The following is a 144179-nucleotide window of genomic DNA, read 5'->3' as shown; positions in this document are numbered from 1 at the left end:
TTTTGACAATCAGCCAGTTCTTAGACCATCACAAGTGTTACAATTAGATGGCTGGGGTATGTGATTAACCTCATAACCTTCACCAACCTCTCATAACTCTGTAACTCCTTGTATTGCAAATACAGTAGGGGACCAAGACAGATTTGTCACTCCTCTTTAGGTACTGATGCTGGATATCCCGGGGTACATGACAGGGATTGGTGTAAGGATTTAGAGGAGAATTTATCTTACTCCTGGACCCATTACTATTTCTACCATGTGCTGGTCCCAGTACGTGGAGATGGACTGGCATAAGATATATGTGTGCCCAGCTTCCAGGTCAATTCAGTCAGAACCCATGGTTGGGCGCTGGTATTTTTTAAGTTTCCCAGGTGATTTGAGGAATCCGGTCTGAGAATCACTGATGTAGAAAGCTATTTTTATTACAGATTTGAAGTGTGCCTGGTGATGTATTTTGTGATTTAGGCCTTCCTTAATCTTTGCAGTCATATTCTCATCTTCAGATTTCAGCCATTTCTGGTCTAGTTGATCTTGTATAGTTTGTGGAACAAGGAGCAATGCATGCTGGACCCCATTTGAATATAAAATCTAATCAGTGGCTAAAATTTTATCTAAGGAAATAGAAACCTTCTTACAAGAATGATCTGTTTGATACTACCAAAGATCTACAGGAAATTTCTTGAGTATTTAGAGAAAGAAAACTTTAAGCAAAAAGCAAAATGCAATGTAATAACAGAAATTCAGGGAAAGAGATCATTCTTGCAATTTTAGGAAATAATTTTCTCTTTTTCTAAATTACAAGTAATCCCTAAATAGAAATAATAACCCAGTAGAAGTAATATAGAACATACAAATTTCCTTCCATTAGCAAGCCTCTAACTGAAATTCAGAGATTGTTAGGTTTTACTGAACAGAAAAGAGTTTGGAGTTACTAAAAAAATGCAATGAATACAAAGTAAACAATATTACCCTTTCTTCCTCTCAGATGTTGGACCACATCACCTACTCAAACAAAGCCTTGTTTCTACTTTCTGATCCACAAGACAAATGCCTTCTTGTTTTCATGATCAAAGATATAAAAGGGTTTCCAGACACTCCATTCCCACAGAGGATGGGCTCACAAACTTCCTTCCCGACTTAAGGATCTATCTACTCAAGTCACCAACATCTATAGTTGAAGAGCACTGGAGATTTTTTTGTCTAAGATCCAGGATGGTCTTAGGCAAGTTTTTTTACATCAGTCTGAGCTTAAGTTTCCTCATCTATGAAATGAGGATGTAGTCTAACCCCATGGGAAACCTGGCAGCTCATGCCCCCATTTTGGCCTGAAGATATGTTTCATTCAACAGGCATTACCTTTTTGTGTGTGTGTGTGTGTGCATCAGCTGCCAACATTTAAAAATTGGGATGATTACCTACAAATCCATTTTTAATTTTTTTAAAAAAATTTGATAGAGTTGGCCTATATTCTCACTTAGCAGTGATCAGCTGGAGCTGTGTCTTCCCTCCCTCCTTTAGATATGGCTTTTTCTCTGAGACATCACAGTTCCAAGCAGACCTACTTCACACACTGTAGTACGGCCTGGCTCCAGGAGCATTAGAGATTGCAATCTGTGACCTAAGAATCTCTTAGGTCCCTTCCAGGGCTGAAATCCTGTGATTCTCTTTTTCATTGAACACAAACACATGGAGCAGGACAGGATGATAGGTGGATGGAAAGGGTTAGAATAGGGTGGGGAGAGAGGGGAACTCTCAGCTTCCTTTGAGTGTGGATGTATAATTTCTCTTAGATAGACCTATTCCCTGCAAAAATTTAATCTACAACCTCAGAAGGGGTAAAGGGTGAGAGATACATACAAACACCGCAGTCATATTTACCAAGTGATATGGAACTGAGAGAACATCAAGAGAGAAAGGTAGCTACTGAATTTCCTTTCTGTTATTTTAAAACTTAGATTGGTTTTTTGTTTGTTTATTTGTTTGTTTAGAGGGGGCAGGAGCAGAGGGAGAGGGAGAGGGAGAATCCCAAGCAGGCTCCATGCTCAGCACGGAGCCCAACACAGGGATCCATCTCACAACCTTGAGATCACGACCCTGGCCTAATAAAGAGCTAGATGCCCAACTGACTGAGCCACCCAGGTGCCCTGAAACTTAGATCAGTTTTTTTTTCATATTATAAAATCATTTACGTTCATCTCAGAACATTTGGAAAATAAAAAAATGTATAAAGCAGTTGCAAATTAACATCCATTGAAGTCAAATTTACAGAGGGATAAAAGATTTTATATCAACTGATTATAACAAGGATCTATTGAGCATCTATATGTGTGTCAGGTACTACAAGGGATGCAAAACAAAGACAAACCAAAGAAATAATATTGAACTTCAGGAAGCACATAATCTATGAGGAGGAAATAATACAAGTTACATACCCCTGATATAAGGAAAAAAGACCAAAAATACAATTCTTTCAAGGTCTGTAATTCAAAGAAACTTGCCAAGAAAAGAATATAAAGAATTTTATATCATCCAAGACAAAGAATACATCTTCAAATTTCCATTTACATAAAATAATGCAATTCAAAAAATAAGGAATTGACTAAAACAAAACAATTGCCTATCAGTGTGATGCATATACATGACTATACTTAATCAAAATTATTCCAAGACAAAAAATATTAAACTATTGCAAAAAAAAAAATCAAAGTAGACTATAAAGCCTATCCCCAGTCATTGTGGTAGTACAAGAAATAGAGTTCAATTTCACAGTTACTGGATGAACATTACACTTTGACCCAGACTTCATGGGACCTAGCACTGAAAGTAATTACCATAACTTAAAATACCTCTGTTTGAAAGATTTTCATTCTCATATAGGTCATAAACCAAGCAGAACATGATTTCAGTATGTTATGAATAATACTTGAGAGAAAAATTACCATGTCCAGACATACTGGTAGAGAAAAAAAAAAACAAACTTTCTTTTGATTTAATTTGAAAATGATAATTGGTTCATTTTTCAAAGGGCCTTAATTTTGAAAATGTTTTGCCATAGCCTTTTTGTGTATGTAAAACCTAATGATACCCTAGATAACAAGCTCCCAGATGAAATTACAAACAATTAGATGTTACGTATACAAGTCTACAATGTTATTAAATTATCATTGTTTTGCAAATTAATAGTTGCTTTCATTTGTATAGTAAGTGACCAAGGGCAAAATAGGCTCAAAATGAATGTAAAACAGAAAATATGAATAAAATCTGTGGCTATTTCTCCTTACAATCATTTCCTCCTACGTGTAAAATATGGTTTATAATAATAACAAAACATTTTCCCCAGCTTTTCACAGCCTCAGAAACTGGTATGCTTACCACAGGATCTTTATTTGTCTAGAAAATTTAGTGGAAACAGCATACTGTCCACTGGATAAACCATGTACAATAAATGTGATCCTTCAAATTTACTGATTTATCAAATGTACAGTTGTCAACTAATCAATTTCTTTGATGGATCAACATTTCCATTACTACGAGAAAACGTACACCTCTGAGCTGTATACTATTCTCTGCAGACCAAAAAATGTGGTTGTCATGGCAACTGCAAACCGGGGAAATCTGTCATGACCCAGTAGCTATATAACGGAAAACATCTGCTGGGAAATCACGGCCTGGCACAAGGTCTTCCGGAGGAAGTATTTGTGAGAATTTAACCTTAAAAGATTTCCTCAACCCTGATCTCAGACTCCCCCAATGCAAATATATAAAATGGTGCTATTCTTGCCAACATCTGCAGCACACAACATAAAGAGAAATACAGAGAGAAACCATGATGCTTCATTCATTGCCAGTAATACAACTTTTAAGGAATTAAGTTATTTCTTCAATATCAAATTGTTTCTTATAAAGTTCCCCGCCCTCCAAACACACACAAAAAAGAAAAGGACAAGTAATTTTCATTACTTGACCTCAACCAGTGATCTCAAACTTAAATGTGTGCTGGAATTGCATGCAGGGCTTGCTAAAACTTAGAGCGCTGGGCCCCACGCCATAAGTTTCTGATTCAGTAAGATGGGGTGGGGTCTGAGAATTTGTATTTCTAAAGTTCCCAGGGGATGCTGTTGCTTCTGACCCTGGATCTGCATTTTGAGAACCACAGAACCTCAGAGAACTCTAAAAGTTTGCTAGCAAGAGAATTTTGAGAGGAATAAGAAAAATGTCAATTCTTATTACAAAGCTCACTTCAACAATATAAACTGCAGTGGTTTCTATACCTGGTCCTGCATGAGAAATCACTTAAAACATATAAAATTCCAGGTCTCACCCCTCGAGATTTGGTTTTAGTTTGTCTTGGATAGAAGCCAGCGTCTAGATATTTTTAACAAGCCTCCCAAGATGATTCTGATGTAAGCTTGTTTCTCTACTTTGCTTGATTTACTAATTGGAGGCAAGTTGTCACTTTGTGGTACATCACAATCACCTGTAAAGCTTGTTTTAAAACTTTAATCATTGCCCCATCTCCTCAGGTTCAGTAGCTCTGGATGGAACCCAGGAATTGAAATTCTGTCAACCACCACTAGGACTTGGTGAAGTGACCACAAATACCAGTCTTCAAAATGGCTTATTCAAGACATCTATTGAAGATGGGGGAAAAATACTAGAACTCTTTTTTTTTTTAAAGATATTTTTATCTGGGGGCGCCTGGGTGGCTCAGACAGTTAAGCAACTGCCTTCAGCTTAGGTCATGATCTCAGAGTTCTGGGATAGAGCCCCGCGTCGGCCTCCCTGCTTAGCCAGGAGTCTGCTTCTCTCTCCCCATTCTTTCTCTCTCTCTTTCTCTCTCACTCTGTCTCTCTCTCAAATAAATAAAAATAAAATCTTTTTTTAAAAAAATATATTTTTATCTGAAAACTAAGAACGACATTAAGCTTTACTCAGAACTCTGGCTCTCAAAGTGAGTCCTGAAGAGTCATGAATCACCTACTGCAGGAGGGAAGAGGGACCTTTATCATGGAGGTGGGGGTTGGGGAGCATGGGGCATTGACAGCAATACTCTGTCTGGTTCATGTATTATTACAACACAGAGCAGTTCATTGGGACTTATTAAGGTAGATTTATGGATTTATTTTCCCTAGTTTTCACTGACCTAAGCCTTCGGAAAATGGGTTAGTGGTTTAAAAAGAATTGCAATTGATTGAAGACCTTACAACTAATGTAACCACAAGTAAGCCACCTGAAATGGCACAAATCACACCATTTCCTGCTCTTAGTGCAAGCTGTTTCCCAACCTAATTAAGAAGAATAATAATCTAAGATCCAAGAAGTTGATCAATGAAAAGAAAGTAACTCTTTTCTGCAAGAAATGCAGGCTGTGGACAGAGCATATTTAAAATAAATGTTCCCATCATTATATAAGCTTGTTGTTAAAAATTTGCATACATAAAAACATGGAATCCAAATGTTCTACTTCGATTAAAAATCTTTTTTTTTTTAAAGATTTTATTTATTTGAGAGAGAGAGAGAGAGAAACAGCATGAGAGGGGAGAGGGTCAGAGGGAGAAGCAGACTCCCTGCTGAGCTGGGAGCCCGATGCGGGACTCCAGCCCAGGATTCTGGGATCATGACTTGAGCTAAAGGCAGTCGCTTAACCAACTGAGCCACCTAGGCGCCCTGATTAAAAATCTTCAAAAAGGAGGAGCTCCTGGCTGGCTCAGTCAGTAGAACATGCAACTCTTGACCTTGGGGTTGTAAGTTCAAGCTCCACATTATGTGTAGAGATTACTTAAAAAAAAAAAACAAAAACAAAAAACCAAAAAAAAGAGCTTACTTAAAAAAAAATCTTCAAAAGGATTTCAGTAAGTTTTGAACCACTGTTTAAAGATATAACAAAACAAAATTAAGATGTAATTAACACTTGATTAGTTTACAAAAAAAACCTGATAGAATTTGGGGAAGATTAAAATTTGCTTGAATTTCAATAAAAATCTTTAGTGGACAACATGGAGAAATGAGTAGAATGATTTGGTAAGCAAAAATTGAAAAACAGACATGATTTTTCCATTTGGATCTGCATATTTTCTTTGTCAGCTTAGATGGACTTCTAAACCCAAATATCTAACTAAGTAAGCTGAAGTTAAACCCAGACCTACAAATTTCTATATTATGAAGTGTGAGGCCAGAATGTTTTTGTAAATAGAGCCATGTTAAATATTAATTTTATCCCCTGTAACATAATGTATATTTATTTTTAAAGAAAAAATGTTTTGTTCCTTTTTAAATTAAAATAGTTGTTAAAATAATGGATTAGAGAAAATAGTTTTCCTTAGAGATCTAGTCAATAAGTTAGAAATTCTTTTCTCATTTATGAATTACCAATTGAGGATAATGATGTGGATATTAATTATGTGTGTATTATAAGCATGTGTTAATGCTACCTGCTATAGATGTTAAAAATTTGTGTAACTACTAAATAATCATTGAGCTAAAGGTAACTGACACTTACTCCTTTTGTGAGTAAATAGTGTCTCGTGTCAGAAAAGTTTACGGCATTATAGTTGAGTGCATGTTAACCAGCATCTTGAAATTGAAAGTCACGGAAATAAATATTTTAGCTAAATTATATTAACCATCTTTGAGGAATCAGTGAAAGATTCACCCATTTAAAAAAATATAATTTGCTTTTCTATCATACACTGTATAGACTTTGAGCAACATACAGTGTAAGTACATTTTTTTAAAAGATTTTATTTATTTATTTGAGAGAGAGTGTGAGAGAGAGAGTGAGAGAGCAGGAGCAGGGGGGAGGTGTAGAGGGAGAGGGAGAAACAGGCTCCCCACTGAATAGGGAGCCCGATGCAGGGCTTGATCCCAAGACCTCAACCGACTGAGCCACCCAGGTGCCCCAGTACTTTTTAAATGGTCACAAAAAATATAAAGCATATGATCCCCTCGCATGGAATGAACAATCTAGTTGGAGAGGTAAGACATAAAATTTTACCTATACATCTTTTTACGTGATGGGAAAGAATGTCACACAACTCAGTCTTTGACCGTTTCCTCTCCAGTTTCCTCTTACTGTATGTAGTGAGGGAATTTCTCACCACTACAAACATACAACTAGCACTGGTGGTAAAGAAATGCTTTTTTGAGAGTTAATGTCATAATTAGCAGAATGGGACTTCAGCACCTCCTTTGTATGGGCTTATTAGTTTTTCATTGCTATGTAACAAATTACCACAGATTTAGCAGCTTAAGACAATATCCGTTTATTATCTCAGTTTTTGTAGGTCCCAAGCTCATTACTGTATTCTCTGTTCGGGGCCTGCAAAGCTGCATTCAAGGTGTCAGCCAGGGCTGGAGTCTTATCTGAGCCTCACGAATCGAATCTCCTCTTCCAAGCTTTATGTCGTTTTTGGTAGAATGCATTTCCTTGAACTTGTAGAACTCAGTGTGGCTCATTCTTTACGGTCAGCAGGAAAACGGCTTTCTTAGACTCCACCTCCCTTTTTTTTTCTTTTAAAGATTTATTTATTTGAGAGAGAGAGAAAGAGCATGAACAGGTAGAGCAGAGGGAGAGAGAGAATCTCAAGCAGACTCCACACTGAGCAAAGAGCCTGACGTGGGGCTCCATCTCAGAACACTGAGATCATGACCTGAGCCAAAACCAAGAGTTGGTTGCTCAACCGACTGTGCCACCCAGGTGCCCCAGACTTCACCTCATTTTAAAGGCCTCCCCTTGATTATATCAGATCCAGACACGATCATCTTTATTTTTACTAACTCAGTGTCAGCTGATGAGTGCCCTAATGACTGGAGTGCTATCGCATCAGATTCATTGGTCCTGTGCTTAAATCCTCCAGTGTATTATTACTTTTGCATTAAACAGTTAAGTATCTTTTAAAGAACTTAAAAATGAGAAAATGCATTTTTATATTTGCCCAGATATTTACCATTTCTGGTACTTTTCATTTTTTTGTGAGGATTTATATTTCTCTCTGATATAATTTTCCTCCTACTTAACAAACTTTCCTCAACATTCCTTCTAGTGAAAGTTTACTGGGGATGAATTCTCTACGCATCTGTGTATCTAAGAAAGTTTTTATTTCACTTTTATTTTTTGGAAAACTGTTTTGCTGGATAAGCAGTCTAGAATAAAATGTTTTTCTCTTTCTTTTTTAAAGTACTTGAAAATACTGCTCTATTGTGCTTCTTACCAGTCTGCCATTATTTTTTTTCTTTTCTTTCCTTTTCATTTTTTTCTTTTCTTTCTTTTTTTTCCCCTTGTACTCAGTCTGCCTTTTTTCTCTGGCTCTTTTCAAGATTGTCTTTTTATGACTTGATTTTCAACAATTTGCTTGTGATATGTCTTGATACTGTTTTCTTTTAGTCTGCTTGGGGTGATTAAGCTTCTTTGAGCTATTAATTTATACATTTTATTTAACTTGGAAATTTCCAGCCATTATCTCCTTAAATACTTTTTCTGTTCCTCCCACCTTCCTTTTGGGACACCAGTTAACATAAATGTGGCCAGTTGATGCTGTCCTACAGGTCACTGATTCTCTGCTTATCTTTTTTTTTTTTTTCACTCTCTATATTCTCTTTACCTGTGATCACAGCTCCAGTCAGCCAGTCCTTGGCACCATGTAAACATTGTAGCATTGACTGGGCTGCTTCTGCCAACCATGTTGACAGAGCAGCAGATAAAATTTCTCTGCAGAAAAAATAATAATAAAATCTGTCCACAGAGAGAAATAGGACCGAGAGACAGAGAAAGCATGCTCTCTGAACTCGGTTTTTTTTTTTTTTTTCATGTCCTGGATTCAGTTCCGTCTGAGGCTTTAAAAATTCTTGTCTTTTGAGTAAGAGGCTCAATTCTTGCCCACATTTTTGTTCTTGGTTTCTGAGAAATGCCCAGTTTCTTTATAGTCATCTTTATTTTGCTTAAGCTAGCTAAAGTTGGTTTTCAACAGCAATTCAACAGCAATTTTCCTCCATTTGTTTCAGTGTGGAAAACTTTGTTCAAAATGAATATAAATGGAACCCCAACATGTAAAGAAACAAACATGGAAATGCTCCAGGTTTGTAGGTGTTGAAGGGCTCTGTGGAGATCCGAATACTTGCATCCCTTCCCCTCTGCCATGGCACCTAATTCACTCCGCACAAATCTCAGGCTTCCCGGAACACAGTTTGACAACCACTGTCCTGCAGGATTCATCTTGCTACTCACATTTTCTGTACATAATTTTTGTCTTCTCATATCTGTGTTTTAGCCCATGCTGTTCCTTGGTTCTGGAATGCTCTTTTCCTTAACTTTTTCTTCATCTATGCTTTGGCTATTCCTCAGGGTCTATATCAGTTAAATGACCAATCATTCTGAAAGCTTTCCTTAATTATTCTTAAAAGGAGAAAAGTGAGGACCAGCCAAGATTTGGTGCTGCTTAAATATATTGTCCCTTCTTTAATTTCTTTAAAAGAACTCTGAAAAACACTTATTGAGTTCCTCAGATAGAAATGAACCAAAATCAGCCAAGATAGATGAGGCTTAATCTTTCTCATACTTTCTGGACAAAAGGAAATAATCACATGTTTATATAAGTGTTTGGAAGGAAAACTTAACAGAGAACAATGTTAATTTTGTATATTTACAAAGACCATACAGCTATTGTTCTAAGATACTGCCTGACTTTAATGCTCTGAAAATTTTGCCTGAAGTCCTTATGCCCTCACATTGATAAGGGAAGAAGGAGGGAACCAATATCAAGTAAACACTGCATACCAGCCAATTCATTAGATTTAATTTTTGAAACTCTTTATGATGGTCAGCTTTTCAAATTTTTTCCGTTGTTACATTGTGAAGTCAGGATTCAATTGATAGTACTTATTAAATGAGACAAATGATGAGTTGAATAATCCAGCATATTAGAATGTTTAGTTAATTTTTTCTTGGAATTCAAAGATTTTTTTTTATATTTACTAAATCTGTTATTTTTTAAGAACAAAGGTGCTCATGCTAGTGTTTATAGTAAGAAGGAATGAAACAAAGTCTTGATTTATAGTAAGAACTGCTTCTTCCTAAAGGATATTTAATAAATCACACACATCTAGTATAAATCATTTTAAATCAACACAGCTCTTCAAGCAAGAGTATCTCGTATGTGAGGGCAACTTTGTGGCTTTTAGGTCACATGCACCTAAGTTTCTATTGCAGCCACTTCCTTACTTTTGCCAATCAGCTCTCAGAAATACTAACGTGGATGGCCCAGTATCCTGCACGACAGTGGTTAGAGAGGTGGTCTCTGCAGTCATGAACGAATGTACATGATAAGATAGAATAAAATATCTGCAGACTTAGCATAGTATAGCATAGATGTCAAATGGTAAGCTATGTATTCAAATAGTAATAATAAATTAATATAAATGTCCTATCTTTTATAAAAAATATATTTAATAATAACCTTCATATTGTGCCACCACCAACAGCAAACACTAAAGCATTCCAAACGCCTTGACACATCAACTTTCCAACCTAGATGCAACTTTCAGATACACTTGTCAAATATTAAAGACTAGAAATACAGTAGTAGTAGTATTACCAGGTATGGAATTACGCTTTGCATTGGGAGAGAAAGACAACAAATACAGTCCTTTCTCCAAGAATTTGTAACATAAAGCCTTCAATGTGAGGAGACAAAAATATGAGAAAAGTGCTGAGATCCAAGATCATTTCACCATTACACTAACACAAACTTAAGGTAGTTTATTCAAAAGCTCAGTTTTTAAATATGCTCTTTCGTTTTTACCATATTAAGTACTTAGGAAAAATAAATCTAAATACGGGCTTTAGGAAGCCTATAAATAACCTGAGATTCCTTGCAAAACATTTTGGGGGAGAGGGGAAGTGTGTACATTTTGCTGGAGAGAAGGTATGTGGCTTTCGTCAGATTCTCCACTAATCTATAATCCCCCAAAGTTCTAGAGCTATTACTATAAAAGTCCAGTTGGATTATTATTTTGTTGTTAATGGGAATTACTGCTGTCTTTATATAATGTTGACATAACAAGGGTCTGCTGAAATTAAATTTCATGATATGTATTTAGATGTAGCTCTATGTTTAGGATAATATAATTCAGAATTTAGCAGATATCTCACAGTTATCTTTACCAATCTGATTAAAATCAGGAGACATTTGCCCAACTGTCTTCAGGGGCCAGGGAGGTATTAAAAATATGTAAAATGGGGCGCCTGGGTGGCTCAGTCGTTAAGCATCTGCCTTCGGCTCAGGTCATGATCCCAGGGTCCTGGGATCGAGCCCCGCATCGGGCTCCCTGCTCCGCGGGAGGCCTGCTTCTCCCTCTCCCACTCCCCCTGCTTGTGTTCCCGCTCTCGCTGTGTCTCTGTCAAATAAATAAATAAAGTCTTAAAAAAAATATGTAAAATGAATGACATAAACATGTAGGACACTACAGAGTAGTCGGAATGATGTAAAACCAGAGTATTAGCCTCTCCTAAAGGTATTCAAATTCAGTGTGTTTCTTTTAATACCATGGGGCTGAAGAAAACACCAGTTTGTGACTCCTGAATAGTTGAAGAATTACTACTGATGATAAATGTAAATGCACCGTTGATGTCCATGACACCACTACCTGCTTTATATGGATTTACTGATTATACAGAGTGAATTCATCTCACATTTGCCAAACTTTTATTGGATAAATAAGTATATAATGATTAAAACATTCTAATTCTGGTCTGGGTATATCCACCATTTTAATACTAATTTAGATTGCTTTAAATTTGATAAAAGTAAATTGTCAGCAAGCCAAAAAATTTCACTCTGTTATGTTTAGTGTTTGAAGGCCTCTCATTAAGCTGACAAATGACAGATTAGCAAGAAAAAAAAAACAGATTTAATTATATATGTACTTGGGAGTTCACAAAGAAAGGTTAAGTCAGGGAGGTGGTTGAATCTGGGGCTTATATCCCATCTTCACTGGGGATGGGGAAGGGCAAAGTGACACTTTTGGAGGAAGAAATTACTTGTTAGAGGAGGATGAAGGGGCACTTATGGGAAAAAAATGACTTTTGGAATGGGTCTTTAGGAAAATAGATGAAAAATATGATAGCTTTGTGGCAATGTCTGCTTGGGTTTGTAGACTTCTGGTCTCCAAGAAGAGTTGATTAGAGTTGCCCCTGGGTGGGGGTGGAGAGGGGATTTATGACAGTTGGGTTCTCTTGGGAGGCTTTGCTTTTAGGCAGATAAGGGATTTCAGGAATTCAAATGTCTTTGGCTCAAAATAATTTTTATGCCTACTGGCTTATTCTGGACCCCTTCAATATGAAGCAACATGCTATGAATATATGAAAAAAAAAAAGACGGCTTCCATTGTGAAAAGTCAGCATCTGAGGCTTCCTAGATCATTTGTAGTAGATTCATGTTGAAGTTCATATTTTTTGCTATGTGTAGTGAGTTAAAACCACAAAGTCACCAGTTTAAGAAGCTTTGGGAAAAAAAACCACTTCTGAATTGTTAAATCACAGACCACAAAAAAGTGAGCTGAAATAGAACAATTTTGGTAAATCGATGGTTTATCCTTTTACTCTTTAAAGATCAGAGACTTTAAAATGTTTTTCAAAACTCACATGACTTTATCACCACCAGCAGTTTAGTAGTTTCATTTTAATTAATACTATTGCTAAAAAGCTAAATCTGAGCAAAGTAATCTGGATTCTAATAGGTTAGGCAATTTTCTTCAAGAGCATACACTTAAAAAATAAAATTTGTTCTACTCGTCACTGACAATACAACAAACTTCCAGATGTTCTAGAGCCTTCTAGAAGGCTCTCACACCTTCTATAGCATCTTCCCACTGGGATGACTATTCTTCCACATCCTTCCCAGGACCCCTATCCTCCTAACTGCCCTTCCTTTGTTTTCTTTTCCAGGGATTGTTTTCCTTTTCAGGAATATCTCTGTTACCCAGTGGCAGACATTTAGAGTTATAAATCAGTTACAAATCACAGATCAGAGATATGGGAGCAGCTGCTCTGAAGACCCCCAAAATGAAAGAATGGATGCATGTGATTTTTAAGAGGTGAGACCGCTGCTTTTCAATCTTAATGAATGAGTTTACAAATTTCCTGAAGACTTTGTAAAAATGTCTATTTTGGGGGCGAGACCTGAGATTTTTGCACTTCTGACAAGCTCTCAGTGATGCTAATGTTGCTGAACCATGGACCACTCTTGGCTTGGTGGCAAGCAGTCAGACTGCTCTCTTATATGAAAGCACTCCTGGGACACCTGGGCAGCTCAGTCGTTAAGCGTTTGTCTTCGGCTCAGGTCATGCTCCCAGGGTCCTGGGATCAAGCCCCGCATCGGACTCCCTGCTCAGTGGGGAGCCTGCTTCTCCCTCTGCCTGCTGCTTCCCCTGCTTGTGCTCTGTCTCTCTCTGACAAATAAATAAATAAAATCTTTAAAAAAAAGATAAAAAAGAAATCACTCCTTCCTCGAAGGTTCTGAAAAACACTCAAGAAACTGTTTTCCATTATTTTTTCTTGCTACTTTATGATTCTTGGCATTTACTCAAGGTTGCCAGCATTGATTGATTGATTGACTGATTGACTGATTGATTTTTAAGCAGGCTTCTTGCCCAGAGTGGAGCCCAGTCTTGAACTCACGACCCTGAGATCAAGACCTGAGCTGAGATCAAGAGTCATAAGCTTAACTGCCTAAACCACCTAGGCGCCCCAAGGTTGCCAGGATTTACACAGCATTTGTGAAATCTACAGCTTTTCTTAGGTGGTAATGTTGTACTAGGGCATGCCTCATGATGTGACTGTATGATAATCAGAAGATAAAACAGCTTTGCTTGAAACAGTGTAACAATGTTGTATTTTTTTTAAACAACAACAACAATCCCAAAGACCATTTGTTAAATAGATACTGTGTTCCAGGCACTCTACCAGGTCCTGGGGATTCAAAGTTGAAAATTACACCATCCCTACTGGTAAAGACCTAAAATTCATCGTGTTAAGTGCTATAGTCGGGTATGCATAAATGACAGGAGAAACAGATGGAAAAATAACTTGCATATGGGGAAGAGTGAAAGGCGGTTGGGAAGAGGTAAAACTTGAGTTAAGGCTTGAGTGATAGGTAAGGCTTACCTGTCAGGAAAGGGGGGAGAGAACATTCTCTGCAGAGAAAATGGCAGGCACAAAGGTATAGAGGCACTTGTCTTTGCAGCCAACTTCTGATGGTGAGTGTTATGCTCTTTATCTGACAAGTTCACTACCCAACAAATAAAATTAGCATTGCAGTGAGAAATAGTATTATGTTATTCACAGTGACAAATAATTGAAATAAGAAGCAGATATTTGTTTTTAAAAAAGTACTTGAAAAAGCAAGTGGATATTAAATTTTCTATAATTACTCTCTGCACTGCCTTTTAAATGAAGCTTTGTAAAAGAAAAGAATGTGTTTTGCATCTGTGCACAGCTCACTGATGAGGAAGCTACAAGAGCATGGGTCACAAGCAGCTTCTATTGCTTTTAGACACAAGACTAGTTTCCCTATGGAATTAGAGACAATCATTTTGACTATGATTTAAGATATCTCCACATGCAGGGTAAGCCTTTTAAGAAACCAGTTTTATATAGTCTGTCTTTTTGTTTTGTTTTGTTTTTTCTATCAGCCAAAGTAACTGATAGACATTTATAAGGGGAACACTGTAAGCAAACAGTGCAGTGCAAGCTTCAAATATAGCTAACATTAAATTCATTTGTTTTGTATGCACATATTTATTTTGCAGTATTTTATGCTGAGCACTTCTCTAGGCTTTGAAAGTAAAATGACAAAGCAGATAGGGGGTATCCTTAATCCCAAGAAGCCTACATTCTACTGGAAGCACCACCAAGCAATAGGGAACTCTATTTAAGACAGACAGTTCTCAAAGTGTGGTCCATGGAACTTTGGGGTTCCCCAAGACCCTTGCAGCAAGCCCATGGGGTCAAAAAACTTTTCATAATAACACTAAGACATTTGCAACCCCCCCCCACTTTGTTGACATTTGCATAGATGGTACAGAAGCAATGAAGGGTCAAACCGTGGGTGCCTTAACACAAATATCGACAGTGGTACCAACTGTTCTGCATTTCTAGTCATTGTATTCTTAGGGCCACACATGTGCAGGAGAAAAACGGGAAAAGCCAGTTGTACTTAAGGATGTACTTAATGAAGCAGTAAAAATTAATTTTATTAAATTTTGACCCTAGAGTAAACGTCTTTTGACTATTGGATGTAGGACTTCAGCAAGATGGCAGAGCTTTCTTTTACCATCCCATTAAAAGAAAGAAAGAAAGAAAGAAAGAAAGAAAGAAAGAAAGAAAGAAAGAAAGAAAGAAAGAAAGAAAGAAAGAAAGAAAGAAAGAAAGAAAGAAAGAAAGAAAGAAAGAAAAAGAAAGAAAAGGAAAGCAAAAGAAAAAGAAAATACAGTTAACTATCCATGAATGAAAATAGTCCTAGGAGGGCTCAAAATTTAAATTCACCTTACAGAAACACAGTGGAGCCAAAAAAAAAAAAAAAAAGAAAGAAAGAAAGAAAGAAAGAAAGAAAGAATGGAGAGTAACCACACAGAAAGGATTGCTGGGTAATGGCAGAGCCCGACTTCCCAAGAAGGCTAGAAAGAAGAGCAAGGGCTCTCAGTACCAGTACTGATATCAGTATGTGTCAGTATCAGTGTCAGTGTCAGTGTCAGTATCGGCCACGTGACTGGTACCGTCCAGGTCCCCAGGGGCATCATCACTGCTGTGGACCCCTGCCCGGGGAGGGAGCTACCACTGTGTGGCCCTGGGACCAGGGCTACCAGATCCCCTACCCCCAAACCCGAGTAGGCCTTGGACCCCAGAGCTCCAGCCACGGAGCACATACCTGCCCTCCAGACCTTGGCTCCTAGGATGTTCCATACACACCCACAAGCCAGATCTAACCCTCCAGCTGCTCCGTGTGCACACGCAAGCATCCCAAGTAGCTGAGCCACCACCGGGGAGGGCTAGCCAGAGCCTGACAGCCAGAGCTGTGCTTCCCTAAGCACCAGCGTTCTGGGGCCGGCTCTCTGGCTGCTCCGTGGTTACCAGCACATTAGACACCAGCACTACTGTGACTTCAGGGCGCCTGCCAACCACACCTGGTGCTAAGGAGGGATCCTGTCAGCCACTGTGTCCTCCATGGGAGAAAGGAGGTCGGGAGGTCTCTAGCAGCCTTTGCCACCAGAGAATCTAACAGTTCTCACCACTACTTCAGACACAGACATCCTGAGCCCTTGAGAACCGCTGAAATCTTCCCCAACACTGGCCTCAGCTGGGGAAGCCCCAGGGAAACCGCACTGCTGAGCCTTTCCTGCAGCGGGAACAGCCAGACTCCATACAGAAGGTACTCTCTACTCACCCGAGAGTAAGTTAAGTCTCTTTCCCAAACAAAACCAGCTGGTAAAGTCTGGAACAGGTGAGTGCTGCATCAAATGTGCAGATATCAATGGCAGATTACAAGAAACACGACAGGAAACAAACCAATAATGAGTAGAATTGTTAGACATTGTATCAGTAATCAAAAATTTCCAGGACCAGGGGAAAAGGCCCAGGGTTTGAAACATGGCGGACGACGTGGACCAGCAACAAACTACCAACACTGTAGAAGAGCCCCTGGATCTCATCAGGCTCAGCCTGGATGAGCGAATTTATGTGAAAATGAGAAATGACAGAGAGCTTCGAGGCAGATTACATTCAACAAAACGGAATATTCCAATGCTTTTTGTCCGGGGAGATGGTGTTGTACTAGTTGCCCCTCCTTTAAGAGTTGGCTGAAACAAAGAATTTATCATGTATGGAATATAGGAGCTTTTGTATGATTGCCTCTTTAAATGTAGAAGACATTCAAAAGAGAAACCTGCGTAAATTTTGATATTAAGAAATGACCAAGGATTCTTCCACTCCTGAAACGAGTTGATTTGCGGATAACTAAAAACTTCTTAAGCTAAAGGGCATTTTAATTTTTTTCCAACCCTTTCAATAAATGTGATCACCAAGATGCAGAAAAAAAAAAAAAATTCCAGGACCAGAAGACTTCACTGATGAATTCTATTAAACATTTAAAGAAGAATCAAAACCATCCTTCTCAAACCCTTCCAAAAAATCGAAGAAACACTTCCAAACCCATTTTAGGAGGCCAGTGTTATCCGGATACCAGATATGGACACTACAAGAAAACAAGACTACAGATCAATATCCCTGATGAACAAAAATGCAAAAATCCTCAACAAAATATGAGCAAGCCAAATTCAACAACACTTTAAGTGGATTATTTACCACTATCAAGTGAGGTCTATCCCTGGGATTCAAGGATGTCTCAACATGCACAAAGCAATAAAGATGATAAATCACATTAGTATGCAAAGGATAAATAGACGATCATCTCAACAGATGCAGAAAAATATTTGACACAATTCAACATTCTTTCATGATAGAAACTCTCAACAAATGAAGAAATGAACCTCAACATAATAAAGGCCATATTGACAAGTCCCTATCTAAGATCATACTCAACAGTGAAAAGCTGAAAGTTTTTCCTCTAAGATCAGGAACAAGACAAGTATGTCCACTCCCACCACTCTTATTCAGCATAGTGCTGGAAGGCCCAGCCAGAGAATTAGGTAAGAAAAAGAATTAAAAGGCATCCAATCAAATCAGAAAGGAAGAAGTATGTTCTCTATGTTTGAGAGTCTCTTACAGTTTGTCTCGCTCTCTAGTTTCATCTTGGTTTAGTTTGATGGTTGCTGGAGAGGAGAGGGGTGGGGGGATGGGGTAACTGGGTGAGAGACATTGAGCAGGGCTACCCATAGTTGAGCCAAATTCATGGGTCAAGGGCACTGTCCTCCACCTGACTGCCCTCACTTCAGATCCCAGCTGTAAGTTAGAAGGTCCCCAGGCCTCCTGTGTTCTGACCAGCTGGCTACAATTCTGGGTTCCCACTACCTTCTCAAGTTCAACTATTCATTAGAACAACTCAGAACTCAGGAAAGTGCTATTATTTTTATTATTTTATTATAGCAAAAGGATGCAAATAGAACTAGCCAAAGGGACAGACACCTAGGTGAGGTCTGGGAGGGTCCCAAATTCAAAGTTTCCCACCCCCTCCACACCCCCCGGGAAGCAGGAGTCCCTTTCTCAACATATTGATGTGTGACAGTGCGCAGAGTATTACCGTCCAGGGAGCTTACTTAAGCTTCAGTGCCTAGAACTTTTATCTGAGTTTCATTACATAGGCATGATTGAATAAATCACTGCCCACACGATTGAACTAAGTCTCCAGTTCCCTTCTCCCTGGATACTGGGCTGCTATCACATGGCTCAAACCCCAACCCTCTAATCACATGGTTGGTCCCGAGTCATCTCAGCAGAAAGATCTAGGGTCCCCCATGAGTCGCCTCCTTAGTATAAACAGTCAGAGACCACTGTGAATGACAAAAACACTGCTATCACTTGGGACATTCCAAGGATTTAGAGGTTAGTTCCCAGAGACTGAGGGCAAAGCCCAATTAAATTTTTTAGTTTACAACAGAGACCATAGGCACTGAAATATGGAGACCTGAATACACATGTCTTGTGAGACTTAAAGACTAAACACTGGCTGTGGCTTGAGGCTAAGATATTTTGAAACATAAAATGAATGACAAACCAGAAAAAGCAGTTTAGGGACATTTTATGAGGAATCTTTGAAAGTAGCCCAAGGATCTTATATATTTTTTTAAAGATTTTATTTATTTGAGAGCGAGAATGAGAGAGAGAGAGCATGAGAGGAGGGAGGATCAGAGGGAGAACAGACTCCCCGCTGAGCAGGGAGCCCAATGCGGGACTCGATCCCGGGACTCCAGGATCATGACCTGAGCCGAAGGCAGCCGCTTAACCGACTGAGCCACCCAGGCGCCCCTTATATTTTTAATAATAGAAAATCTCTTCCCATTACTGTATGTGTTTGTTTCCATCTAGGATCCTTACCTGAATGACTTCTATTTGGTGAGATGGTGGCATTTCAAAAGATTTTAACAAAGAGAATGGGCCTTGATCATGTTTCTAAAAATCTACTTCATACTTACAAATTGTTTCCAATGAGGCCAAGAAAAATTTACTGAGAGACCAGCAGTTTAACAAAAATAAGAGCTGCCCTGATGCCTTCCTCCAAGTCAATATTTGACTTCCCTGATCCGACTGCCTATTTAACTTCATCCCTCGACACTAGATCTGTGTTTGGTCTCTGCTAGTTCCCATTTTGTTTCCTGATTCAATATGTTTTTCCTCTAGGATGCCAAATGTCTGGCTCCTCCCCAAAATATTTTTTTGTGTCCTAATTTACCAATGTCCATGTTAACCCTTAGCTTGCCTATATGCTACCGCCCACAATGCCATTGTAGCCAGATGCCTAATTCTACATCCCTATTATCCATGTGGTCATGCCAGGACCAGGAACTGCCAGCTCTTGAGCCTTGCATCACATGCCTGTGATGCTTGCATTCTTCTTGTATGAGTGCCCTTTCCATTCCATTCCAGCTCTCAGCCCTCAGTCACATGGGGGATTTCTGCCCTTGCACACCGCATAGCCACGGCACAGAGCATTGTACAGCATGGGCACCTGATTCCCCGCAATATCTCCACAATACCTCCACATATCTCTCCACAATATCTCCACAATATCTCTACTACTTCTGCAGAAGTAATTGACTACTATAAATGATTTATCGCTTTCCAAAAAACATGGATCTTTGCAATGGTGGCACACAATAAAAAAAAAATTGTGTCTGGTCTGGCTTACAAGAGATTCTCAACATGGTTAAATATTTGGTGCTAAGCAAGAGATGTGAGCAAATGAAAGGACCTCTGACCTCATAAAGCTAATACCGAGTGGGTAGGTTATAACTTTTTGGAATATAAACACTATCAGTTAATTTTTAACTAACTTTGTCCTAATTTTATACATATATATATATATCCTTAATAATTACCAATTTATTAATGTAATAGTATATTGTGCATGTTATAAAACATATATAAACCAGAAAATCAGAAGGATATATTATATAATATTTTTGCAGACTTCTTGATGTTTAATGTCTTTGGCCAACTTCTTATTAAATACAATTTTCTTGTCAGATACATTTTTCATTGCTTTTACCTGATTACATGGCTGAAGGAGAGGTCTAAATACTAATGGTGAAAGTGTCATTTTCTGGTTCTTACGTCCATTCCACAGTTCCTTACAGGGATCTTTTTAAGCTACTTAGGCAGAGAATCCAGAATATTTCTCTCATTTTAATTTAAAATGCCTTCAACAGATTGGCCCCAACCTATGGTTAGTAAGTTCAATATTCCTCATTCCTTTATGTGCACAGGTGGGTACCTACCTCAAGACAACCATCCAAAGTGGGCTGGCATGATTCCTTCCAAGCACAGGTATGTAGCCAGGCCATCCAGATTCCCTCCCTGGAATTTAAGGTAGGAAACAGAGAGAATCTGCAGGAGCAGAATATATGGGAACAGAAGCTGAGAAGATATACAGGATGCCATATTGTGGCAAATGCCACGAGAGCCATGAGAAGGTGAAGATAAGCTACAAATGAGATGAATGAGCTGGCTGGAGGCCAGCAGGAGCAGAGATAAGTCTCTGAATTGCCCTCAAATGCTGTCTCAGTAAATGAACCCTAACACAGTGTAGATAATTCTACCTGACTGTGTTCCATTCCATGAAGCCTCAACCATTCAGCTGTTCCTGAGTTCCTGTGGGGTATTGCTTCCCTTATTGCCACAAGTATCCTTTTACTAAACGCCTGCAATGTGAGGTACTCTAAATGAGTTTCTGTTCCTGACCAACAGACAACACCACCCCTACACTTACATGTGCTGTGTCTCCTCCATATTCCCCTTGCAGGAACCATTATCTCTGTCACTGCTCCCCTGGGTATGCTCCACAATGTGGCACCAGAGATGTCCTCATAGAACCAAAGTCAGGCGAGGGTGAAGCGATGGAACGTCTGGGAAAGCATCTGTACAGTGGAGACATGGTATATTAGAGGAATCCTAAAGCACTATTTCTTGTACCAGTATTTCACAGAAGTTAGAGAATTTCAATATTAATTTACAGTTTGTTCTTCCCTAGAACACAAATGGATTCAGGGGCCTCCACCCAGTGTACATTTGAGGAGAGTCACTATGATGTAGACTAAATCACCACCTCCATTGGAGGCTCTATTGTTGGGTCTGTGGCTTTATTGCTGGGTCCAGTTAATCCTATCATCTCCCTAATTCCATAGCTGCCTTTGAGGAGCTGTCTCAAACTCCTTGCAATTACATTACATGGGACTAGCTCAGTTAGTGTGCAGTCATGGCCGGGAACACCCAGCCTTCTGCAGAAAAATGACTTCAAATCCATGACTTACACAAATAGACTTCTCTTGGGATGGCTGGCATCATGACATGTTGAAGCCATTTCGTGCCCTTTTCACTGGCTGCCTATATGATTCAGGTGTTCTTTTCTTTCCCCTTGGTGTTATGTACTATTTAAATATTCCCATGTAGCCCATGGCAATGTGGCAGGTTGGGGAGGCATGCACTTCTGTGATATTAGTTACTGCTATTCCAATGACTACCAACTACAGCAATAACTTCAAAATATCAATATATACAATTTTTAGTTTTTAATCATTCTCTGTAGCCTATTTGAACTTACATTTCTTAGCAAGGAAGAGTAAAAACCAGCAATATTTTATTAATCAAACTGTGTGCACTCTAAAGCAGATGAGTTTCATCAGAGGGTATATTTTAAATATATGAATCTTATAAAATATTTTAAGCATATTGGAAAGTGTAATAAAAATGTCCAAGAAAAAAGGAAGTAAAGCAGCCTCAGATTTCAAAAAAGTTATAGAAATTTTAAAAATAATATTAGTCATTAAGAAGTTTTATACATAATATTTTGTAACCCTTTGTTCTTCATGGTTCTCAGAAAAACTGACATAAGATACAAACTTATTTATATCTTATTAAATCTATGTATATGTTCATTTAATATCATATGTATTTTGAAACAAACTAGAGTCAGACAATTTATAAACTCCAGCTTATAAATAGAAAACCTCTACCAAATGCTCAACAAACATGTTCAATTCTACTGAATCTCTTCATGTTCTTTACAATGCATCTGTCACTTTCTTCATGTTAAACTATTTCTACTGAGAATTATAAATTTATATTCCTCTCTCTCTCCCTCCTCCCCTCCAAGCTGGGGAGCTGTTGTTGATACAAAAACATTTTCCAGAAAATAAATTTGACAGAGTTTAAACCCGCTGCATCCCTAAGAGTTTGTAATATGAGGATGGAGAGAAAAGCTATTATATACTCTTAAAAGTTTTAAGCTTAATAAGTTTCATGCTTGAAGTGAGAAAAATGAGGAAATAAGGTAATTCACCCACAGATGGCTCGTGTTCCTTTCTTTGGCCTCTGGCACATTTCAAAAGCCCACTGATAATCTTACTTAAAACATCTGAGATTGAAAGTAATATAATCTTCAAAGTAAACAAAAATAAATGAATAAAAAGAGGATTTATTGAAAAGACATTTCATAGAATCCAAAGAAATGATTAAAAAAAAAAAAAACCACAGTTCTAAGAAATAGAGTCTTCCTAGCTCCACCATTAAATGGTTCAACTTTCAAATACCAATCTCTATGTCTTAAGTTCAGATTTATAAAAGAATCTGGTTGATCCAGCTAGATCTTCATTCTTCATCCACTGTGACCAGAAAGGCTAGGCGGCAGATCTGGAAGAATGCCTGACAAATGACCAGTCTATGGAGATATGGGGTATGAGTTGGGGGCAGTTCTCATGGGAGAGACTGCTACAAGATCCAAGCTGTCTGGAACCCTTGAGAAAGGCTATATACAGATTGTCATTCATACAATTTCACAGCAATATTTAATAAACACCTGCTGTTTTCCTGGTATTACTGTCTACATGGGGGTAGACAGTAATACCAGGCACTCTCCTTAATTTTGACACAAATGACTGATTAATCTTGAGCAACTGACATCAAAGCCTTCCAAAGGCGCCAAGATACATTGAAGTCTTAATGGCTAGTAACCATCCTGAAAGTAGCCACCTGGATTCTTAGACATTCCCCCACTTGTAGAAAGACAAAAACACAAGTATTAATCTGCAACAAGCCATTCTGTGACAAGTCATTATGTCATGGGATACCTAAATGATAACCAACTTTGTCTGGTGACAAGACTTCCTCCATATCCTGACCCCTTCTTTACGAGATCCAGATTCATATCAAACACAAAGCCTAGCCCTGCATTGGGCATGTAACAGGCCTTAAACACACACTTACTTACTGATTGACTTCATTGCTTTATTATTTCTAGCAATTAAAATCAGGACTTATAAATGGCCCTCAAGTAAGAATTAGATTTTCAGTTTCAGATAATTATTCCAAATGCCATAAATCACTCCCAGGACTAACAAATTATTCAAGATTGTGAAGACAAGATTGCAGGATTGTTACCTCTGCAAACTTTCTCCAATGTCTATTTCTCCAAGGTCTTTACTGCCCTCACAGAAGACTCTTCAAGCTTACCATTTTTTACTTAGTGTTGTTTTACTAGTTACTTTCCCCTGTTTGTTTGTAGCTGAGATTTAAGAGCCCTCTTTTTTGTTTTTTCTCCCTGAGGTTCTGATTTTTCAGCAAGGAGTTGTGTAGACTAGCCACTTCTTTTCATTAGTGCGGTAACCAATATCTGGATGCCAGATCATTTCAGTACCATCTAGAAATAGTCATGTGCAAAGTTAAGTGGTGTGAGAATGAATCATTGTGCATTTAAAAAAAATAGGATAAAAGTCAACAAATGCCTCAGGGATTCTTTACCTACTGAGTAAGTTAGAAATTATGACTGGGTAAATTCTTGTAGGTAAGTCTACTTGATTTTTCTTCTGAGTTATTGCTAGAGATTTAATTACAATTTAAAAAGTTCAGGCTGCATGCTTCTAAAGGAAATTTCCTCTGGACAAGGGAAAACAATTGTCAATGCTTAGATCCTTGTCTGATAGAGAAAGATAGTTTATTTGGTGTGCAAATGAATGAATGTACTAGTGTGAAGGATGAAGAGTGATGGCTGGTTTTAATTGTTGTTTGTATGATATATGTAGCCACCCAGAGAGAAATCAGCCTCATTATTCTACAATGATAAGAGGCTTGCAGAAGAGGTACTTTCTTCCTGGCTTGTCCTCTGTGAACAATATAATTTTGGTTAGGATAGTCAGGATTCATTTAGTTCAGCTATCTTTCTATGTGGCAGATACACCTAATGTGGCAAAGGTGAAGGAATTTTGCATATGTAATAAAGATACTCAATTGATTTAATTTTATTTAAAAACTTTTATTTATTTGTTTGTTTGTTTATTTATTTATTTATTTTTAGAGCAGTTTTAGGTTCACAGCAAAATTAAGAGGAAGATACAGAGATTTTCCATATGCCCCTTGCCCCTACACATGCATAATCTCTCCCATCATCAACATCCTACACCAGAGTGGTACATTTGCTATAACTGATAAACCTATACTGACACACCATAATCCCCCAAGTCCGTAATTCACATTATAGTTCACTCACTCTTGGTGTTTAGCATTCTATGGGTTTGGACAAATGTATAATGATATGCATCTGCCATTACAGTGAACGTGGACACTTGAAGCAACAAAGACTCTTGCTGGCCTTGAAGAAGCAAGCCACCATGGGTTCTGTAACTGTAAGGAACTGAAATCTACCAACAACCACATGAGCTTTGAAGAGGCCCCCAAGCATCAGATGAGACCCTAGTCCTGCCCAGTATCTTGACTACAGTCTTGTGAGACCCTGAGCAGAGGACCCAGGTAAACTGTACCCACACTCCTGACTCACAGAAACTGTGAGATAACAAACATGGGTTATTTGAGTTACCGTATTTGTGGTTATTTGTTACTCGGCAATTGAAAACGAATGCACTGTAACAATTTCTAAAGTTATTCTATGGAAAGGACAAAAAGATATTTCATTTGTTGGGTTTTAGAATGACTGAATTGAAGCATCTCGGGAAAATCTATATATGCCTTATATATTGACTATAGAGTAGGTTCTGACATATTTCCATTTCTTTCTAAGTAAAGGTCTATGATTAAGCTCATGTTTGTGCATTTTTAGATTCTCTTGCCAAGCCCCACATTGATTTTTGTCCCAAACTGTCTGTCCTGGAATGTCCGTTTCTTGTTTCACAGAGGACTTAGGAGCAAGACCATTCTGATTTTGCTCAGAGTATAGTCTTTATCAGCCGATTCTGAGGAAGGCTTTGTTTCCTGTTTGTATGCCTTGGAAAATGCTGACTGCTGACCTTACAAATTAACCCAAGAATGGTGGTACGGTGTTATAATTATATGGTACTAATTAGAATGTTTTGAATCAGATTTGCTTTGGGGACTATGTTTTTTTTTGAGCTAATTTTTCTCTGCCACAATTGGGATCTGTTGTTTACAATAGCAATAGCAGGACATTCTCTTTGTAGGAAGAGTAACTTAATGTGTGTGTTGAAGCTAAAAATAAATATTTCACACATGTGAAAGCATGACCCTTCCTGTGTGACTTTGTTAAAACTCCTGGCCACAGTAGCTCAGGGAGATTATTGTCTAATTATTTTATTCCTGATACTACTTCAACAAATATAGCTTTATTAATGAATAAATTATGAGTTATTTCATTAATTAGAGAAAGAATTTAAGACATGGGCTGAGTTGGACAACCAGATTTTACTGTGCTCATGAAAATATGGATAAACACTTCAAGACCCTCTCAAGTACTTATAGTAATAATGAAAAGTTATTTGAAACTCTCTACTTGGACATTTTGTTCATCCAGTTTCATGTGACTCTCTGAAATGTTTTCCATTCACCATTTCCTTGGCTTCATAATTTATTTGTGTTGGTTTGAATTTTCAACTATGAAGTCTTCAATGTTCAAGGAAAGAAATATTTTCTTTTTTTAATTTTTTAAGATTTTATTTATTTATTTGACAGAGAGAGAGAGAGAGACTGAGAGCAGGAACACAAGCAGGGGGAGTGGGAGAGGGAGAGGCAGGCTTCCCGCCAAGCGGGGAGCCCGATGCGGGGCTTGATCCCAGGACCCTGGGATCACGACCTGAGCTGAAGGCAGACGCTTAACGACTGAGCCACCCAGGCGCCCCAGAAAGAAATATTTTCTTAATAAAGATGCTTCACAAACTGCTTTTTCCTAAAGAGATGCATTCAAATGTAAAACATTGTTTTCCAGAAATGTTTCCAAAAGGTACAGTTGCTTCTATTTTTTCACATCAAAAATAGATGCAAAATAAGCACAAAATAATCTGCAAAGGTAACTAACTCTCTTACTCCACCAAAAAAATGCTAGTCATGTTTCTTAATGGAAGTAGCGCCCCTTAGTGGGTAGTGTTGCAATAATATTAACTTTTTTTCAGATAAATTTTCATTGACCTGAAATTCACGTAATTATATTAAAGTGTGCTATTCAGTGGCATTTAGTGTACTCACAATGTTGTGCAACCACAACCTATCTGTAGTTTTAAAACCTTTAAATACCCTCAGAAAACACTCCCTAACTAGTAAGTAATCACTCCTTATTCTGCCCTCAGCATCCCGTAGTAAGCTCTAACCTGCTTTCTGTCTGTATGGACTTGCTTATTCTGGATATGTCACATAAAAGAAATCATACAATACCTTTTATTTTGGCCTCTTTCGTTTAGCATGATGCTATTGAGGTCAATTCAAGTTGTAATATGTATCAGTACTTCATTCCTTTTTATTTCTGAATAATATTTCATTGTATGTATATTCTACAGTTTACCTATTCATCCAATGATGGGCATTTGGGTTGTTTCCACATTTTTCTGTTATGAGTAATGCTGTTACAAACATTTGTGTACAAATTTCTGTGTGTGCGTATGTTTTCATTTTTCTTGGGTGTATGCCTATGAGTGGATACTGGATTGTATGGTAATTCTGTGTTTAACTTTTTGAGGAACCACCAAAAAAGGCCAACCAAGACACATCAGAATATGGTTTCCTAAAATATTGGTTGGTATTACAAAAGAACATTTTTTAGTATTGGAAAATAATGGCAATAGTTATAAGCCCACTCATAGTTCCTTCTAATAATGCAATCTTTTATAGGAAGCCTTTCTAGAATGGAGCATAGGGTGATAATTCCTCTCACCCCCTAAAGATTGGCTTCAATAATAGATTATAAAATTTATCAATTAAAAATGTGCGATGTATTTATGTAGAAAAAACAGACAATAAATCAATAAAGATGAATTTGAATGACATGATCAATAAGCTTGATCTATTAAACATATATAAAACATTGCAATAACAAAGTAGTCCCCCAAAGCTAAATGATTAAAATTATGCAGATTATATTATCTGAACAAAGGGAAATTAATTATAAGTCAAAACAAACAACTAAAAAATTTCTCAAATATTTGGAAATTAAGCAGTACTCTTCTAAATTTCTAATCAAATAAGAAGAAATCACAATAGAAATTAGAAAACATTTTTAACTTAATGGTAACAAAATAAAATATAACAAAATTTGTGGAATGTTATTAAAGCCATGTTTAGAGAGAAATTTATAGCCTAGCCTAAGTGCATTTACTAAAAAAAGAATAAAGGCTGAAATTTTTTAAATAATTTACAAAATAACAGTAAATTAGAACCAATGAAATAGAAGTAAGGAAATTATAAATATAAAAGCAACCAAAATTAATAATGAAACAGAAAAAGACATACTGTAGAGAAGATTTAAAAAGCCAAAATTTGGTTCTTAATATATAATAACATAATACAATGTAATATAATATTAATATCATTAATATCTAAGGGGGAAAAGGTCTTTACTACAGATCCTACAGAGTTTTAAAAGATAATATAAAGTAATAAGTAACTTTATGTGAATAAAATTGAAATCTTATTTGAAATGTTAAATCATTAGAAAAAAATAGTTTTATGGCAACTGAAACCAGAAGAAACAGCAAAGCTAAATGGCCCTCTATCTATTAAAGAAAATAAATACATGATTAAAAAATTGGATCATACTCAGAAGCAAATCAGGCTCAGAAGACTTCATAAGTCATCCAAATATTAAGGACAAATTAACACCTATATTATTTAATCTCTAACAGAGGACAAAAAAAGAGAAAACTTTTCCCAACTTGTTTTAAGAGCAAACCATAACCCTATGATCTAAACCTGACAAGTACATTAAAAGAAATATTGTGAGCCAAGCTATTTCACAGACTTAGATGTGAGAATATGAAACAAAATATTAAAGAGCTAAATATTGTAATATATGAAATTGATAATGTAAATGACCAAACTGGATCAAATTCCAGGATAATAATTAGGATTAATGTTCTAAAAGCAATCAATACCATTTACCATAACACCAAAGTAAAGAATAATAACAATAATATGATTGTCTAAATAAGGTACAATAAAAATTTAATAAAGTTCAGTGTGCACTAATGATTTTGAAAACTCTTAGAAGATTAGGAATTGCAGTGATTTTCTTTAAGTTGATAATGAGTATCTATTTTATTTTATTTTATTAAAGATTTTATTTGACAGAGAGAGACAACACAAGTAGGGGGAGTGGGAGAGAGAGAAGCAGACTTCCTGCAGAGCAGAGAGCCAGATGTGGGGCTCGATCCCAGGCGTCTGGGATCATGACCTGAGCTGAAGGCAGACGCTTAATGACTGAGCCACCCAGGCGCCTGATAATGAGTATCTATTTTAAAAACCTATATCAAACAATGTACTTAATCATAGTAGAATTGAAAAAAGCAGAAATCAATGAATAGAAAACTGAAAAACTGTAGAGAAAATCAATAAACCAAAAGTTGGTGTTTTGAATATATTAATAAAATTGAAGAATCCTTAGATAAGCCAATCAAGAAAAAGATAAATTACAGATTTTCAGTACCAGAAGGGAAAAAAGAGATATGACTAGTGATGCCACAGATATTGAGAGCATAATAATGGAATTACATGAACCATTTATGCAGTAAATTCAATAACTTGGATGAACAAATTCTTTAAAAAAAATGCAACTTACCAAAACAAAAAATGGGAAAAATCATAATAGACCTATATCTATTAAAGGAACAAATATATTTGATTAAAAACTTTCCCACAAAGACTCGAGTTCCATATGGCTTTCCAAATGAATTCTGTCAATATATAAGGGAGAAATAATTCCACTCTTACAGAAATTCTTTCAGAAATGGACAATTTCTAACTTGTTTTATGAAGCCAGCATTATCCTGATACCAAAAGCTGACATATTACCCAGAAAAAACGCTAAAAATAAGAAAGAGACAATAAAAAACATGGGAGAAAGATTTAGAAATTTAACATATAATCCTCAGGAGTTCCAGATGGGGAAAATAGAAGAATACAGGATGAGGAAATATTTGTTTGCTGAAAGCTGAGGATTTTCCCGGAATTTTCTGAATTATATATATTAATAAATATGCCAATCCTCAAATTACATTAGCACAAATTCTGAGGCATATTAATAAAAGTAATTTCATAAATAGACTCAAAAATTAAAAAACACCAAAATAATTACAATCTAAACTATTCCATTAAAAATATGGCTGGGGGCACCTTGGTGGCTCAGTTGGTTAAGCATCTGACTCATGATTTCAGCTCAGGTCATGATCTCATGGGTTGGGAGTTTGAGTCCCACATGGGGCTCTGCACTCAGCAGGGAGTCCGCTTGGGAGTCTCTCTCCCTGCCCCTCCCCCCACTCATGCTCTCTCTGCTTCTCTCTCTCTAAAATAAATAAATATTTTTAAAAATATGGCTGAAATAAAGCCATTTTCAGAAAAAAGAAAAAAGAGTCTGCTACCCACAGATATTACTACTAGAATTCCTTATATATTTCAAGAAGGAAATAGAGGGCACCTGGGTGGCACAGTCAGTTAAGCGACGACTCTTGATTTCGGGTCAGGTCATGATCTCAGGGTTGTGAGATTAAGTCCCACATCGGGCTCCGTGCTCAGGTGCTTAGGGTGGAGTCTGTTTTGGACTCTCTCTCTCTCCCTGTGCCCCCCCCAATAAATAAATCTTAAAAAAGAAAAAAAAAGAAGGAAATAGAACACAAAAATGAAGAAGTAGACAGAAGAAACATATTTTAGGAAAGATTAACAAGTGAGTAAGTCTAACTAAGCACTGACTATACAAATTCATAATAATATCGTTTAATATGTTGGGCGTCAGACAAAGTAGAATTAAAATAGTAGACAAAAATCATATCAAAAGTGGGCAATAATATGTACTGAGTTTAGGGAACTTCATTGTTCCATATAAGGGTACAACTGCTGATTTTATTTCACTAGTTAAGTATGCATGTTAAAATTTAAGAGCAATCGCTTATTTAAAAATTGAAAAAAACAACAAGAGAAAAGGAAGGAAGGGAAGAAGGGAGAGAGGGAGGAAGATGTGTAGCTTACTAACTAGTACAGATGCGGGAGAGAGAGTAAACAATAAAATTAATGCAAAAGAGGACAAAAAGGGAAGGAAGAAAAAAGAAAAACTTGACAAAAAGCACAGAATAAGGTAATAAAATAAAATCAAATATATCTGTGTATAAAATAAATACAAGTAGATTAAGATAGGCTATTAACAGAAAATGTTAGGTTTTTTTTAAATCTATGTATATTCTTTTAAAAATATATACCAAAAGATAAGAACACAGACATCTTTAAAAATAAAGAGATGGGAAAATGAGATCTCTGTGAAATATTAGCAGAAAGAATGGTCAGTGTAGTCTTCTTACTATCAAATTAAATAGGGACAGATATATCTCATTTCCCTGCCATTGTACTGCTCAGGAGCAATCAATCATTCCTCATTGTCAACAGAATAAATCTCAGGCTCTTTAGCATGACATTCAAGGTTCTTCACCTCTGGCTATACCCTTCTTTTGGACATTTAATTTCATTTTTGATCTCACAGTTCCTATTACAAAGTTAATATGTGGTAGACACTCAAATATTTATTTAGTTCAGATGACAGGAAAAGAAAAACCATTATTGATGCAATCATTCTAACATTTAGTTGCATAATGTCCTCTTCACCTTTTTCAAAGGTATTTTTTCTTTAAAAAAAGAAGAGAGGAAAGGGTGCCTGAGTGGCTCAGTGGGTAAGCTGCTGCTTTCAGCTCAGGTCACGGTCCCAGGGTCCTGGGATCGAGCCCCACATCGGGCTCCTTGCTCAGTGAGGAGCCTGCTTCTCCCTCTCCCACTCCCTCTGCTTGTGTTCCCTCTCTCGCTGTCTCTGTCTCTGTCAAATAAATAAATAAAATTTAAAAAAAAATAAAAAAAGAAGAGAGGAGAAACATGTTTGCATTGTGTGTCTAACGTATTGACAATTAAGCAAAATTTCTTTTCCTATGCCTTTTCTTTCCCCCTTCCTTCACTATTGCTGTTGGTATTAACAGCAAGACCTTTTTCCAGGATAATTTATAAAGCATCCCTTCCCATTTTTATACTCCCCTCCCTCCCTCTACTTCCCCCAGTTGTTTTTCCCTCTTTCCTTCTCCTCTGCATTTTCATCCCCCCTTATTTTCTCCTCTCTTCTCTTTGTAAATTGATCTGTACTATACAGAACTCAGGAGAACATGTGATTATGAGAAGTGCCCCCAGAATAAAGAAGTAGAGAATGGAAGTCTTTCCTCTTTAGATTTGTGACTTGATAATGACAAACTGAATGTATGTTTTTTGTGGATTACCCCTCATTGGTCCAGATTAATGGTTTTTTACCCAACAGGGCATGTAGGATTCACCTGAAAAAGTATTTTATGAATCCATACTGTTTCCCAAACCACCTGCATATTCATCTAACCCAGTATGCACTAGGAATAATTGGGGTGCATGTTGTGTGGGTGTATAGTTTGAAAAAGCTCTTAAAAACAATACTGATAGAATTCCCTTTTACCACCTATAGTCTTAGAAGAGAACCCCTGATATATAAATAGATCAATGTCAATTCCTTGCACTACAAGATAAACACCTCAAAAGCCACCATATTGGAAGCCTTATTTTATGTGCAATAAATTATATAATGAAACTCTGAAACAGGAAAGGGGCATTTTCTGTAAAATATTTTTTTCCTTTTGGGGATAGAGGCCCTAACTCACTGGCTTTAACTCACGAATCAGCATCAGTGGTAAGCCTTAAAAAAAATTAGATGCTTAAGTCTCATCCCCAGAAATATGAGTTCAATTGGTCTGGTCTTGGTCCATGCACTGGCATTTTTAAAAAAGCTTCTCAGATAATTCTAATAGGCAATCAGAATTGAGAAACATTTCCCAAACTGCTCATAAGTAGAAAAACCAAATCTGTGGTTTTGTTAATATGGTATGAAAAGTTGAGATCTAAGCTCACTTAGAATTTTTCTCAAGGAAATTGTAGACATGAATATGATGATACTCAATGGATTTTTTTTTTAAAAGACTTTATTTATTTATTTGACAGAGAGAGACACAGCAAGAGAGGGAACACAAGCAGGGGGAGTGGGAGAGGGAGAAGCAGGCTTTCCGCCGAGCAGGGAGCCCGATGCGGGGCTCGATCCCAGAACCCTGGGATCATGACTTGAGCTGAAGGCAGACGCTTAACAATGGAGCCACCCAGGCACCCCATTCTACGGATTTTTTATAGTGACAACAAATTATTAGGGGTTTAGGCACACAGAGCCCTTGTTCTACAGACTGTAATTAATAAGAGATTGGGTGAACAGAAAAGAAACAAGAAAAGTATCCTGAATGAAAAACTAGAGCCAAAGAAAGGAATGGAAAAGTATATAGGAAAGTAGATCAAGAATACATAAGGAAGGGCTCCTGGGTGGCTCAGGTGGTTGGTTAAGTGTCTGCCTTTGGCTCAGGTCATGATCCCAGGGTCCTGGGATTGAGCCCCGCATTGGGCTCCCTGCTCGGCGGGAAGCCTGCTTCTCCCTCGCCCTCTCCCTCTGCTTGCCGCTCTCCTGCCCTCTCACTCTCACTCTCTGTCAAATAAATAAACAAGTCTTAAAAAAAAAAAAAAGAATACACAGGGAAGAAACTAAAGTGAAAGGAGAACAAAACAAAACAGTAGACGGGAAAGAGAAAGGACACACAACTTAAAATGTTAGTCAATTTTTTATTAATTTTTGTAACTTTCCAGTACTCTACCCAATACCATATCTAGATTTTTGGCCAATATTAAAACTAGATATCCAATACACTCTTCTTAATTGATTTCCATTCCATGAAAAAATTTAAAGATGAATTATTATATTTAATGTGTATTCTTTACATTTATATTTTTTCTGATAGATCATTTTTACATGATAGAAATTTACCTTTAAATGGCATTTCAAAGATAGAAACAAAGACAGAACAATTAAATACAAAACAAAAGCAAAACCTTTATTCTTTTGGCTTGATTGTAATGTGGTTTACCGTTCTTTATGGTAATAGCATTTTCCTGCATGCATTTCACCAACACACTACAAGTCAATAGCTTTAGTATAAAGAATCTATGTTTAATGTTGCTTGTGAAAGAAAAACAAAATGTTTTGCTGTAACTGGTAATATAATTTCACTACCTGGCTTTGTGAGAAAACAAACAAACAAACTTGGGTCCCAGATCATAACTGATACAGTTCTAATGCCATACGGGTCAATAAGAGTAAGATATATCTGGGTAAACAAACACTGGAAAAGACTGACGATTTACTAAATAAAAAGACTAGGTGGAAACATCTGATCCAAGCAATGCCAAGAATATCAACTGATCTTTCCTTAAGCCTCTTTCCATGATAAGGCATTACTATTTGAAAGCAAATAAATGCTGGACTCAGTCTGAGATTTGTTTCACATTGAAATGTGTGCAAAGTTTACAGTACTAATAAAAAAGCAGAAACCTACACTGCATCTTAGTCTTTGTTTCTTATTTTGTGAAGTGCTGCAATTTAAAAGTGCTAGGAACAGAAACTAACAATAGTGACTGTGACATCAACCTGAAGATACTTTTAATTTCTCATTTTATGTACAAAAGGCTGAAAAATAAAATAAAATGAACTTTGTACAGTATTTATATTTTCTTAGAAAACTCTAACCATATAGTTTCAACAGATTTAAGCAGCTTGCAACATGTTCGTACAGTCGGGCTTTTTACCATAGAGTGTTCAATTAAGATTGGGAGAATAAAAAGCAAGAAGCTCTTCATTGTTTGCTGCAACCTATTGCTTAATGACATGAAGAATGAGGTCTGGGTCGAACAATTTGCTTCACTTTACCACTGACATATGGCTTCCCATATTGGACTTCTGAACAGTGGAAGGAATAAGATACAGCAGCCTGGGCAAGAGAAACATGCAGCGGTGACAGCTTCAAACTACAGTGGAGCCAATGACATTATATTACCTGTTGAAAGCTTGCAAACTATACTTACTGTGGTACATATTTGATGCAATAAATACTGTGCTTAAGTCATCATTTTTGTTTGCTCAAACATGCACCACTGGGTAAAATGACTATTTACAAAGCAGACTTTTATTGTTTAAATTGACATATACTATGTCAACCTCACCAAGAGCAGAAGATGGCTAAACAATACTGCAGGAAAAAAGCAGAATCAACTTTATAAAGTGGTGGGGGGGGTGCTTTTTGGTCAATTCAGTTTCTTAAAAGGATTGATAGGATATTTTTAGTTTATGCCAAAGGACACTTATCAAAAATGGGATAGTCATGCTGCCAGGACTCTGAATGACTATGTAATGGTGTGTGTGTACATATATACATATATACATGTACATATAATGGATTATGTAAAAATAAAACAATTCTTCAACGCTTGTGAATTCTATGGAACATTTACAGGCACATTAAAATTTTTCTGGATGAGATACCTTAAAAACATGAATAGCTATTTAAGCACCTCAAAAATCTAAAAACATCTTGAAACAAGAAGTAAACTCTTTCTTTTTGTGATGTGATTTTTTTTCATGTGTGAATGAGAAGTGCAGCATGCCTTCATTTAAAATATATCCAGTTATACAATAGAGAAACGCAGAATTCCCTACCTTTAATCCCTCTCCCCAAACATAAACCCATTTACAAAAATAGTCACATATAATAGTAAACAACCTGTGAATTAAAAAAAAAAAGGTGATAAATTCACAGCATACATTTTGTAAAAATATGGCAGGTGTGGCAGTTAAATCATAACAGTGGTGACAATTACTATCATCAAGTGTCACGTGTTGAATTTACATAAAAATTTAACTTCCCTCCCCCCTTTAAAGTGGTTCCTATAGTCTGAGTAGCCATTACATCTCTGCTCTTCAGCAGTGTCAGCTGGTTGTGAAAACAGAAACCTCCTGTCAATGCTGTTTTCCTGGTTTATTGAGTCCCAGTTTGCTGACCAGAGGTCTCTGTCTTGTTATAGGCACTGACCTTAAGTATACATTTGTAAAAACAGTCAGTTTGGCATAGACCTCCTGTGGGAGTCCTGTTGACACCAATACATCACCATCACAGGCTGTAAACAATTGATCACAGAATGGAATATTCTTTGTTCTTTTTTACTTTTTACTTTCCCTGATATCTTTCCCTTTGTCTTCCTTTTCTGATTTGTCTTTTTCAAATTTTTCTTTTTCTGGTTTGGTCACACTGTCATAGGAAGGTGGAGAGGTGGTGGAAGGCGTCATGTCAGTTTTCTCTGGAGTTGAATTCTCATTTAGTTTGTCAATGAGGATATCTTCTTTGATAGGTGTTCCGTCACCTTCTTTGCCTTTGTCTTTCTTATAGATACATGAAACCTTTTTAACTTTTTGCTTCAAGAGGTAGCGTCTATAAGCCCTCTGGATAACAATAGCAGACACCTCCTCTTGTTTGCGCTTCAGAGTGCTTGTGATGGGCTCATAGGAGACTTTGGAGGGGTTCGATGCCATGAATCGCTCTTCCATCTGTATTCGAAGGGCATCCATCTCGCCACTCTCACCCAAAACACGCTTTGTAAAGGCAAATAAAATGTCGAGGCAGTGGATCCGGTCCCCACTGACCATGGGCAGGTCCATGGCGATGAGCTGGACTTTGTTTGGTTTGGCTATGAGAAGAGGAGGATCCAGGGCAGCTGCAAAATCAGAGAGCTTGGCGAACTCTATAAACTGCGTGGCGTCGGGATCAAACTTCTCCCAAACCTCGTAGAACATCTCAAAGTCATCCTCACTCAGGGGCTCTGCACTTTCTTCAGTAGCAACACTGAAGTTCTCCAGGATGACAGCGATGTACATGTTCACCACAACCAGAAATGATATGATGATGTAACTGACAAAAAAGAAAATCCCGACAGATGGGTTCCCGCAGTCTCCCTTAACTGAGCTTCCAGGGTGATCTTTCTCAGGGTCACAGTCTGGAGGTCCACTATTAAGAATAGGTGCTAGCAATCCGTCCCAGCCAGCAGAGGTGGTAATTTGGAACAGGCAGATCATGCTGTTGCCGAAGGTCTCAAAGTTGAACATGTCATCAATTCCAACTTCCCTCTTGACATAGGCAAAGTTGGACATTCCAAAGATGGCGTAGATGAACATGACCAGGAAGAGCAGGAGGCCGATGTTAAACAAGGCAGGAAGGGACATCATCAGAGCAAAGAGCAGCGTGCGGATTCCCTTGGCCCCTTTGATCAGACGCAAGATTCGACCAATCCTGGCGAGCCGGATCACTCGGAACAGGGTAGGGGACACAAAGTATTTTTCTATCAGCTCAGCCAGAAACATGCCTGTGGAAAATCAAGAAACAAAAACAAAAAATAGTGTTATATTTAATAGCAGTGAATACAAATTTACATGGATTAGATAATCACTAGTTTTACAAAATGTGGACATAAGAATTAGGTATACATACACACATACACACACAATCTGCAGTATTTGTTTAGCAAAATGAAACTGATGTTTGTTGTTATAACATTAACCCTTTTATGCTAACTGAGGTTTCAATGGTCATTTTTCCTAGTTCGAGAAAAGCATCTACTGAAAGATTCAACCACCGAAGGCCTAAAGATGTCACAAAGTATATGGCGGCCAAGCAAAGGAGTGGATTTGTAGTTCTAAAATACCAGTTCTAGGGCGCCTGCGTGGTTCAGTCGTCAAGCATCTGCCTTCAGCTCAGGTCATGCTCCCAGGGTCCTGGGATCGAGCCCCGCCTCGGGCTCCCTGCTCGGCGGGAAGCCTGCTTCTCCCTCTCCCACTCCCCCTGCTTGTGTTCCCTCTCTCGCTGTGTCTCTGTCAAATAAATAAATAAAATCTTAAAAAAAAAAAAATACCAGTTCTGGTACTGGCATAAGAACTAATGGACAAGGCTTGTGATTTTTGGATTGGAATATGGGAGTTCTTATCCTGAGACGGTTATGATCCGTTTTATTTGCAAGGTGGCAAGAATGATGGACAGGAGAGAATCCAGGCTTTGGAGACAGACATACTTGTGACTGAATCCTATCTCTTTTTTTCCACATCACTAAATGGTGATAGTATCTACTTCTGTTGTTGTTTTTGTTAAACTTAGTACTTTCTGAGCCTTTTCTTTGCTCTAGGCATGCTACTACGTGCATCTACTTACATAATCTCATTTAATTCTCACAATAACACTTTACAGAAATATTCCCTGGAAAGCCAGGAATTGGAGGTAACTTGCCATTGGTCACTGAGCTCGTAAGTCGTGAAAATAGGGAAGCTCCAGGCCAGATCTGTATGGTCCAGAGTCTCATCCTTTAATCACTATATGACCACCTCATAGGATCAGAGTGGCACATTGTTTCAGTGTTCTAGTCCACCAGAGAAAGCAGTATAAAGAGTGGAATGCTACTTTTTTCTCTATATATATGTTTTCTTTTCTCAAATAGGCAGAACCTTGTCTTAAATCTCTTATATTTACTGCCAGCACCTCATTTAATGCCCTATACCTAACCATTTAATATGTATTAATGAAAATGAGCCTGTTTTAGTTTTTTGAACAAAATGGCTACTTCTGGAGAAAGAATATTACAAACCATAGGAACTATCTGAATCCAAAGGTATGATGAGGTTTATTTATGTGTGAATATATGTAAACACACATGCAAACTATTCCAATTTTCAATAGCTTATTTCTGGACTATGTGATTACTTCTAATAATTTTTGTGTGTATGTGCGTGTGTGAATTATTTATTCAAAGCAGTACTTGTCTATACCACAGGAGTCTGAGTGACTATAGGAGTGTTATGACAAATTGCAGTTATTGTCTTCTGAAATGAGACAAGATGATAAATGAAAGCTGAAAAATATAAAATCTTTTTTTTTTTACACATCATTTCATGCACAGCATGCAACAAGAGAAATGACAAACTGAAGAATGGACTATTAGGCTTTTATCTGAAATTTTGGGATGAATGAAAAAGATTAGTAAGGAACACTTCCACAGTTTTAAACAAATTTTTACCACTAACTTCTTTAACTGAGTAAAAGCATCTCTTCTTACCTACAATAGAGAGAATGACCACCACAAAATCAAAAATATTCCATCCAATGGTGAAATAGTAGTAACGAAGAGAGATTAGTTTCAGCACACACTCTCCAGTGAATAGAACAATAAACACCAGATTAATCCAGTACAGAATGTTTGTCATCTCCTGACTCTGGTCATCAGTTTCCACCATCATGGTGACCATGTTGAGGCAGATGAGAATCATGATACTGATATCAAAGACTTGTTTGGTTACAAAATCAAAGACCATTCCTTGGAATTTGTTCTGGAACAAGGAATACGTAAAATTCACTTAGGAACATAAAAAAAATCAAATTTGACTTCTCTGCTTCTAACATAGCAATATGAAAATGTAGCTTTTATAAAAACACACCATGTTTATTTAATACTTGGAAGAACATTTTGTATATTGGCATATACAAATTTTTTCAAATGTATTTTAGTTATACTGTTCATGATATCAGATTTTATAAACTGACTTTAAGAACCACTTATTGTATGCTCAGTGCCCATAACATCATCATGTGTACGACAGACGGTCAGCCAATATTTGCTACTCTAACAAATCTTTGTTATCCCCTGTTTTGGAGGTGCGTATCAAAGTAAACTTCAAAGAACTAATAAATACTTCTCCGGCTTTTTCTCTCATGTTTATTTTTTTCTAGTTTCTGCTTTTATTGTCTTTCCCCAAAGCCAGAGCATCTTAAGTTTCATCTGGGAAGATGTTTTAAAAAATTATAGTCCAAGAAAAAGGACATATGTGGAACACCTGGTGAAATCAATTAAGTTCTGTATTTTATTTAAATGGTATTGTACCAAGGTTAATGCCTTAGCTTTGATTACTGATCTGTGGTTATGCCAGATTTTGCAATAATGGAAAGCTTGGTGAAATTAAATGTGGGTAACTCTTCTGTCAGAATATAATAATCTTTTAAAAAGTTATAGTCCACAGTCAGATGTTCAGGCTTTGCCCTATTCAGTTTGGACCTTATTTCCAAGCACTAATGGGCTTTATGTCTTGTTTATGAAGTTAAGTCCTCACCTTACCAGTTCTGCTAGTTTGGACCCTGTTTTGTACAATTTTACCTATCCCTGCTTGGTATTTCAGGCTTTCTAGGGCTCAAGCCCTGACTTAACTTCCACTAGGCTGTCCTCTACTTTCTTAACTAGAAACGCTGATGGTCTGTTACCTATACACTTTGCAGGCTACTTTCCCAGATTCTGACATGTTTATCCATCTGGATTCTCTGTACTAGTGTTCTGATCTCTCTCAGTTGAGAGACATCCGTTAGTTACTCCCTATGGAAATTCTTGGACATCAAACACCACCTGTCTGTTGTATGTTTCTTTCTCTGAGCAGGTATCTGGCTGCTGGACTGGACTTCTATTGCTTCAGCTGGGTCTGTCCTTCAAGAGCCTCCTTCAACTTGATAAATGTGTCTAATTCCAGTTCCAAACCTTTCTTTCTTAGCTTTTATTTACTGTAGCTTACCTTTCCAAGTCTGGCTATGTTTCTTTTATTTCTACCCTTCATATTTCCTATCCCTCTTAATAAAATTTGCAGATTCTACTGTATCATTTTATCTTGTCTCCTTGTACTAAAACAGACTTCTCTCACTCCTTCTCTGGTGACTTTGAATTCAACTTTAAGTTTTAAGCACTCTGTGTAATCAGAAAACTTTATGTTTACATTTGTCATAAAACTGATGACACTGTATTGCAAATGGTTTGCTCTTGTTTATTTGATTTTAATTTTTTTCTTCTAGTCATTTGGAGGCTCTGCCAGGACAGAGCAGTGTCATTTTCTCATAGATATAGCACCTAGAGTGTAGTAGGTTCAAAACTGCTTAAAATCAGAAGCTTTTTATCAATAAAAAGTTCCTTAGATTTTCTGCCCGTGTAGTTTTCCAGTGGGTCACTTTGATGTACAACTCCAATCCCCAGTCACTAATCGCTATCTCCAATTTAAATCCCAGGATGTAGTATATGCTGGAGGAAGCTACGTAACCCTGGCAGTCTTGTTCACCAAAGATTTATGTTCTCTCACTTCATCTGGGTCCTTGACGGTGATGAGGAATCCTTTATTATCACTCACTTGCTCCAGGATAGTTCCAAACTTCTCAGAAATATTCTATTCTTTTGCCCTCTATTCTTTTTTGAGAGCATCAAAATCAGTGTAAAGAAACTCTTCTACTTCCTTTTGCATTTCATATTATCTTGACTTTTCACATATATCTTTTTATATATTACTCCATATTCATCAGAGGAGTCAGTCCTTCTTACTTCTAAATCTAACCTAGACCATTCTATTCTTGAGCCACATTTTATGTGTGACTTTATTCTATATTCCCTCTCTTCACACTCTTCTTCTCCAGAACTCTTGCTTTGCTTCAAACCTACATCTCTCTCCAAATCTTAAGAAACTTTATTTTACTACTTCTAAATATTCATTCTTTCCCCATCTCCTTTTGATTGCCAGATTCTGCAAGCTAGCATCTCCAATTTTTTTCTCCATGCATGTCCCTTCTTCATATCCTGCATGACACTAGTCATCCAGTGTGTATGGCAGAAACTTGTAGGTTCTCTTTGTTGGGTCCTTCTTTGTCTCCCATATTCAATTAATAGACAAACTTTTTAACTGCACTCCAGTGACAGCTCACAAATCCATCCACTTTTATTCATCTCCACACCACCCTGGTTCAGGCCACCTGTCATCTCTGAAACAGCTCCAAAATAAGTCTACAAAGCATACACATTGCCCCTATCAATACTGGTTGAGTGATCTTTACAAAACTGAAAATGACCAGGTTCCCTTCAATGGTTTCCCATTGCTCTAAGAATAAAGACAACTTTTGAACATGGCCTACAAAGCTCAGAAAAGTGTGGCCCATCCTAACCTCTTCATTCTCAACACATCCCAATGAGCCCTCACTCTCTGTATTCCAGCCTCACTGGCCTTCCTACCTCAGGGCCTTCACACAAGCACTGCCCTTCTCTTAAAGGGCTCTTCGCCTCCTGACAACAATTTCTGCAGCAACCAAGCAGCTATTGGCAAATATACAATTGGAATCTCCATAAAAATTCATGAAGAGAATGATGTTATCAGATTTAGAAGCAAGATGCTAGGGGAAAATATGAAATGTTTTTAAAACCAAAAGAAAACAAAACCTGTGACTTGTTTCATTAATGATTCCACTTAATCACCAGAGCTGGATAGAAAATGGGGCATATCTGAGATGTACCAATATCTGAGATTGTATCCAATTGGTCCCCACTGCACTCTGTGAACATTCAATATTTCCACACAATGTATGTATGCATATGTTTTCTTCTCTACATTATTAGAAGCTCCTCAGTGACATCAATTCTATGTAATACTATTGGCATATAAGTCTGAAATTTTTTATTTACATATATTTTCTATGTTTATTTATAATACCTATATTATATATTTTGTGCATATGATATACATATGAAACACATATACTTAGGCTAAGATAAAACTTTTGTTTTGCAAATTCATAAAAATACTAGTATCTGGCAATCTGGACTGTGCAAGTGATAAATAACATAGATCTTGCTGGGAATGAAAGCATGTTATTCTTACAGCAGGTCGAGGGATGGGTTTTTGTGGTTTCTTTGAGCCCAGTTTTTTCATTGCATTGTAGTATTTCTTCTGCTCTTCTGTCATAAAAATGTCTTGACCTCCAAAGTAAAGAAATAAAAACAAAATTTGTTAAAATCATGTTCTTTGCTAGCTATAAAACCCATTTCATTAGTTATGTGAAAATTGGCTTCCAAGTGCTATTCTAATGTTGCCAATCTTTGTATTTACAGAGATAGATGCATGTATTCAATCTATAAATTATTCTCTATTAACCAGTCATATTTCTATCCTGAAAATATCAATACATGCTATCTGAATTAACAATTACTTAAAAACTTACAATTGATTAAATATTTCAAAACAATTTCAGAATTTTATTTAGCTGATTACATTTTAGAGCCAAAAAGAACCAGTGTGAGATGTTTAGTTCACATTTTAGAATAAAGATGAAGTTTTAGTATACTTATCTTCTTTTTCTGTTGGTTGAAGTTATCTATGATGACACCAATGAATAGATTCAGGGTAAAGAATGAACCAAAAATAATAAAGATGACAAAATAAAGGTACATGTACAGATTGTCTTCATACTTGGGTTGTAATTCTACCTACAAAATATTAAGTAATGATAACTATTAGAACTACTACTTGTTTTATAAAAAAGATATCAGCTAATTTTCAATTCTCAAAGCATATCTCAACTGTTGGAAATGGAAAAAAAAAGATCAAACATTAAACAGATTTTATGAAACATCAACTCTAACATGCTTTTTGAAGAGTCCTGCAAGACCATTCACTGACTTGACAAAGTGAAACAACTCATAGAAAAGTCTAGATAATTAAAATTATTTTCACCCAATAAATTTCTAGATTATGAATGCACTTTCCCTTATAGGCAAAGTCCTTCAACAGGGCATGCAAAGTGAGGATCTCCCCTTCCTGCAGAAGAGATGTTTGCGTTACACTATTTTATGTTAAAATCTTTAAGATTTAGTCTCTTTGATTTGGTTTTTTTCAACTGTAAAATGAAAATAATAGAACCTTAACCTCATAGGGTGGTTGAGAAGGTTAAATATATTAATATATGAAAAGTGTTTAAAGAAATAGTGCCTGGCCTATTATAATAGCTGAGTGTAAAGGTTTGATTTCTATTACACATTTCTTTTCATAGGTTAGAATTATTATTTTATGTGTGGATATGGGTACCTCTGTAGGATCATGCCCTTCTGAAAATGAGTCTATAGGCTCTAGGCACAGCTTCTGTAACAATGATGCCTTGTCTTGTCCAGCACACTTGTGGTCAAAAAAAGAGTGACAGTTGGTGTGAGCTTTGGCTGTAATCTTAGCTCAGGTCTCAAAGGATATTGTTCTAACCAATTCAGTTAAGCAGTCACAGTGGTAATGGATACAGGTAATGACCCACTGTGTCTCATGAAATCAATTTAGAGGGTAAAGGCCAACATGATATGTTTTTCTAATGAAATAGAGTAAAATGGAAAATGTTAGAAATATTGTAAAAGTACCTATTCTTTGATGAGACTTTTATTTCATTTATATGTGTATACAGTGAACAGTGATATAAAATGATATTTTTAAACATTTTAAAATTAAATACAATACATACAGAAAAGTGCACAGCCCATAAGTGTAAAATGTAGTAATAAATTGTTATAAAGTGAATCTCACGGTGCAGGACATTGCCAGGAACTCAGAAACCCTTGATACATCCTTCCCAAATATAAACTCTATAATCCCTGCTAGAGGCGACATTATCCTGACTTTTATGGTAATTCTTTCCTCGCTTTTTCTTTAAAGTTAACACTTAAGTATGCATTCTTGAACAATAAGATTAGTTTTGTCTATATTTTGTCTAGTGGACACATTTGTTATAACTGTTATATTTTTAGATTCATCCACATTGCTCTGTATGCTGTATACATATATCATTTCATCATTGCATAACATTCAATTATTTGTCCATTTTTACTACTTTTGAGCTGTTTCTAGTTTTTGCTAGTTCAAAAAGTTATGTTCATTCTTGTGCTTAGATTCTGCTATGCCTGTGCACAAGTTTCTGTAGGATATATTGCTAAAAATGAAATTGCAAGGTGAAAGAATATCTTGAATTTTATTGACTAATGTGATAATGCCCAACTTTTTAAAAGAAATATTTATCCATTTTGCCCTGTCAGCACTGCATAAGTTATTATTGCTCTTTATCCTTGACAATACTTGGTATTGTCATACTTTTTAATATTGCCAATGAGGTAATTGTATAGTTAACGCCATGTTGTGGTTTAAATTTGCACTTCTCTGATAACTACTGAGATTAAGAGGGAGCAACTTTTCATAATTTTAGTGTCCACTTGGATTTCATCATTTGTAAAATGCTTGAACGCTGAGGAATTATGTAGCTATTGTCCGCTAAGTTACTAAGGAAGAAACCAAAAGAAAGTTGTATATCAAGCTGCTGCTAGGGAAGGCAGAGAGAACTCTAAATGAATTATGCAAAGCAGGTAGGAAAGTACTGTAGAAGAAAGTGGTCATGAGCCCATTGTTTGTGGTCAGAGTTCAAAAACACGTACTACCACTTAACGCATTGAGCCTCTTTGCTTCAATAGTGAAATGGAGTTAATTATCAACCACCCAGTAACGTTGTTATTTAAGATTAAATGGGATTGTGTAAGAAAGCTGTTAGCAGAGTGAGTAGTAATAAGTAGTAAGTTATTAGTATTATTCAAAAAAGCACATGACTGGGATTCCTGATTGTACTCACAGAGATACAATGCAGGGTTTTTAGTTCTCATGCTCGCTCTCTCTCTTTTTTTTTAATAAGGTAAAAAAAAAAAAAACCAACAACTCGAATTCTTTCTCAGTTACCACCTGGTTATTGGTGCTAGGAAAATAACATTTCAAATTTAATTACTATGCTCTGGCAATATACCAGAAGCCAATCTCTCTCTTTTTTTTTTTTAATGTGATTTCCTCCCCCATTGTTAAATAGTGAAAAATTAATGAAAACTGTACAAAATTTTCAAAAGTGCTGAGGTGTCTAAGGCAGATTGTGAAGGCCCCTTCCTTCTATCACAAAATCTCACTTCCCAGAGAAAAACACTGTAAAGTTTTCTGTTTGTTTTTTTTCCACCATTAGCCAGATTCTGCCTATTCCAGGGAAGATAAAAAGATGGAAGAAATCTGTGACAGATGAAGAAAGTGCATGTACAGATTGAGGGCTTCTAATGCACTAATGTCCATAACTATCAGAGCCAAAAATAAAATGTCTCATTTTGCAAAATCAACAAAATTTTAAGTGCTGGGTGCCACGCTAGATACTAGAAAAGATGTGTTAGAAGATTTACAGTGAGCAGAGAAAAACATTCAAATCAAAATTTTGTAATATAGATGTTTTCTATAAATATATATATATAAAAATTTCTATAAATATAAATATAAATCTATAAATTGACCCATTGTTTTATTTATTAGTAAATTACAACACTGTAGAAATAGTCACTGGATCAAATTAAACAATCTTCCCTCTAAAAAGACTTACATTTCGTGAATCAACAGCTGCATACATGATATCCATCCATCCCTTAAATGTGGCCTGTAAAAAATTCATACCATTTAATTTTCCCCCACAAATTATAATTTTAGAAAAGAAATTAAGTATCAGATTGACCAATTCAATCATTCAAAAACAGGTATATGAAAGTTTGGGGTTAGTATTTAAAATCTGGGCAAAGTTTTGTAATAGATGCATGGAAAATACTTCAACTCTACGTTCTTCTATAAATCTATAATTAAATCATGAGAGATGATAACAATATGCTATCATAAAAGCAATTATCAACAATCTTTGACTCTGATATACCTATAAGAATATAACATGAAATTTGATAAAATAGTATCACACCAGTTGAAAAATATGTTGCATTGTTTGATCTTAATGCTCTCCATTCTTATTCTTTTGGTATTATCACCAATCACTAATCATGATTTGTTCTTGAAAAATCTCCATATCGTTGATTATACTATTTTGAGCCAATTATTCCATAAGATGAAGTAGTTGCCTAATCTGAAAACAAACATATTCAACTGCAATTTACTCTTTTAAATATTTGTGGTTTTTGTGCAGACACCACACCTAAGAACAATTTTATACATTTTTTTCAGCTCCTTAGAGCCGCAGGATCTGTCCTTTCCCTTTATATTCATATAGCGTTAGATATCATGCAGGTGGATCATCTCAGAGAGTGGTCAGTTAAGAAATTGAATGGATTTTTATGAATTTATAATAGACATCATAGACTTGGTAGACGATTTTTGTTTTCAGGAGCGCAATCTCCCCATTGGAAGGAGTTCAAACAACAGGCAGGAAAGGTGGGGATCAGAGTAGGCATCTGTGCGACAGATGTAAGGTGGGAGTTTGGTTATGGGGGTGGTGGAGATCGGGTGGATGAAAGTTTGATGAGGGTTTGATACTGTCTGCTAGCTGAGGAGTCCAGAAATCTACCACTCCTCCTCCTCCTTCACACACATGCTTTTCCAGCACCACACTAGGGCCAGGTCCTCTATTTTGCTCAGAGTAGGGATGGGGTAAAAGAGTGGCAACCTACACAGAAATCTCAGTAACCAAGGACTGGTGCTGGGGTAGCTAATGCCTAGTCTGAAAGACCATAAACTTTGTAGAGCAGTCCAGTTTCCAGCGTGATGCAGAAAAGAGAGTTCAGCACTGATTAGAAAGAATCTAGGCAGATGGGCTTGAGGAAGTATGTATTTGCAAATATTGAGAGAGACGATTTCAGATTCATTTTAATAATACATCACAGAGAATAATAAAGTGGTTACTTACTACTTGAAGCAGAGAAAGATATCCAAGTCCTACATTATCAAAGTTTACTTTCACATTTTTCCACCTGGCAGTTTGATTGCTCTCTATGAGGGCTTTACATTCGCTGTAGTTGTTGACCACACTTACATCGAACATTTCTCCAGTGGTGTAGTTAATACAATGATAAAACTTGCCAGCAAAGAGATTTACTCCCATGATACTGAATATTAGCCAAAAGATCAGACAAACCAGAAGTACATTCATTATGGATGGAATGGCTCCTAAAAGAGCATTGACCACAACCTGGCACAGAAATAAGAAGAGAAAATAAGTGAAAACTCAACAATTTCTGAACACTATTAAAAGAACAGCAGTCAAGTGACAGAAAATATACCTGTTCCTAAAATATTGGGCAGAAACTAGTACCTGGTAGCTCCAATAAAAAATTTTTACAATTACAGTTCATAATGACATAAAATATATTTTATATTGTGGAATGTTTTCTCAGGAGGTAAGAACATACACAGAGCAAATGTTCATCAAAGAATGGAACTAATTATAAGTGCAAATAGTGACATGGCAACAGCAACAGTGTCAGCGTGTGAATATCACAATTTCCGAATATTTGCAAACCATAAAATTTACTATCCACAATTTGAAAGTGAAAGAGAACAACACTTGAGGGTTAATTTCCAGGGCAAAAGGGAACACTGGTAATGATTATTCTGAGAAAGCAAGTGTAAGCCAGGACTGTCCCAAGCAGTGTAGTCTAGGGTCACCCTACAGCTACAACTCCGGAGCAAAGAGATCGAAGCACGGAAATCGAATACGTGACAGGAGGAAAAGGTTTGGAAGTCAGGAGCTCTGTGTCCCAGTTTACATCACAAATTAGCTGTGCGCCTTTGGGCAAGTTATCTCATTTCTCTGATCCCCCTTTGGGGAATCCCTTTCAGAAGAAAATTCTCGTAAAGGATTGCAATTTGAGCCCAGGGTTTTCACTTAATGGCTTTGTTACTTGCAGCTTTCTCAATTAACTAGGGCTTTTAGGAAACATTTTTCAGCACTTTTTAAAATTATCCCTCAAGGAGATATTTAGCTAAAAATCATGTTCTGTGCAAGTGCACCTAACCTACTTCAGCAATAAACTTTATCAATGAGCAGGCATGTAAAATATAAGAAATACATGCATTAATCTTCCTCAACTCACTTATGGGATAAAAATACGTAAAAATACATATACACACACACATACGTACGTACGTACACACATACACACGTACCTACACACACACACCTACACACACATGTACGTACACACGTACGTACACACATGTACGTACACACACGTACATGCGTACACACACGTACGTACACACACGTACATACATGCACACACGTATGTATGTACACACACGTACACATACACACGTACATACGTACACACACGTACGTACATACACACACATACGTACATACGTACATACATACACACATATATAAATCTATGAGTAACGATATCTTACAACCAATCACACCAGACAGGTACTTGGCAAAAGGCACAACTCATCTGCAAATTGGCACCTGGAGCCTATTCAGTAAAGAATAATATTTTAAAGTATTTTTAAATGAAAGTAACTTTTAAAGAACTTATTGTAGTGTTATTATGAGAACTTCAACTCTCTGATAATGTAGAGGTACTTGTAGACTTGACAGTTTATTTTTAAGTTCACTACAACAAATGCTCTGCAAATGTGAGGAGATTCTAGTTAACAGAGTTAAAAAAAAACAACAACTGGAGAGCAAAGACATAATACATGTGTTTTCCAAGATAGTCAGATGTATGGAATGGCTGGCAATTTAGGTCCTTATCTATGAAAATTTGGTAAAGAAAATATGAAATTATTCTAATACTGAGAGTTTGCCCTTTTAAAATTAAAACTACTGCAAAAACGGTGATTTTAAATTGGTAAAGTGAAAAGAATATAACAGCTAACAATTCTTTACTACGCAACCAGGAGCACACCAACACACAAATCCACACACCTACACACATTTCTGTTTATGTTTGCAACATTCAGAGAAAGTCCGAAGTAACTACTTTCAAATTATCAGAAAAAGCATCATTTTCTAACAGTTTCTTTTAGAATAGCAAAATCCACAGAGATAGGATGTCATCATTTCCTCTGTGCTGAGGGTGTGTTGGTCTCAGGTTTTGTGCCCCGGAGGGGGTGACAAATGGTAGCACAAATTCCTCCGTCCTTTGTACCACCTTTCTAAATGAGTATTGGATTTCCACAGCTGACCTACTTTTTAGCCACCTCAGCCTGTGTTTGAAAGCTAAAGAGCCAGATTCAGATTTTAAAAGGCTCCAACACATCACATGGAGCAATGAAGAAATGATGAGGAATTCTTTGGGGTTTTAAATTACAGTCAGTGGAATTTCCTGCACATTTACAAATGGAACGAACATAACGAATCTTGACTCACATCGGAAGTCTACACAACATGATAGAGAGTTCCCACAGAGTGAAAAACCTACTTACAAGCAATCTAATTGTTTCTAATAAGAAGCTATCACTTAGGCATTCTATTCTGTGAGTGTCTCCAACAATGTCAAGTTTACGATGTCTGACAAATATTGATTGATAGGTTATGTCAGTATGAATGTATAAGATATAAATTCTCCATGGATTTGTCATTTCTGAGGTACAAAGTGGCAGTCTGTTCTCAATTATAATTCCAGCAAATTCTAAGGCATGCGGTCTTACCCTCATTCCTTCAAACCGGGATAAGGCTCTCAGTGGCCTCAGAGCTCTTAGTGTTCTGAGGGATTTGATGGCACCAAGTTCTGAGTAACCCAAGGCATTTGCAGTCAAGCTAACCAATGACACCTATACAGAGAAAGCAACACAGTTTTCTCATTTACAGACAAAAATGCTTACCCGGTTCAACCTTGCTCTGCAATAAACCAGTAGTTCTCAACCTTTAGTGAGTACCAAAATCACTTGGAGGGCTTGAAAACACAGATTACTGGCAGAGTCTGATTCAGCGGTTTTGGGGTGGGGCCTGAGATCTTCAGGTTTCCAGGTAAGGCTAAAGATACTGGTCTATGAGCCATACTTTGAGAACCACTGCCATAAACTTATGAGAAAGAAGCTATACATGTTCTCTTTTCAAAGATTCTTGATAAGAACAGTTTTTTTTTAATTAAATGTAAAACAAGAAAAAGAATGCCACTGAAATGCAATCTTCATCTACAGATCTGTAAAATTTATCATCTCTCCTATTATTTAGCTGACCCAAAAGGGAGATGACTAAAACTTAGTGTAAGTACAAAGGTGAACTAAGCAAACCACTGGCGAATCTGAACACAAATACACTCAGAAAGATCTAGGCCTCTGAAAGTGGCTTTGTCTTTCTGTCAACTTCAGTATGAGGGCATCAAACCACGAACTAGGTCAAATTAAAATAATTAACCAAAAAAAAGAAAAATTGAGATTTTAGTATTACTAATTAGAAATTGCCAGAACAATGATTTTAGTCATTTATACAGATGACTAATGTAGTTGATAGAAATTCTAAAATCTCAACTAAAAAGGAAAAGAATAACTGTCATAGGTAGCACAGAAATGTCTGATTTCCCTTGAAAATACATAGAAAACTCATTAAAACTATACAAACTAAGAAAAACTATTTTGTCCCAAAGGACACTTGAATTTCAAAAACAGATAAATAAAAATAGATGTGTCATAGAGCTTTTAAGAGTATGGTGTTAATGGATATTTAAAAAAATATTTTTTAAGAAAAAGTACACAGAAAAGTTTTACAAAATTTATTCAAACTAATTTTGCACATGTAATGTGAAATAGAAAAAGCCCTCTAAATTTGGCCAAAAATGAGCTACAAAAATTTATCTTAAGTGGTTCACATATTTTCCCTAAAATCTAAATTTTATTTATTTATTTGAGAGAGAGGGTGAGAGAATTCATGAGCAGGGGGGAAGGGTAGAGGGAGAAGCAGGGAGCCTGATGCAGGACTCGATCCCAGGACCCCGGGATCATAACCTGAGCCAAAGGCAGACGCTTAACCGACTGAGCCACCCAGGCGCCCCTAAAATCTAAACTTTTAATTTTAGGCCTAGTGAAGCCCTCTCTTCACTAATAATTGGAAAATAAAGTTACTAGATTATCATTTGTTGTGAAGATTTTCTGTATATAAAATATGAGGACCTGGACTACTTACTTTATCTTCCCTGAAGACAGAATCAATAAGAAATAGGAATAAACTAAAGGATAAAAGATAAAAGTAGGACATAAGAAAAAAAATTCTGAACAGGGGCAGTATTTATTGGCCAACTAAAAGAAGTGGTAAAATACCCAATTTTATGTGACTTGTGTAGCTGAATGTGAGAAGGAGATACATTTATGCTTTCTCCTCTTCCTGTAACAATCTCCTAACTGGTCTTCTGGTCTCTAAAAAATCCCCTTTCTATTCCATCATTCACAACTGCACCAAATTTCTCTCCCTAAAAGAGCAAGCTGTTGTTGTCACTTTCCATATAGAATGCTTCAGGGGCTTCTTGAACTAGATCAGAGGCCTACATCTCCTTGGATGGCATCACAGTTCTTTAAACTCTTGTCCAACTTACCTTTCTTATCTTGTCATCCAATTAGAAAACACTTTCCCTCACCCCGTGGCACTATCCTTAACCCTCTAGGATTATTTGTTGCTTGCACAGGCCCCGCTTGGCATGCATGGGTCTTAACGCTTTGGTGTCCTTCCCCTTATCTGTATCAGCTGACATTCTCAGCCCTCAAACTCCAGCTCACAAGGGCACTGCCTCATAAAGCCTTGCCTCCTTCCTCAGGGAAGTGAACGGCACTTCTAACACAGATGTCATCTTGTTGTGTACATATCTTTCCTCACTAGTCGACTGTAAGCTCCCACAAGCCAGAAAAATGACATTCGTATTTGTATCTTCCGTAACAAAACAGATGATCAAGAATATATTTGACATAAAGCAAAGTACTGATGAGTTTAATATATTGTCATAATAATTTTCTCAAATCTAAGAAGGTAAATATCAGGATATGTTCAGTAATATGAGCATCGGCTGCAGGGCAACTAGATTGCTCCTAAGAATTTCTTTATATTCAGGTCATATTGATTTAATGTCTTTAATGTTACACAGGTACATTATATATCAGGTATTTTTATTACAAATTTTCCAATGTATCGTGATCACATATAAAAAAATTTAAAAAAGTATCATTGGTAATCTAATTATACAAATAAAAGAACTGGTATGTTTTTCCATTGTGTAATATCCAATCATATGTGGTTTTAAGTATTTACTTATTGTCTTCTTTTATTGCCAGAAAACTTTTGATGTAATTCTGCATGTAGCCTTATATATTATATTTAATAGTAGATTTGCTATAGACAGATTAGGAAAAAATATAACAAAGATACTCTTCTCTCTTAAATTCAAAGAACTGTTTCCTCATATTTCGTTTCTTTGGTTTGGTGCTTAGAAAGCTCAAACTGGATTAAAAGTTGATAGTTTTTCTTTTTCTTTTTTTTTTTTAAGATTTTATTTATTTATTTGAGAGAGAGAGACAGAGATAGCAAGAGAGAGCATGACTGGGGTGGAGAGGGAGAAGCAGGCTCCCTGCAGAGGATCCTTGCTGAGGATCCCAGGACCCTGGGATCATGACCTGGGCCAAAGGCAGCAGCTTAGCCGACTGAGCCACCCAGGCGCCCCAAAAGTTTATATTTTTTCATTTGAAACTATAAAAAAATAACTTTCTCCATGAAAAGCTCCATTTTTTTATTTTGCTAGCATGATAAGTAAATTTTATATATCAAAATATTTCAAGTTAAAAGTATGTCTTTAATTTCCATGGAATTACAATCAACAGAATATTATCTTTAAAATGCACTAGTTAGCACTGTGCTTTCTTGCAAATTCCAGGGTCCTCCTCCTCCCTTGTTGGCTGTGAACATCATCCTGTCACCTCCCATGTGCCTGTCCCCTGTCCCCACTGGCTTGCCTAGTCTTTTCTAAACAAAAGGCCTTTAAGTTTCTTTTTAGCCATTATGAATGGACTACTAATTTAAAAGGTATTTAAGAAGTAAACCTCCAGAACTAAATGAAAATGATTTTTAATTTTTTTGCTAAATTAAGATTTTATATTTGTGAATAAAAGGTAAGATCTTCTTCAAAATTCTCCCTCAGAAATCATAGAGTAACCTGGTATTCAATTTTGTAAATTTTCTGGTATTCAATTTTATATTCTGGTACTCCATCTCACTTTATTTTCAACACCAGTGCAGTTTAATACAACTTTTAAATAATTGGCCCACAGCCAATCTGTTTCAACCATCGTATAAATCAAGAAGTATGTCTCCTGCTTTTTTGACTTCCAAGTTTCTTTGTAATTAGTAACCCATCTGTGGGACAAACACTTCTCAATAAGCTCTGGTGATAACAAAAACACTAATGTCAAAGATAACTGTGAGGAATTTAAATACAGTTATTGTGTAAAAGGTAAGGGTGAAAAAAGCAAAACTTCTACATTAATATATTATTCTGTATACTTGGAATTTAAATATTAATTTGAAATGAAATCAATAAGTATAGTAAGGCAACATTTGACTGTTTCACCTATGAAAGTTTATGAATTTAAATCAGCAAAAAAACATTTTGGGGTATCTTCTCGTTGGGAAAATGGGAATCATCATTTATATTTACATATTTACTGAGTGCCTACTGTATGCCAGTCACCATTGCTAGAACTATCATCACATGGCAATGGAATGAAACACGGAAGTGCAGAACACTCACGTCAACAATCAGGAAATCCAGCCAGCACCAGGCATTGGTGAAGTACATCTGAAAACCGTATGCGACCCACTTGAGAAGCATTTCCAGGATGAATATGTAAGTGAAAACTTTGTCAGCATATTCTAACATGGTCTTAATGGTTTTTCGCTGCTCAATATATATATCTTCAAAGGCCTGTGAGTGAGAAAATTCCATGTAATTTCATTGTCATAAACTTGTCTCTAACTGATGTCTCAATAGAGCAAACCTGCTGCAAACCTCGTCTCAGGGGCCTGCGTCTGGAAGGCTTTGTGTTCCCCATGGTGGTACTGTGCTTTAGGGTCACCTGCAGGCACACTTCAGTCAACCAATGAATTCAAATAATTTTTAAATTAGGGTATCGGGATATCCCAAAGAGCTTAAAAATATTGAGAAACTGTCAGGTGCTTCTCTCTACAGCAGGAGGCAGAAAGTCATGTGTGAGTAGATCTGCTTTGTTGATTACACTAGAATGTTTTCTCTCAGTAATACAAATGCAAGGCAAGGAGACACCCCCCCCCACCCCCATAGCCCAAGGAAAGAGGAACAGAGGGTTATCACTTTCACCTCTCTATTTCTCTCCCTCAGCATGGGCACATGTGTGGTGCATGTGGGGAAGCCCCCTCCACCGGGCTCTGCGACATTTTGCAGAGCTCTTGAGACAGTGTGGGGAATTCATTTTCAGGAGCCTCTGGGTGTTCTGGAATGAAAAGATCATTTATCTAACTCAATCGCCTTATAGGAAAAACTATCAGGATAACTTGGTGGCCTGGATTAAGGACAAAAGAAAATTTTCTTTTTTTTTGGAGAAAAGGGGGATCTGGGCTTGTGATCAGGGCACAAGGGCCTAAAGTCTCTCCAGCTCAATTTATAGCTGAAGCTGGAAGCCCCTCAGAAGCCAGCCATTGTGCCAGCATGGTGATGCACTTCGGTGAGCTTTGACTGGGTATAACTGAGAACCAAGAGCTAAGACAGCAAAGGCACTAATTACTGGTGAGACTTCAGAGTTCCCTCTCTCCTGGCATTAAAAGCGCAGGGCTGACCCTCTTTGCTCAAGTACATGGCAAGACGCAGGACTCTTAATCAAATCAGAGGCAGGCTTAGAGGCCTCCAGGTACAAGACTATAATCCTAATGAAATCAACTCACCAAACCCTGTAGTGACTAATTGAAAAAAATAAAAGAAATGCAGCCACATTTCTATCACCAAATGGGAAAATGGGTCACACTATTTTCATATGTTAATTAATATTTTGACCAAACTGACCTTTCCATTGAATGAAATTGGACATAAATTAAGTTTTAATGCTTTCACTTTGCTACTAGTCAGTAATTAAGTCAGTCTACTATTTTGCCATTCACTATGATTGGCACTAGTGAATCAGCATGAACAAAACAAGTGAATTCCCTGCAAAATGGAGCTTATGCTAAGCAGTTTGATATTTAGCTGATAATCCTGTATCATGTCTGCATAATCACTCTTAATAAGAACTGCCTCTGATGACTCAAAGTCAGAAATATCTTTCTTTAAATATTACAGAAACCATAATCTGAGTTTGATTCAATCTGAGACCTACTCTACAACAATAAAAATTGCTATTTACTGAGGCTCACACTGTGCTAAAAATATCACACAATGTCTCGTACTTCACAAGCAACATATTTTAAAAACATATAACAAGAGGTTCATTGAGGGGGAAGGTAAAGAGTTTCAGTAAAAGAAAAGGAGCAGATCATATGTCACCTACCAGCGCCCCACTGCTGAGTAGAATCATGAAGACGATGAAGGTTTCAAACCAGTTGTGCTCCACTATCTTATAGCAGGTTTTTCTCAGTTCCACCAGAGTTTCCCTTTGCCTTCTTCTATGCTTATCTGACAACACTTGAACTTCCGCACACAGTCTACAATAAGTCAAAGTAAATGAAGAAAAAATAGTTACTCTTTGATTATGTACATTTCTATTGATGGAAGACTCATCTACATTATTACCTGATATATTGTAAGTAACTATTTTTAAGATGGCTTCCACTTACACAAATGGAAATCATCTGTATGGTTTTTAAAATCATTCATTCAGCAAATATTTTTTATGTATATGTGATTGTTGTAATGGATTATATTACATCATAAAAACATATAGAAAAACAGAAAGAAAATAAAATCACCAAAATTTGGTATTTCCATCTTGTCCTTATCTTATGATTCCATTCATACACGGACATTTGAGTTCTAAATAGTTCACTTAATGGTATAATATACGTATTTCCCTTTTATTGTATGTAAATAGAACTGTGAAAGGTTTCACAATACTTCTCTAAATAAGATTACCGGACTTAACCAGAATTTACAGAATTATTCCACTATTATTGAATATGTTGCTTTAATTTTGGCTATTATCGGCAACAATATTATAAACATCTTTGTGTAATTTGTGGATTACTAGATCAAAGGCTTATCAACAAATATTTATTGAATATCTGTTGCATTCAAGGAATTGTATTGGACAAAGTATAATAACAGAATGTGTAAACATAGACTTTCTCTTAAAAAAGTGTGCACTTGGGGCGCCTGGGTGGCTCAGTCATTGAGCGTCTGCCTTCAGCTCAGGTCATGATCCCAAGGTCCTGGGATCGAGCCCCGCATCGGGCTCCCTGCTCAGCGGGAAGCCTGCTTCTCCCTCTCCCACTCCCCCTGCTTGTGTTCCCTCTCTCGCTGTGTCTCTCTCTGTCAAACAAATAAAAATCTTAAAAAAAAAAAAAGTGTGCACTTTAGGGGCGCCTGCGTGGCTCAGTCTGTTAAGCATCTGCCCTTCGGCTCAGGTTATGATCCTAGGGTCCTGGGATCGAGCCCTGCGTCCTCTCCCTGCTCAGGGGGGAGTCTGCTTCTCCCTCTCCCTCTGCCCCTCCCCCCATGCGCACGCCCTCTCTCTCTCTCTCTCTCTCTCTCTCAAATAAATAAATAAATAAAATCTTTTTTTTTAAGTGTGCATTTTAAGTAGGGGACTTTTGTTCACAAATTCTATAATTATAGAAAGCAAAAAAAAAATCACAAATTAAATAAGGTATTGTACAAGTTGATTGGTACAGATTTATTTCTGATATTGAGCTTTACAGAGGAAATGAATTTCAGCTTAGACTTTGAGGGATATGTAAGAACAGGTCTGGTACAGGAGCTATAAAGGAATGGAGAAACGACGACATCAATAACACTTAATGATAGGTCTAGAAGTTGCATGAAGGAAAGAATTAGGAGTCAAGACTAGAAAAAACACTTAAGAGCCAATCTGAAAAAAGGAACTGGGGAGTCAGCTGGAGAATTTAGATTTTATATACTGTCCAACGAGTAAAACATTGAAGGATTTATTTGGGAGTTGTGAAGATTTACCTGATAAGAACACCGATTTAGAATGATCTCTGCCTATAAAAGGCACTGGATGAATAGAAGAAAGAAGACGGAAAAGGAGTTAAGAGTGCATGAAAAAAAAAAGAGTGTATGAGATTCAAACAAGGGTGACAGTGGTGACAGTGGTTAGGAATCAGAAGATACCACTGAGCTGACAGGACCTGGCAGCACACAGAATAGGGGGATGCTGGGGTGCGGGAGATGGGTCATGAGATAAGGCTTTAAACATGAAGAGGGCTCTTGTTCAATGAATAAAAAAATGGAAACCTCATCTTGAAAAGAGCATAATATTTTACTGCATAGGTATTTATCAGATGCTACTTTATAATGTCAGTCAGAGAGATCATATCCTTTGTTTCATGAAAATTTAACGATGTGCTATAAAATGTTATTAGCTTCTCATCTAAGAAATAAATAGTATTGTATTTGTTGTTTCTTTGAGGAGGAAGATCTTTTTCATATTCCTGCTTCCCAAAAGATCAAGAAGATTTATATGCCCTGAAAATATTCATTGTATTAAATTAAATGGAACTAAATTTAGGTTTGTTTTTTTTCTCTAGAGAGGATATGAGATGAAAAAACAATTTAATAGAAAAAGACCAATTTTAGCAGGAATGATGAATGCCAAATTTGAGACATTGGTTTATTTCTGAGAAGAAAGGAAGAAAATGGGATGAGGAAGGGGAACAAAATGGGCCTAAACTCTATCTGTTTTGTCTTAAATAAAAAGTCTGACGCATATATGACAGAAGTATTCAAATTGTTAAAGTTGGTTGGTGGGCATCTACCTATTATTCATTATTATTTTCTATAATGTTAAGTTATTCTATATCCTATATAGAATATATTCTAAAATATTTCATAGTTAAGTGGTTTTTTAAACTTTACAAAAGACAAATGTTGATAGTACCATAATTATTATTGCATAATTACTTATTATTTCCTTATTATTGAAGTATATATGAGTCTGTTGTGACCCTAAAGATAAGCTAATTGTCTGATAAGCTAAGAGTAAAAACTAATACCACAGAAATTATTTTTGTGATATACCACTTGAATGTTTTGGGAAGTCATACATTTTTTCATAATCAAGTAACTGCACTGGAATGTATGAAGACTTTTTGAAGAAAATAGCAAATAGTGACTTCCTGCATAACTTATGCTGAACAAACAGCTCTCCCTCTGAAATTATTTAAAAATTCACAATTAATATTTAAGTATTTATTTTCACCAATGCATTAAAGTCCAAAATCAACAAGTATATACAACATAATCTTATGTAACAACCTTGAAAGAATCCACTGATGTCAATTGTGATTTCTAACATCTGTGTAATTACATATTCTAAAATTTGCTTAAAGTTTAAATTAAAACAGCTTTAGTGTTCTTAATGTAAACATGCATAACCCAAATGAAACACTTTTAGAATTAGTTGTAATAAAATTGCATTACTAGTAGCAATTTGAGGCAGTCGCTATCTTTATTTTTAATTTTTTTAAAGATCTATTTATTCATTTTAGAGAGGGGGAGGGGGTAGAGGGAGACAGAGAGAGAAACCCAAGCAGACTCCCCGCTGAATGTGGAGCCTAATGCTGAGTTTGATCTCATGACCCTGAGATCATGACCTGAACCAAAATCAAGAGTCAGATACTTAACCTACTGTGCCACCCAGGCAGCCCTGAGGCATGTCTCTATTTTTAAATTTTTGCTTAAGCAATTGCTATATGTTATTGATTTGAGACTAAGACATGATATGCATTATTAAACAGCTGTTAACTAAAAAAATGAGTTAAATGTGAAGTGATATCCAGGGTTTTAGAGAAATGTTCTTGTACCTACAATAGGGGTTTATATAAGAAATGAAGAGAATTTCTGATCTTGTGGGAAGAAATTGTACTAAATTTTTCTGTCTCTTTGATCATTAGCGGTGCATTCCCACACAGTCTGGATTGGCCGGGTGACTTGCTTTGATGAACAGCACAGGAGCAAACCTGGCAGAAGAGGAGCCTTGGCAGTTAGGCTTCCTCTCCTGCTCCTGTGCCTTCACCCCGTGAACATACTTGCTCACTGTGCGGAGGACAAGATTAAGAGTGGAGTGGAGCTGAGTCAGCCCAAGAGTCCATGCGAAACCTCAGGCTTGGAAGAGAGCCTATCCGAGATCAGCAAAACCATCTAGCTGGCCATGGACTCATGAGCAAAAATATTGGATATATAGTATTATTGTTCAAGAGATAACTGATCCATACCTCAAATTACATAATTTTAGTTTTCTTCAGAAAATCCTCTTGGTATTATTGGCCTGATGGCATGGTGTCCCATATTATAAAACTCATAGTATATTTTGGCATTTCATTATCTCTTATCTATTATCATTCAGAACAAGTAAAAAAATTAATCTTGACAGATACAAGTAACCATTACTCATGGACAGTTTTAAATGTACACTTATCATTTACTCCCCATTGTAAGCTGACAAAACAGTAAACAATAAATTACCTCTTGGACCTTAAATTTTTTCTTCCTTTTGTTTTTAAAGCTAACGAGAGATATGCTTGATTTGTTATTCTCTCTGATTCAATATTCTAGAAGGCCACTAAAACACCCATATAGTTAGCAGCATTTCTTAGCTGAACAGTATGCACAAAAATAGGAATGTCTGATTACATAAATCTTATCTTCTAAAAAATTATCTTTGTTTTGATACAGAAAAAAAAAAAACAAAAGCCACACAAATAAACGGATAGTCACTAGATAGAGATGATTAGAAGATGGGGAAAGACATACGTAAGAGTGGTCCAGTGAGCTCATATGCATTGTTCCCACTTACCTTCCGTGAAACAGGCTTCAGGTTCAAGGGATTCTTCAGGTTCTACCTCAGGTTGCTCTCCCTCAGCGGGAGCTCCTATGTCAACTGTGCTGCCTTCAGATGAACTAGTTGCATTTAGCTTCTGAAAATCAATTCCACAGAAAATCTTTTAAAATATTTTCTTTATAATATAAAAACTCAAAAGGCGTGACCTCAAGTCTTCTGTATGCATTTCCTTGATCTGTAATTCAAGAGTATCTTAAACATAATGCCAGTCCGCTTTAGTAGAGGTGGGGGTCACAAGATTAGATGCAGTGCCACAGCATATTTTTTCTTTAAAAATATGGTGCTAACAACTTAAATAATTTTTGATTAAGCCCATGTATAGAGATTCTGAAATAAAATCCTGAAGAGAGCTTTGTAAGCTGCCAGAGCCATATGGTCATCTGTGATCTTGCTTTTGTAAAATAGCTTGCAAATGGTATAGTTTGTTTTATTCTAAAATTGTGACCCAACCAATGAAAGCTGCACAAGTGTATTTTCATGTCAAATGCAGAAAAGATTGATCCAATGCACATAAACAGCAACAATCTAAATTTATCCACTTTTCATTGACATGAAAACATATACCACTAGGTTGTTATTAAATATATTCTATAGTTTTCTAATTCAGAAAAGAGCAGCACATTGTTAGCTTTATAGCAAGAGCTGGTATTTTGCATTCTCTTTGGCCAATGCACCCCTGTGTTTCATTGTGCATTTGGAAACTACTTGTTACTCTGGCACTCTTACCTGTCCTGTTAATACGGGGAGAAGCGAATCTTTGGCAGTCACTTTGGTTTCCTTTAGGCTACATCAAATACCACCAAAAGAAAAATATAATAGAAAGAAGTTGTTTTGGACCTTGACATATAACAAACTTTAGCCAGGTCAGGGTGTTAAAGGGATCAGCTAAAAATAAAGGGATCCCAGTCTTTAGCCTGGTCTTAAAATGCTGCAGGAATGACACAGGGCCAGGTATGAGTGCCACATGGAATCAGAGTAGTTTGGGCCACAGCATTCCCGGACCTGTTACAATGTTATTACCATTAGTGCATAACATTAGGAAATGGCTGAGCTGATAAGAGCTACTTTATAAAGGGGATGAGGTAAGCACACGATAAAATGCACACTGAAGTATGTTGAACTACTACAAAGTGGATATTGTAGTCAGTACTAGAAACACTCTACTCATACTTGAGCTAAGGATTATATGGATCTGCTCTGGGAAGCTGGTTCCTTTATTTTATGAAAATAATTTTCTTTATTTAAAATATTTACTTGGCATAGTGATGCTGATGAAGTAAAACTATTTATATATGATAAATATGAGATTGAAAATGCTTTTGTCTTATGTAATTTAACAATATCAGTGATAGAAGCATAAATATTAGATGTGTCTATCTTCTTAGACCCAGTTTCAGGACTATTTTTTAATTTGACTGAAACAGTTAAATCAAGGATTATATATTATAAAATGCTTGAAGTTTGTTGAATTCTTCTGCTCACCAGGTGTATCACAATAGTAGACAGATAATCACGATATCTTTGTCCTTAAAATTTAAATATATTTAGTTTTAAGGTGAAATGTCAAAGTGGGAATATTTATTATACAATATTTTAATTTTTCAGACTTCTAATTTCTTATCCTTCGTCTTTTGGTTAGACTCTTTGATAATATAGCTGTGTTTAGGTACACGTAATTGACTAAGATATAACCAAATTATCCTCTCATTCCAATTCATCTGACTTGAATAAAATTGTTACATATCAGGGAGCTGAAGATACTGATCTTTTCCTTTGCAGGATGTTGAAACATGGCAATCGGAAAAACTGAAGCTAAGTCATACCTAATCTAACTGCAGACAGCCCACAATAAGAAATGGAAAACATTCCTTTTAGGAAAAAAGGGTAACACTGTAAATAGAGATTGGGGGAAGACCTAGGGGCGAACCCAAGGAAAAAATGAGGCTCCATATTCAAAGTACTCCATATGCTCAGACTGGCATTAGTGAATGATGGCATTACAGCCTATCAGGGCTGGGTATGTCAAAGGTACTCAATAAATATTGTTTAAAAAATAATGAATGAATGACTTCTCCATAACAAAATGAAGGTGAGCTCTTGACACTGATGGGGAGAAGTCATCAGATAACAAATTCCAGTGAATCTTGGTTTGAAATGTTCCAGAGGATCCCTGTAACATCAACTATCACCCCTTTCATTTGGTGCAGCTCCTTAATACTAATATAGAAATAATGTCTTTTTATTGAAGCCAAATATTTGTGTATTTAAAGGTCAGGTTACTACTTTTTTATAAGTGCAACATGAAACTATTTTGTCTCTAGAAGACGTATAGCACAAGACTTAATCTTTTGAGGCAAAGATACTACTTTTGCCATCTCTGTGTCCCTAGTACCTATCACCAATGTTTGTGTTTAATAGATGTTTGTTGAGTAAATGAATAAATGACCAGTGCATGGACTCTTTTATTCTGCCAGTAACTACTTCTGACACCGCCTATCAAATACTTTTACATTCAAGGGAATACAAATAAAATCCCCACTTAGGTGCAGAGTAACACAAATCCTTTAAGATTCTGAATTGTGTAAATAGTGGCCAACAACTTTTAGAATTAGGAGTGTTGTCTCAACATCAGGTTCTCAATTATTCAGACCTAAAATCAGTCTACAACGAAAACTGTAGTTTAACTCTGGAGTTAGTAAACTAATACTGAATCATTCTGACAGTGTTTTCTTTCTTTTCACTCTTTATAGTTAGATCTGCAGTCCCATTGGTGAATGGAATCTTTTTAAGGAGAAGCAATCTCCTCCTTCTCCATCTTCCCTCTGATGTGGAACAGCAACCAATCTGGTGTCTATTTAGAGAAGGAAATGTGGCTTTAAATACCTTGTCATTAGTTATAGTGAGTCAGTAACTGGACTCTAGATCTTCTGTACCCTATTTTACCAGAACTTCCTAGAGAATTTTTTGATGATTCATAAGTAAAACCAACCTTTATCAGTATAAAATATTTAGTAGACGTGATATGTAGTTAAATGTTGTAGGTTCATGATAGTGCTTGTGATATTATTGATTCCCATGTTTTGTGACTATGAACTTAGTATTAGTTCAGTTTATATTCATATTCCTATATGTATTAATGTAGAGTAGAACTAAATATTCATTGGAATATTAAATGAACAAAAAGTTTACTTTAAACAATAATACCGAGATGTAGGCAAGAAACTGATTTATAAAATCTTTCTTGATAACATCAATCCATTGACTTTCTTAAAATTACATAAGAGGCAAATATCATAATATAAAATATGTCAAGTAAAAGTTAAAATGTGTAAAGAATCTATAAAAATCAAAGGAATCAAATTAAGACTATAAAACTCCAGCTTCAGATATGGTCATAATTATAATAAATCCTAACTATCGCACAAATTCACCAAATAGAACTGTCAAATATACATCATTATATGGAACTTTAGAACTCATGCACTTGAAGAATTTTCAAATAAAGGTTGCTTGCAAATGCTCCAAACTAGGCATCATCCACTGCAAAATACCCCATGAGTAACAGACCAAAATATGAATTGGCTAGAAATAGAACCAGTTCTATACTTTGAAGTTCCACACTTGGCAAGTTTTATATTTCCCTTTGGTAAAATATAAATGTTTAGGTTCCCTTTTTATTTTTTGTGCTTATTTATTAGGAAATAAATGAACTAAATATTGTTAGAGTACCCTCGCCTAGTTAAATTTTAACAAAATATGATGTATTCTAATATCAGGATAGTAAAGAGATCAAACAGGAATAGCCAATTGTTACTTGCTATGAATAGCACTGGCAATAATTTATTTTCAGGTGGAATATTACATGAACATTTGTTTTAATGAAAATCTCATACTACAGGACTCTTCCTATTGAAAAGCTGCCAGATTCTTATTGGAATATTAAATGCTAATATTTGCTAAGTGATCTAATAAATAAATATCAAGGCACATAATATCTCATTTTGTATTTTTAAACATTCTATCTCTTTTACTTTTCATGTCATTGATATATTACTATTAAACACTGACATGCCAAAGTAATAGTCTTTTTTTCAGAAAGTAAAGTATTTTTTAAAATAATTAATCATAGCAGAAAAAGGGAGAGAAAACATCATTTGTTATTTTTTTCATAGGCACACTTGTTTTTCATTATAAAACTGAGATACATTTTTAGGGGAAATATAATTATTGCAAAGATTGTATATAATATTATAAAGATTTTATATAATTTAGAAAAGAGGTATATTCTACTCTGACTCAATAAAAGGAGCTGGGATTTTAAAGAACGAAATAGCTTCAAATATAGATTAAATCAAATATTTCGTATCTAAATATTCTGACCCCCAAGAATGGCAATCCTTTGTTCCACATGGATCTTAATTCAAATTTATATTTAAGGAGCTCTGGGTTATTTTCCATGAAAAATCTTAACACTAGAACAATGAAAGTTATAATCTTGCTTGCTTTGGGATAAGCTTAAGGCCAAAGTGGCATATTAATACCAGAAAGGGACTGTTGGTGTTATGGTCTTAATAAGGAAGATGGCAAAATCAAACATATGACAAAAAGTATCATTAGTATTATACTACATTACCCAGAAACCATTTCTGTCTTTATAATGGATACATTACACAATTTTCAAACCATAAATTGGATTTGAAGTATCCATCTTGGCCCCGCAAAAGTAAGCCTTATATCATGTTGGCCTACTCCTCAGCAGATAGATAGTGCCCCAAAGACACACATGTTTAGTCCATTTTGTTCTTACATGAAGGATATTAAGAGCTTTTTTCTCCCTTAATCACTATCCTACTGGAAAACTTTCCTTCGAGGACTAAACATTCTCCAGGATAAAATCGTAAGTGGGTTCTTACTGAATCCTTCCCACCAAAACCTTCTCTTACATCTTTTTCCCTCTTCCACCCCTTGTATTGGATTTAGTATACTCTTTTATGGAGCAGACAATGTTTCCTGAGGGAGGATAAGAGACATATTCAAGGACATTGAAAACTGTAATAATGTAAGAGTTAAGAATAAGTAAGTCAATTTAAACCAGTTTCTGCTTAGTTTGTGTTTCACCATATGTACTCCAATAAATGTCCGAAATAAACTGGTAGGTAATATATCTGATTATCACTTTCTTGGTATACCTGTTTATTCAAGAACTTGGAATATGGAATACTCAGAAAATAAGGAAATGAACCTTCCTTTTTTCCAAGAAACTGGGAAAAACAAGCTATTATCCTAAGGAGTCAAGTCCCACACTTTTCTGAAGAATTAATAAATTATAGGGAAAAAAATTCTCTCTAGTCCTTGTGTATACGTATTATCTGTGTTTCATTGCAAACGCTTAGATATCTTGGGTCCTATTGTATGTCATTCTTCAATATACAGGGCATTATCTTTCAAAAGTCTAGAGTGCCAGAGACTGAATATATTGTTCCAAAGTATAAAAGAATACTATAAGAATGACATAATCATTGCTCCTTTCCAGAGAGCCAACTATGCTTATACTGGGGTTGTTTTACAGTTTTAATGGCAGAAGAGGAAACTGCACCTAAGTGACAAAGTATTTAATTAATATTTCTTAAGAAAATAATTCAATCGCACTGAGCAATTTGGTTAACATATTTGAGTACAAAACTATGATTTCAACATTAGGAAATGCAAAGGTCCACCAAATGGACCCCAAAGTGGGTTACACTCATTGCCATGATCAATGACAAGGGAGGTCCTTTCATTTAAAAACACTGAAGGACCTCACAAGGATTCTCTTCCTATATAGGAGTTTGTAGTGCATGATATATTTAAATAATATTCTTCAGGAGAAAGTTTCCCAGCAGGTCTGGATGAAATAAGGAAAAACAAAACCACAAAGGACAGAGGAACAACCAAGTAAAGAAGGTGGATTCCAGATCTATTTTCCCACCTAAAAGACCATTATCTAATTTTTTTTGGTATACAAAAAGCATTTTTTCCCCTTTTCTTTCAGTCTTAGGAGTTTTAGGGGTAGATATCAACAGAATTTCCAAGGTAATCATATTCTAAATGTAAAATACTTTTGGTCAATTGCTGAATAAAACAATGTCATTTTCTCTGTAATGAAGCAGATAAAAATTGTACCCATGCTGCTAGCAGCCAAAATATAAACATTCCAATTCATTTACATTATTATCACATTAAAATACCCTTTAAACAGTTTGCACATGAATAAGGGATTACTTTGTTTTTCAGATTACCTTTCAGAAAAACTTAATATGACAGTGAACAAAAAATTACCAACAAAGTACACCCATTGGGATTATATTAAAAAAACAAAACAAAACAGGGGTGAGAAAGCTTTTCTGCAAGTTTTTCAAAGAGCACCTACATTTCTCCTTTAAGCCCTTAGCATGTTCAAAACTCTGTAGCATTAAATGGAAATTAAATAATCCATAAAGGCATGCACTTTTATTTTTCAGTGAATATAATTTCTATTAAAATCTATGAAAGAAGATTAGCAACTATATCATTGTTTCAAAAACTTAGGGTTGCCAGACTTGCCTGACCATGCTTTATATGACTCAGCATAAGAGCAGCTGTGCATATTTTTATTTTACTGCCAATGGATGGGCAAGGAATGTAGCTGAGTAACATGCAGGCCACTCAAAATTCATTTAGAAACTGATTATATTTATATATGTACAACTTGCTTGGGTAACCTGGGTAAAAGTGGTGGCACGAGCCTCTGGCTGGTTAAAAAACACCAGAGCTGCACTCTTGATGGCTCCAGCTTGATTTTACCCCTGTGAGAAGTAAGAATGGTAAGCAGTGAAGGTCACCATATTGTACTAGTAAATTTCACTTTGAAAAATAATCATTCAAGCATGTTTTCAACATTATTAAAACTCTAAAAGAGAAATCATTCAAAATTGCAAACTATGAAAGGAATTACATTAAATATAGTCAAATAATGTTGAGTTAAAGCATACATGATTATAACATGGTAAGCTCTAGAGAATCCACAGAAAGGTATCAAAGAATCACACAACTTTGTCAAAGACATAGAGGATTTAGTTCAAACACCCAAACAACCTCCGAGTCCACTTGGTTAGTCTGTCCTATAAAAAGGGATTTTCAGGCATTCCAAAAATTTTAAAGTGCCATATTTTTTCCTTTAATTAAAAATTATTTAGAAAAGAATATCAATAACCTTCATACCATTTCTTACTACTCTACATGTGATATTTAACAGCACAACCCCATCCCATCAGTTTAAAAAAATGAACAGACAAAAATAACTAGAAGACAGAACACTAAACAGATATTTCAGGTAGGAATATTTGGAATTCTTGGATAATTCTCTCAAATCTCTTTTGTTTTCTAGTATAGAGCTACTAGGTAAAATACCAAATGATTAAAACCTGCACATTTCTCTTCCTAGACTATTGCCCTAATTTTTTATGAGTTTATATTTAGGAAGTTTGATATCAAGATATACTTGAAAATTTCTCCAAATAATAAATTTTAGCAACCAGGTAACAATCTCTATGTGAGAACGAATCTAAAGGACTCCACAGCCAAAGCAATAAAATAATTCTATTTCCAATGGGCAGATCAGTTCTCTGCCTCCAATTCCAAAGTAATGACTTTACATATGTTATTTTGGAGTACTAAATTGAAAAACAAAACAAATGAAAAAGCTTAACGGTAACTAGAAAGAGAGTCTGGATTTTCCTACTATAAGCCCCACCTGACTGGACATTTCAAATATAAGGATTTGAGGTGAGGCAAAAACACATGCAGTTTTGGAGAAGCCTGAGGCTTTAAAATTTCTGAAAATTAAAAAGACCGGATGTCAAGTTAACTACACCTCAAAAGATACTCAAACTTAGCCAAAGGTTTAAACTGACTGATGCCTTTAACATTTGATTCTTCATAATTTATTCTTGGTTTATATGAAATACTCTAAAATTAAGCATACATAAAAAGAAAAATTGAAAAAAAAAGAAAAATTGACTTCCCTTACAGCAAATATTTGCTATTTGGTATAATGTCAGGATAACAAGAGGGGAATATATAGTAAAATCTAATGACCCAATTCTATTTTCTAAATGCTGGCTTCAATTTCTAGTAATATACTATAGGAACAATTAGTCCCCACCCTTTCCTTCAGCATAGCCCAACCAACTACGCTTATCCAAAATTTTATTAACCATATATTAAGATATTATTAAATTTTAAAATAATGGCCTTATTAGTAAACATTTGAGTTCAACTAGTTACAGCAATTCGTTGCCTCAGGCTATAAAGTTTTATAATTTTCCCCTTGAATCACATCACTTATTTTGTGAAACTAATAACTATGGCCTTGTTATTTACCTGTTAATTTTAACACCTATATTTAAACTTTTTCTGGGGTGCCTGAGTGGCTCAGTCGGTTAAGCGACTGCCTTTGGCTCAGGTCACGATCCCAGGGTCTTGGGATCGAGCCTCACATCGGGCTCCCTGCTCAGCGGGGAGTCTGCTTCTCCCTCTTCCCCTGCTCATGCTTTCTCTCATTCACTCTCTCTCTTTCAAATAAATAAAATATGTTAAAAAAAGAAGAAGAAGATAGCAGGAGGGGAAGAATGAAGCGGGGGAAATCGGAAGGGGAGACGAACCATGAGAGACTATGGACTCTAAGAAACAAACTGAGGGTTTTAGAGGGGAGGCGGGTGGGGGAATGGGTTAGCCTGGTGATGGGTATTAAGGAGGGCAGATTCTGCATGGAGCCCTGGGTGTTATACACAAACAATGAATCATGGACCACTACATCAAAAACTAATGATGTAATGTATGGTGATTAACATAACATAATAAAAATAAATAAATAAATAAACTTTCTCTGGATTTCATGTTTAACATCTACTTCTACCTAATCACAGAATTAACAATACTTATCTTAAAACAAGAAAGAATGAAAAATAGCATATTCTTCAGTAATTTTAGGTAATCAACATGGGAATACTGACTGAAACAGCTAAGGTTTCCTTCATAGAAATATATTTTTGTTCATAATTTTATTAACTAATGTCCAATTTTTGTGACTGTTACACTACTTAAATTTTATCCTTCAGTGCCTCAAGCTCCCCAGTCCTCTGTCTTTCTTAGAATGAAAATAGTATTGGAGGTCTTTCTCTTCCTGTCAACCAATTCAAAAGACAAGAAAGGATGAATCTTTGCCTTTGGCTGTTATTTTTATTTGCTTATGCAAGCTTTAATCACTGGGAATTCTGTTTTCATTTTTGTATGGTTAAACAATTCAACACTAAGGGTTTAAATTCTTTCTTCTCTTTATCCCCAACTCTGTGCTTATTAACCTAGAAACAAATTAAAAGCATACTGTGGTACTCATACTTTTCTAGTAAATCAAAGAATACTTTAAACTGCCGAGACTGGTACTGTAGTTGATAAACTCAGAATTTTACATATTCTAACATATCAAGTCTTGTTTGTGTAGACAGCATGGTCTGGGCTCAGTAGGGTTACACATTTTCAGCATGAGTCATTATTACCTTCATTTCCTTAAAAAAATTATTTACTTCAGAAATATGAAACTATATGTAAGTATCAAGCCAATATCCCAGATTTTTCATGAATAAAAATGCCTGTGCAAACTAAATAAGATCACATTTTATGAAGTATTTCATAAAAGCCAAGTGATAGGGGCACCTGGGTGGCTCAGTCTTCAAGCGTCTGCCTTCAGCTCAGGTCACGATCCCAGGGTCCTGGGATCGAGCCCCACATCGGGCTCCCTGCTCAGCGGGAAGCCTGCTTCTCCCTCTCCCACTTCCCCTGCTTGTGTTCCCTCTCTTGCTATGTCTCTGTCTGTCAAATAAATAAATAAAATCTTAAAAAAAAAAAGCCAAGTGAGAATTGGAACTGCCCTCTCACCAAGTATTTTTCTAGTACGTACAAAAAACCACCATTGTGGGAGAATTAAAAGGAAGAAAATGAACAAACTGAAGCATTTTCACAAATCTCAAATTATTTTCAGATAATTAAATTCATATTAATCTGAATATTAATATTATCAATAATTCAAAATGGCGAATATTTGAAAAAATGAGTCAGCATATCAAATATCTGGCTACATTTTAATCTGTCGTTAATTTATCTATCACCAATTTTGCCATAGAAAGTGTGTCAATAGATACTTTCTATTTTCTTACAGAGATAAAACATAACTTTAATGTGGACTCCTAGTTTAAAGCATACGTGATGTTAAACTATCTTATTTAAAAATTCCTACCTCTTTGCTTTCCTCCATATCTGACTCGCTGCTAAATTCTTCAGTGTTTAAATTTTCAAAGTCAGACTCTCCGACAGCAATTGGTACAGTCACAGTGAGGCTGGGGTTGTTGATGAATGACATGTAATCGCTTTCATCCACAACGTATTTTTCCACACTGCTGCCTATGCCACTGGTGGTCCCATTCCCATCTTTGAGATAATTGAGATCTTTGCCTATTTCTATAGTGGTGTGGTTGGAAATACAGCTGTCTTTTTTGTTATTCAGATCTTCAAGAGGTTTAATTTCATCTAAGGCTTTCTGCTTTCTAACAAAGGCTTTCTGAATAAATTCACGTAGTTTTCTTTTAACATAATCGATTCCCTTCTGCATTCTTCCCACGGCAATCTGGAGATTGTTCATTTCATTATCATCGTCAGTGGCGGCGAGGTTGTCGGAACTGAATGAACTCAGGAGCAAGGCCAGGAAGAGGTTCAGAACCTACACACAGTAGGAAAATAGGTGATGAAAATGGTGAGCGCTGTGAAGTGTGCAAGACTGCTGAGTCACAGTCCTGTACCTCTGAAACAAATAATACATTAGATGTTAAAAAAGAAAAAAAGAAGAAGAAGAAGATAGCAGGAAGGGAAAAATGAAGGGGGGGAAATCGGAGGGGGAGACGAACCATGAGAGACTACCGACTCTGAGAAACAAACTGAGGGTTCTAGAGGGGAGGCGGGTGGGGGGATGGGTTAGCCTGGTGATGAGTAGTAAAGAGGGCACGTACTGAATGGAGCACTGAGTGTTATACGCAAACAATGAATCATGGAACACTACATCAAAAACTAATGATGTAATGTATGGTGATTAACATAATAAAAAAATAATTCCACTATCAATATATACATCTATTAAAAAATAAAATGTTAAAAACAAAAACAACATGGACTTGTATATGCTATGATTGTCTTGGTCTTAATTCAATAAAAACATACAAATCCACTCAAAAAAAAAAGAAAACATTGCGTTGTTTCAGTTGCTCTTAAGTATAAATTTTCCAAGATCGCTCTTATACCTCATTTTTTTACCAATAGATACTCCTTTTAGTTTGTGATAAACTATCCTGAAAAAAAATTAATGAAATAAATACCTGTCCAATATCAAGTAATACTATTAACACTATTTCCTTTTTAGTCATTACAAAATTACTGAAACCACTACTATGTGAAACTTCTAAATTAAGTTCAGTTCCAAAAGAGAAATCTTAGTTATCTAGATAACTATAACAGTGAACAAAGAAAAAGAAGTTTTATTTGGGATGCTAAGTATTTTCCCCATGTAACTTGGATTTTCCAGGACACTGATAATTTATTTTAACTTTATTCCTAAAAGCAAAGATAATTGTAATACATTTAAACATGATTTTGTTTTATGTATTTGTACCAATTTTTGCACCAGACAACTTACCAAATTAGAAAAAAAAAAAATTGTTAGATCAAAAGTCACAGTCTTTGGTTCAGAAAATCATGGCCACTAGATCTATACAATGGCTGGAAATATCTATAAAAAATGTTATTATACAATAACCATGATGTTAATATTGAGTTAAAGATTGTGGAATCAAGATATTGCCATGGACAAAAATCACTAATTAGTCTGTAACTTGAGTCTCCAAAAATAGGCCACTGGTATGAGCGAGTGAAAAGATTAGTGACTATAAACCCATTGTATGTACTCAAAAGATGTAATTTACTAATGAATCAGGTACTCAGATGGGCACAAGACCAAGTTGCATAATATTTTTCAGGATTTGACTGATAATTTTATGAGTCTCTGATTATTGAAGCATATAGAATCACAGAAGGATATAGTAGTAAAGGGATCCAAAGACAAAATGTAAGTAATAAAGACGAGTCCTAGAAAAGACTTTAAGTAAAACTCCAATGAAAAGGATGTTGCATTCTTGCCACATTCTATCTTTCCAATAAACTAATAAGGCCTAAAACTCCTTTGTTTAGCCAGTTACAAGTTAGTCTAACAAATGGTAATAGGAAATGTAAAAATGTGTAAGATCCAGTAAGGACTTCACATAATCTGTGAGTCTATACTGACATTTCTCAATTGCTATACCATGGCTGCTCGTATTCATACTAAGGCTTACTCCTTTACCAATAAAATTATATTTTATTGTGATTTGCCTTTGAATTTATTATTTGGATGAAAAATAGATGAAAAGAAAAAATTAAATGCTACATTTTGTTGTTTATCCATAATGAAACTGAATTTTGGTGTCAAAGTTGTTTTCTAGATTTGATTTCTGAAAGTTATTAATGAACTGTCTTTGTCTATTAGGAAATTTTTCTTGATATGTATCAATCGACCCTCCCAGAGTGAGATACAACTTATACTTCCTCTTTGAAGTACTGAGGCAAGGACTCTATTTCTAAGTGTGTCATTTACTGTTATAGCTGTATGGCCCGCTCCCCTTTCTTGTTTGAATGAGTGTGGGGCAGTCTGTGGCCCCGTCTCTGTCTTGTCTGTGGACCAGTCATGGCAGTGATTACTGACACTTCTTGTGGTGGAGCACCGTCAGAAGTTTATGGGAGTTCAAAAGGGGTTATGTCAGCTTGCCTTTGGGGGACCTTTCTCTCTTCAGTGAGGATGAAAAAGAAAAATTATAGGAGGCAGTGCACAAAGTCCATTCAACCTTGTTTAAGCATATGTAATATGAACACATTTCCTTACTGGTGGTAAAAATGACAGATATTATTACTACCTTACCTACTCCAGAAATAATATCCAGGATATCCCAAAAAGGGGAACTTTTTAAGCTGATAGTCAAAAGAGAAAGGAGAGCCTTTAATTTTTTCCTTAAAGGTACAGAATTTCAGTGTATGCATGTAGAAGGAAAGGATTATTTTACAGACTATATCTCTTTAATTATATACAGTAATCCAAATTTTTTTAAAAAAGATTTTATTTATTTGAGAGAGATAGAGCGCACAAGAAGGGGGATGGGCAGAAAGAGAGGGAGAAGCAGACTCCCTGCTGAGAAGGGACCCTGAAGGGGGGGAGGGGCTCAATCCCTGGACCCTGGGATCATGACCTGAGCTGAATGCAGACACTTAACCGACTGAGCCATACAAGTACCCTACAGTAATCCAAATTTATATTAAATGTCATCCATAGGTATCGATACTTCTGAAATTCTCTTTTCAATTTGAATCTTCTGTATAATTACATCAGATTTGTCTTATTTCTGTAAATTAATAGATTATATGGAATATGTTGAATTTTTTTCTCTTTAAATCCATTTTGCATTTTCCACTTGCTCATTGTTAGCTTCCTAATAAAAACCCATCTGTAGCTCTGAATTGCCTACAAAAAAATCCAATTTTGTTATGCACAATTGGCCTTTTCATAAATTAAACTCTACACAGTCTAAGCCTACACTTAAATTTCTACTACTCCGACTATGGATTCCCTGCTGCAGTTTGATCTGTTCATTCATTGTTGTCATAAAGGATTCTGTTCTTTGCCTTTTCTTCTTTTCTTCCAATATATGACAAATATATATGTATATATACATAAAATCAAACCAGATCTATAATACAAGCCTGTGACTTTTTGTTTCTGCTCTGTGTATCTCTCCCCAGGACTATCTCTTCCTGTTCTACGCAATCCTGTACTTCCCTGAAAGCAAGCAAATTGTATTGGGGTTGGCGGTGGCTATAAAATATATCTACAAATTATTTGTTACTCCTCCATTCAAAAGTTAAAGCCTAATTCCTTCTTAAGTGTGAGTTTTTCTTAGTGACTAGCTCTGATGAATACAATATGGCAGAAGGGACAGTGTAGGACCCAAGATTAGAACACAAACAAAGCCTTCTCCTTGCCTTCTCTCTCCTGTCACCTGTCTAGGAGAAGCCCGATGCAGGTCCTAAAGACAGTCAACAATCCTGTGGAGAGGTCCATGTGGAAAGGAACTGAGGCCTTGTGCCAACAGCCAACAGGTAACTGGGACTTCCTGTCAAAAGCTACGAGAAGGAGGCTTCTTGGAAGCTGACCTTCCAGCTTCAGTCAAGATAACTGGGGCTCTAGCCAACAACTTGATAACGACCTTATGACAAACCTGAGCCAGTACCACCCAGTTAAGCTGCTCCCAAATTTATGATCCACAGAAACTAGAGATAATAAATATTTGTTGTTTTAAGTCACTGTTCACACTTCTGGATTGCACAGTGCTCATGTTTCTTGTTACTTCAAAAATAGGTCTGCATTATCTAAGCTAATATTGAAGAGGCTGAAATCTGCAAATGAATTGATTACCTTTTGCCTTTTTTCCTCTCCCTGTTTTCTTCCTTTGGGGGAATTGGAGGTTACTTTTATGTGAAAGGAAATTAAATCTATAAATTACATATTTTAAAATATGGTTATGTCAGTCCTTGTTCTAGTCCACTGGATTGGAACTTAATCAATCCACTCAGAATAATTACTTAATATGTAAAGTATAAGAACCTGATCCCCCTCATTGAGTCTATTGTCTTCTCTTCCCCATCCACTGGGTCTACTATTGCTTGGCTTGTGACAGTCTACTTTTCTTCTGACCAAGCTAAATCTTACATCTTAATTAAAGATAATTCAGGTTCAAACTCCTTGACAAAACCTGCCTTGATTATCTTTGCCAAAGCAATGTTTCCACTTTGTGAACTTGACATATAGCACTTTGTTTTTACATTTTTGACACATATTAGATACTTCTATCTTTACTCCTGTTTGAGTAAGTCATATCATGGTGTGTATATATATATATATATATATATAGATACATATATGTATCTTCTTATCACCTTTTCCATGCCTCCAGGACTCAGTAAAGATGTATTGGGAATGGTTCATTTGACATAGACATGATAATAAGTGATTCTTGAGTCAGTGTTACTTGCTGATACTGTAGTTCCTAGGCACCAAATAACTCATGTGCTTTTAACGGATTGAGATGATCGTTAATTTTTTTTTAACTCCAATTTGCAGGAAACCCAAATCTGAAAGATCTTCAAGTGATACAATTGTTGATACTTAAAAATAAAGTGAGTGATTATTCTTAGTAACACATCCATGCTTTAATACAAGAACTAAAAGATAAAAGCCAGAAATGGCCCTCTCCACGGAATAGTAAGAAGTATAGTGATGAAGAACAACTCTGGTTCAAACGGTATTTTAACAGTTTGTTATATGCTATATGTTATATGTTATATGTCAATTATATAAAACTGGAAAAAATAAAAATAAACAATAAAATATTTTTTAAAAAGTTTATGTGGGTCTCAATGGTCTAAACTATATGTGGCTCCTGCAATACTGAATAATTAAGCATTGATTTTAAAAAAGCCAAAAACATATAAAACATTCCTCAGTTGAACATACTTTTTAATGGTTACATTTCTTTTACTAAAAATAAGGAAAATGTTTTTACTACATACCACCAGGTTTCCAATGACCATGACCATCATGAAGACAGTAAGGCACATGGTTTGGCCAGCGACCTCCATACAGTCCCACATGGTCTCTATCCACTCTCCACACAGCACGCGGAACACAATCAGGAAGGAGTGGAAGAAGTCATGCATGTGCCAGCGTGGAAGCTCACAATCATTGGAGATCTTGCAGACACATTCTTTGTAGCTCTTACCAAAGAGCTGCATGCCGACCACGGCAAAAATGAAGACAATGATGGCCAGCACCAAGGTGAGGTTACCAAGAGCCCCTACTGAGTTGCCAATGATCTTTATCAGCATATTCAGGGTGGGCCAGGATTTTGCCAATTTGAAAACTCGGAGCTGGAAACAAAAGTGAGATGGCTATTAGTGCCCTGCCCTCTAAAGAATCTGTAAATTTATTTACAGGGAAAATCTATGGCATAATTGTCTCAATTATAGGGTGTTGGATTATTTGCATGTCAAACTATTATCTAGCAAATGTATCAGTTATTTAATACCATGGGTTATTTTTCATTCTAAAATAGTCTATTTTATAAATAAAACAAATATACAGTTCTTATTGGCATTTTAATGATAAGATATACTAAAATTTCCAGAATCTTACATAAGTAAATGTAAGATTTTTTTTTGTTGTTTTCCATAGGGAACTGATAGAGCTAAGATTAACGGTGATTAATTGGCAGAGACTGATCACAAGAAGCTGAGGCTGTCATTATTTAAAAGCTCAAAGTGGATACATTCTTTAGTGTACTTGAGATGCATAAGTACAGATAAAATTAACACAAATTATGTAAGTTACAAGAGAAAAAACTAATTTCTTAATCTTTAGATTGCTTTATCTTGCTATATCATAAGTTTGCTGTAACATCAAGCTCTATTTTAAAGGAGATTTTATTACACCAGACTCCCCCCTGCCCTTGTTTGCATTTTCATTTTCTGTTAATCATGGTTAACCATGGTCAACCACAGTCTGGAAGCAGATGATGCTTTTTCCTCCTTCTTAATAGTGGCCTAACACTATGTCACAAGGCCTATGTCATTTACCTCACTTTATCTCAACACATAAGCATTTTATCATCTCATATCATCACTAGAAGAAGGGTGAGTACAATACAATAAGATATTTTGAGAAAGAGACCACATTCAGATAACTTTTACTAAGAGCATATTGTTGTAATTGTTCTATTTTATTATTACTTATTATTGTTAATCTCTTACTGCGCCTAATTTATAAATTAAATTTTATCACAGATGTGTATGTATAGGGAAGAACAGTATATATAGGGTTCAGTACTATCCACAGTTTCATCCACTGGGGGTCATGAAACATATTCCCACAGATAAGGGGGAGGGGACTACTGCAACTACTGTATTCGAATAAGAAATACTTGGACTTAAGTAAAAAGCTGTATTTTGTCAACTCTTATGTGTCTTCAGTGACTTAATCAATCAATTCATTATAGTGTGTAAATGGCTTGCCACCACTGTACTTGATGTGTCAGTTGTATGAGCTCATGGAGTCCTCTAAGGTACCATTACATTTCAACTGCAGCAGCATTTTATTTCTGATGCTTCAGTAAATGTCAGGCCAAGAGTAGTGCATTATTTAATGCATCTAAGTGACCCAAAGGAGTGGTTATGCACCAAAATGTTTAATTTATTCCCAGAGAATAATTAATGCAAAAGAGCCTACAGACTAAGCAAAACGCTAATGCTAATATGCTTCCTATTTCCCCAAATTGCATCACATCATCACAAAGATTTACTAAACATTTTTTAAGTAGTTGCCCATATTTTTTGTTATATAATCATTTCTAATTTTTGCTCTATTTTTTGCATCCTTCTAGCTTCAAATTAGATTCACAGCTATCCATGACAACTAGGGAAGGAAATCATAGCTCTAAGGATCTCAACTCAAATTTCATCTTTGAAGGTGGTACGGGAAATTCTAAATAAACTTCACAGCAAAGTCTTGAATCTAATCATGATTAATATGTTACCGATAGGAACCTGTCTTTAGTAACTATCTACCACCTCTGTTAATTGAAAATAAATCACAAAAAGAGCTAACTCAAAGTAACAGCATGATAAAACATATCACACTTTAAATGGAAATATGTCAACTGATATTTTGTCTCTTAATTTTAAAAGATTCATGAACTGATGAATATAAAGATCAAATAAAAGACTCCTTCTTTAAAATTAACAAAACATAATATAGGCAAGTCTGCTTAGGACTAGATCTGGTGACTTCCAAGCTGGCTGAAGGGGCAAATGTGTGGGGAACTCCACCTTCTGCCCTTGCACACTCTACCCAGTCTCAAGTCTTGACTTCTATAGGGGCAAAGTGGGCAACTCCATAATTCTTGAGCCTCTGAGAGAAAGGTGAGCTCATCCTAAGTCTCAAAGTCTTATGCACAGTTAAGCACGCTTCACATAACTGAAAGATGAATATTGTGTTCTTTAGTTGTATTTGGATTTATATATGAATCCTTTTTTCTCCCTTGCTATTAGCCCTGCCATTTAATTACTAAAGACAGAACAGTTGGTTGTTCATTTGAATAAACTTCAGTTATCTGTTAAAGCTATGATGAAGAACAAATTATCAGCCGGTTGTAGAGGAATCCGATTTGCTTTCAGATATATTCAAATAATATTTAACTATGGGAAATCTTATAATTCTTATTCTTACTAGATAAGAGAGAAGTCTGATTAAATTAATTATAAAAACATTATGGAGACTCCCAGTTAATTTACCAGCCGAAATGATCGGAGAACTGACAATCCTTCGACATTTGCCAAACCAAGTTCCATCAAACTAAGGCTCACGATTAAACCATCAAAAATATTCCAGCCTTCTTGAAAGTAATAATATGGATCCATGGCTATTATCTTGAGAAACATTTCTGCTGTGAAGATCCCAGTGAAGACCTAAGTGAGAAATGTTATTACACAAGTGAATACTCTTGAAAACATAAATAATTATTGAGCAATTTAACTTAGTCCCAACAAACCACAGTTAAATTACAAATTTTAAAAATTGGTTTAGGTCCAGCAAATCAGTAACCTCAAATGGTTTGTACTCAAATCAATATTTAATTGTTTACTATATTTAAGGTTTATTAAGTGATGAGGAGTACATGAAGTAAGACCATAAAATTAATATTGTCATTTTTATTTTCTTACATGAAAGGTTCAGCTTAATCATGTTGTCAACTGCACTTCATAAGTTTCAGTTTGGTGAGTTTTCATTTTCATTCATTTCAAAGTATTTCTAAGAAATCTCTCTTGTGATTTCTTCTTTAACCCATTGTATTTAGAAGTTTTTTAATTTCCACATGTTTGTAAATGTTCCAAATTTATTTGTTATTGAGTTCTAATTTCATTCCATTTTTGTCAGAAAAGTACATTGTATGATTTCAATCTTTTTGAGTTTATTGAGGCCTGTTTTATAACCTCACATACAGCTTATCGTGGGGACTATTTCATATGCACTTGACAAGAATGTGTATATCCTGTGCATATATTTTCTACTATTCCATGATTCACCTCAAATCAAACCTTGCCTTCCTTAACACATAAGACAAGTCCCAGTTTAAATTGTCCATTTGTTGTTTTTGTCTTTCCAGCATCTACTCTCTCTTCATCTAGAAATGGCAGAACTGATTTTTTTTTTCTTTATTAATTCTACTCATTTACTCTGTCTTCAGTGATAAGAAATGGTTCTGGTTTGGCCAAATAGGGCATTCTAATTCTAGAACCAGAGTAACTGACTGGCTTAGAAATGGTCATGTTACTCAAACCAGGCCAATAATCATGAATTCTTAGACCTTTGTTAAGCAACTAGTTAGGAAGCGCAATCCTTCTGCTCAGGAATCTATGCTGGTAGGATAAAAGTTGGTGGGATGTTGTCACCAATAGAATACCCAGCCAGAGACAAAGGAAACATATTGGGAAGAAGTAGGGTCAGAAAATGACTCCCAAGTGACATTGCTTGAGAAACAGAATCTATACAGGTTAAAACCTGGAGCTATGCCCAAATGGGTGTTAGCTACTTGAGGCAATGAATTCTCTTTATTTTTGCTCATGTCCATTTGAGTTGTTTCTTAATACCCACCTCCACTAAGCTTTCTTCCACCCCTTGCTCATTTTTTAGAGATAATATTGAAGTGGTTCCCATATAGGTGAAAATTTGGACCAGGTAATGTTATTATTCTTTCCTATCCCACAATTCTGTGATTTCCGACTACAGTTTATGATATTCTCTGAAATAGCTTTCAGAGTCTCATATAGTATTCAGATTTTCCATTGCTCTGTCAATTTCTTATGGGTACAGTTTCCCCAATTGTAAAATACAGACAATCATAGTATCTGCCTTAGGACTGAATTTATGGGAACCTAGAGAGAGGGAGCTCATGTAAATTTCATTTCTCAAGTCGGAAGGTGCACGAAAACTTAAGCCTCTTACATCAGTATCAGTATATTTTTGTTGCCTGAGTTTTTGTTTCTCTGTATAAGATCTCTTCACTTTCCTTTCTGTCACTCTACCATATATCCAATGAATGTTAATACAGATTTTTAAGTGAAAATGTATGCAAAAATTTATCATTACAAATTCCTAAATTTATAGGAGATATTCAAACAGAAATAATTATCTCTCTGTGCTATTTCCTCCCCAAAGATTCCATCTTCAGTGTTTATAAATGATATTTCCAAAATTATCTGACTTGGCATATTTTATAATTTGACAAATGTGGTCATGTCATTAAGAATTTATTCTAATTACCTCAGAAACACATCACAATCTTGTTACCATAGACAAATGTCCTCTATAATTCATAATCATCTTTCTAATCAAATTTAATTCCTAATCAAATTGTACGTAAAATCTTTCTCTCTTTTGCACTGCTTAACTGCAGCAATATATTTTTGTTATAAAAAAAGGGATGTTAGCTTTTGCTGTCCAGGTGTACATGGCCAATTAATACACATTTAACTTGAAGGTGACATATGAAATTCATTAAGGCAATCATGAACTCTTTCAAGGGGAAAAGGACCCTCAAGTGAGTCTTACCAGGTTCCCGACTGACAGCACACTGCTGAATTGCTCTGTCATAGGATAGTGCTCCATGGCCATAAAGAGTGTATTTAAGACAATGCAGATGGTGATGGCCAGATCAACAAACGGGTCCATCACAACCAGGTTGACGAGATGTTTCACCTTTAACCATGGTTTACAACAGTCCCATATCAAACACATGTTAGCAAATTTGTACCAGCAGGGTGGGCATTTCTGTCTGGATTCTTCAAGTTCTGGAAGAAAAAAGTTAGAATACTCATGAAAACTGCTTACTTTCTATTAGGCAGCATTTGGTTTAAATTGAAAGTGATTTTTTTAGAAATCTAAAGTTGTCAAAAGGTATTAATGGGTTAATCTGATGGTGGAACAGGAAAAGACCTAACATGGGTTAGCTGTCATAAAAACATGGGCACAGAAAGGCAAGCAAACTTTCCAAATCTATTTGGGCTACACATAGTTTCGCAGATTCTATCTGCAATATTAAACTGTTCAAAAATTATCTTCAAGTGTATTTGAAACTAATGGGGAGGACTTGGGTTAAGCTCATCCATGCTCCAGATAGAGCCAGATGCATATATATTTAATCAAAGAACTCCTTTCTCAGGAGATGTCCTAAAACTTTTATCAGTCAGGTTGAATCTCAGTTTCTTGGATTAGATATGTATTTTGGGTCTTTTAATAGTTTGGTCAGCGTCACCAGTCTTAGTCAAAAAGTTTCCAGTTAAGCTTTTTTAGATATAGGCTTGCATATTAAATTCAGTAAGATTCTTTTTCTCTAAGTTTCTTTATTTAACTAGAGCGCATAAAAGAAGAGAAAATATGCATATTAAGAAACCGGGATACTCACTGTTAGCATAAATCAATGTTTCAATTGAGACTTATGCGCTAATGGTAAAACATAAGAGGATTTTAGGTGGGACATATGTAGAATTCATAAATTTTCATGGTGTGAATTTATTTTAATGTATTAAAGTGTATAACTATCATACCAAACCTATGATATAAAATTTCATATCATAATACATTTATTTAAGAAAAAAGTACAATGATTTCAAGAAACATTTCAACTGAATAACAGGAGAAAGAAGACAGCCTTGCATAGCTCTTTAAGGTGATACTCAAAATCCTGAAACTTGGTAAATACTGGCAAAGAATTTTAGAAAATAAGAAGTGGGAAACTATTATTTTCTTTGGTAAGATGATCTTCTAATCAACTCTTGAGTGGAAAAAGAATGCAGAACTGGTTTTCTGCCCATATCATTACTTCACACCTGATTATCTGCTCTGCCAAATACGAGATCACCACTTCTTAGAACTAATATAAAGGGAAAGATTCTTTTTTCGTTCATGGTATATTTGACTCTGGTCAGTTACCTTAGTATTACTACTGTAGCAACTGGAGTATCCCTTCAAACCAGATACAATTCACTAGAAGATAAACTTTGTGGGTGAGAAAACAGCATATTGAATGCATAAACACAACCATAGTTAATGATTTTTTGCTTTGCTGATAAACATTCACTACTAACTAATGCTGTAAGTTCGCTACTTCCCTAAAGTAAATTAATTTCCTGATTATTTTTAACAGAAATCCATCAGGGTAGGTAGATTCTTCAATTGTCTCTTTAGATACTAAAATTCTTCAAGTACACAGTTTATTTCTCTTTTTCTTAATATGTAATTTTGTAAATAATAAAGAATAGTTGAGGTGCAAATCAGAGGAAAAATATAATATCTATAACCAGTTACTGCATAGATGCTTTTAAGACTCCTAAACAATGTCCTGTTTATACTGAAGATAAAAAGATATCATTTATAGTAACTAACAAAAGAGAAATAAAATAATAACTCTTGGCCTGTGTACAGTCAGAATAAGTATTTTTTTTAATGCTACTTGTCATTTAGCAGGTAAAGAGAAGCAAACAGGAATTGTGTAGAAAAAAAACAAACCAGAGAAAAGTTCAAAGGGGAAAATTCAGCCAGTGTTGCTCATCTTGACACCAGGAAAAAGTGGATCAAAATTGTTTTAGTTCTAAAATAAAATCATTCAATTATTCATGCCAGAGAGAGAGAATGAAAGAAAGAGAGAGAGAAAAAGAGGGAGAGAGAGAAGAATCTTACATTTTAAAACAAAACAAAGCACTCAGGAAAGAACAACAGCCATCTTTCCATTATTCCTGTGTGGATTATCCGCACTGAGATTCACTTACATCCAAGTTTAGATATTTTGCTGGTTCTCCTCAATTCCTCAGGTGTTTATAATTTACCCTCCCACTATCCTTCCCAAGGATGTGACCAGGAAACATTTATATATGGTTTTTGCATTGAAAACTTGAAAAACAAACAATTCATTTTTGCTCATCTCCTACAGTTTCATTAAGTAGGAGGCTATTCATTACCCTGGACAATGGAGACTTGACTGCAGTTCAAAAGAAGGAAAACAAAAGATGCCAGCCAGCTGGATCAACAAGCCTGGTTTAAAAAAAAAAAAAAAAAAAAAAGAGAGGTGTCGGGGGGAAGTAAACTGAACCATGAACCATGATTAGACTTAGAAGAAAGGATCCCCAAATAAACAAATTATGTCAACTTAAGAAAGCTTTCCACTGTTAGCAGGACCAAAAAAAGGAAGGACTATCTAAGACAGCTCTAATATATGCATGTGTATGTGAAGTATTGTTAACAACCAACCTAAATCAATGTCACATTCAAAATTTTTAGATACAATTGAATAAAGAAAAGGTTTATATTCTATATAACCAATGAAAAACAGAATGAAAATGTTGCCATTGTCCCTCACAAAAGTATAAAGTCAAAAAGCTCTGCAGGTATTAAGCCAAACACTCAGTCTTCTGCTTCCTAAATTATATGTATTTCTAGGATATCCTAGGCAACTCCACTGAGACACATTTCAGTGGAGAGCCATGTGGATACACTCATTTTGAACTCTATCTTAATTAGTGGACAAGTCCAGTCTTGTGGTGGATTGATGTTTTTCAAGTAATTTCTTACGTTAGCTCAAACTTAATGGTATCAGAAGTGCAAAGTTAGGACTGTTGATTTAGACTTACCCTGTCTCCTTCTCTACTTCTTGCTTTAGGGAGCAGACATGCTGCTGACATCGGTAGCAGAACCACTGGCAGCTTCCTCTCAGTGGTTTTGCTATGGCAAGGAGCAGAAGACCAGAGAATCTTCAAAAGATTTACCTGGAGGGACAGGGAGGAGCAAGCTACTGGCAGCTGGGGGAGAAGAGGGAGTGCAAGCTAATGCAGGCGAGGTTGGGGAAGAACGTACTGAGTTTAATATTCCATAGAAATCAGGAAGAAGATTTCTGATACTGCATTAAGATATTATGAAAATTGGGTCTTGTAATATTGACATGGCTGTGATATATATTCAGCCATCTACACTGTGGGTTTTTTCTGGCTGTGAATTTTAGGCTTTTGGTACTTGTATTAGTATCAAAAAATCTTTGCATTCAGCCTGGAAAAGAATTATTCCAAGAATCCAGCCAATGCCAAGAGAAACTATAACTAACAATAAGAAAGGCAAGTGCCCATGCATGCTCTCTCATTCACCATCTTTCTTTTCCCTTTGACACATCTACACACACACACACACACAACCTGGGAGAGGGCAGAAAGAGGGGGCTCTAAAAGAGAAGGGAGAGAAGAGAGATGGAGGGCAAGGAAGGAGCATAGAATATATTTTATATGAAAGTATTTTTCAAGTAGTTGAAGTTGATAGTTCACATTTAAATTCACTTAGTGTGGAAAGACACAAAAGTGTAGTAAAAACAATGAAAGTAGAACGACAATAATGATAATATTTACTGACTGCCTTCTACATTCCAGATACATAGGTGTTTTATACATGATGTCTCAATTCTTACAACAACCTGATGCCTAGACCTCATTATCTGCATTTTACTAATAAAAAAACCTGAAGTTTGGAGTCGTAAATTAACACATTTATCATGTAGCAGAACCAAGAATCGATCACAGATCAAGCTGTCCCCAAAGTCCTTATTTTGGCATTATAAGATCCAGACCGCTAAACAAATATGTTAACTACTCAGATATGCAATCTGCAACTAAGGAAAGAGCTGATATATTGTAAAACTCTGGTCAAAAAGAGGCAAAAGTAGTTCTACAAAATTTTGAAAAATTTGCTTCAAAGGTTAATATCAAACCCTAATCCACATTTTTCATTTATATTTCTGGTTAAATCAAAGGACTTTATAACTTTTGTCTCAAGCAGTTAATACAATTCAAATGGGTTAGCATCATTATGAAAATAAACATTTATCATTACACTCCTTTCATTGTCATGCACACAACAAGCTTCAACAGTTTAGAATTTAATCTGCAAAAGCAGTATTCCAATATATCTTGAATTTGCAGTAGCTTCCTGGAGGGTAAATGTAAAAATCTGTATGAGATAGTAGAATCTATGTGTTGTATGTGGATTTTATTTTTATCTGGTAAAAGACATAATGCTGATGTGATACAAAGTCAGGAAGAATTCTCTCTGAATTTATGGACGTATTTTTTTTTTCATCATTACCGAAGCACCACCAAGTAGCTCTGCTGTAAGACTTTTGACATACCTTCCATGGTGTTGGTCAAAATACTGGCTAGACTCATTGCTCTCTGCCTTGCTGTAGGATCTTCCAGCAAATCCATGGAAACATGATAAGAACTGGACCGTCTCTTTCTTAGTTCTGTTTCAGTAGTTGTGCCCTAAAAATAAAATTTTAGATAAAATAACTATTATTCTTAAGGGTAGCAAACCCCAAAGTGTTCCTATAACAGGTACTACTTAACTAAATGTCTGCCAGATGAGAACAGCTCATTAAGATATTGCTGAAATCAGCATTCTTGGGAAGTGTTTGAAAGCCCATCAGATTCTCAGCCTTCAGTGATTTTTGGGTTTGCTATCAAGAGGGTGGAGTTTTGGCTGGAGGGATCATGCCTACCATTGCATAGATAAACTTTTAGTATTTCAACCAATCCTACTTAGAACTTCAGATTGAAACTCATTGTTCCTTGATTTACTCTCAGGTTGAGTTATTAGATCTTTATAGACACATATTCAGTTTAATGTATGGAAAGAATTTTTAAGGTTTCCCTAAGATGTATTAGTAACAGTTCCCCTAAAATGTGAATTCAACTTGTAAAATGCTTTTGTTCATTATAAATAGGTAACATTTCCTAACATCCATCCTTAATAATAAAAGCAAATATTAGAACTAATTTATAACTGTCTTACATTTACAAAACAAATCCACAAAACAAACATCCTTGGTGCTGAAACTCTAAGTCAATAACACCAATTTGGGGAACTTTGATTTTTAACCATGATAAAATGATTTGATATTTTTCTATTCCAAAATAAACTCACCAAGATTTAACATGGGCAGAAATTTATTCCTACTTTAAGAGATCAAACAAGGAAGTTAATTATCACAGGAAGAAAGGGCAAAACTCAGGCATTTCAAATGCAGATCTGAGTGCTAATAATAAATAAGAAGTCATTTTTAGTTCTCTGAGGATCCTCCCTATTTCTAAAAGAGTAATATGAGTCCTGTTCATCTACTTTGACTTTATTGTAGAATGAGTAATTAACATTATTTTATTAACCTGCATACTTCCAATGCAGACATATTCAAAAGCAAAGTTTCCACTCAGTTGATATGATTTAATGGTGATATATACCCATATAGGTCACTCTAAAATTAATTTTATGGTAGAAGAGAAGCAAAATTAATGAGAAAAAAAATAACCCCTCCCTGTTGAAGCTAAAGCCCTTCCAATCAAAATGTTGTTTCTCAGAAATTAAAATATTTGGCCTGGTCAGAGAGGCAAAGTTTTAAGAAAAGAAATAGGGTCATTTAAAGGTCATCTAGTCTCTTCTGCCTTATACAGAACTATATGTGCAAACCTAGATCTGTCTCATCTTTAAGGATAGATTTCTGATCCTCTAGGGGTGCCTGGGTGGCTCAGTCGTTAAGCGTCTGCCTTCAGCTCAGGTCATGATCCCAGGGTCCTGGGATCGAGCCCCACATCGGGCTCCCTGCTCGGCGGGAAGCCTGCTTCTCCCTCTCCCACTCCCCCTGCTTGTGTTCCCTCTCTCGCTGTGTCTCTCTCTGTCAAATAAATAAATAAAATCTAAAAAAAAAAAAAAGATTTCTGATCCTCTAATGATATTACTGAGGAAATTCTTAAGTTAAATTGCTTCTATTGAATTTACATGTCGAGGATACTGTGGACTTTGGTAGGTATCATTTGCCTTCAGCAGTTTATTTTCTATTCTCATTTCCCCCTCTGCAGTGTCTCAAAACCTACTCCTTTGTCTGCACCTTTGGCTCAGTGCCCTGCCTCTGAGCTCCCGCCTGATTGCAGAACGAACACGATGGAGTGGGAAATAAAAGGATCTCACTAAGCTTTGCTTCAAATGGGCTCCCATTTGCCTTCAGAGATGTATCTTACCCTCTCGGATAGGGCAGGAGTTTTATGGTAATTACTGATAAATTCTATTGTCTGAGATACTCCTTGTATTTATGCAAAGAAGTTGTGGATTTGTTTTTGTTTGTTCAATTAACATTTCTCAGGATCAGTGATGCTCATACTTTATTATGTGTAAGAATCATCAAGGAAGGAATTTCCCAGACTTCGTTCCCTTCAGTCTTTTGGTCTGAGTAAGTCTTGATTGGCCCAGGAATCTCTATTTTTTTCTTCTTTAAACCACTTTATTGAGGAATGACTGACATGTAAAAAGCTGTATATATTTAATATACATAATTCAGTGAGTGTACACTTGTGAACTATCACCACTATCAAGGCCACAAACATCTCCATCACCTTCCAAAGTTTCCTCCCATCCCCTTTCTTGTTCTGGTTATTGCTGTTATGATTTGTGATGAGAATGCTTAACATAACATCTGCCATCTTAGCAAATTTTAAGGATACAATGCAGTATTGTTAGCTATAGGCATTATGCTATATAAATCTCCAGAACTTATTTATCTTGCTTAATGGAAATGTTGTACCCTTTGGCCATCAAGCTCACAGAAGTAGAGAGCAAAATGGTGGTTGCCAGGGGTTGGGGGAGAGGAAAATGAGGAATCTCCATTTTTAAGAAGCTTCCCAGGGAATTCTGATGTAAGTAGTTTGAGGATGAAGTATATTTTAAGAAATACTGGGTTAAAATGAAAATGTTTGCTTCCTTAGCCATTTCTTACTTTCCATTTTAGAAAGTTAAAAAAAAAAATCAATGGAAGGCAGTATTATAGTATGGATAGAATGTAGGGATAGTAGCTAGCACACCTGGGGTCAAATCTTAGTTCCACCATGCACAGGCCTCAGTTTCCTCCTCTTTAAAATGGGGGTAATTATTAGTACCTATCATAAAGGGTTGTTGTGAGAACTTAATGAACTAACACATGTAAAGTGTTCTGGGCAGTGCCTGGTACATAGTCAGCCACGATTATTTTAACAGAGAAGTTGATATTCCTTCTGCATTCTTCCTAGTTCCTTCACTACAAAGTTCTACTTTTCTCACAGTTTTATCTAACTCCAGGTACTTGGACATTTCTTTGGGAGAAAGTGGTGGGGAGACGCCATGGAAAAAAGTGATCAATGGCTATTTCTATAACCCAGGGAAGAGGTAAGAAGCTCCTGTATTATTTAATACCAAAGTTAAAAAGACCTTATGTTTACAAAGGAAAATGTCAATAATATATCCCTGTAAGTGTCTGCTATTCAGTTGAAACTCTTTTTTATATGCTTGATTTAGAGCCTCTTTGTTTACAAAAATAAATCATGATAGTAATACAAAAATTGAAATCTGCTCTAAAAATTGCAATACTTGACCCTACCAGGTACTTTGAGTGACTTCTTTACCACACAAAGGTACAATGGCTGGGGTCATTTGAGTGGGTGCTAAAAATGTTACAGCACTCTGACCTGCAAAGAAAAAGAATGTTGCATCACAGGATTTACATGTCTTTAGTAATAGTATCTACTTCAAGAAGAAGTATCAAATTCTCCTTTTAATGTAACAGTGCTAATAAGATCCTTAAGTTGAATATTTATATCATTTCTTGCATTTCATTTGATTATATTAATTAAATATTATGTTTGATTAATTGTTGCTGTGCTTTTTGGCAAGTTTCATACCCCTAGGCCATTAAGGATATCCTTTTCTTCTTCCCAAAAATGATGAATACTTCCAATTAGATTCTGTGAGAGCCAACCTATATTTTTAATTTATTTGCAGAAACATCTAAATAAAACAACTTGACAAAGTGAGTTCACAGCTGGACTGAACCAACCCCAACAAAAGACTTAACAAAATTCCTGGATATGGAAATCAAAAACACTTCTGCCTGCCCCAGCCACACGTCCCTTCCCAGCAGCGGCAGTTTTCACTGGCCTCACCTCGGGAAGGAGCTGTCCGGCGGGAGATGTGAGGGCAGAAGGGCCCCCGACCAGCGAGACTACTCCATTACAATCCACCGCACTGTGCATCTTTCCATTCACGGGCAGAATGGGGAGTACCCTGGAGGCGCGGCTAGCCTGGCTGACGTTGCTGTGACGTCGCTCTCCGTGTCTGTGTGGCACAAATAGAGAGTCTCTCCGGCTGTCATTGTCTTCAAAGGTGCTGTGCTCATCATCGGCAAAGTCATTCTCAGAGCCAATATCCTTTGTTCGACCTCTGAAACTGAAAAGACTCGCCCTACTGTTGCGTCTTGGAGAGAAAAGGGAGCCACGGATGCTCAGTAAAGACTATGAATAATAAGAAAACAAACAAAACACAGAGGAACAGAATTAAGAACAGTCATCCCCAAACATATGAGACTTGACTTGTTTCAGATTTGTTGACTTACCTGAGGATAAGTCATGGGACAAGTTGGAACCATGGGCTCCTGTGGTAACTGCTGATGTTCTGGCACTCTCCACCAGGTTCACCTCATCTGGTTTGCTTTCCCTTTTTCTCCCTTCCTTCATTTTTTATTTTCTGTTATTTTCTTCTATTTTACACATGCCTTAAGATAGTCGCAAGTACCCCTCAATATTATTTTGCCCCATTATTGGCACCTAAAACAAAATTTTTTGCTAGACCCTATTCTAGAAGCTAATCTCATTTAACATGCCATTGGAAAGCAACTAAACACACACTTACATTTAGAACCTTTGATGCCAAAAATATAGCCAGTAAGAGCTAACTAGTGACCACACCCTGATGCAGATCTCACCACAGAAGAAAATAAAATCAATCTTGCTAGTAGGTCTGTTTAATTACAGTACAACGAGCAGCTTCTCCCCTTCCCTTTGCATATTTTATAATGTCTTCACGAATAAATTAAATAAATCAAGCTGAGAGAACTGTATGATTCATTCCCTGATTTTCACTCTTCTGTCTCTCAAGAAATCTGAAAAGTACCATATTCACAAAAGCCTGGTTTTCACTAAGTATTTGGTCACAATCATTACACAGATTTCTAAATGGCTACATTGTCACTGCCACCATGTAGTTTTCCTTGATTCTTAGGCATAGCAGCATTGAACACAATCACTTCCTGATTATTACTAGTCTACTTTTATAACTTCACTGTAGTAAACACTTGCTTGTCCGATATTCATTCCTTCTTTCAACAGTACCCTGATTATCCTTGACAAATGATCCTCAGTCAAGACTATGACCCAGGCCCAGCCAATGAGTACATTCCATACCTCAGGCCATAGAAAACCATTTAAAGATGGGCAGGGGACACTGCTTGGTCCATTGGCAGCCACCTTTTTCTTTTACAATTGTTGAGAAAGAGGTGCATTTTCAATTGGGGTTGTTAAGAATATTGACTATAAGTTTGAAGTTGCAGTGACATCTTGCCACTGTATTGGAGGAACCTGGGCTTGCAATATGAAGAAATACTTGGCCATAATAACATGTTTTGAGCCTTTGGATCCAGCCATGCCTAAAGCTACTCACAGATATTATTTATCTGATCTAATCAGTTCTCTCTCTCTCTTTTTAATTTAAGCTGGCTGGAGTTGGATTTCTATTATTATTAATAGAAAGAATACTAATTTAATCATTTAAATGTTATTGGTTTGATCTTCTTTTCTCCAAAGAATTTAAAGCTAATTAAAATTATTTTGTACCTATATATATGTCTTATACTTCCTGACCAAAAGTATGCTTTTAATTTTCTTTTTGGCTAAAAAATAATTTTTCTCAATAATGTCTATAAACATCTATAAAACATTTATAAGCTTTAAACTATCTTATGTTATGGAATCCTATTCATTATCTACAGAAAGAAGGACATTTAAAGAGACCAATCTGCTCCCCCAAAAGATGTCCTTTTTCCTTTTCCTGTTCCCATGTTTTTTCATCTTATTACCAACTTCACTAGTAATATTCCTTCTTTTCCTTTATTGTTTTCCAAAAAAGTAATTTTTTTTATGTCTCTCTTAGACTACCCCATTTCTTTTACCTCCTTTCTCTCTTTTCACAAGGGACTGTGAATAAGCTATAAAAACATGAGAGTAATAGGATTTGTGACATGCTGGCTATCATCAGCTCAAAAAGGCAGGCAAGAAATGCTTGGCAATAAGAAATAAGGTAGAAACTATACGTATCACTCTTAGTAAGAGTTTATATATATTTTTTATTGTTATGTTAATCACCATATATTACATCATTAGTTTTTGATGTAGTGTTCAATGATTCATTGTTTGTTCATAAGTAAGAGTTTATATTTTAACTACAAGTATTCAACTTAATCAGAGCCAATACAAGGGTTGGAGGGAAATAAGTTATAAAATTGCACACAGGGTTTCTCTGAGTTTAAAGGTGAATTATGCCATACAAGAGCAGAGCTTACATGAGACAGCTGTATGAAAAATGACTGTGCCCCATCTGTTTACATCAGCTTCTACTGCTTGCATTAATTATCTAAATCCATAACAATCAAATGTTGCACCACAAATAAAGGATGGCCAATACAAAAAAATCTGCCATGAAAAAATGAATCTCTAAAAAGCAAAACTCTTGCTTTATGATAAATAGGGAGTGAACTAATAACTTAAGAAGGTTGACCATATCGAATAAGAAGGTTGACTATATCTTCAGAATAAAATATCCAGGGACACCTAGGTGGCCCAATAGACTGAGTGCCCGACTCTTGGTTTTGGCTCAGGTCATGATCTCAGGGTCCTGGGATCGAGCCCTGCATCAGGCTCTGCACTCAGCACAGAGTCTGCTTGGGATTCTCTCTCCTTCTCCCTCTGCCCCTCCCCCCACTTGCACATGCTCATTCTCTCTAAAATAAATAAATAAATCTTTTAAAAAATAAAATAAAAGAGATAAATATCCACATTGTCTTGAGACTTGATTAGAGATTGTATTCTTGACTTCCTTCTCTCCCATCTCCCACACTAACAAGTCAAACTGAAGCCTAAGAAATATTTCATACAATCTACCTACTCTACTGAGAAAATTATAATCTTGCAGTAAAAGCCTACATTATATATATATTTTTTCAATATGAAAATAGAAATGGTTATCAACACAATTGCCTTTCCATCATGTCACCACAAAACAATAGTCTTTAATACTCTGGGGTCTTGGACTTTCAAAAAAAATCTAACAATGGGCCTTTCATCACTGTACCTTCCTTAATAGTTCCTTTATTACTTCCAGGGACTTGGAAAGTGGCATAGCACAAACTCAGGCTTCTCTGTCTCTTTCCCCTCTCCCTCCCTCCCTCTCTCTCTCTCCCCATCCTCTTTCTCCGTCTCCATCTTCTTAGCTATTCATCTATTTACCAGATAAAAGGAAAGTTTCTCACTCTTTTAAAATACAGATACCACTTAAGAAACAAACACCAATTTGGGCCAGATATTGCATGTTGTATACATCAGTCATTACTTATCATGCCCAACTAGCTAGGAAACAGAGTCACAAAGAAGACAGTACTGGGGAAATGCTTTATCTGTGGGCAAAATTTGCAGAAGGAAGTAGGTGAGAACTTAAACCTTTTCAGGCTTCACTATTTCACTTAGAATTAGTTCTATTGGATTTGAATTGAAGTAATTGAAGAGGCTGGGGCACCTGGTGATCCGCAGTTTCAAATTTAGGCCATTTTATCTCTAATAACCTGCCTTCCTTCTCTCCTCCCTCCCTTCTTCCTTTCCTTCTTTTACAACATGACCAATGCTGTAAAAAAGGGGTTTGATTTTTAAGGAATTCAATTGATTAATATTAATGTCACCACTAATTAAATCATAATGATTGAGACAACATGAATAAGAACGAGTGTAAAATGTAGAATTAAAAACAAATTCTATTTTAAATATAAATTCAACCCCAGTAATCCTTTAATCTATTCTATCTCATAGTGTTACTTGGACTTGGAATGAATCAAATTGACCTATAAAAATTTTACACATATTAAATATGAGGTTTTGTGAGTATATATACTACAAACTGTCTGAAGAGCAAGTATAACCCTAAATATATGTATCTGTTTAGTGAAATCAAATTGTAAGTTTCTTTATCAGTTTTTTAAAATATTCTTTCTAGTCAGGCTGTTAAAGTGGAAAGTTCAGGAGTTTTAGTGTCATACCAAATTTGAATACCACTGCAGCCCTTAATAACTACATGACACTGGGCAATTATTTAACTTCACTGGGCCTAATAAATAGTGAAAATAATACTAATGTTAACATTGATTATGAAAATGTAAAAAGAATACCAAGGATAAAACAAGCACTTGAGAAAGAATATAGCCCTCCTGTTCTCACATCTGTAGACTGGGGATGATGATCATAGTACCTACTCAGGGCTGTAGTGAGGGGCTTAAATGAGTCTATCCCAAAAGCTGCAGTGAATTCTGTGTTAGCCATTATCATTGCTATCAGCCTTGTTCTCATTGTTATGGTTACTAAATCATACTGAGGTTTCACTACCAGTGAAATACAGAAACAAATTCAAAATACAGAAACTCTGTATTTCTGGTAATTCTCTTGGTAATTTCAAAATTTAAGGATCCTAAATTTCAAAGTCTCAACAGCTTGTGTTGGTACATAAGCCACAGGCATCCAGTGAACATTTACTGTACCATATAATCAGGATATTCTTTCAGCACAAATCCCACATTAAACATGAGAGAGATAATCAAGTGCAATCAAACACCACTATTTATTTAGTGTCATAAATATTCCTTAGCGCATTTCCACCTAAGAATTTTGGCTACACTTCTAGAAAAATTTTGCTTCAGTTTCCTTTGAAACAAGTGTCTGAAGAATGATTCTTCCAGTGAAGTTTGTATGTGAATGGGAACAACTACACAGATGGTCTGAAAGAATACACTGTTCACTTCTAGGAACCTGCCACTCGGAAAACCCATAGTCACTGGGTCCCGGCACAGTAGTGTAGCTAAAAAGGGATGGGAACCATCTGCTGATAATTTCTCAAGTGGAAAATTGCCCCAAGATGTTTGAGTCTTCCACAAAACCTCAAAACCATAAACCTTCCCAAGCTCAGTGGGGTCTATGCTCTAAAAATGCTGTCTTGGGGATTTCAAAAAGTTGCAAAACTCACAAAGTCTCTGAGGTGATAAACACAACACTTGATGGATCATTACAATTCTGAAAGTACTGTGCCATCCAGGGAGAAGGCGGTTTTATTTCTACCCAATTCTGGCATATCTTTAAAAAAAGTGGTCTGTTATGAAAACGCAATTTATGTAAGCTAATAATATCTTTACCTGATGTGGAGAGGAGAACCTCTTTTCATATGTCAACCTGCTTCCTTCTAAGGAAAAACGGAAACCTTTTCTTCTTATGCTGTCTTCTGATTCGGATTTGCGGACCGCATCTTCCTTCTCTTCTTCTCCAGACTGCTCTTTCTGCTTCTTTTTCTTCCTTCTGTTTTTCAGCTCTTTTTCACTCTTGGAGCTCAACTTTGATGCTACTGAAGAACTCTCTGAGAAAACTCCTATCCCGCCGGCACCACTGAACTCTCTTGATTCAGCAGATGCGGCTGCAGCCGCTGCCTGGAAGCAGAGACGGGAAATGGCAGTTGCATACAAACCTTGAAAATCTCTCTCACTGTTTACTAATTCATCTGTCTTCAGTGTCATGAATACAATCTTGAAAAACAATTCTCCATTCCGGTCCATATTTCGGAAAACCATGCATTGTCATTAAACCAATTAAAGAATTAAATTCAAAAGACACATGGAAGATGATACGTGTGACTTTGATGCAAACTTTTAGGCTCTGGCCTCTCACTATGCTCTCTATTCAACAATACGAGCAAGACATTCAAATATCATAATAAATTTTTCTATGACTTAACCACTAATGAAGAAGGAAAGAATTTAAGAATTAAAGGTTTCCTATTTTAACCTGATCCATCACACATCCACTTGACAATAATTTTTAGTGCCAGTCTGAATTATTGAACTTAATTCAGCCAAGTATTTTATTTTGATAAACTTGTCTCTCACTTAAGTGGAGTATCTCACTAAGAAATGTACAACAAGAACATATCACAGATCATATATACTTTATATATATATATTATCTACATAATATATATATGTTATATATATAGGAATCCCAGATCGTGGCATCTGAATGTATTTCTAAATTATAACAGTACAGTTTTGGGAAAGGTATGGTATTCTATCTTGTTGCTGTTACTCCAGTATATTTTATCTGACCTTTATTAAATATTTAGGATACTCAGCATTAAATGGGAATTGTAGTCAAGATCCAAGAGAAGCCAAAAATAGGCACTTATATTAGTTAATGCCATTAAGTCAAGCAAATACAATTAGAGCAATTCTTGCCTTATTCTGAAGTCTTATCAAATCCAAATTAAATTATTTTTTATAGGGTAGGAGGCAGAGAATGTAGTGATTTACTACATTTACACACCAGGGGTTTTCTTATGCAACCTGTAAACTTGCATTTAAATACCCTTCAAATAAAAAATAAATATTAAATAGGTCTTTGCTTTTCCAGATTCTAGGAAATATCTTCTCAGTTTGACTCTGGTTTTCTGACCTTTCCCACCTCTACTGACACTAATGAAGAAGGAACTATAACAAGTTCCTCTTCCCCAGAAAATTAAGAAAATACTTCAATTGAGGGCATACAGGTCTAAATACTTTGTGAGCCTGAGTAAATGAGGAGTCACAAGGGAGAAAAAAAAAAGTCAATAAAGCAATTATAATTCTCGATGTTTTGATGCTATCAGCATTGACAGTAATCATCAACATAAAATAATAATCTAAAAGTCTAACGGCTCCTAACACCAAACACATATGACATGTTTCAAATGTTACTTTTATCCACTGCCGATTTTGCTTGGTAAATGTCACCGACCTCACCAGTGCGGTCAGAAGACTGAGATCAACAAACACAAGAGCTCTATGCTCTTGCTAACGATACCTGAGCTTCTTCTTGTTGCTTTTTTAACTGTTCAAGCATCTGTTGAAATTCAGCTTCTTTCTGTTCAGCTTCCTCAAGAGTTGCCTGATTTTGTTCCTCATAGGCCATGGCCACCACAGCCAGGATTAAATTTATAAGGTAGAATGAGCCCAAGAAAATTACCAGCACAAAAAATATCATATATGTTTTCCCAGCAGCACGTAGTGTCTGTAAAAATGTAAGAGATATTTTATTAAATTTTATATAGACGCTAAAAGCTCACACTCCAAGTAATACAGTGTTTTATAGCAATTCCCTTGATTTCAGTATTTCATGCTTCCCAGAATCCTTTTATCTGTTCTCACCAATTGGTAAAGGTTTTCCCAGAAGTCTTGAGTCATGAGACGAAATAAGGACAAGAAAGCCCAACTAAAGGTATCAAAGCTTGTGTATCCATAGTTGGGGTTTCTACCAGCCTTCACACAGATGTATCCTTCTGGACACTGGCTGTAATTAGATTAAAAGAAACAGTCAGTACTGCAAGTCTGCTGGGTGTCTTCCCTGTTTTTATAGATGCCAATGTCTACTTTATATGACAGTAGGGAAAACAGATTTCTTGTCATTATATTTATCATGTCTCCATATAAAAGCAATCATATCATGATTAATATCTCCTGGGACTTGTAGAATGAACAGAAGAATAAGTCTACAGGGAAAAAACTGATTTTCACTGAAGATATCTAGATGCAGAGTGTTTGTGTGAGTAAGGCAGTAGAGAAGAGGGGTGAAGGAAGGATGGAGGGCGGCACATGGAGAGGAGGGAATGTCTCTGCATAGTAAAGATTTCATAGTTATGACTTTAATGATCAAGCCAAACCTGGCCCCAGTATTGTGCCTGACACTTCCGAGATGCATAATCTTGAGTAAGTTTCCTAACTTTGCTAATCTTCGGGCACCTCATATGTAAGAAAGGATTAATAACAGAACCTGCCTTACAAATATACAAGTGTTAAATGAGATAGTCTATGTAAAGCATTTAGTATGGTACAGATGAGGAATTAAAATTAGTCTGTTCTACTTATCACTGGGATTTGGAGGAAAAGGCAGCACAATATTTATCATATGAGCCAAATGAAAAGTCTGTTACCATTGGAAATTTTGCTACAGGTATGTCCACAATATCATCTTCCATTGAAGAACACTAAACTTCTTCTATGGTTCTAAATTCTTGCCAAACAGGGAAAGGTAATTATTTCTCTGAATTTTCACAGGCTTTAGCTCCAAGCGCAATACTTCTTAATAACAAAGTTCACGTGTCAATCATAATAATCAAAAGCACTTACTGAATGCTGTAATAGCTACATATTCGCTAATCCATTTAATCATCGCAGAAACTCTATTATTATACCCATTTATCACTGGAGGAAACTAAGGCAAGGGGAAGGAGTGTTATTCGGTAGCGTCAGGCTTGAATCCATGTAAACTTCCCAGCTTGTGCTCTTATATGCTTGACATACACTCACCATGACTCAGATACCGACATTATCTCCAGAGATCTTACATTTGAAGCCATGGAGACCACATTAGCATGTATAAAATATCACACTTACAAAATACATGCTTATGAATTCCATTAACTTAATCTTCTAATACATATGTACTGCTTCTCTATTTTCCATTGAACTAATTTGGAAGATTAGCTGTGACCTAGTATGGAAAAATAATTGCCACATATGAGTGTGTGAAGGAGGTGAGAATCCACACTTATTTCAGCTATTTTGAGAATCAGCGTGAAGTGGAATTTATGGAGGGCTTTGAATGAGGAGTGAAGGAGGGCTGGGTAGGTGGGAGGTGGCAAGTTATTTGGGCCGATGGAGCAGTGTGGACTGAAACTCAATACGAAACATCACTTACCCTGCATCTGAGCTGTTGCCACAAAGCAGAGCATCATTTTGCCCTTCCAAAAAATAAAAGTGACCTATTTAAAGAGTGGAGGAATAGAAAGAATCATTAAAAAGGCCCTCAAAACACTTCAGCCATTGTGTTCAGGTAATAAACCTCATAATTTTTTTCAACTAAAATGAAATGGATAAAGTAATAAATATGTATATGGCTAAATGAAAATATTTTAATGATAACTGAATACTAAACAAATATCAAAATATAAAAATTTTGATTAAACAAACGTTTAGAAAATCTGTTTTAAAAAGAATTTTTTGGGGGAAGGAAGAACTATTATAACATTCTCTTATCAGCATTTATTGCAAATAAACACTCAAATTGCTTGGGATAGTTCAAAAAAAGAGTTGCCAAATTAAGGCTGTTTGGCACAAAAAGTGAGAGAAAGGGAAGCCTTGTTGCTTCAAATTGCTTCCATGCAAGTAAAATTTTACTTTATAAGTACTTTTTTGCATGGACTCAAAATAGATTCAGACATTTTTTTCCTACCAGTTTTAACTTAATTTCCTGTGAAAAGTGGGGTTAGGTTTTTCCTTTCTATGATGCTCTAAATAAGTGTTGTGTTTTGGATTTTGGCTTGATTACTGTATTTCAAAGGAAGAGCATAAACTTGTTTCTTTGAACATATATAATTTTCTAAGTATATCTAATTTCTATTCTTAGGGAAACCTTATATATAACTTCAATAAGTTGCAAAGGTGATCTCAAAAAATATACATTCATAAACATACATATTCACATACAAAAACACACAAACATTAAAACACATACATATGCCCCATAAAAAATTACTGTAATTGTTTTTAGGACTACTTTAAAGCCTATATGGAAAGAATCCCCTAATATATTATGCAGGGAAATCTGGGCTGTAATTTTGTAAAAAGTTTTAGATCCTTACCTCACAATATATGGCCAAAAAAAAATTTCTAGATTTTTAAAGATTGAAAATTTAAAAACTAAGTTTACTAATATAATACAAAGAATATATAAGTGTTTTTATGTAGGATATATAGGTGGTTCCTTTATATATACAATATCTAAGGGACTATTTTTATGATCTCTGAATTAAGAAGCATTTTCTAAACTTAGAGAAAAATGAAAACAAATTTGATGACTATATTGCCTAAATATGAAAACCACTTAAGCATCAAAAACAAGCAATAAGATGAAAAACAAGCTAAATATATTTGCCAAAAAAGGACAAAATGTTAACATGCTTGATAAATTAAAGAATTCATATGAATTCTCCAAAATTTACTATCACTTGATGAAATAATGGGTAAAAAAACCATAGATAATTCACATTATATAAAATATATAACTTGTTATTGATACTAATAAACATAGTTTAAAAATTCTACTGCAATAATAATTAAGGAACAATACACTTTTCTTTCTACCAGAAGATTTTAAAATACGGTAATAGTCAATATTAGGGAGAGTTCAGTAAGATGACCAGTTCTGTAGGGAGTATATAGTGGTATGATCTTTCTTGAGAGCAATCTGACACTCTATCTCCATAGCCTTAATCTGGTTATACCCTTTGACATCCCCCCCACAACCAAATTCTATTAATAGAAATTTATCTGAAGGAAATAATCAGAAATAGAGAAAATATTTATGTGCAAATATTGTTACTGTGCTGTTATTAATATTAATAAGTAGGAAACCCCATAAATAATGGATTTTTTAAAAAACTATCCAATGCGTCTTAATCTCTGTTATAGAAATATTCATAAGAATACTAACTCTTAAAAGATGAATATAATTTGAGAAGGGATAAAATTTCATATGGTTCTAAAAACCATGAAGAATACCTTAGAATAAGTATCCCAGTAGAACATTGGTAATCAAAAGACCAATGGGAGTTGGCTAGCTAATTGCACATGCAGAGGGAGGGACTTGAACATCCAAATGACAGAGAGGCTGGCTTCAATGGCAAGAAATTATACTGAAGCATATGGCATCATAAGTTTATTCTGATGTCTATTCTTAAATAAAATCAAACTATACTGATAAACAACTCTAAAACAATGACTGACACCAAAAGGATAAATTACAATAACAGAGGTTAGGTTTGAGTTTACACTTTCCCATCATCAATAAGTGAATGGCTGGATTGGGGTTGCTTAACTTTCCGATGAGTACACAAATGTAGATTTCCATCTTGGTGAAAGATTTCTCTATTTCCAGATATATCATATGCACTCAATACATATAATGAGTCAACCAAATAAGGCCAAGTAATTTTTCCACAGTCTTCTTAACAACGCATTTCAGAATAGTACACCGAATAGTTCAAACTACTGATTTATTTACTACACGACTGAAAATTCCTTCCTGATCAATGCTTACCAAATACCAAATAAAATGGTATTGCTTTCAACACTGGTTTAGGAAAAGATAACACATTTTCAAATGATAACTTTTATCATACTGATTGATAGATAAGGAAAAAGGAGTAAAATATCATTATCATGTCATAAACATCATTTGACTTCTGTATCATATGTGTTATCTTAAATTGGTTAAGTCATTTAGTTCACATTAAAATTGAGACAATTTCCACTATACGTATTTTTTTTAACTAAAGGACTAAACAACTTAATGGTTAAAAGAGTATATCTTACTTTTATCCTCAATATATTCATCCCAGTTAAACATGCTCACTGTCCTATTGAAAGTGGTACCGTTCCCATCCAATGAGTTATTAAAGAAGGAAGTGATGTTTATTTCAAAGGAAGAATTATCAGGGGGCCATTGCAAACATTTATTCCGCAGGTTGCCCATAAACAGCTGTAGTCCTATTAGTGCAAACACGCTCAGACAGAACACAGTCAGAATCATTACATCAGAGAGCTTCTTCACCGACTGGATCAGGGCCCCCACAATGGTCTTCAGGCCTACAAACAAAACCAGAGGGAGGAATGTCAACATACTATTCAACAGCTACATTATCGACAAAAACATCATGAGCTTGTCCTGGAAAATAAAGATGTCATGCAGAATGCCAACAATATTAGTTTAATGTTTGTGATTGAATAACATTTTCATGAAAAGCCTGTAGCTGGTGAAAATGAATGAAAGCAGAACTTGTATGTTTGTTAGAAAACTGTGAATGGAAATGAACCAAAAGTGTATTTCCAAATACCCCTTAGAGCAAAAGAAATGATTTTGTTATTCATGCTTAAACATCAACCTTGTGTAAATATTTTGCTTTTATTTGCAGATGTCTTACTCCCTAACCTCTTACTGATTTTAGAAAAATCTATGTGAATAGAGTAGTAACAAATCTTGGAGTCAATGGATTATGAGGTAATATATTTGTGAATTCTGCAAGATTAATATGGGTTAAAAAAGGAAGACATCTGAAAACTGAGCCCCATGCAGCACTCATGCTATCTCTTGCTCCTTCATCTGCAGATAAGAACATCACCAGTTTTCGACCTAAATGGCCAAATTTGCATCAGTCTGAACGCCTCACAGTTTAGCTTCTATGCGGAAAGCTTGATGTTACAGGATGCAAACCATGTAGCCTGTTACTGCAAATGCCTCATGCAAAGACCTGTTAAACTCAAAGGCTGATTTAGAACAGTTTTAAAGAAAGCAAGAAGTAAAAGCGAAGAATCAAACCCATCCAAAATATGATGTCCTGATTCTTGCTTTTTTACATATTTCTTTGCGAAGTGTGACAAGCAAAAGGCTTATGCACAAAAGTTGTAATTGTAGCCCCAATGCAGTAAAGTCAGCCTCGGTGTTTAACCTAGCTCTCACCTGGAATGACTGAAATTGTTTTCAGTGCTCGGAGAACTCTGAATGTTCTCAACGCTGAGACATTGCCCAGGTCCACAAACTCTGTCACATATCTGTAATAGGGAGTTCACACACAACACAATAACAAAACACAAGAAACAGTTGGAGATATAAGGGGCCTACCACCTTATACCAGTTTCTTCTTACCTGGAATTACAGAAATAGTTTTCAAAGCTCTCAAGACTCTGAAAGTTCGAAGAGCTGAAACATTGCCTAGGTTTACAAATTCTGTTACATACCTGTAGAATTAAATCAGAGTTATTCAGAATTTAGGGAAATCTAAGTCTATGTTGGTCTTTCATCAAGACCTTTTCAACTTCAATGAGCGTTGCCATCAGATTTCCCAATTAAGAGAAAAATGGCATTGTCTTCAACCATCATCTTTGATACTTGGGAAACTTTATTTTACTACTTTACAGTGCTAATTGAATCCAAAGTTATACAATTTACTACTAGATTCCTAATTTCTCCAAAGTGCATCATATGATTAGAAGAAAAGTATTCTAAGTTCACATGATAACTAAGAAAAATGCTTGATCTGTCAAGGGAAGCCACTGAGGAGAAATACAGCATAGGCTCCCACCAGTGATTTATTATTGCAGGATGGAAACTGTATGAAGATACTTACGCAAATGTAATGACTGTGAAATCCAACCAATTCCATGGATCCCGCAGGAATGTGAAATCTTCTAAACAAAAGCCCCTTGCAAGTATTTTTATAAGTGATTCAAAAGTATAAATTCCTGTAAAGGTGTACCTGAGAGGAAATAGCCAAGTCCACATTAAAGATCTAGTAGGTAATTGACATGTACGTGTCTTAAAGGAAACTTAAACAAAAATTAGAAGCTTCCATATGGGACTGTACTAGTCTCCCTATGATGTAAGCTTAGGAAGAGTTTAAGGCAAAAGAAACATTACATTCTGAAAAACATTCTCATTGACTATAAGTAAATAAGTTCTGTGTTTGCTACATTAACTAACTTGAAGGCCCAAATAATATGGTTCTATATGATGATATTACCTGAAATACACTGGCTTTCAGTCTGATTTAAGGAAAATAGGTATTAACCTCCAAATTAATGAAGCATTGTGTTTAATAAAATATGTATCATTAAGAGCCATGAAATATCTAATAAAACAGAAAGGTGATAGCTAGGGCACTTTGGGTGGCTCAGTTGGTTAAGCTCTTGATTTCAGCTCAGGTCATGATCTCAGGGTTGTGAGATCGAGCCCCTCATCAGGCTCTGTGCTCAGTGGGAAGTCTGCTTGAGGATTCTCGCTCCCTCTGCCCCTCCCACTCTCTTCCGCTCTCTAAAATAAATAAATACATCTTTAAAAAAAAGTGATAGCCATGAGAAAAAGAACATACAAACTAGGTGTAACATTTATCATTGGATATTAGTAATCACTGATAATATTCAAAAGAGTTTGAGACTCACAAGGAAGATTAAGAGCTACTAATATTGTCAAACAAGTACAGTAATTTGAGCCAATGAATGAGCCACTGCAAGCTTTGTCCTACAGGAAATTAGTTGTTGAAATGATCCTGAGTCATTGTTTAAACTTGTCTGGGTTAGAGTAGCTAGTATGATCCGCTAAAGAAAGTGATAGGGTCTCAAGATAGTAAATTTGGAAATATAAGGGGTGACAATATTGAAAAATATCTTTTTGTTTTCTACTTACTCCACATTTTTTGTCCAGTCTGGAGGGTTACTCATGGTCATAAATACACAGTTGGTGAGAATAGTGCACATAATGAGCACATTGAATAAAGTAGAAGAGTATTGTCAAGGAAGACAAAATTCAATGGAAAAATCTCACTTTTATGCCCCACCATGCCTTTTACACCATGAAGCTTAGAATTTTTATGTCTTCATTATTTTATTCTTGAGTTCATCTTTTCCATTTCTGTAATTCAACAACCACATATTTAGGCCATCTCAGGCCAAGCCCTCACCTTTTTTGAGGCCATTTGAGGTGTTTCTTAGTAATTAAATATAAAGAGATGGGTTCATTGGTAAATAATTTATCAATTTAAGTTTTTTAAATGACAGATTTAATTTTGAAGGCAATAGATTCTAGAATGACTTAGGTGTAGAAGTACCCATGATAAGCATCAGAGAATGCAGAGCTTTGGAATTCTTCAAACACAGCACTTCCTCCTTGAAAGCCTTGATTACTCTTCCGCGGGGATTGTCTCCATGTTCGGTACAGGTTCCTTTGTCCATTTCCAACCCACAGGGAGCTTCACGTGATTTACATTTGGCTTTGCACCATGACTTGTATACAAAGACCTCTCTCTGTCTTTCAGTGGCTCACAGGTTGAAGTCCCAACGTGTGGGTTCCACTTGAGAATGTTTCTCAGTCCTCCCCTCCCATCCAGAGGAAGGGTCTTGGATTTCCATAGATCCAGACCGTGCCTGCTTCCTGTGAAGCCATGTATAGGACACTGTGCTGTATCTGCTTTTTCTGTGCCCGTCATCTGACCTGATTCTTTGGAACCCACGAAGGTACTGGTTATATGTAGTAGTTGTATCCTAGGTAAATATGGTGACCGAAATACCTCTCCTCTAAATTATAACGGTAATGGGTTTTGCATTTTGGAATGGGTCTGTTATTAGTGACAGGTGTGGGTGTAGTTTTTTTTTAATGCTTCAAAAATAACAGTTCTTATCTAAGCTTGTTCAGCTAACTTCATACAATCAGTTACTTAGCAAATCCATACGGGGTCTTACTTTGGCAAGGGAGGCTTTATAAAACTGAGATGGTCTGTTTCCACCTCTTCAGGCCCAGTTGTGCAGCCATCTAATAATCTTAATTTCTTGCAAAACTATAACAATTATTTTTTTCATCGCAGTGAACGATACCTCATCTGAGAGGTTCTAATACCTAAAGAGTTTATCCTTAAAAGTAAAAATGACTTTGTACCATAAAATAACCCCAAAGCCACTCCAGGGTCTTTATTTTCTTCCTTTTTTTTTTTTTAACCAGGTTTCGTAATTACTTTAGCCACTTTGGTTCCTTTGAACAACTTTTCCATGGGGGGAGGGGTGCAGGGTCTATACTTCTTACATTGCTATCATTGTCTCTGGGAAGTTCTTTTGTCTTAAAAGATTCATGGTAACACAAAATGTATTTTACTGCTACAACTGAAATGTATTTATAATAAAATGCCTTTTTAATAAAAAAATAAAAAATGATAAATGACAGATTTACCTCAACATGTCTGTAAACTATGACAAAAATTCAACAAAAGAATAATTCCATTCTAAGGATCATTCTGAAAGAATGTTTTTAATATGATCCTTTCTGCGTGAAGTGTATAATACACAGTAACTGCGCATAAAATTTTGAATAGTAAGAAAAGATGGCTGGTATTAGTGATGGCATTTCTTGGGTTTGTGACTGTGGCCAAATTACTTATTAATGTACCTAAGACTTGGTTCAATTCACTATAAAAGTGAGAAAAAATAACGATTTCGCAGGATTGCTGTGAGGATCAAATTAGTTAAAATACACAAAAGCTCCTATACTTAGCATGCCTGGTAAAGAAACAATGCTCAATAAATTGCCTTCCTAACTTCCTGGATCATAGAGAACATTCCTTATAACAAACATTTGGTTTGGGTCACTGTACCCATTTTGCCTTTGTAGACACAGCCAATGCCCTTCACTTTCCTTTATATTGAAAAAACAACAACAAAAACTGATAAAATATTCGGTAGTCACATAATTAAAATGACTTTCATAGTTAAGAAAAAGCACAAGAAAGATTCAGTTGTAATTATGTAAAGCGACAACCTTTATCAAAGTAAACTTAAACACAATGATAAAAATCCCAGAAATTGAGTAGATGCTGTTTATAACCCTTCTTAGTCTTAATTTTTATTGTAAGTTTTCACATTACTTGCACGTAACAGAATAGTAACATGATTTTAAGTACAGTAAAATAGGACAGTGAGTAGCCAATGTTGCATTAATCTGTAATGGAAGTTTCTTTGCACCTACAACTGCCATTAGTCAAAGCCATAATTCATTTTTCGTTTTTACTAACAGTGATATAAGGCACTTGCTTAATTCTCAGCTTGTTCAAATGCATCCACATAAAAAAAAACAAAAAAACAAAAAACAGTCCTAAGTGAATGACGTGGATCAGCCACGTGAGGGCACTAGAACCTAGAGAACACTTAAAGAAAAACACCATTTCAAAGAAGAAACACCTACTTTTCCTTAATTGCTAGAAATAAACAAAAAGATAAAATATAAGATGATTTGCTATTAGTATATAAAACTAGATCTTCTGTGTCTGCTAGTTTGCTAGGTCCTACAGGAGAAAACAACTCCTTTTGGCAGATTGGCACCATTCTAAATTCATGGTTCTGAACGTGGCCAATACTCTACACAGTCCCGTATTTCTCACTTAGCTCCATCTCCTACCCTCTGCAAAGACAATTCCAAACATTCTCCAGTCTCCTCTGACCTCCAACCCTCTTCCTCCTTCCCTCCCTACCTGAAGCTGATGTCCTTATTTCCTACTTCCCTGAGAGAATAGATAGCATCAGACTGCCAGATCTCTTATTTCCCACCCTCAAGCTGATAAACTTCTCTGGAGGCTTCGGGACCTACCCTTTCCTCCTTCCTTCCTGTTTCAATGGGGAAAGCTTTCAATGCCCCCGCTCATACTCCGGACACCTTTCCAGAATACTTCAGAAATCTCTTACCTCTTTTTTCTTTTATCTTTATTATCTCCCATCCTATTGGGAGCCTCCTATCAATATAAACTTGCTTAAGCCTCTCTTGTCTTGGGGGAAGGCAGACTTTCTTATAAACCCGAATCCTCTTAAAGTACTTACAGCCCTAACTTTTCTCCATTTCACAGCCAAACTTCTTGAAAGAGCCGTTTATCTTTTCTCTCCCGCATGTATCCAGCACATCCTCAGCTTACTAGCTTTTCTTTCTAAAGATGTCAGACTCTTCATATTTTGTCATTAAACAAAAGGGCAATTTTGTTCTTATTTGACTTGCTCTGTCAGTAGTACTCAGCAAGGAAAATTCTTCCCTCTTTCATTAAGTTTTCTTCCCTTCCCTTTATTGAAATCCTAATTCTCTAACCAGAGGATGCAACAATTTCTTTGCATCCTTTGAAATGTTGCAATTCCCTTTTGAAAAGGAGATAGGCTATCTCAGCCATTTTCCCTCTCTCCTGCTATATTCATCCAGTTAGAGTTCATCAACAAACATAGGTGCACGTGTCATTTATGTACCCACCATCTCAACTACTTCTCTCCAAGTTAGATGCCTCTTCTGAACTCTACACAGTCAAGGGTTCAAATGGCATCTGTACTACATATCTCACTGATACTTCAAAGTCACTTAAAAGATTTTGAGTTCTAAAAGTGAAGTAAAAATCTTTTCATCTTACCCTTCCCACCTCCCCTTCCCCTCACCCATACTGCTCCTTTGACATCTCTGTATCTTATAAAATGTCCCATGATCTAGCCAGGAACCTAGAAGCAATCCTGGATTCTTCTCTCTCCCTAAACCTCTACATCCAATTTAGCACCAAATACTGTCAATTCTATCTGCTGTCCCTGGATTCAGTGCACTTTTACATCCCCACATCACTACATAGTCCAGTGCCACCAAGTATAACTTAGATTATTGCAGTTTCCTCCAAACTGGTTTTTCTGAATCCATGTTTAGTTCTTTTCAATACATTCTGCATACTGTGCTAAAATGACCTGTGTAAATGTAATTCAGATGATTTCAATAGTTTTCCACTATTCTTAGAATAATGATCAAATGTCTTAACACAGTCTAGATTCCAGAAGGTCCGACCCCTATCTACTCCTCCAGTTTTGCATTCTTTATTTTTTTGTTGTATTCTTCACTCTTAATTGCACTCTCCCATGATACTGTAATTGTTTTAGATCATCTAATGAAATATTCTCTTGCTCAAATAAGGGTCTTTGTAAATGCCACCTCTTCTCCCCGGAAATGCTCTCTACTACACTGTAGCCAACTCATACTTGTTCTTTAGTACTTATTTTGAAAAAGATTTCTAGTAGAAAGTTATTTACCATAGTATCTCACCTGTTTAGGTCTACCAGTTATATATCCTCATAGCGTCTTATATTATTCGTCCAATGACTAATTTTAATGCTGATATTTTCTTCTACTAGACTGTCAGCTTCGTGGGGGCAGACACCATGTCTGTAGTGTTCACCACTAAATCCTGGCCATTTTGCACAGGCAGTTGACTATTGAATGAAATAAATTTTGCAACTCATTTATTACTAAATGGAATAACATGTTTCCTTTTTAATGATTTTTGATGACGTATTGATATGATATGGTCTAAAAATACAGCATGAAATTTGTCTTCATGTATATTGAGTACACAAGTTTCTACACTTTGTTTTTTGAAAGAGAGTGTGGAAGGCAAACATAGGTAGAAATTAATAGCCTCCTGGGATTTTGTCACATAGTGATCTGAGCCATGTTTTATGGCCCTTAAAAAATATTTACTCCTTATAATGGTAGATTTTAATTATATGTAATGAAGTAAAATATAAATTTCAATATGATTAAACAATAGAAAGAATAATTATTGTCGCATAAGTCACAATTAATAAAGCATTTATGCTCAAACAGGAGTTTTCTACATTGCACGGCTATCCTTTTAATTATAAAAAAAATACACTAATTTAAAGATCCTGACAGGCACTCAGGAAAGGAAAGCAAATAAAACTATTTTGCTTTTAAAACAAAATAAAAGATAACCAGAGTTAGGTTTTCTGCTTTTGATTTAATAGGTATCTCTAAATAGAATGTGTATCAGAATTCATCAATTTTTAAAAATCACTGTGGATTAATTTTATCAGTCACATACTTTTAAAATTCCTGGAATTTAGTGAGTGACTTTTTATAGCTTCAGATAATCATAATAAATATACAGATATATAAAAAAAACATAGGTATGGATTTTGTTTTGGTGATACCACACCTTGAAAAAGTATGGAAACTTCACATCAAGGCAGATTTCAAGGGGCAAGAATTAGTAATAAAACATGTAAATCCTACATTATTTTCTAAACATATAGGCCAAGACATCAACAAAATATATTTTTCAAAAGAACAATGTATCCTTAAGAACAATATTTCCTTAAGAGCCTTGGTATGTAAAATATAATAGAGGCAGACTAACCTTAAATAATTTCAGGAAAAAATGATCCTTTTAATCTATTAATTTATTTATACCAGGTAAAATGTGTTAACCTTTGATTGATTCTTCCAGTTGGCAATCTAAAATATTTTCTGTGTGTATATGATGAAAAGAAACTTCAAGTTTCTACTGAATATGGTTTATGTACTCTTTGACATGGAACCTGAATATTTAAAACACTGGCATGCATACCCCTAGCTCCGTGTAGATAGGATGGAGCAACGTGATCTTTAAATTTAAAGCACACACACACAAAAAATTAATTTAAAGCACTGAAGGACAGACCAGATGTATCCTTTACCAACCACATGGGCTTCAGCAAGTTGTTTAATTCTTGGATGTTCAGTTTTCTTATGTAAATACAGTACTAATACTTTCCTTAGAGGATTCGGTTATTTTTATTACTATTAATCATTTGCTTATTGAATATAAAATGTAGGGCATTTCTTTATTATTCTTAAAGAAGGGAAAGTCATTGTTTGTAAGTCTGTTCAGGGACTTTGTAATGTTCTATAACATCCAGAGACGCTGCAGAGGAATTTTTAACTCTAAACTAGAGGGAGAAAACAGTTTAACGTTAGAGTTTTGTTTTGTTTTCTTAAATAAAAATGGAAAATTCAAAACAGAGTAGGATAGGCCTCTTTCTACATATCAGTGCACATTTTAGAGCTAGCAGAAATACTAACTAAATGTCACCTATGTACTTTTAACTCTGGAGTTGTTTCATTCTATGATTAACCATCTTCCTAACTATGTGATAATGCATGATGACTTCTGAGCATTAAAAGCAGGGGACATGGAAATCGTAAGTTGCTCCCCTTCCTCTTCTACAGGCCTACATACTACTTTGCAGGGAAAATCGTAACTTTTTTTTAAATTTCTACATGGATACCATATAATTTTGGGATGAACTAAAAAGCCTACTTCTTTTTTAATAAATAGTAAGTTGAAGCCCCTGAAAATAACCTGTAGAATGCATCCAGACAGCGATATTGACCACGCACCTAGTACATCATATCAGAGAGCTTTTTCTGCTGGGTGGAAAATGCAAAGAGCACGGGGCTGAGAATGAGAAGACCTGGTCTGAAGTTTTAGCTCTGCCACTGATACAAAATGTAGCCTTAGAAAGGGAGTAAACACGTCTGGGACTTAATTAAATCGTCTGCAAAATGAGAAGGTTGTGCAATCACATTGTGTTTTAGTCACTGACAGCTCCAAACTCTGGTGCCATATAAACATTTTCTTCGCAATGTGAAGCCGGAAGAAAGCCGTGATTTATACAGAATTCTTTGTGGAATTCCTTAACAATATGAGAATTTTCCTTTACTAATTTTGCAGCAGTTGCTGCTAGAATTGTAGCTACTACAACCAACAACAGCTATCATAGCAACCACTTATCAAGTACCTACTAGGTGCTAGTCATGATGCCAGGTACTTATCATACATTTTATTATAATTAATGTATAAATTTTGATTCCAATTTTATAGATGGAGAAACGGAGATTCAAAACAGTTGTAATACCTTGGCCCAAGGTCACATAGAGCAATGTCTGAATCCAGGTTTTCTGATACCAAAAGCTTTTTTCATTTTCCTACTCTGTGTGAATGACAGGCAGTCCGCGCTAGTTGTGTGATTTGGAGTGTCACAGTCTTTATTATGATTTTAAATACCATCTAAATACTGATGTCTCCCAAAGTTTTATCTGCAGGCCTACCCTTTCCTGAACTCCAGATCTGTAATTCTATCCAAGTACTCAGCTCCTCCACTGAATGGCTAACAGCCGTCTCAAAGACACATTCAAATCTAATTCCATTGCTTAGAAAATCCTATCAGCTCTTCTGCAAAACATATCTAATTTCGATGCCATTTTGCCACCCTCATTGTTTCTACCATAGTCCAAACCACCAGCATCCCTTGCCTTCATTATGGCAGGAGGTCCCCAATCAATCCTGCTCCCAAACTTTCCCTCCACGCAGTCTAATCTCCACACAGCAGCCAGAGTGGTATTTATAAAATGTGAGTTGGGTTATGATATCCTTCTGCTGGAAATCCTTCAGCCATCACTCTGCATCTCATTCAGAGTGACTTTGGTGTCCTCATCATGGCCTACAACCGCAGCCCCTGCCGTCCACTCTCACTGACCTCATACCCTACTGCACCCTGCCTTCCCCGCTTCACCCCATCACTCTGAACTCCTTGCTGATTCTCCTTGCTGAGCACACCAGTTGTACTTCTATCTTTATACTTGGCCTTCACATTTGCTATTCTCTTTACACTTAACGTTCCCCTAGATTTCCATGTCTCAGTCTCTCCCTTCCTTCCGATCTCTACTCAGATGGTATCTTTTTAGAGAGGATTTGTCTGATCTAAAATAGTACATTGCCATTCTTCTCTTTTTACACAGCTTTATTTTTCTTAAGAGCTCTTATCACTAGTTGACATATGGTTTATTTTTCTCATCTTTCTCCTCTCAAACACACATAGATATATGAATGTAACTACATGAAAGCAGGAACTTTGTTTTGTTCAGTGTGGCATCCAATGCCTATAAACACCTGCCATATATTAGGTACTTAGTAAATATTTGCAAATGAACAAATGAATGAGTGACAAATGCAAAATAAGGTGGAATATGCATTTTAAGCTAAAATAATAAAAACTGACATGAAACATTTAAAACTCTGATAAGGAATTTTAGGAATATGGATCATTTTTAACTTGTTTACTATCTAGAAAATATAACCATATTTTATTTAACTAGCAAAACAAGATATTAGGCATATCAAAAGCATTTTCAGCTTTCAAAATACACCCTGGCACAAATATAGTAAGCATAAGTATAACCTCTTATTCTGCCAAAGTCAAGAAACAAAGCTAATTTGATATTCAACAACTCCTAATGAAGATAATAGCTCTTTAAGAAACAAGATAGAATTTTCTTTGGAAATAGATATATTAGTCTAAGCCTAAAATACAAATTTCTTTATTGTGAATGGGCGTTTTTTGGTTTATAAATTAATGATAATAAATACACAAGGACCTCTTAACTGTGCTCAAACCCGCTGCCATCACCATTTCCAAGCATTTTAACCTTACAGCAAAAGGCATGTGCTTGAAGTCAGAAAACCAGGATTTGAGTGTAGGGCTTGTGTTGGGAAGAATGAAAGGCAAAATCACTAGCAGAGTCATTTGCAAACCCTACAGTATTATATGCATCAAAGTTTACTAAGACTTGTGTTGGGAAGAATAAAAGACAAAATCACTAGCAAAATCATTTGCAAACCCTACAGTATTACATGCATCAAAGTTTACTAGGCTCTCTCATCAAGTATGCCACTACTGCCAAAAGACTAAAGAATTTATCTATCTTAGACTTTTGGTCCACTTCCTTTTTGTTTTCTTATATCTTTGCTCCAAGATGAAATATCTGAAATATAATATTTTAATTCAGGAAATTAGAGATTTTTAAAAATCTACTTTTTCTACATTAGAAGAAATTTGTGGCTTATCGGACATTTGTAAGCATCTTACCATCCACTTTAGCAAATCTTAATAGATTTACCTGGCTGCCTTCACATAACTCACATCACTGCAGGCCTCCAAATAACTCTGCGCCTTGAAGATTTTCTTTCTTCTGGGAAGCAAGTGCAAACCCTCACATTCAAGTTGTCTCAATTCTCAGAGAGCTCCCACCATAAACTCTGTCCTTAATGCCTGGATCCTCTGATCAAAACTTCTAAAACTGCCCTTGTCCTCTATCACTGGGAGGTCTCTTTTCTCAAAGGGTCTTAAATTAGGACTCATGGGTTCCCTAACTTCCTAGAGATGATACATTTTCAAAAAAATACATGATCCCCACACAAAAGGTTTAGAATAAAAACTGCTTTTTTTCTTTATTAGGCTTTCTTAATTCCATCCCATCATTCAGATTCAGGACAAAATAGTTTTTTCTGACCTATTCAGACCTCCCATTTTGTTACTTGGTTTGCATCTAATTTTCTAGGCTCTGACTCATTAGTCCCTTATTTATTCAATGCATACTCTCCTAGTTATCTACTCTTAACAGAGCATTGGACATAAGTTTGAGTTTTCACATAATTTCATGTAAAAATAAAATTTACATAAAGGGTATACAGTTATCTGATAATGTAATAAATAATTTATGGAAAGATTTATTTAGTGCAAAGATTAAAAATACCCAAAACATAATAATAGACCATAATTTATAATTCAGGAGACCCAAATCTAAATCTCAACTTTATTATTCATTTCTAATGCTAACTTAAAGACCTTTATGCCCTATACAATGGCTTCTCTTTCTTGAAAAACAGAAGTAAGGAAATGTTATTCCTTTAGATAATTCACAAAAAAATTATTAAATCTTAAAGCATAAAAGAAATAACGAATTAAAGTATGTTGATGTCTATGCAAAGGACATAGGGGAGGAAGAGGAATAAACTAGATGTTAAAGGGAGACTGAATTCTAGAATGCCATGCTTCTGAAAATGTCATTTACCACACTGCCTGGCAAGTCTGGGGACATGATTTACAGCCCCTCCACCCAGAACGGAAATGAGTTCCCTGTACCAAGCTTATCTCACATCCCGAATTCCTCACTTTATCTAATTTAAACATTTTCATGGACTACTGGAGGAAGTAGGCTTTTACACCAAAAGTCTTACCATGTCATGGAATCCCTGGCCTGATCATGTCATGGAATCCAAGGCAACGACTCTTTCTAAAGAAGAAACAACGCTAAAAGTTGCCCTGAGAATCTGCTTAGATTTCAGTTTCCCCTTCAGGAAACTTACCTCTGGTTCCTGATGCATATCAATCCCCATCCCAAGGTTTAAGTGTTCTTCCTGTAAATGTCTCTGCCTGGCAAAGCCCCAGTCTTCCAAACCTTTGCTTCCTTGGTTTTCCCAGGACTGGCTGTCAGTCAGACCACTGTCCTTCACCTAAAATAAAACCTCTCATTCACAACTACTCTATTTAACTTCTAAGAGTAAATCAAATTACCATCTCCCACCAAGGTGTCATCAATCTCATTTCTAGGAAGTTGCTATTTCAATAAGGAGAATGAAGAATAAAATGAAGATGTATGCGGTTTGACAGACAATAAGCCTTTGGAGAGAGACAGCTGTAGCAGAATCTTTGACTTGAATAAAACACAGGAACAAGTGAGAAAGAAAGAAAAGGAAAGAAGAGAAAAGAAAAGAAAAGAAAAGAAGAAAGAAAGAAAAAGGAAAGAAAGAAAGAAAAAGAAAAGAAAGAAGGAAAGAAAGAAAGAAAGAAAGAAAGAAAGAAAGAAAGAAAGAAAGAAAGAAAGAAAGAAAGAAAGAAAGAAAGAAAGAAAAAAGAAAAGAAAGGAAGAAAAGGAAGGGAGAGTGGGGGAGGGAGGGAGGAAGGGAGGGAAAGAGAAGAGAAGAGAAAAGGAAAAGAAAGGAAAAAAGAATAGAAAAAAGAAAGAAAATAGAAAATCAGTGGGATGCTGTTGGGGAAAAGAATTGGAGATACCTGAAAGGCTGGTGTGTATACAATCACAACTGTAAGCATTTACTAACTCAAAGCTTTCAAATGCTGAAATAAAAAGCAGAAAGTAGTACAACTCAGATCAAAAAGATATAAAATTGTGCAATTCAGATCATGTACACATTTTCCAAATGTGAAAGCAGTAAGGAAAATTAGCTCCTGGAGTTCACCCATTGCAAAACATTGTAAAATATGAAGACATATAAAAGGAGAGCCTGGCAACATGATCAACATTAATGAAGAAGTCTTAGATGTAGCAGCAGTTCAGAAGGAAGCAGAAGAGTCGGGAAGAGAGGAACTACTAGAAGATGAGGAAAAGGGGGTTCACTTACCTATAATCCCATTTGCAATATGCTAACTGTTGAGTAAGAGGAGAGAAAAAAAGAAAAGCACATAACATAGCCAACCACATATATTTTTTAAAAATTCCCAGATCAATAATTCAAAGAACAAAATCATAATAAAGCAACTATTTGAAAAAAGGATATGAATGTACCAAAATCTTAATAGCTAATTTTCTAATAGGGTTGAAGGGAGTTAAAATGTACAGGGCAGGGGTGGCACTGAATCGCGAGATTGCTTTCCCTTTATTCAATACTATAAATGTCTGAAAAAGAAAACACAACACATAAAACAGAATTTAGGATCTTAATATTAAAATTAAGAACATTTTAAGAGAAAGGAAGACCATCATTTAAAATTTTGCCTTATAGAATACTATAGTAATACACTAATTACCAACATACAACATGACGATAGGGGCTTTTTCTGCCCATGCACCATTAACTTTCCTAAATTTGGTAAGTGACATAAGGATTTAAAGGAGGAAAAAAAAAAAACAACCTGTAGTCAATGCTGTAGGAATTTAGCACCTTTTAACAAGTTTGGGGATATCAGTATTTTAAAACTATATCTGTAATTCACAAAAAGCATAAAAATGAGACTCTGATTACTTCTTCATTTTGACAAAAAATTTTCATGAGAACTTCAGAGTTTTCCATGTGTGTTTTTGGATGAGCTTCTTTTGGGGGTACTTAAGTCACCTACTATTATTTCTTCTGCAGAGAGCCGTGGAAAGGGCAAAGTGTCTGTAATGAAGGCATAAACCTGCCTCTGATCAAAGTAACTTATACAGAGCTTGAGATTGTAAAAAGGAATTTAAATACGATTTCTGGAAATATAATATAATCCTTGTTTTCACTTTTTGCTTCATCACACTGTAAGGTGAACAGACTTTTGCCCTTCCCCATTTACCCAACTGCATGATGCCTCCTCGGTTTTGTTTGTCCTGGGAGTGTAGATTCAAATGAGTACTTCCAAAAGACTTGTAGGATAAGGGGTCCATTACATGCTCGAGCCCACCCAGCATCCTAGTGATGCTTTAGACAAAGGGGAGGAGGCACATCACGCTTCACCAGGCATCTGTGGGACTAGTCCAGAACCAATTAGGAGGGAGGGGAAGTAAAGACAACTTGACTAAAAAACTCACTTTCTTATTGATATAGTATGGGTCCAGGTCCTCCAAGGGCTCTGACACCATCTCTGGAGGAATGTCTCCATAAATAAATGGAAGAGATTTCCCTGCTTCCAAGTCACTATTTGGCTTTGGGCCATTTTCATCATCCTCATCCTTACGCTCTTGTTTGGGTCTCTTAGCTTTCTCTTCTGCAATGCGTTGTTCAATAGCAGCAAGGGATTCCCTGGTAAAGAAGCGGAAGCTGTCAGGTCCTGGTGGTACCAGCACTGACTGTGCCATCTTTTCATCCTGCTCCTTTAATCACTGTTTAGCTCCTTGCATAAGAAAGTGCTATGGAAACAAGAGACAGAGAGAGACGAGAGAGAGAGAGAAGCAACAGTCATTAGGATAAAAGGTAACTGTGGCAATAACATGAGATTGAGATAAAATATATAAACCAAGCTCTCTGCAATATTTTACTGAGGAAGCTGTATTCAGGGGATTCTCAGGCATGCATTCATTTGCTTGCATGGAGATCTTTCACATTCAGTGGATGTCTATGAGGTAATCTAGTCTCCCACTCCCAAAATGTTCTAAGTGAAAATATCCAATTCAGAGCTCGGAAATGGAGGATACTGGTTTGTGCTTGCTGTTTCACTGTGAATATTTTGGCAGCCATCTTTTTCAGCATCCTTTCTGAAAAAATATCAGGGATCCAAAACAAGAGATGAAAAATCACCCAAAATTATAGAACCTGGGCTATGCAAGGATCTTGCATGTACCTCTCCATTTTTTCCATGTTCCTTTTGGCCTACTTTTCCACCTTTAATAGCTTATTCAAAATCAACGCACCTGGTAAAGAGCTCTGGAAATCCTGAAATGTCAGGCTATGGAAACATAGGTAGATACTGCTTGAAAGCAAGGGAGCAGGAAGGAGCGGGGGATGCCCGATTGCATTTGGAACTGCTCGGAAGCTGCACAGGAAGGGATCCAGCTCCTGCCAAACTGGGCAGGAAGTCATCCACATCAGAGGTCTGGATCTTGGACCCCCCTGGCTGAGCAACCTGCTGCTACCTAGTATAATTGTTTCTGAAATTAACAAATTTGCAGTACTTAGGAAATACTGTAGAATTAGTTCATTTTCTCAAAGAGTGCCCATTTCATAAAAATCTAAATAGCAGATTTAGACTTGAAAAAATAACAAGTTTAAGATAGTTTATCTCTTAAACAAACTCCTATTTGTTGGTCTTTGCCACATAAATGGAGGCTTACTGTATTCTAATCATATTTCACCGGACTAACATATATAACTTAACAGAGCACACCAATCATTCCAAATGTTATCTCTGAATCAGTGGCAAGAGTTTCTATGATTTTTGAAATCATACAACCAAAAGCTTAACTCCTGAATGCCATCTGTATACAATCACTTATCTATTTTTCCTTCTTTTTAAAATATCAATCCGTTGTAACCCCCATCCTACAGGAATGAGAATTGCAATTTAATTATATGAAGTGCATTTTCAAAGAGTAAATGCATTAATATCCAGATCACTTCTGTAGCATATGCCAGATCAAACAGGGAAATTTAAAATAACATAAGCTACTCTACCGTTTCTACATTTTTTTTTTTGAAGTAGACTAGGACCTTTCAGCCACTAGCTAGCAGACTGCCCTCTCAGTACCACACTGCCTCCAAAACATCCCTCATTTACCTTACCCATCCCCAGAGACCCTCATGCCTCGACAGACATAGGCATGAAGAAGGTCCATGCATACTCCATGGAGGAAACTGCCATGCCTGGATGCTCTAATAGAAGAGACATGCTAAAACATGCAGCCAGCAGCTTCAAAATGAAAGTGGTCCTCTGCAGATTCCCCCAAGGATTCTACTGTAAAGGTAGAGAAGCATCACAGAGAATAAGCATAATAAGAATATTAAAACATTACCCCTGCAGAATCTTTTACACCCAGAGTTTGGGATTGATAAGCTGGCACCAAGAAGACTGCAGCTAAAATTCCATCATTCTTTTTTTCTTTTTTTCATTTTTTTTTTTTTTTTTTAAATTCTCCTTCAAAGACCACACCTAACTTCCTGTAAAAGGATTCTGGTAACTGAAGTAAGAACAGGCATTTCCTGTTTGGGGACTACAAAATGGCGTTATTATAACTACCACTAGAGGGCAGGGGAACTGTGAAGAGAAACCCCTCACAGTGTATGTATACAGAGCCCTGTGTTTGAAGCAGCCCAAAGCTTTCACTAATGGAGCTCTGATTTTTCACAGGCTTTTCTTAGAACAAAATGCTAAGACTTTGCTGACTTCAGTCATTAATTCTGCTAACAGATTAAGCTTCTGTTCATACTTTTTATTTGCTAAGCCAGAAGTCAATCAATACAAATAATTCAAATTAAAAGTAAAAAAAGAAAGTAAATACTGAATGTTAAAAATAAAAACTCATAAAAAAAGCAATTATATTAATGAAAGTCTTACATACAGTGGAATTTAACATTAGCCTCAGCCCCAGAGTATCTGAACTCCAATAAAGTGCTTTGCTAATTCAACAGAGACGGTCTTTGTGCTATACAAATAAACTTTCTCTAGAAATAAAATAACCCTGATGAGACTCCTATTTAAACTCTGATTTTGGGCGCCTGGGTGGCTCAGTTGGTTAAGCGACTGCCTTCGGCTCAGGTCATGATCCTGGAGTCCCGGGATCGAGTCCCACGTCGGGCTCCCTGCTCAGCAGGGAGTCTGCTTCTCCCTCTGACCCTCTTCCCTCTCGTGCTCTCTATCTCTCATTCTCTCTCTCTCAAATAAATAAATAAATAAAATCTTTAAAAAAAAAAATAAATAAACTCTGATTTTAGTGGCTGAAAAGCAGCCAGAAGAAAACTGAAAAGCCAGTGAAATCCTAATGCCAGTCTTTCAATTAGTGATATAGTAATGATTTGAGGACTTACTACGTGCCAGTCACTGACAGGGCGGACATGTCTACATGCACCATATCATTTCATCCTCCCCACAAGCCTATCAAATAAACACTTTCACGATCCTGATTTGAAAACTGGAGAAAGGAAGTACACAGGGGGTAGAAAAAGTCATTTAAGATCATACACGCAGGATTCAACCTGAAAGTCTGACACCAAACATGTGTGAACTTTATTCAGTCATAAAAAGAAACATTTGCTCATGCAACTAAAGCCTGAAATAAAGATTAAATAAAAATCAGGCAGTGGTACCAATTATAACCAGAAACAGTCCTAATTATTAAATCAATATATTTTGCATATTTTCTAGTTTCCTCATTTTCATTAGAAAATGTATTTGTTGGAACTAAACATAGAGAAGATATAGCCAAAAATAATTTTTTAATCACTCAAGCAGGTCTCTTTTGGTTATAAGAGACAAAAGGATGACTCACACTGGCTTGAGAAAACGAAAGAAAGAAAGAAAGAAAAAGAAAGAAAGAAAGAAAGAAAGAAAGAAAGAAAGAAAGAAAGAAAGAAAGAAAGAAAGAAAGAAAGAAAGAAAGGAAGGAAGGAAGGAAGGAAGGAAGGAAGGAAGGAAGGAAGGAAGGAAGGAAGGAAGGAAGAAAGAAAGAAAGAAAGAAAGAAAAGAAAGAAAAAGAAAGAAAGAAAGAAAGAAAGAAAGAAAGAAAGAAAGAAAGAGAAAGAAAGAAAGGGAAGAAGAAAAAAGGAAGGGAGGAAGGAAAGAAAGTGGGAAGGAGGAAGGGAGGGGAGGAAGAAAGGAGAAGAAAGAAGGATGGAAGGAAAAGGAAGTTCATTAGTTCAAGTTTATTGTCTAAGGCTAGCTTTAGGCATGGGACGATTCTGGAACACAGCTGACATTACCAGCACCTAGTTATGCTGCATCCTTTGGCTTTGACTTCCATGGTGATAGCTTTTCTAGAGATTCATCCCTTCTTGTAGTAAGGTCCTATAGCAGCTCCAGCCTCCCAACCTCCCAGACTTAAATCCAATAGGAATAAAGATCCAGAAAAACTCTCATTTCATCTCACTGGCTCCAGATGGGTAACATGCCCATCCCTTAAGTAATTGCTCAGTCCTAGGTAATGTTGTGCTTTGTGCTTTGATTGGCCTCCCCTAAAGCAAATGCCTTACCCTTGGAACTAGAAGGAAACCTTGCTTGAAACCTATGAACAGTCAGGATCGTGGTGGTGGTATAGGAACATCCCTCAAAAGCAGAGTTGGAATACTATTATTGGACAAGAGGTGGATGGATGCTTGTCAACAAAAACAATAAGTGTGTGCTCTAGTCACATACTGGTCATATTTGCAGTGCCTCAATACTTGGTAATATTATAAATGTGAGAAGATATATATATCTATATAAACATATGTACATATACATATATTTCTAATGAAAACGGTAAAGTGAGAAAATATGCTATATATATGTTAGAAAATGTTGTATGCATATATATAGCATATTTTCTCGCTTTACCGTTTTCATTAGGAAAAAATATATCTTCTATGTATACCATCTTAAAGACTTAGAAATCTTGCAAGATAGTTAGAAGACTCTTTCCCCAAAATAAGTTGTTCTACTGTAATCATATATTCCACAAATCTCTGTGATGAGCATTAGCTTCACTTATCAAATGAATACATGAATATTCTGGTCTCACTTTACAAATGTGCATAATAATAGGCTTTTGTATAACAAGATTCTAATTCAAAAAAAATAAATTAAGGAGTAAAACAATTACAAAGTGATTTGCCAAATGTATTTTTGGGGGGAGGTTAACCATAATAACACACACTGCACTATTTTTGTCAGGCACTATTTTAAGAACTATAAAACCATTTAATTCTCATCACAACTTGATAAAATAGAAGCTGTGATTATCCCCATTTAAAACACAAGGAAACTGAGGCACCAAGAGGTTAAACAATTTGCAACCTGCATAAGTTTTCACAGCTGGAAATAGCAGAGACAGAATTCGAACTCATGCTCTCTGGCCACAGAATCCATGTGCCTAACCATTATGCAATGCTTCTCCAGCCTTTTTCAGGAACCACTTGCTATCAGGAACACCAAGGTAGTGGACAGTTTCTTTGACATCGTGTTAGTTGTAGGGTCACTCATTTCTGTCCCATCAATCCTAGCTAGTGAATGTGTCCTAGGATATTTAAAAGGGTGAATACAAAATGTTTTACCAAAACATCCAAGATATATGATGAGCAACGTGTGAATATTTTTTCCATCTTAAAAGTACTTTTATGCAATATAGATTTGAAATAAGAATCATAGTCTCTTATTTCTGATTTCCCAGGATGAAGTTTTCAGAAGGTCTGCACATTAGCTTTTCTTCCATTTGCTCTTGTTAACAACAAACTGACATTTTATGAGAATGCTAAATGGCATGTTACGTGAAGTTTTTAAACTTCATTCAGTTGCATTGCTTTACAGACAGGTGATTTTACGTTACAACTTTTCAGGCCAGACATTATATATGGAAGACTCATAAGTAATTGGAAAGGCAAACAATATTATTTTAAGTAGTCAGAAAGGAACGAATATTATGAATTAGATTTCTAAATACTGATAACATTTTTTTGCCTTTCAATCCCGTCTTTTAAAAATTTTTCTCACTTATAAAAGAGGAACATTAATTTTCTAAATTAAAATATAAAAGAAGCCATGTTATTATACATGATGACATGTACAAAAATAATAGAGTTATATGAAAGATAAAGTAATTATAAAACAAAGATATGTAGTAAAAATAGTATATGACTCTAATTTCTTTCCACAAAGATTCACTTTAGAATAATTACTCTAAGGTTCAACTTATACTGAAAAAAAATGGCTTATTTAATCTCACAGACAAGGAAATAATTATATAATAGTTTATGTTATAATTAATGATTGTGGATAAGTGTTCAGAAAATTTAGAGGATTTTTACTCAAGAAAGCTGAGAAAGACTAAGAAATGTCTTTCTGAAAGTTATTTTTTAATCCTATTTTACAACTAATTTTTAGTTTTCTTCATTACATTAGAATAATGCTGGAAACATAAACTAAGAAAAGACTTGCTAAATGAAGATTTATTTTTGGATTTTCTAGTTTACTTAATCCATAGATTTCAATCTATTTATTCAGGAACTTTTTGATTGTCACTTACTGTGCTTTTACATCTTTCTCTCTTTAACCTTGATCCACTCGCTCATTTCTATAACTAACAATTTTGACAAAAGGGAGAAAGTTCTGAACAACCAGACTTAGACATGTTTTTCCACTATAGATTAGGATCAGAACATAATAGAAAATGAAAGACATAGGTTTGGTATGTACTATTCAGATAAATCGTCATTTTTCCTTCAATTCTAATGTTAGTTCCAATATGAAAAAACTTATTTTCATTATTTTATATTCATAGTATAATTGTTGAGCAATATCCTTTATAAAAGTATAGGCATTCCTTTAAATGACTGTTGTATTTTTAAACATTATTTTTTTCTTTAACAGATATGCACACCAATATTATTATGATCATGATGATCCCTGAGAAATAGTATTCAGTGTAGCAAATAATCACGTTACATACAACTTTCCTGGGAAAAAATAAATTACATATAATGACATATGCCTATATCTTTATGCAAGTAATTTTATTCCATTGCAGACAGTCTGGCAACACAGTTTTACATCCTTTTTTAATCTTTAGATAGAGTAAATGCATTTAGTAGACATCCACGAATTCCCTTAACCCTTCTTACATGATTTATCAGCTGGAAGACCGCCTCTACTCTGATTACATATTTGTTTATTTTTGATGGCTAGATTTGCTACAATCACAGAATTCTAATTCTGGATTTAACAGGCAAGTAAGAAAATTTCCCAAGGCATGGTCCTCCCCATAAAAGTGAAAAATTGTTCCAAATGCCTGAATATTTCCAGCTCAGTTTTCTTCATTCCTTCATCCCTTCCATTTCATTGAGGACCTCTACCTATAACTTTTCCCCTCAGCCCTCACCCTCTTCAATGGGGGAAGAAAAAAAGCAGCCTCTAAACTCCTCAGTGGGGTAGTGGATCTGAATGTCCGGGCATCATCCCCAGGAGAGAGCAGGTAGGCAGAGCCAGGAGCAGAAGGTCTCTGAAATGAAAAACAATGCTCAAAAAATAGCTACATTCCAAAATATCCTAGATACAAAATTTGTGCATGAGTGTGTGTATGTACATGTGTGCACCTCAGAGAGACAGAGAGAGATCTAGATATGAGAGAACGAGACCATAAGAGACCATGGATTTGTGTCTTCATGTCATGGTAACATGATCTAAATTCTGGAACTCTACTTAGTTCTTGATATTAGTTATCTCATTTAATCCTTGTGATATTTTGTAAGGGAAGTAGTGTTGTTGACACTTTTCTAATGTGGTGGTGATCTGGGCTTATGGAGGCTGTAATGAGGGATTGCCACACAGAGCCAGCATTTAAACTCACATGTGTCTGGTTTCAAATTCTAAATATGCTTCATCATCCCATTTTTGGAGGAATGTATCATTGATACACCAACTGAGAAGGGTAACGTGAAATATGTCTGATTTTTTAAGTCACTGGATCCCTATCTATACCTGAGATATTTTCACAATACCATAAGCTCGCTGCTATTAAACTGCTGACCTACAATATAACTGAGTTTCCCCTTATCATCACGTTATTGTGGGGTCATCTTGACGTCTGCTGGAATAACACTTAAACTCTCTGAAGCTTAGTTTTCTCATCAGTAGAAATCAAGGCTCATTTTGAGTTTTATGATATAAATTTATAAGAAAAAACTAAGCACTATGCTTAGGACATAGTAGATACTAAATAAATGCTGGTTTCTTTTTTCAGAGACATCTTAGTGATGTTTGTCAGTTCTACTTTTTATTAAAGTTATCCATGTAAAACCCATCTCCCCTCTTATCTCATCTTTCTTATCTTAACCCATCTATCTTTGTGGTTTTTCCACAATGTCCAGCATAGTACATCACCTGAGATAGATCATCCAGTAAATAACTGGTGAATTAACAGTTGTAGCCCTATATTATTCAGAAGCTCTTTTGTTCTCTTCAGTCAGGACACTTTCTTTTCTCATCTGTATATATTTATGTGTCATACACCAGCCTAATTCCAGGTTTCCAGTTTGTTTCTTTCTTCCAGCTATACAGGGCAGTGTAAGTGACTCTATACATTTATGGCCCCTCCACTGCTTGAGCTTACTTTACCTTTCCTAAAGTCAGACTACTCTCTCCGCCGCCTCTCCTCTCCACTACACACGCACACACTACACTCATGCACATGTGCGCGCATGCTCATGTACACATGCATGTTTGTTTCTGCCTCTGTGGCTTATTTCACCAACCCAGACAGTTCAACAGTCATTTATTTGCCTTTCCCAATCTTTAAATTTTTCAGATGCAATTGCTCTGGAAAACTTTCTTTAAGAAATCTCTTCTCCCTTTTCTGAATTTCCATTATATGTACAGTAGAGTGCCATTTTTCCTAATGCATTCCTATACATATATTTTTCTTTGCTTCAATTCACTCCCAAAACTACTTCTAAGTCAACTTAATGAAACTATAAACTTATGTTTGTCACCCTCATCCAAGAATCTTCAACCATTCTCCATTACCATTTATATAAAGTAAAAAATATTCCTCTCGCTGACATTTAAAGAATGCTTCAAATTTCCTTTCCAATGACAACCTCTACTAGCACTTTATGGTAAAGAGGAAATAATTTGCTCAAGTTTTCCTAAACTTGCACCCTGATCTCCGTGTTTCTACTTCCAAGTTGCTGCTTATGTTGTTTTCACAACCTGAAATTCACTACAATTCAACCTGACAAGGCAATAGCCATTTTAAATCTCAAATGTTACATTTCCCATGAATATTTCTACATCCTTTCAGCTGGGTATGGCCTTTCACTTTTTCAAACTCAATAGCACTTGCTTCTCACACACTATTTGTTGTACTTATGTAAGTACCTTGAGGTAAGGCTATGATATACTCCCTTTGTGACTCTTGAAGTACATAAAGCAATACCCTGCACATAGATTCTCAATAAAAGAACTGGATAACAGACAATTTCAAAGAGACACAGTTTTAAACAAGCTGTCATGTTACAGGGGGCCTAGAAGTGCAAAAGGCTCTTCTGACCATAGAGGACAGATCAAAGACAAATATGAATGTTATAGGAAGAAAATCTGATTTAATGTAAACAATAGTGTTCAAATTCTTAGACCTGCCTTAAACAAAGTGACTATTTTTTAATAAGAAATAATTCTCAATTACCAGAAAGATTCAAGCAGATACTGTAGAAATCATGCCTGTCTGGGCTAATAACTGAAATGTATAAAAGCAAAATACTTCCAACCTCCAGATTATATGATTATATTAAAAAAACAACAACAAGGAGCATCAAATTATCTCCTACTAAGAGAAGAAAAATGAAGACAGAATTAAATTAATTATTAAGGTTTTTTACATAAATTCTGGATTAAAGATAACTCAACATCCAGGTGTTCACAGAACATGTTGTCTCCCTGATCAGTGGCTGTTCCTGCTTGGCTCTGGGCCCCAAGAGGGCAGGGAGCTTGTCTGGGCTTGCTGACCACCTTCCAGTCTCCAGTGCCCATTGCATCATGTGGTTTCTCCATACATACATGGTACTGAATAAAAAATGAGACATAACTTGCGTTTGTATCACTAGATCAAAAGAGATCAAAGAAAGGACACAGTAAAAAAGGATCATACAGATAAAATCTGGCTTGTTTTAAAAATACAATTAATTACTATTTCTTAGACTGCAGTAAGAAGACACTGAAGAGCTGTTCTTCCTGCCTTTTTAGGATCAAGAAAGAATCTATTTGTCTTTGTTACTTTCATATTGTAAATAGTATATTTTCAGCAAATATGTCAAAACATTTGTCCAGAAACATCTCTTCCTTTTTAAGTTAGTTACCTTGTAGGTCCAGGCACTTAAGCCAAAGGTGCTATGGCTCTTTAGATGTCCTTCTTTTGGCATAGTTGCTTATCTTTTTAGGAAGCTAATTTACAGCTCTTTTTTTAAGCAATCATTTTTGGCACTCAATTTGTAGCTACACCTGATTTATGCAAACATCACCGATTTTGAGGGGCTCTTGTTGACTTACTATTATTTGGTGGGCACCATGCTTTGAAGAAAAGGCAGTAACTTTGGAGCCAGATGAAACTAGTGTGCATGCTTACTCTGCTACTTTCTTGCTGTGCTTCTTTAGGCAAAGGACTTGGATTATAGTGAGGATTAAATAAGTAAAATACCCAGTACACACAGCAGATGCTACTTATCCAATTTTTTCCCTATGCCCTTAAAACTCTTACACATAGTGCCAAGCTGAATGAATAAGGCCAAATACAAAGACCAATATTTCAGAATTTGCAATGCAATGTATCATTTAACAACAAAACACAGCTTTTTAAAAGTGCTAAGAGCCAGCTTTCTTCCAGATGCTTAGAATACAGTAAGTAACCAAACAGATCTGCCCTCCTGAAGCTTATATTTTATATATCCTAATGATACAGATTATGCACAAGTACTTCAACATGGAATAGAGCAGGTGGTGCTAATTGCTGTGGAAAAAGATATTGCAGGGAAGGGAGGGGAGAAATATCAGGGTAAGGGGTGGGGGAGAATGGTGCGTTGAAAATATAAATAGGGTGCTTAGGGAAAGTCTGGCTGAGGAAGTGACATTTAAGCAAAAGACACCGAAGGACCCAAAGAAGGCAGCCAAGTCATGAGCCTTCGTGGATAATGGGGTTCCAAGCAGAGAAAATGCACGAAAAGAGCTACAGAAAGAAACTCATATTTGGAAAGGCCTGTAGAAAGGTAAATAGCACTGAACGAAAGAAACGGCCACACAAGACAGTAACAGCAACAGGAAGAAGAAAGTAGAGCAGGTAGCAGGGACAATGAGTACAACAGCAGATGCCGCCAACCTCAGTTAGGCCTGCCATCTGGTTGCCCAGCAGCTTCACCGGTGGCACCTGTGACATAAATGGCAAGATCAGAGCCCAAGCCAGACCCTGAGAAGCAATAATCATACCAGAAATAAAGGAAAGTTCACTGCCACTCAAACGTCCTGAGCCTGAGCACAGAACAGAATGGGGACATTGAAAGCGAGATGGCCATGCCCGGCTGCTCGGCAAAGTCTAAACCTGGATGGCTATATGCAGGGTGGACCCAGGAACAGCCCTGCAGATATGAAAAGTACAGCAGCCAAATTTAGCATCTAGAAACAGCTCAATGTCAGAGAAGCAGACAAGGCAAAATGTTGCCTGGCCTTAATGCCTAGAAATACTTGTTGAAATTTTAAAAGATTAGAAAAGAGATAATCTTTTTGACCATGATGCAGTTTTTATTTTATTTTTTTATTTTTATTTTTTTTAAGATTTTATTTATTTATTTGAGAGAGAGAGAATGAGAGAGAGCACGAGAGGGAAGATGGTCAGAGGGAGAAGCAGACTCCCTGCCGAGCAGGGAGCCCGATGCAGGACTCAATCCTGGGACTCCAGGATCATGACCTGAGCCGAAGGCAGTCACTTAACCAACTGAGCCACCCAGGCACCCCATGATGCAGTTTTTAAAATAGACCAATATAAAAGCAGCACCAATTAAGACATATAGCTACAAAACAAATATTGTTACAAAACTTTTTGTTTGTTTGCTTTCATGTGTGGAAAGTTTCGGTAATGTATTTGTTCAACATGTTGGTAACCACCTTCACTGGCAAATTCCCTTACTTCTGATCACTCCTATATTTTAGAGAGAAAAATAGAGAATTAGCCATTCTGTTCCTCAGTTCACTTAATCTCTTGACCTGTAGGGCTTTTTCCTCTCTTTTTTTCCCTTCTTGTTTCTTCTCTCTTTAGAATAAAGGTAATTCCTGTCCTGATCAAATCAACAATGTTGCTGCTGGAATGAATTCAGATCATTTGAGATAAAATATTTTTTGAATAGCAAAGCATTATGACATTGCTCATTCATTTTCTTCTCTTTTTAAATATTATTTAATATACCTATTTTTGCCTGTAAGAATGAATGAAGAAATGATCCCTTGCATTCTATATTTGAAAGTTGCTCTATATAACTTCATGTATGTGAATTATAAAAGTATGGTTAAAACTCATAAGATGGTTAGATTTTGAATAGCCTTCTATCCACGTACATAGATGTGATTGCCACCCCACCACATTGCTGCACTGCTTTCATCTGTAAATGAAAATATGAGAAACTGCAGGCTTGAGAAGGGAAAAGGACAAAAGGCTCAGGAAAACATACTGCTTTCCTCCAATAAAGTAAGAATCATTTGCCTTCTACATATTCATTTGCAAGCTCATACTCATGAATGACATTTCCCATTTATTTTTCTCACTCCCAACCAAGCAAAATATACTGAAATCATTAAAAGTAGGGACTGATCTGTAAAAGCAGCCTCGTCACTTGGAAATTATCAAAGGGCAAGACATGACTCACACATTTTTTTGAAAAGTTCAAATCATGATCACAAATTTCAAATGGAATATTCTTTGATTTCTCATAAAAGACACATAGCAAGAGAGAGAGAGTGAGAGGGAGAGTGAGAAGAAGAAAAGGAGGAGAAAGAGAAGGAGGAGGAATGTTTGGAGTTCTATAAAGAAAATAGTCTTCCAAGTAAAAGAATTTATAAATTAGAAGATACGACTTAGATTTAGAATTAAACCCCTATTATTCTTTATGGCAGTGAGCAAATTTTTTCCCTGTGTTGGCACCATAACCAACGCTAATTAAAATCATAGGTTTTGTGTTTGGAAGGGGGCCTCCCAACAGATCATTTAGTCAGACTGGTTATATTCATTAAGGATTGAACTAAAATCAGAGACAGATGGTTTTGTCTCAGATCTCAGAACAAAGATTTCACAACTTTTCTTGGTTGTCTATTCAGCTTTTTAATCACTGATTAACTTATTCTTTAGTTATAATCTTTGTCAATATTAACACTATTCAGACTATTTCTGCTACTGTTTCATTGGATGAAATGGAAGCTTCATACATATCCCTATATGGGATTTATTAGGGAAAAATTACCAAAATATTTATTTAGCATTCTGTTTATTGACACTGAAAGGATATTTGCCTATTAGGTTAACCAATATCCAGTGACTTCATTATAATTGTAATAGAATAAAAACATTGGCTAATGGTAGGCATGATGTCTATAATTTTCAATCTTCAGTCTGCTTTTCTGCCTTTCCCCTTTCATATTATTTTGATTGTTAATGTTAATTTGATCAATCAGTTCCCAAGACAAAAGAACGACTAAAAGGCATGAACACACAGATTTTTAACATGTTGTATTCTAGTTGTCATTCAATATAGAACATTTTTGAATTTTCTTTATAATTTCTTCTTTGACCCATGGATTATTTAGAAATGTGTTGCTTAATTTCCAAAATAATTGGTTTTTTATACATACCTATTGTTACTGGTTTCTACTTTAATTCTACTGTTGTCAAATACTCTGAAATGAATTAAGGCTTATTTCATGGCCTAGCATATGGTCTTCGATGAGTGTTTCATGTATACTTGAAAAGAATGTATATTCTGCAGTTGGATGCATTATCTTATAAATGTCAATTAGGTCTTCATGTTCGATAATTGATAGTATTATTCAAGTCTACTAACTTTTTTTTCTATTTACCCTATCAACTACTGAGAGAAGATTGTTAAATTCTCTAACAATAATTGTGTATTTGTATATTTCTCACTTTATTTCTGTCCATTTTTTTAAAGATTTTTATTTATTTGAGAGAGAGAGAGAGAGAGAGAGAGAGCATGAGCAGGGCAGAGAGGAGCAGAGGGAGAGAGAGAAGCAGATTCTCCACTGAGCAGGGAGCCCGATGTGGGGCTCAATCCCAGGACTCTGGGATCATGACCTGAGCCGAAGGCAGGGGCTTAACCATTGGAGCCACCCAGGTGTTCCTATTTCCATCCATTTTTTTCTCCTTTTATTTTGGAACTCTATGATTTTGTCATACACATTTAAAATTATTATGTCTTGTTACAAATCAGCCCTTTTATTCCTATGAAATGACTTTTTTTTTTTAATAGGCTCCATGCCCAGCGTAGGGCTTGAACTCATGACCCTAAGATCAATAGTCATATGCTCTACTGACTAAGCCACCCAGGTGCCCCAGAAATGACCACTTTTTTAAATCTATGTTAATATTCCTTGTCTTGAAGCCTACCTTATATATTAATATAGTCATATCAGCTTTCTTTTGCTTAGTGCTTACACACTATATCTTTTGCTATTCTTTTATTTTCAACCTATCTGTATTATTATACTTAAAATATGTCTCTTAAAAACAATATATCTTTGGATCTTGCTTTTTATCTAGTCTGCTGACAATCTCAAGAGCAGTGAAAATATGTACCCACAAAAGACCTATGAATGTTCATAGCAACCTTTTTCATAATCGCTAACGCCCAGAAACAACCCTACTGAACACTACTAGGTGAATGGAAAATAAATAAAGATATATTTATCCAATGAAGTATTACTCAACAACAAAATGTTATGAACTACTTATACATGCAACAAATGGTTGAATCCCAAAAAGGGTGCTGAGTGAAAGAAGCTAAAAAAAAAATAGTACATATTTTATGGCTTTATTTATGTGAAGCTTTTGAGCAAAACTAAGCTAAGGTGATAGAAATCAGAAAAGTGGTTGTCTCTGGGAGCAGGAGGGATTGACCAGGAAAGATCACTGGGGAGGTAGAGATGTTCTCCATCTTGATTAGGGTGGTGGTGATAGTGGAAGAATACATTTGTCAAAACTCAAACGAATATGCTTTTTATTTTATGCAAATTATCTTTCAACTAAAGAAAATGGCATGAGCCAAAGCCATACTGTGTTTCTTCTACTTCTTGTTTCTCAGAAAGTCTAGTGACTACACCAAACCAGAGCTGGGTAAGCTGAGACAAACCAACTTTTTTTCACTCCCTTGCTGATCCTCTTTCATTTGAAGAGTATTCTTATCAGGTATCTTCAATTCATTGTCTCTGTGTGGCTAGGATGAGAATATACGTTTCTCTGGTATGGATTTATACTTTAGGAGGAGGTACAAGCCCAGTTATGCCTCTAAGATAATTAGTCCTAAGATAATTGGGAGTTTGGCATTTTGATCTTAATACCATCAATATTCCCTGCCCCCAAAGAATTAAAAACCTCATTAGATAGTCTAACATGTAGAAATTTAAATAACAGTATCAAGCCCAGTAACAGCATAAGAGAATAATGTACAAAAACAATACAAAGCAATTAACAAGACAGTATATGATTTGTTTGTGATAACAATGATAAACTTGGATAGATATTTTAAAAATTTTACAAAATGTTTTTATATACCTAATTTTATTTTTATTAAATTTTTAAATTGAAGTATAGTTGATACAAAATACTGTATTAGTTTCAGGTTTACAACATAGTGTGTCGATAATTTTATACATTTTGCAATGCTCACTAGGATAAATGTATCACCTACCATCTGTCACTACACAATATTATTATAGTAGTATTAACTATGTTCTTTATGCTATACTTTTTGTCCCTGTGACTTATTTCATTTAAATGAATAACTTATAACAGGGTAGATCAGGGAGGTGTAAATAACTTCATCTTAAAAGAAACTAAGGTTTTAGTCAGCCTATGTCACTGGCCATAGCCAATAAACAACAGATTGTAAGGCAGCAACATGTATTTTGACTTTCCCCCCAAAAGATTTATTCTATATCTTTTGTTGCTTATAAAAAGTTATGGGCTGATATGATCAACAAAGACTTCTCTGATGAGGTGGAACTTAGGCTGAGCTTTAAAGGCTGGGCCAGAAATGGAGGACATTCCAAGTGGAAGGGAGATTATGAGAAAATGCCCTAAGCAGGACCTGGCTCAGACCTATAAGAGAAAACAAGGCAGGTCAGGGCATTAGTAAATGAAAAAGATCAGATGGACTGAACTAGATCATGTTGCAGATCTAATCAGGGAAAAATGATACAAGCCAAAGTGAAGATATCAAAATAGAATGTCAAAGGTCAATGACAACTTGCTGAAGCTTTTAAAAAGCAAAGTGAAATATCAAGAAGAAAAGTGTATATTACAAAATATCTTAAGTATTATAAAATGTGAATATGAAAATAATAATACATACTTAAGATTACAGTTTTCATACACTAGTGCAAGTAGATAAGCAATAAGTGGGTTATAAAGAAATAAAGGAATTAGGTGTACAAACTTATTTAATATTAAGTATGGCGAAAAGTCAGAGTAAATGGCTGAAAACAGTTAAATTAAGGTTAACAAAAAGGTCAAATTCACCTAATCACCTCAATCTTTTGAGCAAAGCACTGTGTCAGATATTGCTAAAAAAAAGTTAGGAGAAAACAGCTGGAATTAGAAAATTCAGGAAAGAATAATAAGACCATTTGAATCATCACTGATGAGAAACAGATTCTGTTGGTTATTTACTGAAGAAATAGGATATTATAATAACAAAAACATAGAAATTGTGGAGATGATTCTTAAAAATACTTAAATTTAGGTAAAATTCATACATATATAGGATCTCTTACTATTAAATTAGCATTTTTAAAAAAAATTAGCATTTTTTCCCATTTGAATAAAAAAGACTATGATGTCCTCATGTGAGGTCAACTTTGGCTTAAAATTAGAAAAATTTTCTTATCTGAAAACTCCAGAAATTAACACAATAGAACATTATAATAACCAACATTTTGGTGCTGTTAGTCAACAAAAGCTAGTATTTGTTGAAATCTTACTAAGGCCAAGTACTGTTCTAAATGTTTTACATGTACATTGTATTATTTAATTCAATTTTCATAACTTCTGGGGTAGGAACAATTATTAACCTTATTTTACACAAGGAGGCCCAAGGAGGTTTCTTTCTTGCCCAAGGACAAATTAGTAAATAGAGAAGACAGAATGTGGACTTGGGAAACCAGATGTCTGAGTCCAAGTTCTTAACCTCGATGTTTGCATAGTGACTAAAATCACCTATGTAAACTATAAAATGTTAGTCATGTCTCTACTTCCTGTTCAGTATTATGATTTCAACATTTCATTTTATGTCTTCTATTATCAGGTCAGATGATGACTAATACCATCTCTCCAGGCTTTATATCCAGTAGAACCTCATGTGAAGTATGAAGCCCATGGGTTGGAGTTGCCTCATGTGCAAATTAAACAATCTGGATTTTATACTAAGGACACATGGAACATTGGGTAACACTATTCAGAAAGGCAATATAATCAGATTTATTTCTTCGATACTACTTTGATAGTATAGAAGAGGTCTGGAATGTAAAGTCCTTTAGGGCAGGAGATAAGATAAAAAGCTATTGTAAGAGCCCAGACAAGAGACAATGTATGCCAAAATAAGGCAGAAGGAATGGGATGAGGAGATGATCTGAGCATTTCTGAAGTTGCTTTAGTAAAATTTGAAGTTTGACTGCACATAGGTGGAGAAGGAGCTACTGAAGATGAAGAGGACTCCAAAGTTTTGTCTGGGGGACATGATACACAGGAGGTAGACAACTTCTGTCTTTCACAGCCCTTATTGATTATTCATGTTCTCTAAAGTCAAATTCCATATGAAGCCACCCAAATTTATGGAGCAAAACAGAATGAAAGTTGTATTAAAGAAAACTTATTCTGCCCTGAGATACTAGAGCAAGAGGAGGACTAAAATCAGGGATGGTAGTGAGGAATCTTGGGCAGTAAGAAAGCCAAGTCAGCTGGAAATTCAACTGTGTGTGTTCAGGGATGAGGCGGTTAAGAACGAATGCTTTTATTATTTCATAACAGAAAAAAAATTGAGAAGTTTGAATGGCTAATAAACATTCTCTTTTTTAATACAAAGATATACAGGTATATGCTTTTTAAGAGTAGGTGAATATTTCTGCAGTTCATTAGAATCATAGACTTTTTTTCTAGAACAAGGATAAAAATGATGATCTTGATATTTTAAACTGTCAATGAATATAAAAAGTGAGTGGAATTTTTGTTCAAAGGAAAGTTGAATTATAGCTTCACTAAAGAGGCCAATAATAGGGGGAAAAAACCCACCAATATTTAAAGATTTAACAAAAGGCAGCGTCTTTGGTATGGAATGGGGTGGAAAAGCATGTTAAAAATTCCCAGTCATTAGTAGAGATGGGCATGAAACAACACATACACAGAAGGTCAAAGACCTGGGTATTTTATGAACTATAGTCTGTATCCTTCTACCATTTCCAGGTAGGATAGACATCTGGATAAAACACTAGTTGGGTTTAAGACTGTATTGCAACATTTTTTTGCTTGCAACATTTTCCATTAATCACCAGTCTAAAAAAAAAAAAGGCCACTCCATTGGAGAGATAACTGAAGCACTCAAAAGCTACTTTTCATCGCATGGATTAAGAAACACCTAGAGGGGCGCCTGGGTGGCTCAGTCATTAAGCATCTGCCTTCGGCTCAGGTCATGATCCCAGGGTCCTGGGATCGAGCCCCGCATCAGGCTCCCTGCTCAGTGGGAAGCCTGCTTCTGCTTCTCCCTCTCCCATTCCCCCTGCTTGTGTTCCCTCTCTTGCCGTGTCTCTCTCTGTCAAAAAAATAAAATCTTTTAAAAAAAAAAGAAACACCTAGAGAAACAGTAACAGAAGAGTAAATTACTATTTATTACAAATCAACACTTAAGTAAGACTGAAAGATAATCCCTTTTCTCTTTTTCAAAAATCCAAAACACATTCCACATCATACGCAGTGATACATAGTGACGGAAGTGGTGGGGATGCTCAGGCAAGGTGTGAGGAAAGGTAAAGTAACTGGAGCAATATTGTCTGTGAGAGACAATCTGCTGCAGAAAAGATCCCCATGGTGCATTCCCAAATCACTCTCACAAGTGTACACTTCACTTGAGGTAGTTGGTATATTTTCTTCTGCAAATAATATGAGTTCAATAAGACAGAGAAAGTTAATAGGGTAAAGCCAAGAATACCCCCATTGAATAGCACATCGGTTAGCTAGTCTCTAAGTTCTCTGTTTTACTAGTGATCTAGAACCAGAGTGCTGAGCCACCTCTTGTGTTTTAAACAAAGGATTAATTTCATCCCTCCTTGTTGATCTCCTCTATATAGATTTTTAAGTGTGGATTCAGTCTAGCAATGGTTCCATTAATGGGAACTTGAAGAATTATAGAGCTAGAAGGCACGTTAGAGAGAATGTAGTCTATTTCTTTCATTTTAAGGGTGAAAAAATTGAAGCTTATTTTCAGAGTATAGATAGTTAGCATCAGATCTGGGACGAGAGCTGTTTCTCTGGCTCTTAGTTCAGTCCTCTTTTCACTGGTAATAATTTGTTATTTCTGAAGAAAAGAAAAAGCTATGAGTTTTTCAAAAAGAAAGATAACAGAAGTAATTTGAACTGAATGATTATAAAAATGGGAATTGTTTTCTATTAAGTAAATAAAAATATCTATTTATTAGAGTCAGCGAATATTTCTATTATATCTCTTTACTCAGGAATAATCTTAGGATTTGAAGGCATTTACTTTGGGTGAAAGTCTGTCAAACACAGATATCTAATCATTCTCCTTCCAACTCACCATCCTCTCATTTGCCAGATGCAAGTGAAAAGAGCATTGCACACTCTGAAATGAGTTGAGGAAGGAAAACGTGGGTCGTTGCTAGAAACTAGGAAGAGAGTGTCTTTTTCTAGAACAGTCCACAGGAGCTGACTGAAGGAAAACCAAATATATCCAGGATTGTGGGCATAAGGAAGATCATTTTAATTCAGAAATAAATGAAAAATGTGCCCATAGAATCTTATGATCACAACTGGATCCCATGGCAAGGGTTGGAGCAAGAGTAAGTTTTGCAGCAGCAGTAGGACATTGAGAATATCACCAATATTTCTGAGATGTTTGCCAGATGGCAAAGTGTATGCCCAGCTTACAACAGGTGCAAACAGCCATGCCAAAGAATAGGAATACTGCTCCCCGTGAAGGCAACTGAATTCAGGAAATAATGCCTCACTTCCCAAGATTAGTCTTGGCTGCCAAATCTACACAGTCCCTGCTGTGAATAGCTCCTATTTTTCTCAGGCCACTGGACCTTTGAACTGGCAAAATTGAAACAACTGGGAATTTAAAGCTTTCTCTTTGCCTAAAAGATTTTTAGATGTTTATAGGAAACCAATACCTGATAGAACCATCTCAAATCCCAATGTTATACAGCATAGACTATCATCTGTAAGGATGAGTAAGCAGAGAAAAATCAGGTGTGTAAAAAGAGGTCATGTTCAAAATAAGGGGCATATTCTTAATAATATTGCAGATAACTCCTTGTGAAACATAATTACTACAAAAAGGAGAAGAGGACATTTTAATATTGAAATATACTCTGATTAAGAGAACACTTTAAAAAAATTTTTAGGGGGGAGGTGCAGAGGGAGAGGGAGAGAGAGAAAATCTCAAGCAGGCTCCATGCCCAGTGCAAAAGCCCAACGTGGGGCTCCATATCATGACCCTGAGATCATGATCTGAGCCAAAACCAAAAGATGGATGCTCAACTGATGGAGCCACCCAGGCACCGCAAGAGAACATTTTAAATATGAAAGTAAAGCTAACAGTTAGCAAGAGAGTCCAATTGGACCGCATGGGTAAATTCATAGTACAATATAAACAATAATCAGCAGATTTGGAAATGCAGAAAATTAAGTCTGTTAAATAGAAGACAAACACAAGAAGTTTCTACAGATTTAAGAGGCAAAAAATAGGAATAAGACCAGAAGATGCTATAATTAAAGATAGTAATTTCAGGAGGAAAAACTAAAGCCAACATAGTTGCAGCAATTTCTAATCTTAAGAAAGAATACAATCTTTACATCCAGTCTGTAAATCAAAAAGGGTCATCAAATACAAGTAAATTGATGAAAATAACCCCAAATCTAGATATATCCTACTAAGACAGGGAAGGTAAAAAGATAAATAAAAATTCAAATCCTTCAAGTTTCTGGTAAGGCAAAATGGTTAGCTTCCAAGGAGAGGAAAAACACAAGCAAAACTCTGGCTGTATATTATCTCCCACCTGAAATTGCCATTCTTATACGAGGGCACTTAAGAAACATTCTCACACAGCAAGAGGTTAAGAAATATATCATCAATGTATCCTTTATAAAAACATGTTTTTAAGGTATACTTTAACTCTACAGAAGATAATGGAAGGAATGGGGAAATTGTAATAAAAACTCTTAGGACATGAAGTTAAACCATAGCGCTAAATTTAAATCACTGTTGTAAGCATGGTAACAAAACAATACATTTATAAAGAACATTTCTTTAAATTAGTATGAAATACCAAATAATTCTTTTAAAAACTAGAAAATAGTTGGACAAGGAAGGAAAAAATTAATATTTTTATCTTACATGGAAATAGTTAATATGATAACTTCATTTATGATGCTGACAATTTCTTTTAAAATAATGCAGTAAAAAATAAGACTCTCTATGCATTCCAAATAATTAGGAAAAAAAAAGAGATAGAAAAGAAAAAAAAGGAAAAATATAGTTGATGTAGTCCATAAGCAAATCAGGAAAAAGAATAAAGGATAAAAGTAGAAATCACAAAACAAGTTGTCAGAAGAGAGACCAAATATACCCAACATTTATGATAACAAATTGTGAATTGGTTTATTCACATTAAATAACAAAAAGGACCAAATCAGATCACAAAGCAAAAGTTGAACAGATGCTGTTTATTTAAAAGAGCATGGAACAAATTGCCAAAAGTAAAAATAAAAAATGGGCAAAAAATATATCAGGCAAATACAAACAAAAAATGTAGGGCTTACAATGTTATTAGAGACAAAATATATTTCAAGGCAAAAATGACTTAAATAGATAAATAAGGTAATTGTATACTTATAAAGGCAAATATTTCAATAAAATACTAATCGTAAATTTATAAAGCTAACAATAGTGTATTATTATGCAAAACTATTAGAAGTTCAACATAACTGTAAAGACATAAATTCATTTGTCTCAGTTTTTGAAAGATGAAGTATGAAAACAAAGTAAAAGCATTAAAGATTTGAATAAAATTATTAATACTGTTATTTTAATAATTATATATTGAACTTTGTTCTGTACAAAGAAAACTTTCTTTTGTAATTTATAAACCTAATCAATTACATAGTAACAAAGCAGCAAGAAAACAAATGAGTAATTAAACAAAAAATCCTACCTCGATAAATTCTAGAAGGTAGAATTTAAAGACCTAACCTGTATGTTTTGACAACAATACATTAAACTTACAAAACTTATTTTGAAATTTATAAATCTTAGCAATTTTCTGTGAAATGGTTAACAAATGAAAGTGAAATTGTCAAAATGGCATAAGAAGAAACTGATCAGGCAAATTATAAGAAGACAAATAGAAAAAATGTAAAACTACTTTAAAAATTTTTTAATTTTAATTTCATTTTTTAAAACTACTTTAATAATGTGTTATTTTATAGATGAGTTACTGATATCTTCTAGAAAAGAAATATTGACGTTATCTAGAAATACTTCATTTCTGCATTTTAAAAACTGACTCAGCATATTGTATCGAATTGTCCAATTCCTATGGTGTACACCTGAAACTAATGCAACATTGTGCATCAATTATATTTCAATTATAATAAAAAAACTCAAAAAAATCTCAAAGAATACAAAAATAGAAAATCACCCAAAAGTTTTTTCAGAAAAAATATAAATTTGATTGTAAAACTTTACCAAAAACTAAATCTACAGGGGCGCCTTGGTGGCTCAGTCGGTTAAGCATCTGCCTTCAACTCAAGTCATAGTCCAGGGTCCCGGGATCGAGCCCCGCATCGGGCTCCCTGCTCAGCAGGGATCCTGCTTCTCCCTCTCCCACTCCCCCTGCTTCTGCTCTTTCTCTGTCAAATAAATGAATTAAGTCTTAAAAAAAATTAAATTTACAACCAATGCCATTAGTGCATACAGACATAAAAATCTAAAATAAAATTCATCAACTACTTAATAAAATAGCACACCAAAAAAAAAACCAAGATAGGAATTTTAAAATGATGCAATATTAGAAAATATATTCATGAAATCTATTATGTTAGTGGATCAATAAAGAATATGAGCTATATCCAGGTGTGAAAAAAGCATTTAATAAGCTTATATTTATTTGCAAATTATTATAAATGCTCTTTCTAAAGAGAAATAAAAGAAACCTCACATGATAAAGTCTGTCTCAAATAAAATTTACTTTGATATAATATATCACTATGGGTACTGATTTAAATATATTTTAGTGACGAAACATTATAAATATTTATATCAAAGTTAGGAAAAGCTAGATATTTTCACTATTAATTTTTACAAGAAAATGTGTCAGTGTAATTAGGAGAAAGCATTGATGGGAAATAGCTAGAGGAAACCTGATTAGCAGGAGTATTGAAAAACTGGGGAGAGGAAGATGGTGGCAGATTAGGAGAATCCTAGGCTCACCTTGTTCTACGAAAACAACTAGATAAATATCCATGCATCCTAAATACCCCAGAAATCAACCTGAAGACTGGCAGAACAAACTCCACAACTAAAGGTAGAAAAGAGGCCACATCAAAGAAAGTAGGAAGTGCGGATACTCAGCTTGGGAGAAAACTGGATGGTGGCTGCTGCAGTGGGGAGGAAGCCTTGGTTGCAGAGAGGGCAAGAGACAGACTAACACACAGGGGAGCACATGGGGAAAACAAATCTCCATAGCAGTTGGCTTGGAAAGTCAGAGGGCCTGAATTTTGTGAGTTCTTGCCACCAGTGGGGCTTAAAGCCTGGAGTTTTAAAGGTCAGCATGCTTGGCTCAGGGAGAGTTCAGAGGACATCGGGGATGCTCTGGGAGAAAAGGCAGGGCAAAAAGCGTGTAGACATACAACATGGAACCAGCAGTCTAGAGAGACCTGGAGCACACACTGGGGAGCATGCTCATCTTGCTCATCTTGAAGCATGTCTCAGAGAGACAGTATTCATGATGTCTTTCACTTTTTTCTCAAGTCCAGTGAGTATTATGATCACTGCTTTAAATGCTCCATCAGGGGGCACCTGGGTGGCTCAGTCATTAAGCATCTGCCTTCGGTTCAGGTCACGATCCCAGGGTCCTGGGATCAAGCCCCATATCAAGCCCCACATAGGGCTCCCTATTCCACGGGAAGCCTGCTTCTCCCCTCTCCCACTCCTCCTGCTTGTGTTCCCTCTCTCGCTGTGTCTCTCTCTGTCAAATAAATAAATAAAATCTTTAAAAAATATTTCTCTGAGATGTATGCAGCATGTCTTTCAACCTGGGAGTTCTATGAGGCCTTGCTTCTGGTGGTGGTGGCAACAGGTTTCATATCACAAGCAGGCCAGAGCACACCTAGTTAAAATGTGCTGCATTCAGGCCAGGGATAAAACACTCCCCACAACAGGCAAAGAAAGCCTCTGCTGATGACTGTTCTAAAGGATAAAGCAGCTAGGACACAACAGCACAGCACATGCAGCACACATGAGAGACATTCCCAGAAGCACGAGGCCCTGGGGAACAGGGGACACTACACAGCAGGTCACTACAGGACCTCTTCTTCATAAGGCCGTTACCCTAAAAACAGGAGATATGGCTGACTTTCCTAACATCCTGAAACAGATACAGACTTAGACAAAATGAGAAGATGGAGAAATTTTTCCCAAATGAAAGAACAGGGCAAGGACATGGCAGAGGTCTAGGCGAAACTGATATAAGCAACATGTGTCATGGAGCATTTATTTATTTATTTATTTATTTATTTATTTATTTATTTATTTATTTTAAAGATTTTATTTATTTGACAGAGAGAGAGATAGCAGAGAGCAGGAACAAAAGCAGGGGGAGTGGGAGAGGGAGAAGTAGGCTTCCCGCTGAGCAGGGAGCCCCATGTGGGGCTTGATCCCAGGACCTTGGGATTATCTTTATATCCTTATGATCACTGCTTTAAATGCTCCATCAGGGGGCGCCTGGGTGGCTCAGTCATTAAGCGTCTGCCTTCAGTTCAGGTCATGTTGGCAGGGGTTGGGCCAGTCTTCTGGAGGGGGGGCCACAAAGCAGGGACTGAGGCAAAGTGACTGGGAAACACAGTTCCACCAGAGCATGGGGTAAAGCCTGATGTAAGCAAGTTAAGTAGCAAGTGTTGGTGCTGTGATGGTTCCCTCAGGTGGCCCTGTGCTTATGCTGAGAGGTGGAGGAGGGAAATGGCACCAGCCAGTTCCCTTGTTCCTGGAGGGGTCTCTCCATAAACACTGTCTCTCTGGGACATGTTCCAAGATAAAATATCAGTGAGACCCTTAACACAGGAATAAAAATGAAACAATCAGAGATGAAGAGTGTAATAAACAGGGTTGGAAACATGCTTGATGCAATGAACAGCAGGCTGGAAGAAGTAGAGGAACAAATTAATGACCTAGAAGACAGAGTAATGGAAAGTAATCAAGATGAACAAAAGAGAGAAAAAATAATTATGCAAAATGAGAATAGACTTAGGGAACTCAGTGACTCCATCCAACATAATAACATTCATATTAGAGGAGTCCCAGAAAAGGAGAGAGAGAAGGGGGGAGGAAATTTATTTGAAGAGATAATAACTGAAAACTTCCTTAATCTGGGGAACAAAACAAATCCAGGATGCACAGAGAACCTCGAACAAAATCAAGAAAAGCAGATATATACCAAAACATATTATAATTAAAATAGCAAAATATAGTGATACAGAAAAAAATTTTAAAAGCAACAAGACAAAAGAAGACAGTTACATACAAGGGAAACCCCATTAGGCTATCAAGGGATTTTTTAGCAGAAAATCTCTAAGCCAGAAGAGAGTAGCATGATATATTCAAAGTGCTGAATGGGAAAAATCTGCAGCTAAGAATACTCTATCTAGCAAGGCTATCATTCAGAAAAGAAAGAGAGATAAAGAGTTTCCGAGACAAACAAAAACTAAAGGAGTTCATGACCATTAAACCAGCCCTGAATGAAATAGTAAAGGGGACTCTTTGAGTGGAAAGGAAAGATCCAAAAGTGATAGTAGAAGGTAGGAAGCACAAAAGCAATAAAAATGAATATTTTTGTAAAATATCAGTCAAGGAATTTACAAAATAAAAGGACAAAATAATTCACAAAATAGAAGGACAAAATAAAATATGATAACACATTCCTAAAACATGGGAAGGAGAGGAGTAAAGGATGGGTTCAAACTTAAATGACCATCAACTTAATTATAGATTGCTATGTACAGAGGGTGTTATATACAAACCCAACGGTAACCACAAATCAAACCACTAATAAATATGTATAAAGAAGACCAAATATATCACTAAAGAACATCAGCAAACCATGAGAGAAAGACAAGAAAAGATCAGAGAAATCTTCAGAAATAACCACAAAACACATAATAAAATGGCAATAAATACATATCTATCAATGATTACTTTAAATGTAAGTGAACTAAATACTCCAATCAAAAGACAGAGTGACAGAATGGATAAAAAACAACACCCATCTATCTACTGACTATAAGAGACCCATTTTAGACCTAAAGAAACCTGGAGATTGAAAGTGAGGGGATGGAGAATCATTTATCATGTTAATGGACTTCAAAAGAAAGCTGGAGTAGCAAAACTTATTTTGGACAAAATAGTCTTTAAAACAAAGACTGTAACATGAGATAAAGGAGGACACTATGTAATAATAAAGAAGACAATCCAACAAGAAGATATAATGATTGTAAATACTTATGCACCCATTATGGGAGCACCCAAATATATAAAATAGTTAATAACAAACATAAAGGGACTAATGGATAATAATACAATAACAGTAGGGGTCTTTAACACTCCACTTACATCAATACACAGATCATCTAAACAGAAAATCAACAAGGAAATAGCTTTGACTGACACACAGGATCAGATGGACTTAACAGATATATTCAGAACATTCCATTTTAAACAGCAGTATACACATTCTTTTCAAGTGCACATGGGATATCTTCCAGAATAGATCACATATTAGGCCACAAAACAAGCTTCAACAAATTCCGAAAGATCAAAGTCATAACATGAGTCTTTTCTGACCACAATGCTATGAAACTAGAAGTCAACCACAAGAAAAAATCTAGAAAGACCACAAATACATGGAAATTGAATAACATGCTACTAAACAATGAATGGGTCAACCAGGAAATAAAAGAAGAAATAAAAAATTACATGGAGACAAATGACAATGAAAACACAACAGTTCAAAACCTTTGGGATGCAGCAAAAGCAGTTCTAAGAGGGAAGTTTATAGCAACACAGGCCTACTTCAAGAAGCAAGAAAAATCTCAAATAAACAACCTAACTTTACACCTAAAGGAGACAGAAAAAGAGCAACAACTGAGGCCTAAAGCCAGCAGAAGGAAGGAAATAATAAAATTAGAGCAGAAATGAATGATATACAAACTAAAAAAAAAAAAAGG

General features: G+C 35.8%; 2 protein-coding genes across 2 annotated transcripts; one reads left to right on the top strand and one right to left on the bottom strand.

Moving 5' to 3' along the window:
- The first annotated feature begins 16635 nt into the window (after positions 1-16635).
- On the top strand, positions 16636-17056 carry LOC118356837 (U6 snRNA-associated Sm-like protein LSm3). Its single transcript, XM_035726811.1, has one exon. It carries the CDS (start codon positions 16640-16642, stop codon positions 16850-16852), a length of 213 nt encoding a protein of 70 aa, XP_035582704.1. The 5' UTR covers positions 16636-16639; the 3' UTR covers positions 16853-17056.
- Positions 17057-33302: 16246 nt separating this feature from the next.
- On the bottom strand, positions 33303-117499 carry LOC113920611 (sodium channel protein type 2 subunit alpha). Its single transcript, XM_035726810.1, is given in 28 exon segments — positions 33303-36940; positions 38678-38948; positions 42291-42395; positions 42758-42895; positions 45841-45894; positions 47143-47424; positions 49890-50012; positions 53969-54142; positions 55734-55819; positions 55822-55887; positions 60216-60336; positions 70573-71052; positions 76035-76391; positions 78810-78983; positions 81127-81365; positions 85739-85871; positions 89571-89918; positions 94907-95194; positions 96600-96806; positions 96944-97085; positions 98493-98556; positions 101168-101440; positions 102312-102403; positions 102979-103107; positions 104034-104123; positions 115597-115715; positions 116598-116915; positions 117417-117499. Coding segments are annotated over 27 exon segments (6018 nt in total). The 5' UTR covers positions 116865-116915; positions 117417-117499; the 3' UTR covers positions 33303-35744.
- Between the last annotated feature and the right edge of the window lie 26680 nt (positions 117500-144179).

This window comes from Zalophus californianus, chromosome 3, assembly GCF_009762305.2.
Source record: "Zalophus californianus isolate mZalCal1 chromosome 3, mZalCal1.pri.v2, whole genome shotgun sequence".
Taxonomy (NCBI): Eukaryota; Metazoa; Chordata; class Mammalia; order Carnivora; family Otariidae; genus Zalophus; species Zalophus californianus.
The sequence above is the reverse complement of the archived record's forward strand: the minus strand, read 5'-3'. Positions and strand labels throughout refer to the sequence as shown.

Excerpts from the sequence above, each read along its gene's own strand:
- LOC118356837 (XM_035726811.1), top strand. The coding sequence starts at position 16,640 with ATGGCGGACGACGTGGACCAGCAACAAACTACCAACACTGTAGAAGAG.